Consider the following 142,199-nt stretch of genomic DNA (forward strand, 5'->3'; position numbering starts at 1 on the left):
ATTGATACAAACCAAAATCATATCGTGTCGATACTGCCTTGATGTCACCGTTCTAAGTGGTAGGCGGGGGGTCACAAATTCAGGCATTAATATTTTGGGTTAAGTGGTATCTAATACAGGATCACATAAAAATCAATTTAACTGGTATACAATTTATTTTCAAAACATTGCTCCATATTTTTGGTTGGTTTTGCGGGTCTTCATCTTTTGGTGAAAATTCTCTTGAAACCTTTGTCCAGTGAAACCAAGCTTGGAACGACAGTGAAGTGTCGGTAGCAAGTTTTAAGGGGGAAAAGGTGCTCTTCAATGGGATTTTCACTGAAGTGAAGGTTAGATATAGAAAGAAATATGGGTTTTAATAAATAAAATAAAACTCTGTGCCAAAATACATGTAGGGCGTATATGGAGCAATTCTCTATTTTAAGGTAAAAAAAAGTCATTTACATTAGTCTTAATGCCAAACATCTTGCATTAATGTTACAAAACTTTGAGTTGACAGTTTGACATCAAAGAAAACACTAGCATCTCATCACGATTAGATCTGTAAATCAGAGGTGATTTAAGCTTTCCAAACAGATTTTCAGCAAAGCAAACCATAGGCAAATGTACCACAATAGCCTGGTCAGTCAATCCGTGAAGAGAGGGACTTATGTGTTTTTTTACTCTTTATCTCTCCTATTCAGAAACTTCATCAGAAAATTGTACCGTGCAACCAGCCAAAAGAGAGTTAGATGATACCAGGCAGTTCCCAGATGGGAACCCTTCAAATATTTCAAAATTATTTCAATCAAAATCCCCAGTTGAGCCTGCCAAGGACACATCTTCAGCTGCGCCGCAGATTGGGCAAACTGCGAGCCATGCAACTCCTCTAACAGTGAACATTTCACCTGAGGGTAACCCTAAAAATGTAGCAAACCATGGACAGACCAGCAGCTCATTGCTCGTGGCCAGAAGGGACAATTATTTCCCGTCTCATTCAGTTGTTTTTTCATCATCCCGTCGGAAGAAAACAGCCCGAAAATCTATCATCCCCCGTAAAGTTTCACCAACCTCTAGTCCCAACCCCAGTCTTGCAAGCAAGTCCCTTCATAGAATACGTTTTCAAAGAGAAGACACTGCTCACCTGACAAATTTAGCATCTCGGGGCAACAGGAGAGCAGTGTTTGCGGCTGCTATAGAGTCTATGCGATGTAAAGAATCTATGGACTCCCCAGGTTTGTGTGACAGCACTGAAAATGCTAACATCAGGGCTTCTATGGAGGACACTGAGGAGATAGACCTCGCATCGCAACACAGAGAAAACTGTAGCAGTAAAGATATGGTGCCTGCATTTTCAGTGGAAGATTCAGCTGGCTTTGCTAACTTTCCGGCCCTGGAAAGTTCCTCAACAAATGGATCTAGTCCTGCTGTTAGTGAAGACCACCCAGTCATCATAGACATCCACAGTGACTCAAGAGAAACTAGTGGCGGAGAAAACGACTCTGATTCAAACTTTGTCAGTTCAGAAAACAGTCCTCCGCACAATCATCCGACCCTGATTCATAGATCACTTGGTAACAGAAATGATGGTTCACAAGCTTCTACAGAAGAAGAACAGCATTCGCATTCAACAACACCAATTGTAGTGTTACAGAACACAGTTCAGGTTAAAACAGAGCCTAATGACGTCCTTCAATCAACAAACAGTATATCACCGGAGCAGAGTAATGAGCAATTTAATTTACCTCATCAGGGCGATAATTCAGAACACAATGGTGCAATCCACAGGGTTCCTACTGAAAGCTATTCAGTTGTCATGCCAACAAGCTCACAGGATGCCCACTGCTCAATATCTGTTCATCAGGCACCTGTGCCGTCTTTGATGCCTCGTGTTGTCACCGTCATGGGTGCATCTCCAGATCACGATGAACACACAGGCAGTTCTCAACTTGATTCAAACGATCAATACGCCGATGGTAAAGAACATAGCTGTGACATCTGCCACAAGCTGTTTGACTCGGCCAACTCAGTGATGCGTCACAAACGTTCCCACACTGGAGATCGGCCGTACATTTGTAAAATCTGTGGATGGGGCTTCAACTTGAGTGGAAATCTAAACCAGCATTTAGCGATACATCAGAAGGTGAAACCTTTCAAGTGTGTCTACTGTGGGAAGACTTTTGCGCGCTCAAACGTGCTGAAGGCACATGTCCGCTGCCACACTGGTGAGCGTCCGTACCAGTGTCAACTTTGCGGAAGTAAATTCATCATTGGCCATAACTTGAAGAAACACATGCTGACAAGACATGGTATAAAGGAGGATGACAAAATCTTCTCACAGAATGCCCCTGACGACACTGACCCTGGAAATAAAGATCAAGGTGACAGCATGGGTACTCCAATGACACAGTCATAAATAGTATGTATGGAATATTTTTCTTATAGCTGTAGAGTGTTTTGTATATAGGACTGGGACCGCAGGCCAGTTTTTCAAAGCCCTCCTTAGTATTGTTTCTGAGGCTCAGAAGTCTTTTGATCCTTTCACTCTCACGATCTGAAAGTTAATTCACCCAAGTGACTCCCATAGTTTCTTTTTAAAGGTACATGTAGTTCTGTGTGACAGAATTTGGTGTTACACCTGTTAACATCAAACAATATAACCTACAAGTACATGTAGTTGATGATTTTCTTTATTCTCATCACCTGTCTGGTTGACAGTGTATTGATAAAGTAAGGAGAAATTACATATTGATCACTCCTGGGAGTGAAAGGGTTCATTTGTTATTTCAGCAATAGCCTTTCACAAAAGTAGAGCTTTGAGAATCTGGCCCTGCAGGGTACAAAATTTCACGGTGTCTGGTCCAGAAGACGCCGGCCTGGGGTAAGGTCTGCTCCTTTCCTTGTCATTTAAAATTGTCTTATTTGTTGTTTGGGAGTGTGAGACAACAAACACACGTGACAAACAAAAGACAAATGATAGAAAAGAAACAGAATAAAGAAGAAAAACTGAATGATGTTACTTTGGGCTGTGCTGTTATAATACTGACCCACATGTACTAACACTTTAAAGAACATTAAATGAAATAGTTAAGTCATTTACTATTTTGTTGGTTTTAAAAATAGACAAAGATGATTAGATTAGTTGTTATCATACATACATGTACAGTATACAGAAAAAATATTTGTGACAGAGAAAGTTTTCCTAGTTGTAAAATTATTATGAGTTTCAGTATTTGCGCAAGTGGTATTTAGTATTTAATTTAAATGAGTTGAGATTGAGATCATATCACCCATTCGATTTTTTATGAGGAAAAAACTGTTTTTGATTTCCTTATACTGAAAGCATTGTTGGTTGCAGTATGAAGGGGACAACTTTTTTTAGGGTAATGATGAGTACCTAGTTGTTGTTAATTTATTTAGCAATAACTGATTTAAATTCCTCAAAATCTTTAATAATTCACAAAGAAAAAACAAAGAAAATCAGTAGCTTAACTATGAAGGAGGTTTGGAGATGTGATCTTAATAATCATAAAAAGTTGGTGAACTTTTGCTTTGAATTTCTCCAAGAATTTTTAACGGTTTGAGAAGCTTATCAAATTCTCGAAAGAGTGTTCCATCCTATTTCCGAAGTTCTTGAAGTTGGTTAAAAAAATAATCGACTGTGCCTTGTTTTTCTAGCCCACTTGTTGGTGTTTCAAAAAAGTATGAAATACTCTTCCTTGTGTTTGACATATTACGTCAAGTGGTAATGTGTAATGGTATGAGAGGCAGTATGGTTTCCGTAGTGATTGCAGGGCTGTCATTTTGATTAGTAGCTGACCTTGTTATATGTCACTGGGAAATGAACTGGGAAATTCAACTTAACCAACCCATGCATGAACTATGGACCTAAAACAATGTTTTTAGCTGTGACGGGGGCATTTATTTAGTGGAATGCACAACAGACGTACTTGGGCACTTTAAAAGGGAAATTGTGATTTTATGACTACAATGGTCGAGCAGGCCCCCATGCGGCAATCTTATAAATCAGCATGAATTAGCATATTGTGGTTTTTGTATATATAGACTGAATTTTTTAGCAGTTGAAATAAATGAATAAGGTAAAGTAAAGAAAGTGTACTATGTAACCCGCAATAATTATGAAGATATCTGCAGGTATTTTGGAATTTGCAAAGAACAGCTCAAGGTGTTTAGTTCGTTTGTTTGTGTGTTTTTTTTTTTTGTTTTGTTTTGTTTATGACCGGCTTCTTTCTATGTGGATCCAGCTTCTCTTAAGGCTTAATGACAGCCCTGCACTGATTGGTAAACATGCATGAAATAAGTCCAGTTATATAAAAGTAAAATTTGTTTGTAACAAACTGTTGCGTGTTGCTCAAAGTATTCAAAGCTCAACGTATGTACACTGTAAGTTTCTAACTTAAAATATCTAGAATTTTTATGCGAATAGTTTTTTCACCTTTTAGTCTGGATTACAATTTATTGTAGTTGGAAGAGATAAACAAATTGAATATTTGAAACACTAAAAAACATGAAGCACCCCATTTTACACTGGTTATGTGTACATATGATTTTAGAGACTCCAATGTTATTACACTTAAGTCATGGATCAACCCTATTCAGCCTGGGGATGCTCAAAGGGCCACTCTTCCTGACTTTCAAGGCCAGTGAGGCTATGGCAATGATTTTGAGACTTGGAGGGTATATAGTATGTCCATAAAAGTGGACCAATGATGTCATTCAATATCATGTGACAATGAAGTCATTTGCCCTTTACAGGCACCATCTTAAATCTGCCACTGCAGAAAATCGTTCAAATTGGTTCAAAATTCTTCAGAACCAACAATAAGAATTAAACTATTAAATTAAATTATGAGAATAAATTTCTCAAAAAACTTCCCAAACTTTTGGGAAAAGGCTGTCAAAATCTTGTTACCATGGATACATGAAGTCGTGTGACCAGTAAAATTGTCGCCAGATAAGTTTGTTGGTGTTTGCTTTCATTGATAATAAAAAGTTATGAATATTTAAAATAAACATGGGCACTTTGTCCCCCCCCCCCTCCCCCTCCCCCTCCCTTCCTCTTCTCCAGGCTGGATAGGGTAAATGGAATTTTCCTTAGTTTTGTAACAATGTGCTTTTATGATGTAGACAGCTCCTGAATACGAGAAATCACATACATAGACAGCAACAATAAAAGCATCTTTTAATAACAGAAATATTTCTTTTGATAAGTTGATTAAATTTGTTTTAATTCAGGGGTTGTCTGCATAGTGAAAAATCTCATAGCCAGAGTCTGCAGGCTCTTTAGCCAGCAGTTGGTCACCAGGACAAACGCTTGGGAATTAAAAAAATAAACGCAGTAATGGCTTGCATTGTTTTATCGCAGAAATCCTTGGTAATAAAATTTGAGTTTGCCAGAGTCTCTCCTGGCAACCAACTGCTTGCCAAGTAGCCTTCAGACTCTGGGTATGAGATTGCATAATAAAACAATAATACCTTGAAATCTTGTTGCATGTGAATGCAAAGCCAAGACACATCATTGGTTATGAGTTAATATAATATTAATTAAATGCAACACAAGAATTTGTGGAATAATAACTTCCTTGTGTTTTGTAAATATAAACTAATTTACTGTCTCTCCCAAGTTCACTTGTGGTTACATATGTACTGAATGAACGTTCTTCAAAGAAAACTCCACACGCAATTCATTTTCAATTTATAAGTGTTGTTATATATAATATAATGTTAATTTCAATTCGATTTTTTTTATTTAGAGTTATTAATTTAACAGTGTGAATTTTTTCTTACAGAGACAGGTTGTTATAAATGTTATTAGTAATCCTATTTTATTTTATTATTATAATTATTTTTTTGGTAAAACCTGTTATGGTTATGAGAACACGAAATTATTTAACTATAGATCTGAAAAGTTCACAAAGTTAAGAACATTTTTGTGAACATTGTCATCAAGAACAGTCTATTTTTCAATATATTTGGCTCACATATGTATACAACATTGAAATATTTTGTTTTATTTATTCAAGTTAAGATGAACCGAGAAAACATACGGTGTGTTTTAAGAGAGTTGTTAATTAAGCAGCTAATATAGTTCAAGAAGTTTAAAAAATAAAGCATCTTTATCAAGAATCTTCAATTGTGATTTTCTTGACCACTCAGAGAGTGATGTGTTGAAAGTAATCACATTTGCTTTTGAAGGGTGCGGTGGATCTAGAGGAGAACCCTCCCCCCGCTCCATCCCTAACCCTCACACCACCTCCATTTAAGGCTGGTTTTCACTAGGACATAAGCATAAGCATGAAGATAAGCAAGTGAGAACACTAGCTACATACGCATAAGGACAGACGAACGCGCAGAAAACCATTTCTTGACGGAATTCTCGATACCAGCTCCCCTCGATGTTAAGCAAGATGACGGACGAAACGTTTGACAGCCTTGTGCTTGTGCTTATGTCGTCCCTGTTCTCATTGGTGAAAACGGCGACCTAACATAACATAAGCATAAGCACAAGAAGAACGAACGTGTTCGTTCTTCTTATGCTTATGCTTATGTAGCACGTGTTCTCACTTGGTAAAACGGCGTTTAGCTTTCTCATACTCCAGTAACTCCAGAAACCTCTTATGAGAGATTTCTTGTCATGGTCGTATGTATATTCCTATTCCGAAATAGGGTCAATCGACAATTAGACCAAAACTGAGGACCGTCACACGACGCTATCATCCCGAAGGGTATGGTTTTTGAGATGCTTTTCTTTGAAAATGGGTAAAGATTTTGACCATTTTGATTTGAAAAGTCTGCATGAGAGCGAATATAGATTTTACAGATCAAGTCAGGGAATGGATGTGTATTTTAGAGGCCAGACGCCCGTTTCTCGCCAAAGTCCCGGTAACTTATCGGGCCTGATAAGTAAATTTGTAAATGTTTTTTCGCCGATTACACAGTGATTACAGACATGGTACTTGGCCAACGTTTTCATAGAATTATAAGATCTTAAAAGCTAGTATTCAAAGCTAACCAAAATTGACTTCTGTTAAGAAACATTTATCACCAAAAACACTTATCGGGCCCGGTAAGTTACTGGAACTTTCGAGAAACGGGCCTCGGGTCTGAAAATGGGTTATGAAACAGGGTCAGCGTTTGGAGAGCTGGCTGGCACATGTTCACCAAAATATCCGACTTCTCTTCCCCTCCCATAGAAAATAGAGGGAGTCACTTGATGTTCAAATATGGCGACGTTATGTTAAAATATAACATTCAAATTACAAGTCAAGGTAATGGCGAGGGCCTCAAGAAACCACCAGGCTTATAGCAGAGGCCAGCTCGGCTGTCATTAATAAATAGAAAATATGGTTCTGCGTAAGTGTGGCTTGGTCAATTCATGTTTTTACACTAAAATAAAAAATCCAGCATTTTTTCCTTAAAGGTGAAAAAACTAAATGAAGAAGAAATTGATCAGCTGGGAGAGAGTTCCAGATTTTGGGACCTTGGTAAAGGATTGTAAATTGCTTAGATTTGTGCGACAAGAATGCGATCGATAGTCGGTTGGCTGCTCTGGTGCCATAATTATGCACTTGGCTACTTGTTAAAAACAAATTCAAAAACATTGGAGACCGTTGTAAAGTAAGAGAGGTTAATTTTTCTTGGAACCCATTTGACTACTAATCATGATAATATGTAATTACAGTCGAACCTCTTTGTCACGGACACCAAGGGGACAGGAATAACTGTCCGTATTGTAGAGGTGTCCGTTTTAGAGAAATAAGCGTTATATGGATTTGGGTCACTCAGGGACCAAGTAAACTGTCCGTAATAAAGAGGTGTCCGTAAGGAGAGGTTCCACTGTACTCTAAACCAAACAACGACAAGAACAAATGGAGAGTTTTAGCAACGACGGCCACGGCAGTAAAATGAATTCGCGTTTTTTCAAACGTCGTCGCGATTATTTTCCAACTCACTTTTTAAAAATGTTAGTCTGAAACTGTCAGCCGTCTCTCTTTCCCCTAACCCACAGGAATTCCACGTTCCGAGTCGTGCAGCGACGGCAAAGAAATGTACCAAAAAGTGTAATGCACGTGCAGAGCAAACCTACTGTTTATTTGGCGTTCTCATACATGCCAACCCACGGAGTTCAAAAACCGGGAGACGTCCAGAAATCTTTAGGGGCAGCCAGCAGAACCGTGTCAGCAACAGCGATGAGCCTCGGAGGGCTGTGGAATTAGGGCTATATTTAGGCCAAATTTAGTGGGCGGGGGGGGGGGGGGGGGATTCACCATTCTACCGTAATTTCAACATTTCTTTATGGTTCAACAAAAACAAAAAAGCCGTAATCAGCGTTCAATCTTTCACTAAGTATTCAATATTTATAGTGGACGTAACAAGCGGGAGATTTATGTACCAAAGCGGGAGAGCGGGAGATGAGGCAAAAAAGCGTAAGTCTCCCTTCAAAAGCAAGAGAGTTGACATCACTGCGTTCTCCTTGCCGTCGCCGTCGTCGTTGCTAAAGCTCCCTAACTTATAGCTGTAACTAGTGGCGAAATATATAGGCAGATGAAAAATTAAAATGAAATTAAAAAGAAGTGATGAGATGCATACTAAACAGTACATAATTATATAATGTTAGTGTGAAAATGAATCCGGTTGAAAGTAATTTTCGCCACATTTCTGTTTGCTTGAGTAATTGTCATTGAAAATCATGATTTACAATTCATGCAGGCTAGGTAGCCAATCAGAGAACTGTGTCAAGCTCGTGGTATGTCGTGGCGCGATTTTCAAACTCTTCGCGCACACAATTTGGCAAACAAGTTGAAAAAAAATGAAGGAAGATTCTACCGCTCTGAAAATAAAGGAAGGAACGATAAACCGCAGCGTACTGCACTTAGCAGCTTGAGGACCGCTGTAGAGAAGGAAGAGTTCAAGGAGAGAGTACTGGGGTAGGTCTTACGCATTGGTTTATTTTACGTCGCTTTCGAAAAATACCAGTGCAGTGTAAATAAATGAGAAGTAACCTTCCCTCCTTTTAACTATCGAGCGGTGTCCGACAAAACGGGAGAACGCGGTGACGAGTATGCTTGCTGCACATCTTTTAGGAGTAATTAACAGGCAGTTCTAAATTCAGAAGTAAACCGAGCGAATTATTTAGCTGAAATTTTTTTTGAGCGAGTTTTCTTGAGCTTGAATTACTTTGGACGCGATTAAAATGCGATGTACAGGCAAAATTCATGTAGCGTGAGTCTAGAAAGGACTTTTGTTACTTGTAGTGGCCAGCATCAAATTTCTCCTTGTAATATCAATGCTTTTTTAACTCCTGAGGTCATGAGGATTAAGGATATGATCACACAAGGTAAATTTTCTCAATAACTTCTCCCCAGTACTTTTGTAAGAAAAGTATCGGGACACGATAGGAGAATTTTGTTCATTGATCTTAGGTTTAAAAGGACTAAAATTATAAAAAATTCAAAACCGATAAATACTGGATTTTTGACGAGGAATATTTTGATAGTAAAATAGTTTTCGAGCCCGGTATGTTATCGGGGCTTTCGAGAAACGCCCCCTCCCCACCCACCGTTGCCTTGTAAGCGTCTTTTCACAGGGACTGGTTCGGTACTTGTCTTGTGCGCTGCTGGATCAACAAAAAAATAATAATATCAGTTGTTTCACTCTCACCCCAGAGCTCTTCCTTTTTTGCGCATGACTGAGGCCGTTCTTGGTGTTGACCAAAAGGGAAACGGGCTCTGGGGACGTGATTGCAATTGTTTGTACCCTTTAAGGACGTATTGTACTGTTTGTATTTTTGTGTGGTTTATGACTATGCGGGAAAAGCAGACCTTAGCAAGGGCTGTTGGAATCCAAAAAGAAAATTGGGGGTAACCATGCATTTTTCAGAGATAACTAAGCAATACTATCTCTAAAAACCGCCAAAATATAAAGCAATGTATGGGATTTTTTCCTAAATCGAAGCTTAATTATCTCTGAAAAATGCATGGTTACACCCAATTTTCTTATGAGATACCAAAAGCATTTGCTAAGTTCTGCTTTCTCCTTATAGGTTTAAACCGCGCAAAAATATTCCTGTGTTAGTAGGCACCACCCATAGGAAACCCGAGTATCTCGAGATACACAGAACGTATGCGCAGTAACAATAGTAGGCATCATGCGCAGAATGCCATTCTCGTCCCCAGACCCCACGTGGTTTTGTTGATTTCCACCGCAAACCAAACGATCCTAGGCTTTGTGGACGAGGATGGCTATGATTTTGCAGCTTCTATCTTCAACAACGTACTTTTAAAACAGTAAAAACCATACTACGACAGGTCAATACAAAATGTAAATAAATGTACCATTAATAAGTGGTAAAATTTTTTATTTCTTCTGCCGCGCAAATTCCATAGAAATTATCAAGTGCGCGTAACAGGTTTTAAAAGTGTAAAAACTTAAAAGTTTAAATTATGCTGAGATTTTGTTAAGAACGGAGCTGTAAAAATAAATAACAACGATATGTTAACAACGTTTATAACAGCTGCTCTCAAGTCAGGCAGTTCGTCTGCGCTCAGTTTAGCTAAGGAGAGTTAGTTATTTCAATTGCATTTCCTTCATTCCCAAACTGTAAGTTGCCACAGTAAATTAAAGAAAGTTTCTATTACATGAGGGGAAAATTATACAAACAAGATGATCTTCTGAATACCTCTAAAAAGAGAAAAAGCTGATATTTCCCCCACATTTAGCTCTTAAACCCTATTTACATTCGTATATCCTATACCTTGCAATGGAGTGAGTCAAGCGACTCTTTTTAGCGAACTATATATAGTCCTCTTCTGAATATTTCACAAAATGATGAACAACTAATACTTTGCTTGAAATATTGCAAATTAAAAGCATTTTATCACTTTACCCTTCAAAACAATCCGTGTCACGCAACCGTTCTGGTGTAAGGCCTAGATCAACTTATTTCTGAGGGCGGCCTATCTGTTTGTGCAGCCAGTGAAATCCAAACATATCTAACTAGCAAATCCATTGAATGGAACCCATTTGCTGTGTAAATTATTAGCGTGAGATTACATTTTGAAACACTTTTTAGCCTTGTTATATCTTATGGTTTGATTTACTGTGGTACAAGTACATTAAATGTCATCCAGTTCTGGAAGAAAAAACCCAAAAACTGACCCCCCCCCCCCTAAATAGGAGACTAAACTTCGCTTGCCCCCCCCCCCCCCCATTTGCCAGCCCCCCGCCCCATAAATAATGAACACTCCTTTACAGTTACTGAAATCCGGTGATCATGGATCAGAAAAAAAGGGAACAAAAAACATACCTCGTTAACAGTAAACTACGACCCTGCCATGGGCTACTTCAGGTCTCTTCATTTGTAAATGCCAAGAACGTGGTGCATATTCGCAGGTTTAGTTTCCTTTAAAAGTTTCTTTTAACCCTTTCGCTGGCAAATTCCTTGGACTCTTGCGGCATTTTTTGCAATGCAAATTAGTTATCCTATATGAAAGACTCCCTTAAAATGTTTGCTCCTCCTGAATACCAAGGACTCAAGTTCTTGTGACGTCATAAACTTGAACCGTTGTTGTTTAGCTCGCGAGCACAAACAAGTTCCAATCGGTAAGTAGTCGGTTTATAAGTGTGCTTTTGAACCATTTTCCACTGCAGAAGCTCCCATACTGGCATCATAAAGCTGGAATGGAGAGTAGAGGCAATCCTCTGAACGAATCCAGAGGCGAGAAATAATTACATAGCGACTGGGAAGCCACAATTTTCGTATCGCGTAATGGCGTCTCACGAGTGAAGTTGTCTCTCTGGCCGTTCTGTGGACGGATTCTTGGACCTACCAAGGCAATTTGGGCGAGATTTGACTTAAAAAGGAGACAGTAAACAAGATATTTTGCCAGTAGGAACGGGTGGCTCAACACTTAAAAAAAAAAAAAAATTGTGATGGCAGGACCCCCGTTTCGCCAAACAATCGAGATTACCCAAAATGCAACTCAAAAAGCAAAGAGGAAATCACAGGCTTTATCAAGTAGCTCGCATCAACAAGTGACATTTAACCCGAAAAGAAACTAACAGAAACAGTTCCAGTAAAATAATTACTCATGTGATGAGATTAAGGTTCAAAAATTGACCAAATTTTAAAGTTGACATTTTCACTCTGTTAAGTCCCTATAGACCTTAGGGTGTCGAGAACATCACTTGGGAATCATTTTTTATAGTACAAACAATGCCCTGACAGAATTTTTCAGTTTTGACCCAAACGTAACAAAATCCTTCGTTGGCTATTTCTTTCTATTTCTTTGTACCCTGTCCCTTGGGAGGCCTAAAACGTGTCCCTGGGGATGTTTTCGGACACGCTGAATTGATTGACACCTTTTTCAGCGATATTTTTTCGGGGTCCAAAACTCGTCTTTTTTCGTCCGTGGGTGTACGGGCAATTTTGCCAAAAATGACCAAAATTTTGAAAAATGTTGATGTTTGCCTTTTTTCACTCTGTTAGGCCCCGTTCAGACGCCGAACTTTTCATGAGCCGAACTTAATTCAAATTAAGGTCGGCCCAAATCCCGAAAATCCCGCCTTTTGATTCAGACGCCGAACTTAATTAGCCGAACTTAATTTACTTGAAGCAAAACCAATCGAAATGTTAGCGTTTTTTTTTTATTTTTAATTTTTTTTTTATTTGAAATACGTTGTAATAATTTATGCATTAGGTTCGGCTCATGAAAAGTTCGACGTCTGAATCAAAGCCGTTCCAAAGCCGAAATTCCCGGCTGAGACAGGCGGGAAGAACGGCTGAGCAGTTCCAAATTGAAACAGCCGTTCTCAACTGATTCAGACGCCGAACTTTTCATGTACTTAATTCGAGGTATAAGGTTCGGCTCATGAAAAGTTCGGCGTCTGAGAAAACCAGGCAGAGGTGAAAGATGGGGGTCGGCCAATTTCCTTCAAACTTTCACCATTTAATGTCTGTCCGAAATGATAATGAATGATGCTATTTAGCAATTCTCTTGTCGTTGCGTTTCGTAGTTTGACCACCCCCCCCCTGGTTTTGACCCTCACTGACCCTGATGTCACGCAAAATATATGCAGAATTTGAAGCTCAATAAAATATATTTCGCGTCATTTCTGGGGACTCATATCGATTGCTTGTGATGTTTATCGTCTAAAAAACGTTGTTAAAGGAAAATATCCCGACTTAACATAAAACTTAATTTTTTATGGAATTTTGCAATTTCCTTGCGATCGCGAAAATGTCTTGGGCCAAATGTGAGGCAATTTCGAAACTGTTTTTCTCAGAGGTGCGGGGTTCCTTTCCAAAAATTTCTTGATATTTCTGAAGCCAAACATCTGTTCTCCCAAAATCAGCAAACTCTAACTTGAGCCATTAAAATGCGTTTGCATGAGCCACGCTCGAAGTCAAAGATGACTCGGTATTTTTGCTAATAAAGTTCCACAGCGGGTTTTTCTCGGTTTTTCTTTATTTCATCTTCTTCTTTTTTGGCTTTTTCTTTTTTGTTTTTGGATAAGCTCGATGAAACTATCCTAACTCTTCGAGGTAGAACTTCCCTGGAAGATTTAGTTGAGTGACGCTTTGGGCAGGAATAACATCAAATTGGTGTTAGCTCACACTTGATTTGATTATGCGTGACATGTCACGGTATTTGACAATTGTCAAACAGAACACATTTCCCACTTTTTTTTTGCATTTGTATTTTAAACTTGGTAACAACAAGCATTTCCCTGAAACTATATTAAGTCTTGGAGTCAGTCTGTCGTTGATAATTGTTAATTAAAATAAAAACAGCATCAAATACCTGTGAAACTTGCCACGGCAAAAGAACCTCCGCTATGTTCGTTACATAACGGACAATTGAAAGAACAACAAATCTTTCTTCTGTGCATTTTCTGGTCTGTGGATCCGCCATGTGGCGCTGAAGGTGTTGGTTTGAAGATTTGTCCCTTGCTAGATATTGAATCGCACTGGCTTGTCAGTCTTGGTTTGGGAAGAAAGCGTGGCGCGACGGGTTCAAAGATCTCCGCTGAAGTCGATTTGATTCTCAACAGTGTAACGACAGGCGGAAAGACACAGAGTCCGCAAAACACAACTTATTTATTCCGGTTGAACAGCGACAACAAAACTTCAAGATGGCTTCCTACAAGCTCGGTCACGTGACACGCAAGGCGGGAACTAGACTTGTACTTCATGTAACCATACTCGTTACATCTCCCTTCCTAAGTCTAATAGTTTAGTTATGCATACAGAACGTTAATGATAATAAAAAAGCAATAACATAATGTTCAAATCTGCCTTAGAAAGTCTCCTATATTAAAACGCCCCTGCAAAAGTACATAATTAAGCCAAATTGAAAAAAGGGGCAACAAGGCAGAGTCAGTGTCTTATTTCAGCACTCATAATCTTTTAACCACACTGGGGGGCGGCGGTCCCGCACTGGACGACCTTCAGTATGAGGCCCAGAAACCACTGGTGATGATGGTATCATTGCCTGTGGCGGCTCAGCAGGACTTGACTCTACCAGTTCCATTGGATCGGTCATGTCGAGGTTTGTCTCCACTGACTCCGGTAACTCCTCGGGTGTTGCTCTGAGCCATTTGCGGTTCCGACGATAATGCTTTCCGTTCACTTCAACCAAGTAGGAACGGGTCCCCTCCTCTCCAATGACGCGCCCCAGTGACCATTCCTTCTCGCGTGGCAATCGCATTCTAATGGCATCACCGTCAAGCAATTTTGGCAGTTCATGTGAGTGACGATCATAGTAGTATTTCTGCTTCTGCTTTCTAATCTTGATCTTTTCGGGGACATCAGTTATCACCTGTGGAGTTAACAATTGCTTGGCTACTGGGAGACGGGTGCGTGTTCGCCTACCATATAGTAGCTGAACAGGAGAAGCATTCATACCCTCAGTTGGTGTGTTGCGCCACTCAAGTAACGCCAGCAGAGGATCACGCTTATCAGCTCGGGCTTTGGTCAGCAATGACTTGCAAGTCTTAACTGCATTTTCCACACGACCATTACTTTGTGCGTGATAAGGGCTTGATGTGACGTGGTGAAAATCCCATTCCTTACTGAAGGTCTGGAAATCTTCACTGTTGAAGGGAGGCCCATTGTCACTGATGAGAGTCACAGGAATACCATGCCTGGAAAACCACGCCTTTAGAATGGTGATAACACGATTGCTGGTGGTGCTACTCATATCTTGCACTTCAAAATAGCCAGAGTAGTAATCAACGGCTATCAAAAATGATTGCCCGTCCAGCATGAAAAGATCAACACCAACTTTCTGCCATGGCAAATTAGGCACATCATGAGGCTTTAAAGGCTCTTTACATTGTTCGGGCTGATAACGGTTACAGATTCCACACCTTGACAAGTGATCTTTGAGCTGGGCTGTGATTCCAGGCCAGTAAACAATGTCGCGGGCACGACGCAATGTTCCTTCTATTCCAATATGTGATTCATGCAGGCTCTTTACAACACCAGAACGCTCTTTAAATGGTATCACAAGGCGATGACCCTTGTATACCAATCCATCTTCTATGGTCAGCTCATCACGGCTGTTCCAATACAGCTCAATTACTTGCCTCCGACGCCGGTCATATTTGTGAGCTTCTGACAGGGTCTCTGGCCAACCCTCATGAATAACATCAGACAGGGTCTGTAATTCTTCATCCTGAGCAGTCTCCTTGCGCAGCTCTTCCAGGCGAGTGGGGGAGACACTTAGATCTTCACCATTTTTAATCTGCTCTAACTCAAAAGCGAACAGTCGTTCTCTGACAGAACGGACGTCACTGTCCTGGGTCTGACTCACTGGTTCCTTTTCCAAGTAAGCGCGACTTAATGTGTCAGCCAAGAACATGGTCTCTCCTTTCTTGTATACCACTTGGATGTCATAGTTCTGTAAGCGGAGACGCATGCGTTGGAGGCGTTTGGCTTCTTGAATATGGTTTCCAACGGCTTGTGGTCTGACTGCACAATTACATTGCTCCTTCCAAAAATGTACTGATCAAATTTCTCACAAGCATAAACTATGGCGAGTAGCTCTTTTTCAATCTGCGCATAGTTTTGTTCCGTTTGAGTCATCACACGAGAGCTGTAAGCCACTGGGCGCTCCTCCTGTAGCAGAGCTGCACCAAGTCCACTTTGGGAAGCATCGCATTGAATGACCACTGGCTTATTCACGTCATAGTAGGCAAGTACAGGTGCAGATACAATCATTTCCTTGACATGGGCCACAGCATCAGTATGACTTTGCAGCCAACACCACTCAGCATCCTTTTCAGTGAGTTTTCTCAAGACTTCTGTTTCTTCGGATAGACGTGGGAGGAACTTTGCCAAGTAGTTCACCATGCCCAGGAACCTACGTAAGGACTGGACATCAGTCGGGTCTGGCATCCCCACAATTGCCTCAACCTTGTGTGGATCTGGTTTCAGTCCCTCACGGGTTAGAATGTGTCCGATGAAGGGAACTTCTTGCTGTCTCAGTCGGGCTTTCTTCTTGTTCAACTTCAGGTTTCTCTCACGGCAACGGTCTAGGAAGGCACGCACATTCCGGTCATGGTCTGTCTGCCACTCAGCAGGTCTGTTGCCAAATCCAACGATCACGAAATCATCTGCAATTACTTCTACTCCTTTAAGCCCCTCAATGTGCTCTCGCATTTTGCGCTGCCAAACTTCCGGTGCACTATTGATGCCGAATGGCATTCGCTTCCAACGGTAGCGCCCGAACGGGGTGTTAAACGTTGTTAAACTACTAGACTCATCGTCAAGTTCCACTTGCCAGAAACCATTACTGGCATCAAAAACACTGAATAATTTTGCCCCATTCAGCCTAGTTGCAATCTCTTCAATTGTCGGCATCGGGAAGTGTTCACGCTTTATGGCAAGATTCAGATCCCTGGGATCCAAACAGATGCGTAACTTGGTTTCCCCCTCAGCTTCGGTGGATGGCTTGGTCACCACTAGCATACTGGATACCCAGTCAGTAGGATGGTCGACTTGTTCGATTATGTTAGCAGCTACCATTTCTTCGAGTTTCCGCTGAACTCGCTCAGTCATCGCAACAAGTAAACGCCGCGGAGGATGCACTACAGGTCTGATGGACTCGTCTGTTACAATGTGGTACTGTCCGTCCAACTTTCCAAGGCCTTCAAATACATCTTCATACTCTTCCAGCAATGGCTCTGTGTCGGACTTCAGTACATTGACGCGTGGATCTCGGTCACTGTCTAGAATCTTTATCAAGTTCATTTCCAGCATTGTCTGCTTAGACAGTATGGGCTCATACCCATGGCCCCTGACTACATTGACTTCAATTTTGTGTGCGTTTCCTTTGCGGGAGACATACACTGTGGCTTTGCCCTCGATGGGTTGCTCATCTCCATTAGCTAAAACCAGGATTGACTTGCCGCGTGCATTGAGGAAATTCAAGTGCAGATCGCCAGTCACCTTCTTGTACACATCCAAGGGCAAAAGATTGCATTCAGCCCCCGTGTCCATCAAGAAGCTTACATCGTGAACTGAAAGGGGGTTAGACTCTTTTGATACAGTGAGGGTAACCATCTCACGACCTCCGTTTCCAACACCTGCGGCACTCAAATAAAATCGCTCTTGGACAGAAGACACCTTGCTTTTTGCTGGGCACTTGACAACAAAATGATTCCTTTTTTTACAATATGCACAAATCTGGCCAAAGGCAGGGCAGCTACGTCTTTCGTGGTTCCTACCACAGAATCTGCAGTCCTTGATCCAGCCACTGCTGACAGATGGGACATTTTCTGACTGCTCTTTCTCTTTCTCTTTCACAGCACTCAATCCAGACTCAGCAGACATAACTTTCATTTGAACAGCCGTACTCTCGGCGGCACGAGCGATATCTATAGCTTTCTCAAGGGTCAATTTCTTCTCTTTGAGCAAATTTTCACGTACCTTGGCAGTTTTGGTACCTGTCACCAGTCGATCCCGGAGAAGCTGATCGGGTGTGATTGACTCGAAATCACAATTTGCTGCAATTTGGCGAAGCTCCATCAAATATTGATCAACAGTTTCAGATTCCCGCTGATCCCGCGTAAAGAAAAGAAAACGTTCGTAAATAGTGTTTTCCCTGGGAATGCAATACTCTTCGAACTTGCTTACAACCGCAGCGATTTTCTTCGCGTCGTCTGGCGAGGCCCACGTGAAAGTACGAAACACCTTGTTCGCTTCTTTTCCAATTACGGCCAAAAGTGTTGCTACTTGGCGTGCTTCTTCCTCTTTATCTAGCTTCGTAGCCAGCCTGTAATTATTCCAAGCAGAAACCCAAGTTCGCCAATTGGACGCTGTCGAACCATCGTTTAGCTCGAGTATGTCAGGAGGAGGTATTTGGAAATTCGCCATGGTTATCAAACTTGAAGCCGGACTTTCGCTATTTTGAACACTGGTTTCAGGCATAAATTCGGTAGCTTCTGCCACAAATCATTCCTTTTCGTGACGTGTGGATCCGGGAAACTTCTGACACCATGTAACGACAGGCGGAAAGACACAGAGTCCGCAAAACACAACTTATTTATTCCGGTTGAACAGCGACAACAAAACTTCAAGATGGCTTCCTACAAGCTCGGTCACGTGACACGCAAGGCGGGAACTAGACTTGTACTTCATGTAACCATACTCGTTACAAACAGAGCAGGTAAATTTGATGTCCCTGAAGATGAGAAGGAGGAATGACTGTTTGCCCCAGACATCACAAGAACCTTACAACAGACTAGACCGGCCGATAACGGACTATGTGTTGCCACCCAAGTTATAAGGGACAACGAAAGTGCGTTAAATACACAAACCCGACGAGTAAATGCAGAGTAAATGACAAGATGTCACAAGGCATTTTTGAGCTGCATAACGCTGTCGTTCCCATCGGTTCAGGTTCGAGTTATGTTAACTGACTGACTGCATACTAGACTCTTTTAAAAAATATTAACAACATACCATTTATGGCCGTGGGAACCGAACGCGAAGTTTAGCACATTTGTTTTGTTTACATTTGTTCCGGGGAGTCGCAATGCCGCCTTAAACAGGAAAACCAATCTTAACCTCCATGCTAGCTATTGTTTTTTGATATAGTTTACAGTAAACCCAGGTCACGCGTGAACAGTATTTCCAAGAATGAAATGAACATTCGAATTTCTCTTTGTAATGTCCGACGTGTGAATGGAATGTTGGACATTTCTCTGGAAATCGTTCCGAAAAAGACACATTAACTGAAAAAAAGATTCAAAATACTTGGGAAACAATTGTTATTCTTGAAATATTCAATTTTGCAATGTAAAGAAAAATTCATAGCTTTATACCGTCAATAAGCTAGGGAAATTTATATGGGAACTCTGAAATCCCGTTGGCGATTTTCGAAACTGACATGTAAATTTAAAAACTCCGTTCAAATTTCAAAAATATCGTTCACGCGTGACCTGGGTTGACTGTAAAAGCAGCTTTTGCTTGGAATTTGGAATAAAAGCGGGCAACATTCTACCTCATTAAAGTGTCTCTCAAATATATATTAAATATTTCATATCCATCAGAAGAAACTAGTTTTATTTTATACCAATAATACATTGTATTTTTTTTTTACAAGGAATCATGATTTTTGGTATAAAACAAAACTAGTTTCTTCTGATGAATTTGAAATAGTTAATATATAATTGAGAAACACTTTAATGGGGCAGAATGTTTCCCGCCTTTATTCCAAAATTCCAACTAAAAGCTACATTGTCCTGTAATACCACTAATTTGAGGCGGCATAATGCGACTCCGCGGAACAAATGTAAACAAAACAAATGTGCGAAACTTTGCGTTCGGTTCCCACGGCCGTAGATGGTATGTTGTTTATATTTTTTAAATGAGTCTAGTATGCAGTCAATCAGTTAACATAAAACGAACCTGAACCGACGGGAACAACAGCGTTATGCAGCTCAAAAATGCCTTGTGACATCTTGCCATTTACTCGTCGGGTTTGTGTTTTACCCTTTCGTTGTCCCTTATAACTTGGGTGGAAACACATAGTTTGTTTTCGGCCGGTCCAGTCTGTTGTAAGGTTCTTGTGATGTCTGTCTCTTCTCATCTTCAGGGACATCAAATTTACCCGCTCTGTTAAGAATCAAATCGGCTTCGGAGATCTTTGAACCCGTCGCGCCACGCTTTCTTCCCAAACCAAGACTGACGAGCCAGTGCGATTCAATATCTCGTGTACAGAATAGCAAGGGACAAATCTTCAAACCAACACCTTCAGCGCCGCAAGGCGAACCCACAGACCAGAAAGAGCACTTCAGATTTATGGCGGAACCCAACGCATTACAGAAGAAAGATTTGTTGTTCTTCCCGGGTGTTCTTTCAATTGTCTGTTATGTAACGAACATAGCGGAGGTTCTTTTGCCGTGGCAAGTTTCACAGGTATTTGATGCTGTTTTTATTTTAATTAACAACTATCAACGACAGACTGACTCCAAGACTTAATATAGTTTCAGGGAAATGCTTGTTGTTACCAAGTTTAAAATACAAATGCAAAAAAAAAGTGGGAAATGTGTTCTGTTTGTGATCACGTTTGACAATTGTCAAATACCGTGACATGTCACGCATAATCAAATCAAGTGTGAGCTAACACCAATTTGATGTTATTCCTGCCCAAAGCGTCACTCAACTAAATCTTCCAGGGAAGTTCTACCTCGAAGAGTTAGGATAGTTTCATCGAGCTTATCCAAAAACAAAAAAGAAAAAGCCAAAAAAGAAGAAGATGAAATAAAGAAAAACCGAGAAAAACCCGCTGTGGAACTTTATTAGCAAAAATACCGAGTCATCTTTGACTTCGAGCGTGGCTCATGCAAACGCATTTTAATGGCTCAAGTTAGAGTTTGCTGATTTTGGGAGAACAGATGTTTGGCTTCAGAAATATCAAGAAATTTTTGGAAAGGAACGCCGCACCTCTGAGAAAAACAGTTTCGAAATTGCCTCACATTTGGCCCAAGACATTTTCGCGATCGCAAGGAAATTGCAAAATTCCATAAAAATTAAGTTTTATGTTAAGTCGGGATATTTTCCTTTAACAACGTTTTTTAGACGATAAACATCACAAGCAATCGATATGAGTCCCCAGAAATGACGCGAAATATATTTTATTGAGCTTCAAATTCTGCATATATTTTGCGTGACATCAGGGTCAGTGAGGGTCAAAACCAGGGGGGGGGGGGGTGGTCAAACTACGAAACGCAACGACAAGAGAATTGCTAAATAGCATCATTCATTATCATTTCGGACAGACATTAAATGGTGAAAGTTTGAAGGAAATCGGCCGACCCCCATCTTTCACCTCTGCCTGGTTTTCTCAGACAATGACTCTTAAGTCCCTATAGACCATAGGGTGTCGAAAACATCACTTTAGGACAAACAATGCCCTGACAAAATCCTTCGTTGGCTATTTCTTTCTATTTCTTTGTACCCTGTCCCTTGGGAGGCCTAAAACGTGTCCCCGGGGATGTTTTCGGACACGCTGAATTGATTGACACCTTTTTCAGGAATATTTTTTCGGGGTCCAAAAACCGTCTTTTTTCCTCCGTGGGGGTACGGGCAATTTTGCCAAAAATGACCAAAATTTTGAAAAATGTTGAAGTTGGCCCTTTTTTCACTCTGTTAAGTCCCTATATACCATAGGGTGTCGAAAACATCACTTGGGAATCAATTTTAAGTACAAACAATGCCCTGACAAAATTTTTCAGTTTTGACGCAAAAGTAACAAAATCCTTCGTTGGCTATTTCTTTCTATTTCTTTGTACCCTGTCCCTTGGGAGGCCTAAAACGTGTCCCTGGGGATGTTTTCGGACACGCTGAATTGATTGACACCTTTTTCAGCAATATTTTTTCGGGGTCCAAAACTCGTCTTTTTTCGTCCGTGGGTGTACGGGCAATTTTGCCAAAAATGACCAAATTTTTAAAAAATGTTGAAGTTGACATTTTTCACTCTGTTAAGTCCCTATAGACCATAGGGTGTCGAAAACATCACTTGGGAATCAATTTTAAGTACAAACAATGCCCTGATAAAATTTTTCAGTTTTGACCCAAAAGTGACAAAATCCTTCGTTGGCTATTTCTTTCTATTTCTTTGTACCCTGTCACTTGGGAGGCCTAAAACGTGTCCCCAGGGATGTTTTCGGACACGCTGAACTGATTGACACCTTTTTCAGCAATATTTTTTCGGGGTCCAAAAATCGCCTTTTTTCCTCCGTGGGGGTATTGGCAATTTTGCGAAAAATGACCAAATTGTGAAAAATTTTGAAGTTGACATTTTTCACTCTGTTAAGTCCCTATAGACCATAGGGTGTCAAAAATATCACTTGGGAATCAATTTTAAGTACAAACAATGCCCTGACAAAATTTTTTAGTTTTGACCTAAAAGTGACAAAATCCGTCGTTGGCTATTTCTTTCTATTTCTTTGTACCCTGTCCCTTGGGAGGCCTAAAACGTGTCCCCGGGGATGTTTTCGGACACGCTAAATTGATTGACACCTTTTTCAGCAATATTTTTGCGGGGTCCAAAAATCGTCTTTTTTCCTCCGTGGGGGTACGGGCAATTTTGCCAAAAATGACCAAATTTTGAAAAATGTTGAAGTTGACATTTTTCACTCTGTTGAGTCCCTATAGACTTTAGGGTGTCGAAAACATCACTTGGGAATCATTTTTAAGTACAAACAATGCCCTGACAAAATTTCTTAGTTTTGACCCAAAGTGACAAAATCCTTCGTTGGCTATTTCTTTCTATTTCTTTGTACCCTGTCCCTTGGGAGGCCTAAAACGTGTCCCCTGGGATGTTTTCGGACATGCTGAATTGATTGACACCTTTTTCAGCAGTTTTTTGCGGGGACCAAAAATCGTCTTTTTTCCTCCGTGGGGGTACGGGCAATTTTGCAAAAAAATGACCAAAACTTCAAGTTTTCCAACCTAATATTTGACCAAATTGTGAAAAATGTTGAAGTTGACATTTTTCACTCTGTTAAGTCCTTATAGACCATAGGGTGTCGAAAACATCACTTGGGAATCAATTTTAAGTACAAACAATGCCCTGACAAAAATTTTTAGTTTTGACTTACCTGTAAAAGTGACAAAATCTTTTGTTGGCTATTTCTTTCTATTTCTTTGTACCCTGTCTTTTAGGAGGCCTAAAACCAGTCCCCGGACATATTTTCGGACACCCTGAATTGATTGACACCTTTTTCAGCAATATTTTTTCGGGGTCCAAAAATCGCCTTTTTTCCTCCGTGGGGGTATTGGCAATTTTGCGAAAAATGACCAAATTGTGAAAAATTTTGAAGTTGACATTTTTCACTCTGTTAAGTCCCTATAGACCATAGGGTGTCAAAAATACCACTTGGGAATCAATCTTAAGTACAAACAATGCCCTGACAAAATTTTTTAGTTTTGACCCAAAAGTGACAAACTCCTTCGTTGGCTATTTCTTTCTATTTCTTTGTACCCTGTCCCTTGGGAGGCCTAAAACGTGTCCCCGGGGATGTTTTCGGACACGCTGAGTTGATTGACACCTTTTTCAGCAATATTTTCTCGGAGTCCAAAAATCTTCTTTTTTCCACCGTGAGGGTACGGGCAATTTTGCCCAAAATGACAAAATTTTGAAAAATTTTGAAGTTGACATTTTTCACTCTGTTAAGTCCCTATAGACCATAGGGTGTCGAAAACATCACTTGGGAATCATTTTTAGGTACAAACAATGCCCTGACAAAATTTTTCAGTTTTGACCCAAAAGTGACAAAATCCTTCGTTGGTTATTTCTTTCTATTTCTTTGTAACCTCCTGTCTCTTGGGAAACCTAAAACGTGTCTCCAGGGACGTTTTCGGACACGCCGAATAGGCCATTTTACAATTGTGTGCAAAGTGACCTGGCCTTGCATTGGAAGGGAGGCTGGGGGTGACCTTGTTTTGATACAGACCTTACTGCTTTTCATATGTAGATCATGCTGTTCTTATGCTAACTAGTTGCATTTACATATGAAAAGCAGTGAGGTCTGTATCAAAACAAGGTCAACCCCAGCCTCGCTTCCAATCCAAGGCCAAGTCACTAAGCACACAATTGTAAAATGGCCTATTGATTGACACCTTTTTCAGGAATATTTTTTCGGGGTCTAAAAATCGTCTTTTTTCCTTTGTAGGGGTACATGCAATTCTGCCAAAAATGACCAAATTTTGAAAAATTTTGAAGTTGACATTTTTCACTCTGTTAAGTCCCTATAGACCTTAAGTTGTCGAAAACATCACTTGGGAATCATTTTTAAGTACAAACAATGCCCTGACAAAATTTCTTAGTTTTGACCCAAAGTGACAAAATCCTTCGTTGGCTATTTCTTTCTATTTCTTTGTACCCTGTCCCTTGGGAGGCCTAAAACGTGTCCCCGGGGATGTTTTCGGACACGTTAAATTTATTGACACTTTTTTTAGGAATATCTTTTTGGGTCCAAAAATCGTCTTTTTTCCTCCGTGGGTGTACGGGCAATTTTGCCAAAAATGACCAAATTTTGAAAAATGTTGAAGTTTTCATTTTTCACCCTGTTAAGTCCTTATGGACCTTAGGGTGTCGAAAACATCACCTGGAAATCATTTTTAAGTACAAACAAAGCCCTGAAAAATTTTTTCAGTTTTGACCCAAAAGTTACAAAATCCTTTCTTGGCTATTTGTTTCTTTTTTTTTTTTGACCCCTGTCTCTTAGGAGGCCTGACACGCTTTTTTAGGAATATTTGTTTGGTGTCCAATTTGATTAACGATGTTGCTCACAGACTCGAAAACATAACAGTTTAAGTGCTGACATTACAAATTAAGTGTTGTTGGCTTACATTGGATGTCCGGCTGCAACCTTGATTTTTTGCAGAAATGGAAGATCAAGCAAAATTTACCACCTATAAAAAATTTGTGCGTGCTTTTAGATAGTGTGTGGATACCGATGGAGCATCAGCGTGCTGCCTTCGAGCTGACCGAGGTTTTTCGGCAAACTTTCAGCTTGTTGAGAAGCTGGACGGAAGGTTTGAGGACTCAAGGAGGAAAGGCGCACTTTAAGGTTTGGAAACAATTGGTTAGACTGGCTTAGGAAAAGTTTTAAGAAAACGTGGTCGCCGACAGATAATTAATCATAATTTAATCTAGCAGTTACTGTACCATAGCAGTATGCTACTACAAAGAAGTACATATCATCACGTCTGTTTATGTGCAGAGTAATTTTTATTTAAAGAGTATCTCAATGTTTCGATTTACCACGTTTAATATACTTACAAGTCTTAATTTTCAAAACGCATAAGACAACGAGAGGTCCCTTATTTTTTATTTTTTTAGTAAAGGGAACCTCCACTCTCACAACAAATTGACGGTTAGGCGTTGGAAATAGTGTCTAAATTCTAAATATTTGTCTAAAACGTAGAAATGACATTCAAGTGTGTTAAAAATTAGAGATGACATCGACAACTTTCGCTTTTAAATTTCCTGGGGGCAGCCATTTTGAATTTGATGATGTGTAATGGTTGCCGCTATTGTTATTCAGCAGAAGTTCTTTTGTGTAAAACAATTGAGCAAACCTTATTACGTCATGAAATCCAAGATGGCGGCGCGCGGGAAATTTAAAAGCGAAAATAGACGATAATCAAATTATGTTTTTTCCGACACTGAAATATTATTTCCATGATTTCCAATGAAATTTCAAAGAAAATTGTATTTTCAATAATGTAACGTTAACATGTTTCGAGAGTGGAGGTTTCCTTTAAAAGTTGGCGGCCAGTGTCTCTAAAGAGATTGCTCAGACGGTCTTTTCTTGTAGGGAGATCTTTGCACATCTATTGTCGCAAAAGATAATCACGATGCAGTAGGATAATGTTTACTCGAATCAAAAGTACCTCAACAAAAATTACCGATAATCACTGCAGTGATGTTTTAACAGTCGAAAAATCTTATTTTTCCAGTGAGGGATCAAGTTATCGGGATTAATTGATTTCATTGCTAATCCTGTCTTTAAAGGGAACCTCCACTCTTATAAAAAAAAAATAGTGTTTTCATTCCAAAGCTTAGTTTAAAAGTGGTGAAAGCATTTTGCTGTTCTAAAAATTTGATATGATTAACTCCCACAATCGCGTTTAAATTTCCAGCAGGCCGCCATTTTGGATTTTATGACGTGACGCGGTTGTTGCTATTGCAAGGAAGCAGTTTTTTGTGAAGAATAGTTGGGCAACCGTATGACGTCAGGGAATGCAAAATGGCGACGCGCGGGGAAGTTAAACGCGAAAATGGACGATAATCATATTCAAGTTTTAGAGGACTAAAATGTTTTCTAGACTTTTTAAACTACGCTTATAAATTAAGACATTATTTCCAACAATTTAACGTCAATTTGCTGTAAGCGTGACGGTTCCCTTTCATTAACTTGCAGCCAAAAGTGAAATTTACCTTGGCTCTATTTAAAGGTTGGCCTAAATCATTGTATGTATACATTTTAGAGAGATTTAAAATTACGGCAGAAATGACCACGTGACCATGTTTACCCTATATTTGCCACTCACTGCTTTGATTTTCTCAGTAAAATCGAGTAGTTTTGCTTTAGCATCAAAGTTAAGAATTATTTTGCACTTGACGTCTCGTCAACGTACTATCTTTTTTTCAAGAAAACATAAACGCGAACGCGATTCTAAATCTCTCTATTAAGCTTTTCTCTGCACGAATCAATGCAGCATTCTTGTCACGCAAGAAGTCACGCAAGACCTCAGTTCACCACTTACTTGCTTATTGCATTTCCTTCATCGTTTAGCCTCTGAAACATTCTCGAGTTATTACTGTTAGCTAACGTACTCGGTGTACGAACATGTGTACGTCACTAACGTCTTTATGAAAGGCGGGTAATTCGTTTTATAAACTCGTTTCAAGCTGACGATGCACACGTTTGTACTGTCAACCTGTGCGAGGTTTGCTTGGCAATGCTCGTCAAAGTCTTTGATAGTTTTGTTGTCCCCAGGGATTGCAAACGCTCGGACGCGGATGACCTTTATCGTCCCAGGGCACTGGAGAGAGATGTCGTCATTCCCTGTTCCGTCAGCTGAAAGGAACATTAAAAATTGCGCTACTGTTAAAATTTTTTAAAAGTATAATGACTATGATTACACTCTCCAGCTAAGTTATTCGACAATCAGCTACTCTGATATTCACCATCTTATCCATCAAACCAAAGAAGATGGCACATTTGCCCATAATTCTTAGCATACGAAAACCATAAAAACGTTCATAATGAGTGAGTGAATGAATGAATGAATGAATGAATGAATGAATGAATGAATGAATGAATGAATGAATGAAGGAAGGAAGGAAGGAAGGAAGGAAGGAAGGAAGGAAGGAAGGAAGGAAGGAAGGAAGGAAGAAATGAAATGAACGAACGAACGGACGGACGGACGGACGGACGGACGGACGAACGAACGAACGAACGAATGAATGAATGAATGAATGAATGAATGAGTAGCCAAATGAGTGACTGGCTGATTAGCTAACTGACTGACGGATGGGCTGACTGATTGACTTGCTCATTGGCTGACTAACTGACTGACAGGCTTGTTCACTTATTCATTCACTAACTAAGTGATCAGCAATTGTTTGCAATTATGGAAGATCACAAGAGAATGGTCGCTGATGTCACTATATGCCTAGAACTATCTGCAAACAAATACTCAGTGCCAAACTTGTCAGGCAACACAAGGTCAAGGTAGAGAAAGGGGCAATATTGAGGTGTTCATCAGAGTTTGAGTTACCTTTCTTCTCCGTTTTCACAATTCGTGTAGGACGAGGCGTCGTCGGACCAGTTGAAGTGATATTAGGTGTAGTAATGTTTATATCTAATAAAATATAAAAACAAATACTGTGAATTAAGAGATTAAAGCAAGCTTTATTACGCCAAACGAAGCGGCTTGGACCTACAAAATCGACAGTACCAGCATGTAAGCTCACCCAGGAGACAGAGTTTAATTTGTACCAGGTCATGTAGGTACGCAAGGCGGTGTCAGGTACCTTAGTCCTAAGTTTGAGCGCGCAAATACTTGTACACTTGCCCATCCTACATTACTGAGTTGCATGCGTACGCGGCTCAGCGATGCACTTGGTAAAAGTGATGCGTCGTTGCTGAGTGCTTATGCATACAACTCAACAATGCAATCGTTGGCATTAACTATTTCCTGCTGTTTTCATATCGGATAATTAATATACATTTCAAAGTGATTTCTAATAACTTCAGTAAGTTGTTGTTAATCAGGAGAAGTAAAATAGAAGGATTTAAAACCAGTTGGTTTAAAATGTCCATCCTTTTAAAAGATTATGAAGAAAGGGAACCAGATTTATACATCGGCAAACGCGCCAAAGTCACCTATGTAAAGTGAATATTTCCTTCAATAACCTTAACTAGACTGGGATTTTTTCTGTCTTCTGGGGTCAGCCAAGCATGAAATCCAGCGGATCCTGAGCTACCATACCAAATTGTTCACAGATCATTTTCTGAAAAGTCGCAAAGTCTCGTGTCGTTCTAAAAAGGTCATAAAAGGCCAAAGTCGGCGAGGGTAGAATCCCATCCCTCGGTCTAGCTAGATAGGGTTAAAAATATTTACATTACACCGTCATTTAAATATCATCACTCTGACGAGTTTTAAAGTATTTACTGCATGTTTTTCTTCTTCGTTAATGCAAATTTTTAAATCATAGTTTTATTTCCACGCATTCTTCTTTTAGCTTAGAACCTTGTTTTACGAGTTTCAGCACTTGGTACCACACAAGTGTTATAGAAATTGAATGGGTCATGCGGACATCAAAGGACCTCGAAAGCGGCGTGCGGGAGTCATAGTGAACTCCCGTAGACTTGCGTTCTCTCATGACAATTAACATTGGATTTTACCAAAGATAAATCAGGATATGCGAAGTCCTGTGAAAACAACTAAAAAATATTTTCAAAATCTTTGACTACAAATTATTGTAATTTGAAAGCTCTTTTTCAGATCCCCCGTTTGTACTGGTGATAACCAAGAGTGTAATCTGTACAGTTTTCAAACTTGGTCATTATTAACATACCGACATTAGCTGTTGTTGGACTTGGCTCACTGTGAATTCCACTCAAAGTTGTAATTGCTTCGCTTTTAGGAGCGTCTTTTGTTTCAGAGAATCCATTTAGCACAGGTAGGTGAGCATTTCTTACCTCAAAATTAGCTGTGAACAATGAACATTGCAAGAAACCATAAAAAGGCAGATTCAAAGCACATAGGACTTTCGGAGGAAACGCCGGACGGACAGACAGATGGGTTGACGGACGTTAGGTAAGAAGGAACGAAGGAGGAGAGAAAAGAAGAAAGAAAGGAAGGAGAGGAGGGAGGGAGGGAGGGAAGGAGGGAGGGAGAGAAGGAGGGAAGGAAGGAAGGAAGGAAGGAAGGAAGGAAGGAAGGAAGGAAGGAAGGAAGGAAGGAAGGAAGGAAGGAAGGAAGGAAGGAAGAGAGGGAGGGAGGGAAGGGAAGGAGGGAAGGGAGGGAGAGAAGGAAGGAAGGAAGGAAGGAAGGAAGGAAGGAAGGGAGGGAGGGGGGAAAGGAACGAAGGAAGCTAAGGAAGGAAGGAAGGAAGAGAGGGAGGGAAGGTACTTAAATCTTAAGTAGTTGGGCGAAAAACGAGTGAGGAATAAAACGTAATTTCAAAACTGGAGAAAATAACAGAGATGATAATGTTTACAATCATGAAGTGAAAAAAGTGAATACGTTAGCTAGAGTGCTTGAATTGGTATAAAGACAACAACACTCAAAGAGATCAAGAAAAGAGGCATGAATTGTAGAAAGAGCAATAGAAGCCAGCACAAACCTTTGCAGAGTTCGATGACAAAGACTAAATAAGGAATGAGGCCAACAAGTCCACCAAGGAAAAAACAGACAGCGTAACGAACAAGAAGTGCTGTTTGCGGGTTATGCTTGCGAGAGAAAAAGCGAAACAGTTTCTGTGAGAAAAGAGAGAGAGAGAGAAATTGAATCATCAGTTCAGTGCGGCATATCTTTGGGCCTCAGGGCTCCAAAAGAAAAAAAAAACAGATTTTTTTAAAAGAGTACCTCCGGTCCGCTCTAGTCTGGGGAAAGAATAGAAAAGAGGGAAAGGGGGAAGGAGAAGAAGATTGAGAAAATCATATAACTGAGAGGAGGAAAACTAGCTCCGATTTTCAAATACGTTCAGTACCAAGGATATCACAATTTCGCAAAAATTAAAACTTCCAACCTCTCCTAATCTGCGAATAATGACGCCTCTCATCGCTTCGTGTCCGCAAGAACTGCGACGGAAGCGATAATAGGTGGCTATGCATACTCGCAGGTAAGACCACACCCTACACTAACAGCCGTACTTAACTAGTAGGTCATTCCAGATCAGTGTAGTACGGGGCCGAATGTTCATTGAAAATTACTCTTTTATTATGACTTCGTACTCTTTATCCGCAGTCTTCACCTTTTTAATTTATTTTCACTTTAATAATGACTTCATGTGTATTTTGTTTTATAGTTATATATTTAAAAGAGTTAAATTTTGTTCAATACGTTCCGTAGAAATAGAAATAGAAATAGAAATACAGTAGTCACTTATTCAAGTTCGGCTTTGAAATATATTTAACTTTCTCACTCTCAAGAGTGCCATATGGCACAAGAAGTCATTACGCACTCAATATTGGGTCCATCTGTATCAAATTTGGACACCAAACAGATCTTGGAGAGATCTGCACAAGGGAAGGATAAAACCTTACCCCCCTCCTACATAAGGCATGATTAACCACCCCTCCATTTTTTGTAACTTTTTCCTCTTACACTTTTAAAGACCAAGTCACCATTTGACAAGAAACTATGAGCTGAGATATGCAAATTAAGCTATAATTTAGGGGTATACCCAGTGTATACGAGAAGTGAGATGTATTTTAAGGTTTTTATTTTCTCATTTTAAACACTTTTCATTATTTTCTGTTATGTCCTTTGTTTTAGCTGGAATGATCTATACAATGCCCTAGACAAAACCTTTTAATTGGTGTATTACAGTTGGTGTAGGGGTTCACAGTTGACGTTTTACAAAAATACGACATTTCCCATGGGAGTGAAAGGGTTAAGGTGCCTTCGTTTGCTACTGCGCTTGTGTTCTTTGCATCTTAGGATGGTTCGAGAAATTCAGATTTCTTAAGGATGCAGGACTTCCTACAGAAACAACTATATTTCTGTGTGCCCAAAGGCTACTGGAATCCAAATACAAGATTGGGAGTAACCTCGCACTTTCAGAAGATAACTAGCTTCAATTTGGAAAAAAATTATACCTTGTTATCTATTTAAGAGCTTTTAAGAATTATTGTTGCTTAGTTATCTCTGAGAGATGCGTGGTTACCCCTAATTTCCTTTTTTGATTAATATACCCCTTGCTAAAATCAGTTTTTTCCATATACAGTCAACTCTCGCCTTGCGGACACCTCGCTATTACGGACACCCCGATAATATGGAGAGCAGCTAAATCTCCGGCAAATACAAATTACAGACGTTTGACTGAAATAAATTTCCCCTATTACGGACTCTCACTATTACTTGCGGTCCCGAAGGTGTCCGTAATAAAGGGAGTTGACTGTAGTCATATATGGCGCAAAAATAACTCTGTATTATTTGTCTTGTGCAATCAGAGTACCTACCAAATTTTTTAAACCAAAAGACTGTTTAAATGCACACGAAAGAGGCCGGGCAACAAAGTCAACTTTAGGTGATAGCAACACGTGTTGGGATGCCAGTATGCTGAGTCGGCGTGCGAGGGTCAGCGGTTTGGCTTAGGGTTCGACCAACACTCAGCGAATTAAAGTAAACGTGGATCAAGGTAATGCTTTTGCTAGGACAAGGAGACGGGAAGCTCGATGTCTCTATCGCTGATAGTTGGAGACAAACAAAGTTTCTCGACAACTATCAAAGTCGATAAAAACCAAGAGAAAATTATTAAAAACTGACTCATCGGAAAGCGAAGTTGCAGGGGTTTGATTGGCTTAGAGGCCATTGTTTATGAGCCCTTAGACACCCCTCCCCCCCTCCCACAAATATGGCAAGAGTACACGTCAGGGGAAACAGAAAATATCACTAAATCAGCAAGATAAAGCAATTTTTCAATAATAGACCCTTCTCCAAAATGGCGGACACAGATTTGAATGAGTTAAAATTGAACGGGATGAAAAACAGATACCAGCACTGGAAAGAGTACCTTTACTTCAGTAACTTTGCAAAGTTTCAGCATATTACTGATATGCTGAAACTTTGCAGGGTTACTAGAGTAAAAGTGCTCTTTCTAGTGCTGGTATACGTTTTCAATTGTACTTTATTCTCAACGTTCTCTCTCTCACGCTATGTTGAGATTGGGCACCGACAGTCTCGTCCTGTTGATGAATGTTCTGAAGAGGAAAGGGGAGGGTTTGGGTAGGGAAAATCAAACGCAGGACGAAACTTGATGGCTGGTGAAAGAGAGAACGTCAGGGCAAGGGATACCGTGTGCTGCATTTTATACTACAACACTTCGCTTGATCGACAGAATGGCATTGTTCACTTTGTCTCATCTCCTTTTATACGTGAGAGGTGAGACCGCTGAGAATAGTACTTTATTCTCAACGTTCTCTCTCTCACGCTATGTTGAGATTGGGCACCGACAGTCTCTATGTTACAGAGTGTCCTAAAGTCCCAAACCACTGGACCATAAGGAAACCCCGTTCTCAGAATCCCAAACTCAAGGTGCCCCATCCTAAAAATTCGTAAAGTGTTTTAAACGAGATGCAACAAGGTTAAGAATTAAACGTGCGGAAAAGCGGATATAAAGTTTTTTAGACGGTTAAGCTCCATGTAGTTCTCTGTTAGGGCGGCTGTCGCGGAAGAGTCCGCGGATAGCAAATGAGAGGGACTATCCAAACGAAGCACCTCCGCTAGTTTCATGTAGTAGAGAGCAGTTTCTTTGTTATTCCATCCTACATGAGACATTATGTCCGCCAACTGGGAGCCAGATAACGCTAACGTTATGGCTGAGCCCGAACGGAAGCTGTGTAGCGTTTCTCCCTCATCGATCTTAGCTTCTTTCAAATACAGCTTTAAACGAGCTTCTGCTGAAGAACTTGAAAATGGTTTGTTCACAATATGACCTTGGGGATTAGTTGGTCGAAACAAGTAACCATTTGTCACAGAAACGCGCAACTCGGAAGCCACGGCTACATATGTCTCAATAGCTTTAACTGGACACAACTCAGGGTTAGGGTGTCTCCGAATCCCGAAGACGTTAGAGACGCCATCCCTCAGGGTTTTTCCCCATACGTGGTTGAACAACAGCCCATTGTCCTGGGGGAAACGCAGGATCTCTTCTGTTTTCACCATGCCAAGATCTGAACCACGATCACCGCTAAAGAATAACGTTTTGAAAAACGCTTGGTCCCGCGTCAATACAAACAGACCAGAAGGACTAACCGAGCGCTCCGCAATTTTCCGATTTAAAAAACGGGCCAGAAGCAACAATTTGGACAAAAATAGGGGAACTGCTTGCTTTGGCGTGATGCGGGCTCGTAATTGTTCCTCAGTTGACGCCTTAAGATATTTTGCACTTCGAGTGAAGCGGCGGGGTTACCCAGACCTAGCAGGGAGTTCCACTCTCCACAGCGCCCGGTTTCCTTAAAAATGGCTCGCAGTTTTCCAATGTAGGAGTCGATTGTCTTGAATGCCAGGCGTTTAGGACATTTACACTTAGCTGCGTTTTGAAGGTGGGAATCGGGACACCCATTACTATGTACTATGGTTTTGCCATGTCGGTCTTTCCAGACCAAGAACCGAGAGATGTCAGTGGGGCTTGCCGAAAGGATGGTTTTACTATTCGGAAGGGACGCCAAGAAAGTTTCAAACTCCGTACGAAGTGAGCACTTCTGTTTTGAGTATGACGATTGAAGGGAGGCATTATTTAGGAGTTCCAAACGGTTATCTATCGCTTGAAGGTCGACTGAGAGTTTAGGGCTCGGGACACTTGGGGAGACTGTTTTCCTCCTGTAGCCGCACATTTGGCAGAAAAAGAACAGCTTGTCGTTGGGGTGGCTGCACGAAGGACATGACACGGCTGGTACAAACGCTCGAACGGCTGGAGGTAAGTCCTAAAGGATATGAAAGTAAAACAAACAGTTCCTTCTTTATCCTTTAGATTTGTTTTGACATAAATGTATAAATGAAGCTATAAAACAACTGTCAACAGATGTATACTGGAAAACAATGATTTATTGACAACATTGATTTCACTGAAGTAATGGATGGAGCTAAATTAATGGGAGAATTGGCAAATTTAAAGATAGCTAAGTGTTCTTTGTTTGGCTCGTGCGCTAACCAAGAGCTACTACTTGCTTATCCGATGCGGAACACCCAGAGATCCCATGGGATAGGCCAATTGTTTGAAAACCCGTGTTTAGAGGGAGTGAGGAGCGCTCCAACGGTTCCGGCAACGGCCAGCAGGTATCGGGAAGAACATGTAGACGTTAACAAGGGCCACCAAAAATGCCTTGGGCATACGTCTGGTACTACGATAGTGTAGGATAATTGCAGGCTTCTCATATACTTGATAACATGAGGTATTAGGCAGATCGGGGGAAAGGCGTATGGGTTCTTGAATACAAACGGATCGTACAGATCGGGCGATTGCGCGAACACGTTCACTCCCAGGGATCCCGGCAGAGGGTTTTCAGAGAAGAAAGGTAACTTGGCACCTGACAAGTCGGATTGGGCGTTTGAAGGGCGTGCCATTAGATCGACAGAGTGCCCATTTTCGCCGCCATACCACTCTTGTACTACTGTCCATAGGGATGGGCACAATTTGGCATCCTGTAGGCTAAGGCGTCGCGAGGGGAAGTCGGCTTGGTTCTGAGAACTAGGCACAAAAGTAAGGTGCAAATCGATGTTGAGTTTCGTCATTGTGTTGAATAATTTCTTCAAGGCGCTAGAAAGCGATTGAGAACGAGAGCCCTGTCGATTCCATGAACGGACTAGAGCCATGCTGTCGACGAAGGCGTCGACCCACGAGTTTTTGATGGTATCAGCGAATGATTCAAGGACATTATTGAGCGCTAAGGTCTCCTTAGTGGCGATATCGGCTTGTATTGTTGAGGCGTCCCAGTAATCATAAACGTTCGCCTCAATGGCACCCGGACCCCAAGCGAAGCGAGATGAGTCGGAGAACAGCCTGACATGTGTGTGTTTCTCAGACCGCCAGGGAAGAAAACCGTCCCAGGTCTCAAGGAATAGCCAGTGCTCAATTTCATTCTTTAGAGCGGCAGACATCTTTACAGGTCGAGCAGAACGCGTGGCGCGAGACACAGCTAGGTTTATTTCATTAACATAAAGCCTTGCGCCCGGAACTGCCAAGCTCATGGACACGCATTTACCGCTGAGCCTTTGCAAGGTTAGTAGGTCGAGGTTATCGCGAGCCAACGTTTCTTTGATGAGACGAAGAAGCTTTTCTTTTTTATGGGGTAACAAGGTAAACGCCTGTAGTTCAGAATCGATACCGAAACCAAGGTATGGCACCTGTTTTTTCGGGGTAAGGTGAGACTTCGCCAGACCGATAAAGTAGCCGAGGGAAATTAAGATGTAGCACGTGAGAAAAATACCCGCGACGGCCAGAGCAAAATTCACTTCATCCCTTGAGGCGAGGGCTTGATAGGCGGCTGGTAAAATGCCACCTGGAAATGACAGTTGGCCATTATGGCGGTCGTCAATATACAATGAAGAGGGAATGTTCCATGAACGAAGTCTGTGTGACGCAACTAGACCAGTCGTATGATATATATAGGCCGAGGATTTCCAGCCAAAAGGAATACATTCACTCACAAAATACCAACCTCCCCACTGGAAGCCAAAGTAAGTTCGACTGCTGGGGTGAAGTTTGATGTGGTCATATCCTGACTTGTCGTCGCACACTGTTTGGTAAAATCCTTTATTGACATACTTAGGCAAGTGTTGGACGCTATCCAAGGCAAACGGACGGTCTTCGATCCACAGATTAAGAAATCTATCGTCGTTGCAGAGACGCGGCTTGCTAGGCTCGACAGTGAGGGGCATAATAAGGTGGGGTGGGGTGCATTCTCCGACTTTGCCCCACAAAGAAATAGCACCGGAACGCAAACGGTCCAGGAGCGTATCAGAAATAAACGAGGCAAAAGGTTTGCACGACAGGTGGTTGGGGAAAGCGCAAGGCGGTGGACTACCTTACTCGTAATTCCTTCCCTTGTAACTACCCTTAAACGGTCTAAAGAACTTCGTTACGTCTACACCGTTAGTAATCCAATCACGGACTTCAGAGAAGCGCTCATCGTTCATATCATTTAATAAAGCATTCCATTGTGGTGCATGGCGATGGAGTTCCCCTGCTAGGAAGTGATCTGGATCGCGGAAAACAAGGCGAGACATATCCGCTAATGAATTTCCCTGTAACACGAGGGCGATATCCTCATCAGAGATGTGGGAATTGTTTGCCATCCCTTGGGCCTCATCAACAACAGAACCATCGATGTTTATCCACTGTAACTTATTCATACCAACTGTGTTAGGCTTGAAACCGGGATGCTTTTCCCAATCGTGAAAGCAAGGGTCTGACAGCTAAAAGGAAAATAAAAAAGAACTTGGAAATAAATTAGGGCCCAAGGAATGGCAAACTCAGCCCCGGTAATCCGAGAGGGAAAGTGAGCTTCCCTTTGAGAATGCCACCCGAGGGGGGAAGGGTGCGATCGAAAAGAGATAATTGGTTCCCACATCTATGAACAGCGTAGCGAGTCGTAAAATATGTAAGTAATAATATGTTAATAAAACCCTGGGGGGGTGGGTATAATGTATATGAATAAACAAACATTGTGATGCAATAGTGTTCATTTGACTTTAATAGTACTAAAACGCATACAAAATGAGGATCGGGCAGATTCTGCTACTGAGATGTCGGTCGAGGCTGGTTGTGACCTGGACCGCCTGAAGAAAAATAGCGGGTCGTCGGAGACCGCTTAAAACATTGCGTAGACTTGTGTCCGGGCGTACCACATCTGTAGCAGGTCACTCGAGGGTGTGACGAGAACCTCTGACTGCCTCTGGCCTGAGGACGCGAGTAAGGCGAGGGACGTCTAAACGACTTGTCGACCTTGGAGATTGTGTCAAAGATTCTTATAAATTCCTTGTCCGCGAGAAGAGCCAAAAAGTAAGCTTTAAACTGCTCTTTCGGCACGTGTATTTTCTCTCTTAGGGTGGCCGCTATGATGTCAAAGCTGGCGGCCTTATCATCACCAGTTGTCTTCGCTACGGAGACGAGCTCCTCCGCGAGGCGCAAGGCCTCGTATTTGTCGAAGTCCTCCAGGCGGCGACTACCATAATGGGTAATGCGATTCTTTAAAGCCTGAATGGAGGTCCCTTGGGCATTTTCCAAAAATTTAATTCTTTCTTGCAAAGCCTGAATGAGAAAATGAAATAGACAGATGTATTGCGAAGTGTAATTTCATACCGCTTAGCGGCGATACAAAACATTCGTAAATGAGTACAAGCATTGTGATAAGACCCGGTAAAGTGGCAGGGAATCCTTTGTTCCGACAAAGTCGGAGTGCAAATATAACAATTAACAGAACAATACGAAAATAAACAATTCAAGTAGAACAATGTGGCAAACAAGCACTCAGAAATGGCAAATTAAGACAATTAAAAAATGAAGAGTGAGAATAATCGACAAAGATCGCACAAAGATAATAACTAGTTCTCTGCTGAAGTATGTTTTGAGGTCAACAAAATTGAAAAGCTTTTGAAGCTAACCGAGAATTAGAATGTACACATAATCGGCAAAAATAGCGCATATAAATAAAATTCAGAAAGTGGTAAGTCGACTTCAAGTAGCCCGCAAAACTACAAAACTATACGTGTTGAAGCAGGGCAAAAAATTAATTAGAAAGTCAATCTAAAGCCGCCCGCAAAGCTAAAAGCTACTCGTTTTGAAGCAGGGCGCAACATGAATTGTAAACACATTATCAGCAGGGCGTAACAATAATTACGAAGTCAATTTCAAATTGCCCGCAAAGCTAAAAGCTACATGTTATCAGCAGGGCGTAACAATAATTACGAAGTCAATTTCAAACTGCCCGCAAAGCTAAAAAACTACACGTTGGAAGCAGGGCGTAACAATAATTACGAAGTCAATTTCAAATTGCCCGCAAAGCTAAAAAGCTACACGTTTGAAGCAGGGCGTAACAATAATTACGAAGTCAATTTCAAATTGCCCGCAAAGCTAAAAAGCTACACGTTTGAAGCAAGGCGTAACAATAATTACGAAGTCAATTTCAAACTGCCCGCAAAGCTAAAAAACTACACGTTTGAAGCAGGGCGTAACAATAATTACGAAGTCAATTTCAAATTGCCCGCAAAGCTAAAAAGCTACACGTTTGAAGCAGGGCGTAACAATAATTACGAAGTCAATTTCAAATTGCCCGCAAAGCTAAAAAGCTACACGTTTGAAGCAAGGCGTAACAATAATTACGAAGTCAATTTAAAATTGCCCGCAAAGCTAAAAAGCTACACGTTTGAAGCAGGGCGCAACAATAATTACGAAGTCAGTTTCAAACGGCCCGCAAAGCTAAAAAGTTACACGTTTGAAGCAGGGCGGAACATGAATTGTAAACAGAGTTAAAACTGCCCGCAAAGCAACCAAGTACACGTTATCAGCAGGGCACAACATAATTGCGAAGTGAATTTTAAATTGCCCGCCAAGCCAGGGCGCAACATGAATTGTAAACATGCCCGCAAAGCAACGAAGGTCGCACGTTCAGAAGCAGGGCGTAAAATAAACTGGGGGGTAAAGAGAAAATTGCCCGCAGAGCTACAAAGCTACACGTTTAAAGCAGGGCATGACTTGAGCTGAAAACAGACTTAAAGCTGCCACGGGAATACGAAGTGCAAGAACACGTGTACGATACTGGAGTAAAACAAAAATTGAACAAACCTCCAAAGTGACTTGTTCTCCAGCGGCGTTTTGAGGAGGTTCTTCTGCGTTTGGTGGAGGCGGAGGCGGTGGTGGTGGTTGAACAACCGCGGCCGCTTGAGCTGCTGGAAGGTTTTCCTGTGCCGGGACTTGTACAGCAGGGTCCGCCATTTGAACTATGCTCTTTCGCTTGATCGACAGAATGGCATTGTTCACTTTGTCTCATCTCCTTTTATACGTGAGAGGTGAGACCGCTGAGAATATTAACTTATTTGAATTTTCGGCCGCCATCTTGGAGAAGGGTCTATTATTCCACTCGCGCGTGTTGGATATGAGATGATTTTAGCCAATGAGGCGAGTATTATCTATCATCCCCTATCTAACGAGCGCGGAATAATTAATAATTCAGTACCGCCCTTGCGTGGCCAATCAGATTTGCGACTTAAATAGTCGGTCACTGGGTTATGCTAAAAGAGGTTAGACATCAGCGTGGATAAGATTAGTACGTACAAATGGCGTTCCTGTCTGAAATATGGCGACATAAAATTATCACTGAACACGCAACGAACCCCTACTGTGACCACCATCAGTTTCATGTATTTGTTCTTGGGCCAAAAGTGGGAGAGATGAGATCAACAAAGATGCTAAGTTGCCTTCACAAACTGAAGTCCGATGTCATTCTTATAATTGTCTGTTAAGAGCCATAAGCCGTGCGTGGTATTCCAGCTCTACACTTTCGTCGTTCGTTGAATCAATGATGATATCAATTACTTTCTTCTCTGGATTAAACGTCAAATGCAAGTAAGAGATTAGTGGTTAATAAGAATGAGAAAGAGAAAGAAAAGAACTTACGCGAACTGCCTCACTGTCGCCCTTCCTTACCGTTGTCTTCCCCAGTTCTTCGTCGGAGTCCATCATCACTCGTCGTCTCGGAGGATTTTGTCGTGACATCTTCGGGTTCTTTCGTTCCTCTTTCGGTGTCTCTTTGTTCGAGTTTGACGGTGGTGGACTGAGAAGATTTAAAGCTGTCAGTAACAGTACATGGTCTACTCCTGTCCATTTCAATTACCCCTTTCATTGTCAAAGTTACACCTTGACACACGCAGTGTTGTTTTCAAATTTGGTAATTTAAATGATAACTATTGAGCAGTGCTTTGCAGTGGTATGGCTTATCATGCTGTGCAAGGTGGTTCTATCTTTTGTGTTCGACAACAAAAACGACAACAATATACATTTTTTACAGAAAATATGGTACATATTATACTAACCCGCAAATAGCAACGCTAATCGAGAGGAGTCAGTCTCTTACCTACATTATTACATTATATACATGTTATATCTTTTACAACATAAAAAGAGCAAAAGGGAAACAAAAAGAAGAGAAAGTCAAATGAAAAGTGTAGATTGTTGTAGCAAGAAAAGTGTAGAAAAGAGTACAAGGAAACGGTATGTATTAATAAGATATATTTTATGTTCTGGTATTTAGATTTTAGAGAGTGATTGCATAAATCTAATTATACGAATCTTTAATTTTTACAAACTAAAGCTGAAATTAACTTTGATCAGGATGTACTCTACACTGAAAAGACGTAAAGGCGGATGCAGAACAATTCACAATGCAACGTCAAAACATTATGCCAGGTCAATGGAGACCCTAATTTATGACCGTAAGTATCTTGCTATCGCCAAACATTAGTGGTTGGGCTTTGGAATTTGCAAGTTGAAGGCAGTAAATCTGATTTGCTTTAAGTAACCGCCTTTAAAACTACTTGATTTTTCTTTAACAAAGGCAGTGTTAATTATGGAAATATTAATTGTCCCTAAAAGACCTCCTTCTTGAAAATAAACGGGTGACTACATATACCTTGCTTTAATTTTCCAACCGATCAATGAATATAAGGGAAAAACGAGGAATAAAGCTTGCTTATTGATTAGATTTTAACAAATTGTATAGCTTGTTCTGAGGACAAACACTCGTACTCGCTGAGTTTTAATCCGTGAGTTTTATACTTTTTTAAAATTTATAGGTATTATTAGTGTTTTTTTTTTTTTTTTCAGAAAAGAGTCTTACCATCATAACAGCCCCTACGTACTAGGATCACAAAGACAAAACAAGGACACATCAGTCGTAAGACAATTTTAATGAGCGGTGTATATGCTTTTAAACCATTCCGCTCTATGGGCGATTTGAATTAAGAAAACCTGCAGTATTCCCTTGACGAGAAAGATACGTAAACTGAATGACACGACTGTTTATTTCCTTAGCTAATGAAATTAAAATGATAGTTTTAACGAAGACTTAGATATGAAAAATGTGAAATTTATCAACCCTTGTGTTTATAATTCTTTCTGTTTGCGTGAGAAAAAAACATTTCCCGGAAAAAACGTTGGGAGAAAGATTCCCTCGTTTTTCGCGCGTGGTCAATATTGTCCGCCTTGTCTTACGTAATCAAAACACGGTTTCAGTGATTTGAATATAGTGAATTCGGTTCGATATTTAAGTGGCATGCATTCAGGTGCAAGACTACTATAAGTTAAATTTCTTTTGTTTTCACTCTACAAGACAACACTCCCTACCTACTTCGAAAACAAAATGAATGGATTTTTTAATGTTCTTAAATCAAAGAACAATTAGGCGGATCATGCACTTTTAAGCAGAAAGAGTAATAAGGCATCGTACATAATCGAATAATCATAATCATATGCTGGCTAATTACCTAAAGGGAAGACAAACTAATAATATAAAACCCCTGGTGAATCACAAGTTGTAACGCTCGGGGCAAACAAGAACGCGAGTCAACGAGAATGCACTAGTTTAATTGTTTTTCTCTCGAGTTTTGTCGATGAGTTGGACATCCTAATTAAGTTCGTCTTATTTTCTCTCTACGACTCTTGTACATTTTAAAAGAGCTTACATTTATTTTCTCTCTTTTTTTTTTCTCTCTTATTTTCTCTCTTATTTTCTCTCTACGACTCTTGTACATTTTAAAAGAGCTTACATTCTCGCCAACTCTCGTTCTACTTTCTCCTGGGCTTAAAGGCACTTCTACGCAGTTCTCAATTATTTTAGTAATAGAGTACACTTTCACTTACTTGGGTACTAGATTCTGTAGGTTTGGTCCTCGTGAAATCCCCGGTATCCGTAAAAGGTTTCGTAGTTGCAGAAAGCTTAGAAATGCCTGGAATACAAGACAGCTTTCATTTAAACGTTTGGCTGTAGTACAGCGGATTGTTTTTAGTCGACCGAGCTAGCGTGTCAATTCCGCTGTTTGTGTCGTTTGGTTCAAGTTACCGCAAGCCGCATTAAAAATTTATAACAGCGCAGAGTGCTCTAAATTAATTAGAGATCATTGTTTATCCAGTGAAGGAAAGTTACAGACCTTAATCACCAGATGAACTGAAAGCTTCGAGATAACTCAACAAAACAAAACAGAACCGAAAAATCTTGACCCTGAAAACAAAACGCGGTTTCTTTCGCGCGACTTCGAGAAACGACAAAAGTAAACTAGCGGTCCACAGCTGATAAATTAATGAAGGTACAAGAAGAGATTTTGTAGTGGCTGTTCTAACCTTTAATTATAGCGCCTTGAGAACGACGCAGACGAATAGAAACAACAAATGAAAAACTTTTCCTGGTGTGTCTTATGTAAATGTGATCAGAGGATCCCTAGAACGCTAACGGCATGGGAGATCTCCCATTCTTAGCGGGACTGAAATATGATAGCTAGCATATCTTTTGTACTTGTCCATTAACCCTAATTAGTAGCACACCCACAGTTGCTGAATACAGAAAAGTTTATACCACATGGCAGACTCAAACACAATCGAATTTACACGTTTTTCACAAAATTTAAAGATTTTCCGGCCAGAGCATGCGAAAACGAGTCACGTGATTCTAAAATTTGTGCCTCGGATATTGTTTACAATATTTCGACCCCTCATTTAAAATTCAGCTTGACAATGATGACAACGCAATAGGCGTCAGAGCACACAAACAAAAATTGAATAAATATGTTTATTCATTGCGGCTGTTTTCTTCCTCACGGCCTCAGCACCAAGTTGAATATTTTGATAATTCAAATGGAGCCTTTTGGCTGTAAGGTCGTTTTGCGGTTTAATAATTTATTTGATGCGGTCGCGTGGCAAATGCGTAGGACAAGAAAAATAAACAAACAAACAGTTTGCTGGTCCAATGTTTGGTTGATCAAAAGAGTTGATAACTAAAGGTAGATTGGCCACCAAAAAGAGATTCGAGTGCTGCCGTTTCGAGCGTTAACCCTTCGTCAGAGCGAATCAATTTCAATCAATTTCCTGGTCCGCATGCATCGATGCATTGTATACATACATACTAAAGGCACTTTCCGGTTCAGGAATCAGACAAAAATCGGTAGAATATCGTTCCTATTAACGTGAAAAGCTACCCAGTAGCCGAAGAGGCTCCCCAGTGGGGTACACGTAAAGGGCGAAGAGAAACATCAAGCTCGGCTTGCTCCGCTTCGCTATCCTTCCTCCTCACCCTATGTCCCACTTTGGGAGACTGTTCACAGGCTAGCTTCCCAAAGAACACAATTCCTCTTGTTTTGAGTAAACTCAGTGTATTCCATTCGTTCACTTCATTCTCCTACCAGAGACCAGAATACAGTATTCAGAATTCAGTAGTAATGGCTGATTAGGAATACTATTCTGTTGATAAATACCATCTATTCTATGTATTCCTATTGCGGAATAGTCCAAAAATAACGCGCCCAGAAATTTCCACTCTAGTTCCAATCTCCCATCCGCTATGCTTCAAAACAAACTCACGATGTCAAGAGAGGATGAGGACGATGTACAGTATTTTTATTTTAGTGTCTTCACAAAACAGAATATAATAACCTCTAAGTAACGGCGCGTCGAAATTTGAAAAGAAAACAAGATGGAAACTGAAATGCAAAAATTAGCTTCACCGAAGTCTGTATGAAGAAAAGCGATTTAAAAGCATCAAATAATATAGATCATAAACTATTGTCAGTAAATATTAAATTGTACATTTTACAGATTTTCATGATTCCATTAAGGCTGTAGACCCGCATAAGGTAACGGTATAACAATATCCCCACCCCATCCCCTAAAGTAAAAAAGTGAAGAGATTACGAGTATCGATTCCATTATGGAATGAAATAAAATGCGACAAGCTTTCCAAGAAAAAAATTCGTTATCAAGCCATCGAAACACCTCTAGATTACTAATTTTTTTCGTAACTGAGAAAGCTAACTGACATACGTTGTTCTTAATTTATGCTAAAATTTTAAAACACTCGTAAATTATGTCTACAGTAACATACAATATAACCAGCTGCAGTTCAATAAAATCCCTAGTTTGGTAAATATTACTTTTTGATGAGTCAAGTATATCAAAACTAAATAATAGTCGACTAAAACCGGACGCCAGGATCGAAAATGCGACTGTTCGAAATTAAGGACGGAACTTTGGAAAAGCTGCAATTTTTACACAGTTCAACAATTTGGTGCGGTGAAGTATGTTCAATGTTATCACTCATGGTGATTTGCAACTAAATTCAAAGATAATTGTATCGACATGGGGTAAACAAAGCCGGCAATAAACTGCAGCGGCGACAAGTATGGAAAATGAAAAATGGATCCGAAGTATTCCAGGAATATTTGAAATCTTTAAAAGCCCCTAATTTTAGTTTTAAGACACAAAACCGAAAAGTTTACTTTTAAAAAAAAATTAGAGAGATGTAGCTTTGCTGAATACGTGAAATCGCGTTTTCAGATAATTTCCATGCAATTTGTGTATAACATTTTTCCTGTTATTCTGTGCGGGCTTTGATGGTTTTAATGTGTGGAAACTGAACACTTTCTAAAACAGCTGTCTCGGCCTCAATTTGAAAGAAAAGTCTTATTAAGCTGTGGCCGATTTTAACGTAAAAATAGTCTATTAAAACATGGCCAACTGATGGTACAATAAAAAGTTTACAAAACACATTCTTTACTTACCATATAATGGTTTCTGAGTCTGAAGCTCTTCCGGCACGCCGAGAGTTTACAATGTTAATTATGAAGTTTTTTGTGAGGTGAAGTATATTTTGAAATCGTTCACCATTCAATTCGATGACAACTTTGAAAATAGAAAATATTTATGGGAAAGAAAACTGCAGAAGAATGGGAACCATTTATCAACCTTGTTTAGGTCTCGTCTATAAGCTGAAATTATAGCTTGAAAATGTTTAGTCTGATTAAGTTCACTGAATAGAAATTTAGAAATATCATACAAGTTTAACGACGTCTAGGTGCATGGTGTTTTATTTATTAACCAATTAGATTTATGCAATTCATAAGTTATAAATGATATTTTGTTTCAAAATAACAATTTAATTGTCGGTGATTTGTTTTGGTAGGAGTGCATTTGGCGCCGGAAAATGTGTGCTAGAATCGATCTGAGCGAAAAGCAATTCTACGGTTGACATACCTATAAAAAGAGTTTTAAAAGAAATTGTTTTTTTACGTCTTCTTGATTTGTTGATGTGGTTTCTCACTGCGCTAGAAAACTCGCGCTGAAGACGAAAAAATATACACATCGATCAAAATTTGACTTAGTAAGTAAGGAGAAAAAAGTGACAATAATTCAGAAGTGAGAAAAACATTTTTGTAGTCCCCAGTAATGTGAAACATTTCAATCTGATGATAAATCAGTTGTTTTATTTATGAAGTTGGAAGTTTTTAGCACCCAGCAAGGAGAAACATTTCAACCTGATGAAAAATCAGTTATTTTTTTCATATAAGGCTGTGAGGACTTTACGCTTACTTTTGTTTTAAGTGAAAACAGACCCCTGTAATTCATAAAATACCTTGCTGTTTTAAACTGGCAGAAGATTAAGGAAACATTTCTGTGGAAACTACGTTTTCCCCGAATGTTTCTACCATTTTAAATCGCCGGGACAAAGCACTTACCCCGTGAGAGAAGCATTTGCGCTTCCAAGGACCAAAAATGTCCGTGGAACATTTCAACAATTTTCTTCTCAAAATTTTTTCTTTTTGTTCACAAGAGGCTCACTAAGCAACCCTCAAAATGGGGTCAGTCTTGAAGTAGCTAAATAAAGAGCTGTTATGGGAAATAATTAATGTTTCAAAAACTACATTTAACTTGCTTAGCCATTCTTTGACAGGTGCTCAGACAGTGAACTGCAATGCATTTGGTAACATGAAAATAATATATTCTCTAAAAGACCGGTGCTTGCTTTTGCTACTGTGCATACCTTCGGCGCATCTCTCGATGGTTCGAGAACGACGGTAACCTAGCAGTAACCAAGTAGACTCCAACACAGGCTATAACGATGGTGTAATACAAAGGCTTTTTTGCTACCGGAACTCCTAAACTGATAAGGGGTAAACACGCATTTTCACAACTAATTAAGCTTCAATTTGAAATATTATTAACGTATTTCAAAGCTTCTTAGAATTATTGCTGGTTAATTATCTCTCAAAAATGCGTGGTTGCTCCCAATTCAGTTCTTTTTGGGTTGCAATTGCCCTCGCTAAGAACTGCTTTTCGCATATAGTCATAAATTAAACGGTGCAAAAATAACCCTGTATTAAGAGGTACCGTCATTGAATGTATGACTAACGTTGCAAAACGCTTTTTCACCTGGATGAAAAACACTCAAGAATTTTCAATTTATTAGTTACGGTTCGCTCTGAAGAAGGCCTAACGCTCGAAACGTCATCAGTCGAATCTCTTTACAGTGGCCAGTTTACCTTTAGTTATCAACTCTGTTGATAAACCAAACATTCGTTTCTACTCTTCCACTGACGTAGGACCACAGGTTCTTTAGAACCTAACCTCTGTACTTTCTAGTTTCAGGTAGCTTCTTTTCAAACAAGACTGTGCAAGCCTTTTTGACAATTACCGTTGACAATTTCTTTGGTTTTAATTTTGTTAGTAGACAATGCCCCATTTCTTGTCCAATTTTCAAGCAAGATACCCTTTAAAATTAAAATTATAAATTGGAAATGCTAAAGACGTACCATAAACTGCGAAGAACCTTGTTAGGCTGGAATAGTCCCTATGAAGGCTTCAGTGCGAATTACAATTTCGCGTTCAATCATATATAACGGTGAAAAGACTTAAAATATTAATTCAATTTGTATCCCTTGTCTATGAAATGAAAACCACAACAGAAGGAACAAAGGCATTGAAATTATCTGAGATTCATTGGGCAGGTTTTCTCGCCCTTCTGGGTGAGACATTTGTCACGAAATGCTTTTCAACCTAACACACTATAATCAGTGAAAATCCTAAACGTTTCTGGTTTCAGCGGCCTTGGTGAGGCCTGTTTTAGTTTAAATCCGGAAATCGGAATGGAACACTTAGGGGAACAATTGTTCAGGTTCGCTCATGGGAAAAAATTCAGTTCGGTTTACCGAGGAGAAAAGTGATGACGCGATCAATTTTGGTGCGAAATTGAGCGAGCAAGAGTATTAAATTGCTCTCGAAACAAATTAAATCGCTCTCGTTTCCTGTGGTTATAAATTTATAAATTCTTATATCCTCAGCGTATCTTTTAATTTACTTACACAACTACAAGGTTTTGATCTAGAATTGCAAAAAAGGCCTAATGAGTTCTGCCAATAACATGATGCAAAAAAAAGCCGATGTGTGAGAGTAAAGCCCACAAAATTAACAATTCTATAATTGAGGTGCTAAAACTGTTTCGCCGCTTGGTAACTCGATTTATATCAACCACTATTCACGTCCACTTCGAATAGGTGTTAAATGTTCGTACTCGATTCGCGCGTTATTCGAAGACTGCTAACTGGAGTGAAGTGATGCACAGCTGTTACAAGTAGTCTCGGGGCGGGTGGGGGTGGGGGGAGATGGGGTGCTTCGCCCCGAGTTCCAAACCCTTACCCTTTCTTATATACCATTTTAGTGTTTAGAGAGAAAAGGTAACTGTTTCATTAACGTTCCACAGTAAATGACACTTCTTTCACGTACCTTCAGAAGAAACGCTGCATCCCTTTTTTCTTGGAATTAAATTTCTTAGAGGCACTTTAACCTAAATGACAGTTTGTTCTTCAGCTCGTGAAATCCCTGCTCTGGTATACAGCTGCTTCGACAAAGGTTGTCCAAAACAAAAAAAAGCCAAAATGCGTACGCAACAATGCCGAAAGGTAGTCTGGGAAATACTCAATAAATTTCAATAAAGGTTCAGAATCCATAATGTCTTGAGATGGCGGGCAATATGGATTCTGAGCTTTTATAAAAATTTATTGAGTATTTCCCAGAGTACCTTCAAGCACTGTTGAGCACGCTTTCAAGCTTTTTTTTAGACAACCTTTGTCGAAACAGCTGTATACCTCCAGCCCGAAAAAGTTATCCCCTTAGGGCGGAACCTTCTCATATAGTCCATTATAGGGTGTGTAGTAAAAAGACTAGGGAGCTTAAGCAACGACGACGGAGATGACAACGACAACGCCGCAAAACAATAGGTTTAATGAGTAAGAACAATCGCTTTGCACGTGCGTTTTACATTTTGGTACATTTCTTTGCCGTCCTCTGCAAAACAACAACGTGAAATGACCACATTTAAGGTTTTGAGGAGAACGTGAACGCACGACGGTGAATTTTTCATTTTCTCTCTTACTTTGTACGCCACTCCTGCCAATTTGGTTCCTGAATAGTTCGCCATTTTTGTTAAAGTTGAGCGAGTTGAAATAATCGCGAAGTAGCACAAATGAAATAAAGATATATTTTCGGATGACGTTTTCGTTGCCGTTGCCGTCGTCGTTACTTAAGCTCCCTTACTGAAAGATGGAGTACTTACGTTTCTCTACAGTGATGGTGACTGGGTCATAGTCAGGAGGCGGAGTAATCTTCTTCAAGGAGCACAACTGAACCGAGTGACATTTCACACAGAAGCAATAGCTAAAAACAACAATACATGTAAAAACTGTACATTATGCTGTTCCTGAATTTCTATATTTATATACTTTTTTACAATCTCGGTTCCTTGATTGACATTTTAGTGTTTTGAATTTTGGATAGTGTCCTCACTTAGTGGTGTGCAACTGCTATATTTTATTGACACTTCAAGAAAGTTATTATTATTATTATTATTGTTATTGTTATTATTATTATTATTATTATTATTATTATTTAAAATATTCTTATAATGAGGGTCATCAGTGGAAATTGATCTTTTATCTTCTGAACCAAACCAATATGAATTAGCTTTTATATATGAGTTGTTGATATTTTACAATTTTATGACAGCAAACTGAAAAATCACTCAGGTTTTGATAGAATCGAACTGTATCTAGAAGATTTTATTCTTGTAAATAATAAAGTTATCATTATTATTATTACTATTATTATTATTATTATTATTATTATTATTATTATTAAATAATTATTGTTATTATTATTATTATTATAATTATTATTATTATTAATAACAAACAAAATAACGAAAGGAAATGAAAGAACGCAATGAATGTTGCTGGAATCTTTGATTGGTAAATTGGAAGAAGTCTGTCAATGAATCATTCAAATGAACGCTACTGAGCAAAAATTTCCGGTGGTGCAGTTTACCATATTATGCCTTGCAAGGTGGTTCTAACGTTTGAGTCTGTGGTTGTAATCCTGAAGTGTGTCCATTCAAATGAAAGCTACTGAGCAGTACTTTCCTGTGGTGCTGTTTATTATGCTGTACGAGGTGTTGCTAACTTTGAGTCTGCGGATGACCAAGAGCCATTGATTATGGGCAGTACTTCCTCGTTCCTCGTGGTGCTGTTCTTTATACCCTGATTATTCTGTACGAAAAAGTTCTAATTTTTGAGCCAGTGGGGCGAAGTGCAATCCTATCTGTTGACGATTCAGATAAAAGCTAACGCTAGCCGTACTCTTCTGGCACTGTTTAGATTTCATTCCGTTTTAATACTGGATTAAGCGCGAGCGAACGACCCTGGAACCGTCTCAGCAGCAGGCTAGTGTAGCAGTTAGTCCCTTACAGACACAGCCCAAGTCCCACTGCCCGTCATGGGGACAATTTCTTTGTAGTTAAGGCTGCTTTGCAATGCAGCCTTAAAGATACTATTACATATAAAATATGTTTTTAGCCTTTTCGGGAGTGCCGAAGCAGACAGTACCAAAGAAATGCGTTTAAATCCACTAATATTTCTAGTAGACTGTAAGATAATTGTTTTTAATGGCCAATCGATAGCTTTAAACCTCATCACTTCTCTCTCCTTTTACAAATTTTTTTTTGGATCTCAGTTTATTGTTTCTGAATTAGAAACAGGCTGTCACTATTTAGTCGCATTTCCGCATTTCAAAAACTCCGAATACCATTTGCGTCCCCACCTCGAAAGGTGGCAGTCCCCGTGCACGTCTTCGTATTGTGTCTACGTCCCCGATTTCGCGCCCCCGCGTCCTCGTCCATATGAGCCCGCACCCTCACCTGTTCAGCAGAAACACTACATCAGTATCCGGGCTTTTACAGCAATGTTCTGTGCATCTATCATGTGTCATGTGACCCTCATCGCTTGGTTCCCAAGGCGTGTAATTGCCAGCCTTCAAGCCACCACTCAGTATCACGTTATCATGCGTAGCGCTTTTGAAACAGAAAGAAACATCCTTTGCGTGGACAGTGAAAGAAACTAAAACAATGAATTAAGACAATTTTAATTAAGTTTTGCCCATCTCGTCCTTGAAAGTGATTGTGAACTGTCAGAGTTGTGGAGGAGCGCAGGGTCATTTCCCCGAACAGCGGCTGGTAGTCGAGCCTATCAGAGATTAGCAATGTCGGTGAGGAAAGATTGCGTGACGATTGCGTGACGAGCCAAAAGAGCGACTGTGAGGGAGACGAATCAAAGATAAGTCCACCACCAAATCAAATTACTTAAAAAAAAAAAAAAAGAAAGATACTTGGGGATAACATAACACAAATGGTACATAAACCATTTTCAACAATCTCAACTGGTAGAAGGCTTATCATTTGGCTTTTCTGGTTTAATTCAACCTCCCCTCCCCTCAAGAGTTCCTATCGGTCCGCCTCCAGGCCATCTCTTATTTACAACATATTCGGAATAATCCGAAATCAGAATTTCTTTCCAGAATTTTGAAAAAGCCGAATAACACTCCTCTCCCCCTAAAAACAAAGATCAATGACGAATTTGCGCGCAAATAAAAAAAGCGCCATTTTCCGTCATTGAGGTATGGGGGTAAAAAGGTTATTGCTTAGAAGCGCATAAGGGAAAGGGGGGGGGGGGGGAAGGGGTGAGTTGAGAAGTGAAACATCTGATTTTTCATTGCTACTGGATCTTCAAAATCTAGCGAACACAACCTTTAATAGCTACTGTGAAGCTCAAAAAGGCATTGCAACCCTATGGAGGCGTGATATTTGTTTACAATGATTGAAACTGCTTTCTCAACTGTCCGGCAGCACTGTAGCGTCTCCGCCTAGACGGATCAACGTGTGCTATGTTTTCCACTAATCATTGTTAAAAGAGAAAATCCTTTCTCAATTGTTTGGTATCTTGAAAGTCCTTGATCAGACTAGGGATAGAAAAATAAATAATCCGAAGCAATGCCCTTCACTCACCATCGTGTACAAAGTTCAGCAATATCCATAACAACACGGATCGCTTTCGCTGCTTTTGCCTATCTCCAAACATGATCCAACCAACCTCATACAAATCTTCACTTTTGGCACAAAATAGCGTTTGAATTTTGCACGCAAAACGCTTCAGAATCCCCAGACTCTGCGATTTTGACTAGTGTAATGTAGAATGTTGTCAGAGAGAGCAAACGTATATCATGTGTATAATGTTACACATTCAAACGATAGGGTTACCTATCATCTGGCCAAAACAAACCCTGTCTCCCGCCAAGCTTCGTATAGCCTCCCACGCAGCGCAGACGTTCTTAGGGGTTCGTCACGCGTTCCTCCAGAATGCGTGACGAACCCCTAAGAACGTCTGCGTGAGAGGCTAAGCTTCGCACGGTTTGAAAATTGACCATCCGCTGTGGGTATTTTCTTCGAAATTCGGTCGCATAACGTGGCACTTCTTTAGGTATTTAAGACTGCGAGTGGTCCTTTTTTTTTTCAGAGATAGCGGGGTGCATACACTACACCACTTGTAGGTCTCTTTATATTTTTCTCCAGGACAGAAGAGCGAGTGAATCGAAGCAAAACAAGCAAGCGAGCGGCTTCTGCAAGCAAACCAGACTCGTGAGGGTTTTTGACTTGCTAGAAACCTGGGGTGCTCTGGTGTGGGTATCAACTATCTGTTGGTGTTTTTAAAATCATTTTCTTTCTTTTATCTCTTCTTCAAACCTCTAAAAATTCCATTCAAATTCACGTTTACCCCCACCTTAAGAAAAGATTTTACAGATATCTTATTCTACTTCTACTTATAGCGACGTCCATTCAGTTAAATCAATTTTCATTCAGTTTCCGTACAGCCATTTTGTTTTGTTTTCTTTTTTTATTCAGTTACAACTATGCCGGTTTTTCTATCTGACACTAAATAATTTTTCTGTACATAGGCCTCTTTTCTCGGTTCTTAACATTCACAAACTCAAATTTATTAAGAGGGACAATTATGATTTTCTAGTCTTTCTGAAACTTACTGTGAAACTTGGTACTGTAATTTAATTCCAAATGTGAACCCCTCTGAAAAAATCCCACCCAAACATAAGCCCCAAATTTCAAAATATGATTAAATTACAGCAAGCTCTAATTTAAATTTCATGGGTACTCTAAGCACAAGGCACCTAAAATAGCAGATAATATCCAGATCAAATTGGAATTTGAAATAAACCTTACGCTTAACCCTGACATTTGGTGATTAGATTTATAACCATTCTTTTTTTTAAATTACAGCAAAACAAAAGCAAATGCAAAATACCTTTAATACTAATTTGAAAACTTCTCCGAAGGCCTAACCCTAAAAACTAACTCTGGCATCAGTCGACTTTTTTTTAGAAAATTACTGAGCGTAGTAGAGCAAAACAAAAGCAAATGCAAAATTACTTTCGATGCTAATGTGAAAAATGCTGTCAATGCTTATAATGGCAGATATCATTACATGTAAGTACATGTAAGTTACTGTTTTCAGATTTTGTTCATATCTTTTTGTATTCATCTTGTGATTTCCTGTATGTGAAACTAGACTTTCGTTTTATGGAAAGGCTTGCCTTTGTTGGATTACACAGTGAATAATAATTCAGGGAATTGCCTACGAAGCGCATTTGTTCCTTTCCCACCCTCACAATCTGTAAATGTAAATGTTACACCTGAACATGTAACAGAGCGCACACCTTTGTCTCCGCACGTCCTCGCATTCCCTGTAGGGTCGGTTATTTTAGCTTGTAAGTGGTACACAGCGTTTTTCTTAATAACAATTGGTGCGTCAAAGATGACGGTAAAACCATAGTAGCTAAACAATTCAAGCGTATATAGCGATGAAGAAAATTGTCCGCTTTTGGAAACCAATTTCCTCGCGCTTTCCTTTACCTCCAGGTCTACATCAATTGTGGTGTTTTCAATACCAAAAATGCCAATTCCATGCAAGAAAATATCTTTGTTTACAGAAAAATTAATGCAGTTAACATAAGTCGTCAATAAACTATCGAATTGGACTACCGAATTGAATCTATGACATCGTTGAACTGACAACAGAGAGCCACAACGTTTGATTTCTGAAAATCCCACAGGAGATGTTAACACTGAACTTAAGTATTTGACAATTTCGACGATTTCTTCTGTCATTAAAATTCCACTGTTCAACACAACACTGGCGAAGTCTTCTAGTTTCATTGTTGGAAAACGTATTCCTTTCACTATTTGCTCTCCAAGAATTCTTCTTTTAGCTTTTCCGTCCGCTTCTACTAAGCCTTGCCGCCGACATTCCTTTGTGGCCCACAATTCCACAGCTTTAAACAGTTCTATTTCCGCAATCAGCAGGGTATCTCTTGCAACCATAGCCTCAAGTAAGGACCTGTCGATTGTCACAAATCCATCCGATTTCACAGCCGCATTGGTTTGTTCATCGATCAGTTTCCAGCACTGATCTACCAGGTTTTTCTCTTCGTATTTCTGCGCAGATGGTAAAACACTGAAAACATTTGATGGATCTAAATTTTCTTGTAAATATTCCGTGCATTTATCAACGAGTGAAGGCACCATGTATTTCTTCGCCAAATACAACACCGCCATCACATTATTTCCGCTCAAATTCACTTCATCGCTGTACATGTAACGAAATAACTCCAACAGACTCTGGTACTCACAGTCAGGCAGTTCAATAGAGTCTCTAGTCTCCGCTAGCTCACCGTAAAACATGGCTTCAAACACAGGACTGCCAATCGACAGCACAAACTTGTGAGCTGGAATCACTTGCTTACTTTCACTTTCTCCATCGCTCTTACGAACCACAAACTTCACATCGCTGAAGAGATCGTTGTTGAGCATAAACTTGGTTCTTTCTCTGATGGTTGGTTTCGTTGTCTGCCAGTTCATTTTGGTCTACGATTTGGCTTCAGAACCCGAAAGCGGCGCACTCTAATCGGAAATTTTAAGCAATGCTTTAGGAAACCTGACACGGAATATTAAAGCTTGCAACTTATCGCTTATGCAAACAGCGGCGACACAAAATAACTTCCGTATAGAATTACCATAGAACTTACTTAGCGTGACCGTGATTAAAATAGATTCAGTCATGCAGTCAGGTGTGACTGAAAGCAGAAAGTGTACACTACTCCACCGTGCGAAGGTCTCCTATTTTCCTCCGGGATAAAAAACGAACGAAAAAAGAAAGCAAGCGTGAAAATCGCCTTCTGTGAGGAAACCAGACTCGTGAGGGGTTTCAACATTTAACTCGATCAGCCTTTAAAACAGTTTTTATAGATATCTTATTCTACCTCTACTTATAGTGACGTCCCTTCAGTTTTAAAAATATCATTGTGAATTTCATGAGAACTATTGTTAAATCAATTTTCATACAGTTCCCATATAGCCATTCTGTTTGATTTCCTTTTCTTTATTTTTCAACCATGCCGGTTTCAACAGCAAACTGTTTCCTATCTGAAACTAAATAATTTTTCTGTACATGAGCCTCTTTTCTGTCACTTAATCTTCTAAAATTCAGAATTATTCAGTGAAATAATTATGATTTTCCAGTGTTTCTGAAACTTACTGTAAGACTTGGTACCGTAAAATTCCCAATGGGAGCCCCTCCGAGAAAATCCCACCCAAACATAAGCCCTAAATTTCAAAATATGATTCAAATACAACAAGCTCTATGATAGTGCCCCTTTAAGCTAATACTTGACTGTTTCACGTTGTTTTAAGCTCTTTTGATGATCAAGCCAAAACAATTTTGTAAAAAACATTTTCATCAACAATATAAGCCCAGCTTTCCCCACATTTTAAGGTTTAGAAGAAGGAGAAGAACCTTTATTGATTTATACCGCTCAGGGTAGGCCCTTCAGATGCAAAAAGCTGTCTGTTATCAATGGGAACCCTGAGCACAACAATGTACTAAAACTATAGTATACATATGCATTACACTGATACTGATAATAATATAGATAGAAAACTATGTACAAATATAAGATTTAGAAGTAAATAAATACGAAATACCATCAAGATAGTTCGTTAAAAAGAGTGCAACCATAGTAATAGAAAGATGGTTTTGCGATCTCAGTCCTCACTGCAGGCGGATGTAAAAGGTTGCTTTTTCTAGTGGCACGCGCATGGATTCTATTATTACGTTTAAAATATTCTTTACAATATTGGGTGTAGCGGTCTCGCTCAAGTTAGAAATGAAAGTCTCGCTCCCGGGTTGTCACACGCGCAGTCGAGAATACCAAGCCAAATTAGGTTACGATTCTTTCTTTATTGTTCCTTCGTATTCCTATTCTTGTGGCCTCAGGGCACTTATCGAAGCGGTCAACTGAAATGATTACATTAAGAAATTACCTAAATATTCGTTTCTTTTATAGCTAAAAATGATCACAATCCAAGCGCACGTGATATTGAAAAGAACTAAATAAAACAGTCAAGATCTAGTGAAACTAATGGAATAGAAGCAACTTACGACCTACATAACAATGTAATCTTAAAGATAGGTAAGTTGTCGCTTACCAACGTTCGCGGGTCTTAATTTCTTCGGAGAATTTCGCTCTAACTTGTCTTCTAGATCTTGATCTCAAGGGGTCTTAGTTTGAACTGAAACACGAGCTATGGGCTATGCCTATCTATAATGCGGTAATCACGGCGGTAACATAAATCAAACCACAAAATATTTCGCGACGTATTTGATTCCAACGGAAGCGGTTACATTGGGGACATTGACACTGCAGGCATTTCTTAACGAGTTTAAAAACAGTTTTACGACGGCGCTCCTCCAGCGTGGGCCATTTCAGAGCGTCCATTGACGGGTTTCTACGCAGAGTTCTTGCAACTATTATGGCAGCCCGGTTTCGGAGGGCTTCAAGGGCTTTGTTTGTGACCTTGTCCGCAGCAGCCCCACACACACACAGTATTCTAAAATTGGGCTAATTAGACTACAACAAACTATATTTGCACTCTCTCTAGTGAGGCTTCTACGAAGCCTGCCGAGCATTCCAACGCGTTTTCCCGCCTTCGAAATAAGGTGCTTTATTTGCTCATTCCAGCTAAGTCAAAAACTATACCGAGATAAATAAAGTGAAAAACCCGCTTAATAGCATTGTTATTTAAAGTAATAGAAAAAGAGGTTACGGCAGATAATCTAACGGCAGTTCCGAAAACCACAGTTTACAGAGTATAACTAAAATTAAATCACTTTATTTAAGTTAATTTCATATACGTAATTTAAGCACAAGGCACTACAGTAATATCGGATAATATCCAGATCAAATTGGAATTAAACTTAACCCTGACATTTGGTGATTAGATTTATAACCAATTTTTTTTTTTGATAATCACTGAGTGTAGTACAGCAAATCAAAAGCAAATGCAAAATTATCTTTGATACTAATTTGAAAACTCCTCCTAAGGCCTAACCCTAAAAACTAACTCTGGCTTCAGTTGACTTTTAGAAACTAACTGAGCGTTGAAGAACAAAACAAAAGCAATGTAAAATTACTTTTAATACTGATTTGACAACTCCTGTTATGCCTATAATGGTAGATGTAATTACATGTAAGTCCATCTAAAATATTTAATCTATTCGTCCTATTTATACTATATCATTTCGCTCTCTCTCACTGTTTTCAGATTTTGTTCATATCTTTTTGTATTCATCTTGTAGGTGAATCTGGACTTTCGTTTCTGGAAGCGTGTCAAAAAGCCTCCCCGCCAAGGCTTTCCTTTGTTGGATTACACAGTGAATAATAATTCAGGGAATTGCTTACGAAGCACATGCTCTCCGTTCCCACCTTCACAATCTGTGAATGTAAATGTGACACCTGAACATGTAACAGAGCGCGCACCTATGTCTCCGCAAACCCTCTTTTTATCATCAGGGCCGGTTATTTTAGCTTGTAAGTGCTGTACATTGTCTTTCTTAATAACAATTGGTGCGTCAAACATGACGGTAAAACCGTAATAACTAAACAATTCAAGAATGCATAGGTCTGAGGAAAACTGTCCGCTTTTGGAAACCAATTTCCTCGCGCCTTCGTTTACCTGCACATCTACGTCAAGTGTGTGTTTTTTAGTGCCAAAAATGCACAGTCCATGCAGCAAAATATCTTTGTTTGCAGAGAAATTGATGCAGTAGTTATATGTCGAGATAGCCGGTCCAAGCGGCACCCGCCAAAGAATTCCAACCCCCATGATCGAGTTGAATCTACAACATCTTTGGACCAACAGAAGACCACAGCGTTTGGTGTTTGAAAATCCTATAGGACAAGTCAACACTGAACTGAAAAATTTGAAAATTTGATTGATTTCGTCTGTCATTAAAATTCCGCTGTCCAACACCACACCAGCGAAATCTTCTTGTGTCATGGTGGGAAAACGCATTCCTTTCACTATTTGTTCTCCAAGAATTCTTCTTTTATTTTTTCCATCCGCTTCCATTAAGCCTTGCCTCTGACATTCCTTTGTGGCCCACAACTCCACAGCTTTAAATAGTTCTATTTCCGCAATCGATAGAGTGTGTCTTGCAACTATTGCCTCAAGTAAGGACCTCTTGATTGTCGCAAATTCATCCGATTTCACAGCCGCATTTGTCTGTTTATCGATCAGTTTCCAGCATCGATCCATCAGGTTTTTCTCTTCGTATTTCTGCGCAGATGACAGAATGCTAAAAACGTTCGACGGATCTAAATTTTCTTGCAAATATTCTGTGCATTTGTCAGCGAGTGAAGCCACCATGTACTTCTTAGCCAAGTACAACACTTCCACTGCATTACTTCCCCTCAAATTCACTTCATCGCTGTACATGTAACGGAACAACTCCAACAAACTCTCGTACTCAAAGTCAGGCAGTTCAATAGAGTCTCTAGTCTCCGCTAGCTCACCGTAAAACATGGCTTCAAACACAGGACTGCCAATCGACAACACAAACTTGTGAGCTGGAATCACTAGCTTGCTTTCACTTTCACCATCGATCTGACGAACCACAAACTTCACATCGCTGAAGAGATCGTTGTTGAGCATAAACTTGGTTCTTTCTCTGATGGTTGGTTTTGTTGTCTGCCAGTTCATTTTGGCTTTTGACGTGGCTTCTGAACCAAAAGCGGCACGCTCTAATCGGAAATTTTTAAGTTATCCTTTAGGAACACTGACATTGAATATGGCTTAGTAAGGACTTAGCGGTCACACAAAACATTGTCCATATAAAATTACAAAAGATCTTACTTGCACTTAGCAAGCGTTACCGTCATTACTGCAAGTCATTCAGTCATGCAATCAGGTGTGTTTGGGTCGTCACGGCTGTTTTGCTTAAATTTAATATCCAGAGAATCAAATACTGTGATCTTCTTGTAAAATGGCAGTTTTCTTGTACTGAGAAGTATTCCAGATGGCTTTCAATAATTCGTACATTGTTCGTTTCAATTTCAGACGTGGAATGTGAAATTTCATGTTTGTGTGCCATTTGGGATCGGAAAATTTGGAATTAACGTTCAAGCGAGGGAGGAATGTTTACAAAGGATAAGTAGTTGGTAAACATATTTTACTTTGATCTTACGTGTAGAAACTCGGTTTTCTTGTAGGTGTGCCTTCAATTGTAATTTGCGGGACAAGCCCGTTATGTAATCTGAATTTATAAAATAAGTTGTTGCTGTTGTTGTTGTTGTTGTTGTTGTTGTTGTTGTTGCTACGTGTGCGGATATTTATAACGAGTATAATTGGAACTATGACTGGCAGTGATCACTGTGCTTTATGGGGTTGTAATGCCGGGGGGGGGGGGGGTGGGTACTCGGGTATAAACGTGACGAGGTGTCCGACGGAGCCTAATATTTTGCACCCAAAAAACTACATGGACCTTATATTGTGCACCCAAAAAAATACAAGACTGGAAATTTTAGACCCAAAAAAATACATGACTTTTATACCCTAAAAATACAATCTTAAGAACAGTATACATACTACCTTTCTACTCTTTCTGCCTTTCGGATCTTGCGGGAACTTTGGCTTGAATTGCGTAAGAACTATTAGCCTGGCAGAAATTCGAACCCAAAAAAATACGCGCAGATTTTTCAGACCCAAAAGAAATTCACGCTTAAATCTTCAACCCCAAAAAATATAGGAGTTGAAAATTTTAGCCCCCAAAAAATACGTCCGAACCCCCCGTCACTTTTATACCCGAGTATCCCCCGGGGTTGTAATGGGGTTGACAGGCCTGCGCTACTCTCACGTGCGTGTTTTAGCCTAAATAAAAGTTTTTCCCTCACGGTATTTCTTTTTAAGAACACTTTTTTTTCTCTAAGAAAAGAGCAGTGTCCCCTGTTAATTTTCTTTTAGCGCTGAATTTTATTATTATTAATGTCATTTATGGTTTGGAGGATTTGCGTGGTGGTCACTGAACATGTTTTGTATTTTGATCTCAAAGGTCATTTCTGGGTTATGCGTGCTTCTGTTTAGGGACTGTTTTTCTTATTCCCGTTGTGGTATTTGATTCAGGTTTGGTATGGCTCATGTCAGTGCGTCCGGTGACAGTAAAGCCTCTCTTTTTATCTCCGTATAAAGGATAGGATTTGAACCGTGTACAGTCAACTCTCTCTAAGGAGGACACCCTAGGTGCCAGATTTACTGTCCGCCTTAGAGAGGTGTCCGTCTTAGAGAGAGTTCATGTAAACTGATACCCGAACATCAAAACTGAAACCAGTGCTTTATTACTTTAATTACAGTGTACAATGTAGTCATGACGGGCCAGCTGTGCCTCTTTTATATATTCCTTACGGAATCCAACACAGTTCATACACACTTTGAACATTTGTGAATCAACCTTAACAAAACTCGTTTCTGTCGCTTGTTATTTGACAGTACGTGGAGTCGAGGTTCATAACCCCCATTCACTACGAAAAAGACTTTGTAATACTGCACTGCTGTTGCGTTGCAAGTCTGGCATCTCGTAGGCGCTGGATAGCAAAGTGCATAGGTAAAGAAAACGAGAAGATTACAACTGCGGTTGATCTAAACCAAGACGCGAAAAAGCGAAGGAAGAATACAAGTGACTCAACTGATTCCAGTAAACGGCAGCGCAAATGAGTTGTTGTATAAATGACACGAAAAGTGACTTCAATGTTGTATTAAGACATATTGTAAGGTCTGGTATATTTTATTAAAACCGCTGTTATCAGATTGCGCTAATTTTTCGGAATTTTGGACCTGTTATAAAATTTCAAAAACATCCGGTGTCCGCTTTGAGAGGTTTTTTGAACCAACATGTTGGAAAAAAGTGTCCGCTGTCCGCCTTAGAGAGAGTTCAGTTACAGAGAAACAAGTGAAATTCGACAGGGACTAAATTTACTGTCCGCCTTAAAGAGGTGTCCGCCTTAGAGAGGTGTCCGCTTAGAGAGAGTTGAGTGTAATAATCATTATCTTGCACAGAGCTTTTGTATTGCCGGGCCTGGCTATTTGCTTTTGTGGCATGATGATGTTTATAATCACGACTATTTACACGGAATGCCCGCAGGGCATGACATGTCTAGGTTTCGGTCGGGTATCTTCTTCGTCGTAGCCACAAATGTGCACATTAATTTATGCATTAAAATATGTCCTACCCTGGTAGGGATGTATTGTTCTGATTTTCTTCAACAAAAGCGGCCCAATCAAAATCTATTATTCGGGCACATATCACGAGAGAGGGGACCCACTCATCCCTTCCTGTGTGACGTCAAATCATTATTTGATTTATTCATTAAACCTTGATTAAATTCTACCCTCTCCCAGCAGGGATTTATTGTTCTGATTGTCTTGAAGAAAAACAGCCCAATCAAAATCTATTATCGGCGCGTATATCACGAGGGAGGGGACCCACTTATCTTTACCTGTGTGACGTCAAAGCAAGTCATCATTTCGAAAAGTTGTTTTTGTTCAATGGCAGCCACATGTATGAATCTAAGACTCTGATCTGCCGTTTTCAGAGAGAAAACAAACCTTTTTCAAGCGGTAAATCGAAATAATAACTTCTAGGTAGTACTGGACAGTTGAAACGGTGGAAATTGGGAGAGTTCACAGCGAAGAAACTCCGCTTTCAAAAACAGATCGAATAATCAAAGCGAAGGATTAAAATAGAGCTAGCAGCGGGGTCATGACGTTATTGCAGAGTTATTTCTGGTATGATTTCTAGGCACAACGATAAGTATCACGCAATATATCTGAATAAAACCATTCAGACAATTATGTCAATTGCCAATGGAGGATAGTTTTTAAATATCTGCGAAACATACAATGGGGAATAATTGGGGCTACATTAAGCATTCCGTGTAATGCCCTTAGCCGGGCATCTTGTTGTCTTTTGATCCTTTGTTTAGTATTGTAGCTTCTTTGAGAGCTGTGCAATGCCTTAAATTGAGGGCTTATAAGTCATTCTGCTCTAGTTACGGGCGGTGTTTTTGTGTTCGCTTCGCTCCGCACTGTAAACATGAGGTTTGCGTTGAGGGAGCTGAGTATTTTCCCCCTGTGTTTTGATAACGCCATAGAATGATAAGGCAATTCTTCTGTGTTGGTATTCTCGTTGCTCTAGCCTCCCAAGCAGTCGTTTTTAGGGGATTCGTATTACCACCTACCCAAAGAAAACGTCTACTCTAACCGAGACTCAATCCGTAAGGCTGGGGAAGCCTTGTTAATCTTAAAAGGCAGAACACTTCTTCCACATGGCCTCAATATTCGCGAAGAAATTTACTAGCTTTTTTCCTTTTATTATTTCTTTATATGTTTTGTTATTATTATTTCATTCGCTTCATATTTTGTACTGTCAATCAATTTAGTTTTACGTAGTTCCGCTATTGCGCAAATATTTGTTATATAAGCGTATGTCTCAATGTAAATTCTTATTGCACCTGAATTAAGAAGGCTGGTTTGACCAGACGAAATATAGTAACCTTTAAACCGTAATTCTACCTTGTATCGGTCTCTGTTTTTTTTTTTTATCATTTGTTTTTGTTAAGCCGATCAGATCAACAATTGATCCAACGTATACGAGCAGGATTATCGTCCACGGTTGTTGCTTAGACTTTACTTATCTAAAAATATATTCACAAGAACATTTTCAGCCTAACGTTGGCAGAAAAATATTCAGTTCGGGCCGGAAAAACAATATTCTTATAAAAGAAATAAGTGTATTAAAAGATGTTCCCAAGTTTTCAAGCCTTGAGTCACTTCAATGTTACAAAATGCTCTATTTGAGCCTATGCGAGCTTAAAAAAAACCGTTCCTCGAAGCTCACAGTGTTCCACCGACACTCATTATTTATGTATGATATTGAGCCCAGAAGAATTCGAAGTTATTGTTTGTAAAGTGAAAGATGAGGGAGACTGAAGGGTTACAAAGGATCCATATATACGATTTTTTAGGCTCGGCTGCAGCCGTTCAAAGCCTAACTTGTTCCTCTTTTTCTTCTTTTCGCTTTCCGTGAAAAGAGATCTGAGAGTCGACTGACCTGCACCGGGGCAAGAATGTAAGGAAAGCATATAATACATGTCAAGTAGTGGTTGCCTAGGTAATATGTAGTCTGTTCCCACCTTGAACCGGCAACGTTTTGATTAAACCAACAAACATGAACACGTTTATTCTTACAATCACCTTTATTTTCAAAATAACGCGTTCGTATATATATAGCACGTGAACAAACATAGCAAAAAACAAAATTACCATGGCCAGAAATTTTTTGTTTTGATAACATCGAATTACACCGACACAAATGTAATTTTTCTTTTGGCGACCTAATATTGATTCACTTAGTGAATAGACCATCTGATGTTCAGGATGTCCATGAGCGTTTAAAAAAAGACAGAAAATTCACTGTTATAACCCTAATGCGAAAACAAAAACAAGGTACATAGATTTTTTCAGATTACTTACTACAGAAAAGAAGGCAGAGAAGAGAATTAAACTTCATCAGATTATATTATTTGGTAACAAATTGCTTCTTAAATCAAAACAGGAATAAATGAACTTAACCATCTGCTGCATGTGCTGACATGATCAGAGGAGATAATTGATGTGGTTTGTAAATGTTTGAAAAACGTTTTGCTTATCCTATGAAAATATATTGTTTATGCTATAGTTTTAAGTAGTTTTGGTATTTGTATATTCCGCAATTTTTGAATTTTGCTTACTTGTATTTGAACCTTACTTTTCAATTCACAGCAACGTTTTAAGTCGTGCACTCTATCCTCCGGTGTGAGCTATGTGTAGATTCATGAGAGGATGACAGAGAACCAAAACGTTTGGTTTCTGAAAACCTTAAGGGAGAAGTCAACACTGAGCTGAAGTGTTTGATCATTTGGATGATTTCTTCCTGTATTAAAATTCCACTGTCCAGCACTACACTCGCAAAATCTTCTTGTGTCATGGTTGGAAAACGCATTCCTTTCACTATTTGCTCTCCAAGAATTCTTCTTTTATCTCTTCCATCCGCTTCTACTAAGCCTTGCCTCTGACATTCCTTTGTGGCCCACGATTCCACAGCTTTAAACAGTTCTATTTCCGCAATCAGCAGAGTATCCCTTGCAACTATCGCCTCAAGTAAGGACCTCTCAATGGTCGCAAATCCATCCGATTTCACTGCCGCATTTGTTTGTTCATCGATGAGTTTCCAGCATCGATCCGCCAGGTTTTTCTCTTCGTATTTCTGCGCAGATGGCAAAATGCTGAAAACATTCGACGGATCTAAGTGATCTTGCAAATACTTCGTGCATTTCTCAGCGAGTGAAGGCACTATGTATTTCTTAGCCAAGTACAACACTCCCATCACATTACTTCCGCTCAAATTCGCTTCATCGCTGTACATGTAACGAAACAACTCCAACAGACTCTCGTACTCACAGTCAGGCAGTTCAATAGAGTCTCTAGTCTCCGCTAGCTCACCGTAAAACATGGCTTCAAACACAGGACTGCTAATCGACAGCACAAACTTGTGAGCTGGAATCACTCGCTTACTTTCACTTTCACCATCGCTCTGACGAACCACAAACTTCACATCGCTGAAGAGATCGTTGTTGAGCATAAACTTGGTTCTCTCTCTGATTGTGAGTTTTGTCGTCTGCCAGTTCATTTTGGCCTACGACTTGGCTTCTGATCCCGAAAGCGGCGCGCTGTAATCGGAAATTTTAAGTAATGCTTAAGGAATCCTGACACGGAATATAAAGCTTGCAACTTATGGCTTAGTAAGAACAGCGGCGATACAAAACAATGTCCATATAGAATTACCGGCATAGAACTTAGTAATAGCGTGACCGTGATATAGATTCAGTGATGCAGTCAGGTGTGACTGAAAGCAGAAAGTGTACACCACTCCCACGTGAGAAGGTCTCCTATTTTTCTCCGGGATAAAGAGCCGGAGGAAAGCAAACAAGGGAGCGTGAAAATTGCCTTCTGCGAGGAAACCAGACTGGTGAGGGTTTTCGACATTTTACTCGATCAGCCGTTTTAAACAGTTTTTGTAGATATATTATTCTACCTCTACTTATAGTGACGTCTATTCAGTTTTTAGAATACCATTGTGAATTTAATAAGAACTATTGTCAAGTCAACTCATAGCACTTTTGTTTTATTTCCTTTTCTTGTTTTTACAACTGTGCCGGTTTCAACAGCAAACGTTTTTCTATCTGAAACTAAATAATTTTTCCCTACATAGGTCTATTCACAAACTAAGATTTATTTAGTGGGATAATTATGATTTTCCAGTCTGTCTGAAACTTACTGTGAAACTTGGTACCGTAAAATTCCAAATGGTTGGAGATGTTGGGCGGTGAAACGAGCGGTTCGCTCTTCGTGCGTTTTGTGATGCCGAGTACGACTGACACGAGCGCTCTTTCCGTGCTTTCCCCATTTACCAAGAGATTCACGGCCGGAAATTCCGGTTGGGTTGTAAATGTAACATGCCTTTTTCAGTCGTTCCACTGGAAAATTTCCGGAAAGAATGGAACTTCTGAAAAGGTAGTCTCGTTTTCCCGTTGGAAACTTTCCGATGAACGGCGTGTTCCATTTACGAGTTTCACAAGGTTTGACCAGTTCCAGGCCGTTCACGACCATATCATGGCGGCTTCTTCTACTCCCCTGGTGACTTCCCTCTCCTCGAGCAGTACTTTATACGAATGCTCGGTGTGTCATGGCCTGGCTCCAGATTTTCAAACGTTACTTAATCACAACTGTGCCATGTATGTCAATGCATGGCAAGTAGTATTTATCGAAGAAAACATTACATTTCACCCTCGGGTTCTTTGAGTGTTCCGCTTATTTCCTGCCTTGAGACCTAAAATCTGTAATTAAACAAGGTCTTTTGTCATTCACCTTTTCACATCATCTGTTTCAAGTGCATGTCGTTGAGGAGCTCTTCCTGTGGTTTGTACTTCTCTGCACATAGCTTTAATGGTCTCTCAAGTTATCCTGGAGTGGCTTTTAAATTCATCAATCGTATATCGCGGCAAAATATTTTAACGAAAACCTTGATTTTGGTGAGGATCGCGGCTCACATAGGTTGCAATCGCCGCCAGGATAGGAATGTCATCATTTTTTGAATTCACGAGACTCTCTTCTTCCAAAGGCAACTCTACAATTTCGTTTAACTACAACAATTGTGCAACCATTTTGTATTTTTGGTGCGGAATACATCGGACGGAGAAGGGAGCCTGGAAATGGATGGAACGTGTGTCAAATGGAACGCGTTCTTCACCGATAAACATTTCCTACCGAAATTCCCGGAATTTTCCGGAATCTTTTGTTAAATGGAAAACGCCCCTAGTTTTCTTCCCTTATTTTCAAGGTCCTAGTGAAGTATGTCCAAAAGGTTTTTGAACTTTTGGCCCACAAATTAACATGCTTTTGCCTGTTAGTATATTAGTCAATCTTTTGCGTCTTCAGTTGGTTAAATTTGTGTGGATTTGAACAGTGTCGAATGCCTGTACTTTACGCTAATCGTGAACGAGTAGTGTTCCGCGTCCTCTTTTGCAAAAGCTCCAAATTAATCCACCCTAAATTTTACACATGTTGAAGACCGATAATTTTTTCATAACATAACAAAAAAATAGCTGGATATATTTGGATATAGCAAGCAGCTTTACAAAACTTTAAACTTTACATCTTGCTCCATCACGCTTACGGCGATCACGCCATTAATGGCACGCAACATGTAAATTGTATAAACAAAGTTTCTTTCTTCATTTCTTTTGCAAAAACTCAACAAAATACAAACTGTCATCGCAGAATGACAATTGATTTGGAAGGAAGTATCGCTTTTCCTGAAGAAATGAACAGGCATGTGGGAGGTTTTGCAACAGAAATCGACCTTGTACGAATATGAAATCGATAAAATATACCGTTATCATCATGGTAATAATGGGGTTGACCGGCCTGCGTGGCTCCCACTTGTGTGTTTTAGCTTTCATCAGAGTTTTGCCCTCACTAGTATATCTTTAAGGGAACGCCCTTTCCTGTATGAAATGAGCGGTTTTCTCGTATAAATTTCTTTGAGCGCTGGATTTTGTTCTGAATGCCATTTATCGAGTGTATTTGTTTTAAGTTTGACACTGATGGTTGACATTGGGTAACGAAAGGCAAAGGCGTTTGTTTTCTTTTTCGTTTTGTAGGAGAGCTCGCCCTCTATTTTCAAAGTTTACTTCTGAGAGTGTCTTTTTAATGAAGTTTCCTGGGTAGCCTCTCTCGAGAAGTTTCGCTTTGAAGTTGTTTATGCTCTCCTCAAATTGTGTTTTAGAGGAGTTTGTTCTTAGCAGTCTAAGGTCCTCTCCTAAGGCACTACTATTGTGGTCATGAACATACAAGACAAAATAAACGACCGTCAAATCAACCTAGATAACATAGAACACTACAGACCTCTAGAAAAAACGGTGATTAAAGACACAAATCGCAGAGTCCAACAACTAATCAGTGAGCTCCACGGCGGAATTCACATAGATGACCCAAAGATGGCTTTGTTGTCAAACACCGAACACGCCTCGCACTCCGATCTTTTACACCCTAACGAAAATACACAAGCCTATACCAGTTGGTAGGCCAATAATATCAGGGTGTGAAGGCCCAACAGAGAGACTTTCATCATTTGTTGCGAAACTTCTCGAGAGAGGCTACCCAGGAAACTTCATTAAAAAGACACTCTCAGAAGTAAACTTTGAAGATAGAGGGCGAGCTCTCCTTCAAAACGAAAAAGAAAACAAACGAATCTCTCATTTTGTTACCCAATATCAACCATCAGTGCCAAACTTAAAACAAATACTACTCGATAAATGGCATTTAATAGAACAAAATCCAGCGCTCAAAGAAATTTACACGGGAAAACCGCTCATTTCATACAGGAAAGGGCGTTTCCTTAAAGATATACTAGTGAGGGCAAAACTCCGCTGATTAAGGCTAAAACACGCACGCGAGGGTCGCGCAGGCCTGTTAACCCCATTATTACCATCTCATTAGTTTGGCCTGCTTCTCGCTTTTATTCAGTCATTTGGTCGTTTTTTTTTTTAACATCTTTATCAAGTTAGAATGGTATAAAGTAAACTGAACTGCAAGTGTGGCTTCAATTATGGACCACATTTCCTTTATTCTTGGGCATCGATTGGGCGATTCATTCAGTAGGAAGTTAAATGGTTTTATTCTAGAACTTAAATTGACACTATAGTGACCTTCACCCAACCCACTTATGCAATACCGGGAACGACAACTATGACAAGTGAACTCCAATACTAGATAAATTCAGGGTGATGAACAGCTTGTTCATATTTTTGGCCCTCACGGGGACAATTATTTTACATGTCCTTATTAACACTGATGAGTTCAATTCTGATTATGGGAATGTATCTGTTTTTCCAAAGAGACTAAATCAAGATATTCACTTTGTCAAGTCCTTTAATTTTCCTTGCAATGACAAATGTGTTTATGTTCACAAAACATGTCAGTTTTCACGTTTATTTAATGGCAATAATATGAATAGTCTTGTTGCTTTTGATCAAGAACATTACGCAGTCAAATTTTAATGAAGTTGAGGAATGTTTATATCTTGCTCAATCAAATGAGCGTCTCCCAAGGGCAGATGGCCATACAAACCTTGATCTAGCTCTACAGCAATTTTATAACCTGATGATGTACAGATAAAATCTTCAAATATCTAACTCACATCACAAAGGGCTCAATGGGTACAATTGCCGGCCTTCGCTATCCAAATACTCAGTTGAACAAGAACAAATATCAATATGGCCGAGAAAGAACCTATAAATGCTCAGACTTCCGTTTTAGCATATACATTGTGAACTTTGTGTCTGAACCTTTGACCCATTTTTAACTCTTGAGTAATACAGAACCAGTGAATAAGTTGTAGCATTACTTCAGATTTCTTCCACATTCATCTTCTGCAACATTTTTTGGTTTTAACAAAAACCATTCAAATGTTTGTTAGCCTTGACCAAATCTTTACACTGGTAATGTAGGATGTGTCACAAGAAAACTATGAGAAAAAGGTTACAAATTATGTATATGATGTATATGATAATTGAGTGTACAAGCTAAGGTAGCAAACCATTTTTATTTAACCATAAAATTACCGCTAGACATTTTTTACTGCACAAATAAAAAATACTTTCTAATGATGCAGTACATTTTACTGCCTTGTTGCTCTTATGTAGACTAACCTTGTGTGCAAGTGAAAGTAATACACACCAAAATAAACTAGTAACAATACAATTTCCCACCCCCAGCAATAGCCCTGCACCCTTGAATAGAATTAAAAGGATAAAGTGCAGTCGCCGCCATTTAGCTTTTAATTCGAGCCTAGTCCACTGCATCACACCTTTTTGCTCGGACCCGCTCGTTTCGAACACCGCCCAACATCTATCCGCCTTGATTACAGCAAACTCTATGAGAGTGCCAATTTAAGCTAATAGTTAAGCGTTTCACGTTGTTCCAAGCTCTTTTCATTATCACTGAAGCCAAAACAATTTTGGATCGCAACATTTCCATCAATAATATGAGCCCGACCTCTCCAGCATTTTAAGGTTAACTGAGTATAAAAAAAAAAATAAATCATTTTATTTAAGTTTCATGGGTACTTTTAGTACAAGGCACTACAGTAATAGCGGATAATATCCAGATCAAAATTGCAATTTGAAATAAACCTTAACCCTGACATTTGGTGATTAAATTTATAACCATTTTTTTTTTATATATAATCACTGAGTGTAGCACAGCAAAAACAAAGATGAAAGCAAATGCAAAGTTACCCTTGATGCTTATTTCAAAACTTCTCTTAAGGCCTAACCCCTAAAAACTAACTCTGGCATCAGTTGACTTTGACACTGAGCGTAGTAGAGCAAAACCACAGCAATGCAAAATTTCTTTAAACACTAATTAATTTGAAAACCCCTTTTAATGCCTATAATGGCAGATGAGGTTACTTATAAGTTTTCTTAATAAAAAATTTTATCTATTCATTGTATTCATACTCTATCATTTCGCTCCCTTTTACTGTTTTTAGATTTAATTCATATCGTTTTGTATTCATCTTGTGATTTCTTCTATGTGAATCTAGACTTTCGTTAAATGGAAAGGCTTTCCTTTGTTGGATTACACAGTGAATAATAATTCAGGGAATTGCTTACGAAGCACATCTTCTCCGTTCCCACCTTCACAATCTGTAAATGTAAATGTTACATCTGAACATGTAACAGAGCGCGCACCTATGTCTCCGCAAACCCTCTTTTTATCATCAGGGCCGGTTATTTTAGCTTGTAAGTGATGCACAGTGTTTTTCTTAATAACAATAGGTGCGTCAAACATGACGGTAAAACCATAATAATTAAACAATTCAAGAATGCAAAGGTCTGAGGAAAACTGTCCGCTTTTGGAAACCAATTTCTCAGCGCCTTCGTTTACCTCCACATCTACATCAAGTGCGTTTTTTTTAGTACCAAAAATGCACAGTCCATGTAGCAAAATATCTTTGTTTGCAGAGAAATTGATGCAGTGGTTATGAGTGGAGGAAGCCGGAAGGGGCACCCACCAACGAATTCCAACCCCCATGATCGAGTTGAATCTAAAACATCTTTGGACCGACAGAGAACCACAACGTCTGGTTTCTAAAAATCCCATAGGACAAGTCAACACTGAACTGAAAAATTTGAAAATTTGATTGATTTCGTCTGTCATTAAAATTCCACTGTCTAACACCACACTGGCGAAATCTTCTTGTGACATGGTTGGAAAATGTATTCCTTTCACTATTTGCTCTCCAAGAATTCTTCTCTTAACTTTTCCATCCGCTTCCACTAAGCCTTGCCTCTGACATTCCTTTGTAGCCCACAATTCCACAGCTTTAAACAGTTCTATTTCCGCAATCGATAGAGTGTGTCTTGCAACTATCGTCTCAAGTAAGGACCTCTCGATTGTCGCAAATCCATCCGATTTCACTGCCGCATTGGTTTGTTCATCGATCAGTTTCCAGCATCGATCCATCAGGTTTTTCTCCCCATATTTCTGGGCAGATTGCAAAATGCTGAACACATTCGATGGATCTAGGTGATCTTGCAAATACTTCGTGCATTTCTTAGCGAGTGAGGGCACCATGTATTTCTCGGCCAAGCAAAACACTCCCATGGCATTACTTCCGCTCAAATTCGCTTCATCGCTGTACATGTAGCGAAACAACTCCAACAGATTCTCGTACTCACAGTCAGACAGTTCAATAGAGTCTCTAGTCTCTGCTAGCTCACCGTAAAACATGGCTTCAAAAACAGGACTGCCAATCGACAGTACAAACTTGTGAGCGGGAATCACTTGCTTACTTTCACTATCACTTTCACCATCGCTCAGACGAACCACAAACTTCACATCGCTGAAGAGATTGTTGTTGAGCAGAAACTTGGTTCTTTCTCTGATGGTGGGTTTTGTTGTCTGCCAGTTCATTTTGGCCTATGACTCGGCTTCTGAACCCAAAAGCGGCGTACTCTATCGGAAATTTTAAGTAATGCTTTATAAATACTAACACGGAATATGGCTTAGTAAGAACAGCGGTGACACAAAACATTGTCCATATAGAATTACCAATTAGAACTTACTTGTCAATAGCAAGCGTGACCCATTGAGTCATGGAGTCAGGTGTCTTTGGGTCGTCACGGCGGTTTTGCTAAAATTTAATAACCAGAGAATCAAATTCGGTGATATTTTTGTAAAATGGCAGTTTTCTTGTGCCGGAAATTATTCCAGATGGCTTTTAATAATTCGTACGTTGCTACTGATTCGTTTTAATTTCAGACGTGGAATGTAAAATTTAATGTTTGTGTGCCATTTGGGATCGGAAACTTTGGAATTAACGTTCAAGCGAGGGAGAAACCTTTACCAAGGACAAGGAGTTGATGGGGAAATTATATTTGACTTTTATATTGGGAGTCAAAACTCGGATTCCTTTAGTGTTTGTGATATACTGTAGTAGTTCTGATAAGAACGAGCTGTAACGCTGGCACGTGATTGTGATCATATTTCCGTGCATAATCTCTGAGGTTAGCTATGTAAAAGTACTTCGCGAGTTGTAAACGAAGAGGTCATCTTCAAGACCGTGCATGTTATTAAAATAAAATACGAAAATACAAAGTTGGCGACGAGGATGCCCGATACCGTCCCTACGTCCGGCAGTGCAACGCCAGCCATTTCAGCAAGTCCTTCTAGTCCGATGGCTTCTTTACCGACTTCCCGAGTTGCCGTCATTTTCTTTAGCAGATTAAGTCGTCTACTCTCGGACAGCGTTGATCCAAGTGGGTTCAGTCATTGGAGTATTTTATTCTTGCTTGTGGTATAAGGGATCCCAAGCAGAAGCGGGCCGTTCTTCTACACCTTGCGGGCCAAGAGTTACAGGATGTACATTCGCCACGTTACAAGACACAGGAGAAGACTACGATACAGCGGTTCAACGCTTAACGGCTTACTTCGAGCCCAAAAAGAACGTGCCCTTCGAGAGGCACATTTTTCGGTCCGTTCCTCAAATGCCCGACGAGCCCCACGATGCTTTTTCAACACGGTTACGGCAGTTGGTGAAGAGTTGCGACTACTGGGAGAGGGCTAGTGAAATGATCAGGGATCAGCTAGTTGACAAGTGTCAGTTATTCCCGGGACCTTCGACAACGGTTTCTTCGAGAGACGGACCTCACTTTGCAGAAGGCTCTGTCCATCGCGCGCGCTACAGAAGCTTCAAATCGAAATGCCGCGTAAATGGAGACATCAGCTTCAGCGCCGGTCAGTTCGCTGCGATTTCGTTCAGACCGTCCGAAACATTCTAACCCGCCCCGCACCGTCCAAATGGAAACGCCCCTAGGTGAAGCTGGTCTGTCAGTTTTGCTGCGGTAAAGAAGGTCACAAAGCGAAACACCGCGTGAAGCAAATTCGCCTCGTTGAAACCGGAGAGTACTTGCAAGATAACTCTCTCGATCAAGAGTATCTCTTCGCATTGGAAACCTCTGTTTCGAAGTGCATTGTCTCGATCCGCGTCATTGACACGGAAGTACCCGTAGTCATTGATCTGGTGCCAGTGTAAACGTTCTTGACGGTACGGCTTTCCAGCGTTTCCACGGTATTTCACTGTAGAAAACAGATGTCCGTGTGTATCCCTATGAATCGCCGAAACCTGTATCTGTAGGGGACATATTCGATACGCGCGTGTACTCTAGCTCTACTGGTTTATCAACTGAAGCTCGATTTGTGGTTGTTGAAAATGACAACGCTGGTTCGCTCTTAGGAATTCGAAAGGACACAGATTTCGCCTTGGGTCTACTGAGAGTCGGGCCAGCCCGGTGGAGGTACGGTCGCTCATGCAAAGTTCCCCCGGGACAGAGGGTGCCTCGCGTGGTCTCGCGTAGATCATCTGGTCACGCAATACGCCAGTATTTTCGAGGCAGTCTGAAGAACTGCCAGCTAAAAGTTCACACCGATCCGAAAGTTACTCCTGTGGCGCAGCCTCTCCGACGGACGCCCTTCCACTCCGTAAGGCTGTCGACCAGAAACTACAGCAGTTTGCCGATCTCGATATCATTGAAGATGCTGACTGTCCTACCCCGTGGGTATCCCCCTTAGGGTTCAAACCAAAGCCCAGTGGGGACATCCGTGTCTGCGTTGACATGAGACGAGTTAATGAAGCAATGGTGCGTGAAAGGCATCCTATACCCACCTTGGAGGAGACCTTACAGGCCATGAATGGTGCAAAGGTGTTTTCAAAACTTGATTTGCGATGGGTTTACTATCAAATTGAGCTTCATCCAAACTCGCGCAACTCTCATGATTACCACGTTCTCCACTCACACGGGCCTCAAGCGCTACATTTGAACGCCTTATTTTCGGTCTACCCTCCGCTTGTGAACAGTACCAGTACGTAATTCAAGAAACCCTACAGGGTATTGCTGGCGCCCGGAATATTTCCGACGACACCCGCATCTTCGAAAAGGATCAGGATTCACATGACCGCTACCTAAAAGAGACTTTTAAGAGACTTAAGGAATGTGGGCCCACTCTGAATAAAGAAAAGTACCTTTTCAGCGTTTCTGAGCTGGTTTTCTTCGGTTTCAAAGTCTCTGCGGCTGGTCTTTCTCCGTATGATAAGAAGGTAGAAACCATACAGAATGCTTGCACCACTCAGAATTCTGGCGAGGTAGAAGCTTCCTGGGTCTTATTAACTATTGCTCCAGATTTATTCCAGATTTCTCCACCAGGTCAGAACTGCTCCGGCGGTTGACCAGAAAAGGAGTCCCGTGGTCGTGCACCTCTCAGCACCAAGAAGCTTTTGAGAAGCTGAAGTCCACACTGGCGAATGATTGTGTTATGGCACACTATGATGAGACCAGAGCTACTCAGTTACGAGTGGATGCAATTCTAGTAGGTGTTGGAGCAATACTAATGCAGCATAATGGCACTACCCCTTCGCCCAGTCGCTTTTGCTAGGCGTACACTTACAGACGTGGAAAGACGGAACTCGCAAACTGAACGCGAGGCCTTAGCGGTGGTTTGGGGTTGTGAACAGTTTCACATTTACTTATACGGCAAGGAATTCAGCCTCTTCACTGATCATAAGCCTGTAGAGATCATTTACAGCCCTAAGTCAAAGCCGCCTCCCCGCACTGAGTGATGGGCGCTAAGGCTACAGCCCTACAAGTTTAAAGTGATTCACATGCCAGGCAAGACAAATCCAGCCGATTTTCTTTCGTGTCTCCCTCTTCAAGGCCAGCCCAACCGTGGACGGCAGATAGCGGAGGAGTACATAAACTACGCTGCCTCCAATTCGATCCTCAAAGCCATGTCCCATACAGAGATTGTTAATGCAACGCGAGACGATCCGGTACTGCAGAGTCTGCTGAGCTTTCTCCTTGGTGGCAAATGGCCGGCTATTCCCGACCTTCTTCCTTTCTACCCGGTTCGTTCAGAATTATCCGTTTGTCATGGTCTCATTCTTCGCGGACGCAGAATTGTAATTCCAGCCCACTTACGACGGCCAACCCTCCAGTTAGCCCACGAAGGTCACCAGAGCATAGTACGTACGAAGCAGCTTCTACGAGAGAAAGTTTGGTGGCCAGGCATCGACCGCGACATTGAACAGGCATTTTTAAAGTTGTGCCTTCAAAAGTTGTGCCTTGAAAGTTGTGCCTTCAGTTGTCATCCGATGTCTCCCAAATCTCCAGCAGAGCCCCTACATCAGTCCGTTAAGCCGCGAAAGCCATGGGAGGTCGTTCACATCGACTTATGCGGTCCATTTCCCCGGGGGGATACTCCCTCATATGGGCTATATAGGTATGTGCGGCCCCAAAGGTTATGGTTTTTCAGCCGCTTTGGTCATAAATAGGGTATCGATTTTTGCACACTAGTCTTGAATTCGTTTATTTTTCTTTTTGAAGAAGCTACTTCTTCATCATGATGTTTACGGCAACTGTGTACATGCCGCAGACACTATCAGGTCATAAATAGGTAAGAGAGGATGATCCTCTCTTGAAATAGGGTATCAAATTTTTGGTCAGGTCATAAATAGGGTAGGGAAAATCGCAGATTTTGGTCATAAATAGGGTAAGGGTTTTGGGAAGCGGGCCGCACACCCTATCCAATTTTTTTGGGAGTACTCCCCCCCCTCCCCGGGTCCACTTCCTTCTGGAGAAAGTCTCCTCGTCCTGGTTGTCGCGTGGTCAAGGTGGCCGGAGGCTGCTATTCTCCGATCGACCAAAGCTGAAGTTCTTGTGAAGTACCTTCAGGGGATATTTTCTACACACGGTCTTCCAAAGCTGATAACTTCGGACAATGGCCCTCAATTTGTTTCGAACACCTTTTCAGATTTCCTTGAGGCGCATGGAATTTCTCATCGCAAAGTCACGCCATACTGGCCTCAAGCTAACGCGGAAAGATTGGCAAAGATTGGCAAAAGGAAAGTTTCAAGTTCTTCAATGACAGTCGCTTTTTAGTGTTTATCAAAGACATTTCGGCATATCTGATTTTAGCCCGACGTTTTATTTATTATTATTTTTTTTAGCTTTTATTTGGTGATGAAATCCTCAAGTGTAGCGAATTGATTTAATTTTCTTATCTCAACTTGGGGAGGGATTTAGTGTTTCCGGTATAGTATTTCTGATAAGAAAGAGCTGTAACGCTTGCACGTGATTGTGATCATATTTCCGAGCATAATCTCTGCGCTTTTGATGTAGAAGTTATTCGCGAGTTGTAAACGAAGAGGTCATTTTAAAGACCAAGCATGTTATTTAAGTAAAATACGAAAATACAAAAATTCCTTGTAGGTGTGCCTTCAATGAGTGGGAAAAGTTCCTTGTTCAGTAGTTGTAAGGGCGCACAAATTGTCTTCTTTTCTCTGAGTCAGATATGTAATATGCCCCGGGTCATGACGTTTTCCGAAAGAAATTTCCAGTATGATCTCTAATAATGTAATGTAATGTAATGTTTTTTTAACCAACTTTGAGGTGTTTGGGAATAGGAGGAAACCCCTCTTTCGAGTGTTTGATATTACTTCTCAAACTATTGATAATTCTTGGAGAAATTCGCAGCAAAAGTTCACAAAATTTTATGATAATTAAGATCACTTTTTTAAACCTTCTTCACGGTAGTGCTTTGCTTTGTTTTGGCTTGATGAATTATTAATGAGTTTGAGAAGTAATATATCAAACACGAGGAAGAGTGTTTCCTCCGATCTCCAAACACCGCGGAGAAGTAGGTTGGAAAAACGAGGCACAGCCGAGTTTTTTTAACCAACTTTGAGGTGTTTGGCAATAGGAGGAAACACTCTTTCGAGTGTTTGATATAGCTTCTCAAAATATTGATAATTCTTGGAGAAATTCGAAGCAAAAGTTCACAAAATTTTATGATAATTAAGATCACATTTCTAAACCTCCTTCACGGTAGTGATTTGCTTTGTTTTCTCTTCATGCATTATTAATGAGTTTGAGAAACAAATGTCCTGTATAATCTCCAGTACCGTAACGCAATATTTCAATTGCGAAGGGAGGATAGCTTTAAAATCTGCGAAGCGACATTGGAAATAAATCTGGCACAGCATCACGTGTAAATGCCAGAAAAGGGATCTTGTTTTATAAGAATATCAAGGCTGAAGTTTGCGAAATTTTAAGAATGTTTTAAGAATAAACCCGAGGCTGAGATTTTGAAAAGAATATAATTTTGTGTGTTAAAAATTTGTAAATACAATACAATTGTATGTTCTTAACCAAACCGTATAAAATTCTTCCTTTCTCTAAACGGAAAAACTAGCCAACAAAATGATAAAAACCTGCACTAGCCAAATGTTCGATCCTCATGGCAGTTCGATGGCTATCTAAGAATATTCACAAGAATATTTTCGGCCTAACATTGGTAGAAAAATAAGAATATTCAGCCTGGGCCGGAAAAACGATTTTCTTATAAAAGAAAAGAGTGCATTGAAAGATGTTCCAAGTTAATTGTCAAGCCTTGAGTCGCTTCACTGATGTCACAAAATGCTCTATTTGAACCTTTGTGCGCTTGAATAAAAAATCGTTCCTTGAAGCTTACAACAAGGCAGTGTTCCACCGACACTCATTATTTATGTATCATATTGAGCCAAGTAAAAGTTATTACGAAGGATCCATATATACGATTTTGTAGCCTCGGATGCAGCCGTTCAAAGCATATTTCGGTTTTTCAGGTTTTCGCTTTCCGTGAAAAGAGATCTTGGAGTCGACTGACCTGCACCGCGGGCAAGAGTGTAAGGAAAGCCAATAATACATGTCAAGTCGTAGTTGCCTAGGTAATATGTAGTCTGCTCTCACCTTGAACCGCCAACGTTTTGATTAAACCAACGAACAAAAACAGCAACAAACCAAATCACCAGATTTTATTTTGTTTTGATAACATGGCCTTACACCGACACAAATGTAATTTTTCTTTTGGCGCCCTAATATTGATTCAGCGATTAAAAAAAAGACAGAAAATTCACTCTTATATCCCTGTCTACTGTTCCAAAACAAAAACAAGGTACATGGATTATTTTCGATTCAGTTGGAAAATCGCTCTAAAACAACAATAAGATTAATTTGTATGACCATATTACAAACTGCATAAATTATACATATTGCATGTTACAGTATTGCAAAAGCGTCAAAAGATTCCTGAAGTTCTGCTAACTAATAGAAATATAAAATACAAAGTACTTACTACAAAAAAGGAGGCTGAGAAAAGAATTAAACTTTATCAGATTATATTATAGGGTAACAAATTTTTTTCTTTAATCAAAACAGGAACAAATGAACTTAACCATCTGCTTATTGACCTGACACGATCAGAGGAGATCATTGATGTGAATTGTAAATGTTTGAAGTTTGGAAATTTAGTACTTATTTCATCCGCATAAAAGTCATTTCTAATGGATAAATCAGATTAAGACAAAAAAATAGAAAAAAAAAATAGATTTCATCTCAATGAACTCACAGAAGGGAGCTAAGTTGTTCACATCTCGATATTCTCGTATCTAACTGTCTCTAGCTCTAAATTATCATCAGTAATGGCTGTAAGAAATGGTAAAGTACTACATTCAAAACTTATTGCTTATCCTAATATATTGTTTATACAATATTTTGGGCTAGTTCTAGTATTTTCATATTTCGCTCTTTTTAAATTTGGATTACTTGTATTTGAACCTTACTTTTCCATCCACAGGAACGTTTCAAATTGCGCACTCCTCTGAGCTATGTGTGGATTACAGAGAGAATAGTAATTCAGGAAATTGTCTGCGATGCAAGTCTGTTCCGTCCCCTCCATCACAATCTGTAAATGTAAATGTTACACCTGCACATGTAACAGAGCGCACCCCTCTGTCTCCGCACACAATGTTCACCGTGGAGCTTTTTATTTTAGCCTGCAAGTGGTACACAGTGCCTTTCTTAATAACAATTGGTGCGTCAAACAAGACTTTAAAACCATGATAACTAAACAATTCAAGTTTATAAAGCTCTGAGGAAAACTTTCTGCTTTTGGACACAACTTTGTTTCCGCCAGAGCTTTTTGTTATCTCCGCGTTTGCGGACGTTACATAGAGACGACTACCAAAGATGCACACTCCATGCAACAAAATATCTCTGCTCACAGAGAAATTAATGCAGTCCTGATAAGACTCAAGGGAACTGTTCAGTTTTCGTGGAAATACCGATTTAAATCTACAACATCGTTCAATCGACAGACAACCAAAACGTTTGGTTTCTGGAAACCTCACGGGAGAAGTCAACACTGAGGTAAAGTGTTTGAAAATTTGGATGATTTCTTCCTGTATTAAAATTCCACTGTCCAACACAACACTCGCGAAGTCTTCTTGTGTCATGGTTGAAAAACGCATTCCTTTCACTATTTGCTCTCCAAGAATTTTTCGTTTATCTTTTCCATCCGCTTCCACTAAGCCTTGCCTCTGACATTCCTTTGTGGCCCACAATTCCACAGCTTTAAACAGTTCTATTTCTGCAATCAGCAGACTGTCCCTTGAGACTATCGCCTCAAGTAAGGACCTCTCGATTGTCGCAAATCCATCCGATTTTACAGCCGAATTGGTTTGTTCATCGATCAGTTTCCAGCATCGATCCACCAGGTTTTTCTCTCCGTATTTCTGCGCAGATGGCAAAATGCTGAAAACATTCGATGGATCTAAGTGATCTTGTAAATACTTCGTGCATTTCTCAGCGAGTGAAGGCACTATGTATTTCTTTGCCAAATACAAAACTCCAATCACATTACTTCCGCTCAAATTCGCCTCATCGCTGTAGATGTAACGAAGCAACTCCAACAGACTCTCGTACTCAAAGTCAGGCAGTTCAATAGAGTCTCTAGTCTCCGCTAGCTCACCGTAAAACATGGCTTCAAACACAGGACTGCCAATCGACAACACAAACTTGTGAGCTGGAATCACTTGCTTACTTTCACTTTCACCATCGCTCTGGCGAACCACAAACTTCACATCGCTGAAGAGATCGTTGTTGAGCATAAACTTGGTTCTCTCCCTGATGGTTGTTTTTGTTGTCTGCCAGTTCATTTTGGCTTATGATTTGGTTTCTGGACCAAAAAACGGCGCGCTGTAATCGTAAATTTTAAGTAATGCTTTAGGAATCAGTAAGAACAGCGGGGACACAAAACAATTTTCATATAGAATTACCATAGAACTTAGCGTGACCGTGATTCAGATCAGGCGGGTAAATATAGATTCAGTCATGCAATCAGGCGTGTCTGGCTCGTCACGGCGGTTTTTGCGAAAATCTTCTTGCAAAATGGCAGTTTTCTTATACTGAAAACTATTCCATATACGGCTTTCAATAATTCGTAAGATTAGCAAATGGAACTCAAGGGGATGATAAAGTGATCGGTGTTCCCCCTGTGGGGTGGGGGTACTCCTCGGAATTCTCATTAGGGATGTGCACGTGCCGCCCGGCTCTCCAAATCCTGACCCTAATTTCAGACCAACATACCATTTTCCATGCACACCCGCGTTTTCAGACCTGCCCTCTAAAATCCACACCCGTCTTCCTGAGACCTTTGTTGTAGCGTAATTTAGCTTTGCATTAGTGCTGAAGTCAAGAATTGGTAAAATTCACCAGAAAATTAAGCTCAAATGATATATTTTGGATGTTTCTCTTTCTCTACTATTAAATTGGAGTTGAGAAGACAAATACGTTTATACGCTGTCGTGATTCCCTTGAAAACCATACCCTATTTAAGACGTGACCATAACGGTTGTTAAGAAAAAGTTCTCCTTGAATGGTAGGCTCAAAATCCAAATTTAATCCCAATAAATAAACGGGAAAATGTTAAACAACAAGGCGTGAAAAGAAACTACAAACTCTAGCAAAAAAAGCAAAAAAACTTGTACGCGTCAACAAAATCGTACGCGCCATAAAAATTTGAAATATCGCGCGCGTGTCACGTGATCACGCGCGCGCCAAGTTCTCCGCTAGAGGGTAGTCTCAACGTCTCAAAGAATTCAAACATCTTCCCTCCTCGGTCAGTGTTCATCATAATCATCGAGTTCAGCAAAACACTGATCGACTTTTCGTCTCTTCATTTCACCAACAACAGCTGCCTTCCTTCTGAGTCTTTGTTCTGGATGGGTGCAAGTTGGTGAACTTGCATCTGCAACTTCCGTTGTGGTAACTTCAAGAGGATACACATTCTGTAAGGGTCTCCTGAGACGGGTACGTTTGCCTTTGTTTGAGATAACTTCCACCGTTGCTCCTCGTACAAGACCATCGTTCCCTGGATGAACGTCTTGAACCTCTCCAAGCTTCCACGTTCCTCGGTTAGACCTTCCTTCTTCCATCACAGTAACGATGTCTCCTAGCTGAATTGAGCGACCGGAGAAAGTTCCCTTCTTAGTCCTGTGGTGTTCTCGCAACTCTACCACGTATTCTCGCTTCCAACAGTTCCAGAAATGGGACAGCAGTAACAGTAAATAACGCTGTCTTCTAGTGAGAAGTGAAACTTCACTTGTCTCTTCTTCGTCGACTGCAATTTCGTCAGGAATTGAAAGCAATCTTCTTCCTGTCATCAGATAAGATGGTGTGAGTGGTTCCTCAACATCTTCTGAAGACACGTACGTCAGAGGGCGGGAATTCAACACGCATTCCACCTCGGTAACAACAGTCAATAGTTCTTCATACGACAACTTGGCATTCTTGAGAATTTTCTTCAGACAACGTTTCACAGAACGAATCAAGCGTTCAAAGAAACCACCCCACCAAGGGGCTCTTTCCAAATTAAACCTCCACTTCACCTTAAGATTCAACAGATACCTCTGTACTTCTGGCAGCTCAAACACTGAAGACAATACTCTTGCGGCGGTCTTGAAAGTTTTAGCGTTGTCTGATACAACCAACCTCGGAATACCGCGCCTACAAATAACAAGTTTGAAGCTTCTGATGAATGTTTCAGTGCTGAGATTGGGTACCACTTCAAGATGGACGGCTCTGGTGCTTCCACAGGTAAACAGTGCAAGGTAGACCTTCTGCATATTGCTCCGCTCTTCATTTTCGCCACTCCTCACAAATAGTGGTCCAGCAAAGTCAATTCCAGTATTTGTAAAGGCAGGGTTCTCTTCCACGCGGAATTGAGGCAATGGTGCAGTTGGCGGGACGGCATAATGCTTGCCTTCGGTCTTCTTACAATTCACACATTTCGATATTACCTTTCGAACAGTTTGTCTTCCCCTTGTGGCCCAAAATCGAGATCTCAGTTCCGTTAAAGTTTCCTTAACACCATTGTGTAGCACTCGCTGATGGCAGTCATCGATAATAAGCACTGTCAAATGATGGTCAACTGGCAAAAGAATAGGAAGTTTAGCATCAAACGGTATGGATGCGTTTTGCAATCTTCCCCTGCATCTGAGTAATCCATTGTCATCTGAGTACAAGCCAAGTTGTTGCTTCAAATTCTCGAATCTTGGGGACCTGACTACAGCTTTCTGCATTTCCTTCAACCACAAGATTTTCACAGATTCACATTCTTCATTACTGAGCGGTCCGACTAGTTTTTCTTTAGTCTCCTTTGACCTTGTGTTACGCAGAAATCGGAGTACAAAGGCAGTTACTCTGATTAGGCGTTTGAAGTCGCCAAATTTGTTAGGGTCCAATACACTGGACAGACTTGGGATTCTGCTTTCCACAACGAGTCCAGTAGAATGAATCAGCTTACTCTTCGGTTTGTCGCTGGGACGCATCTCATCATAGTAGTCACGTGACAATTCAGTGACATCTGCTGGGCTGGGCCACTTATCCTTTCCTTCGAGCAGCCAAGGGGGTCCATGCCACCAAATTTCAGACTCTTGTAAGGCCTCCGCACTCATTCCACGGGATGGCAAATCAGCTGGGTTTTCATAACCTGGGCACTGGTTCCACGATTCAGATGGGATCAGTTGTCGAATTTCTTTGACTCTGTTCTGCACAAACTGCTTGTACTCTCTATCGACTCCCTTTATCCAGTGCAGTGTCGTCATGGAGTCAGTCCAGCAGAAAACTTCATTAATTTGAGCTATCGGTTGAAGCGCCTCTCTCATACGCTGGACTAGCCTTGCTAATATCAACGCAGCTAAAAGCTCAAGTCGTGGGATTGTTGGTTTCGTCAGGGGTGCAACTCTAGTTTTGCTCATGATAGGCCGGGTCGAGATGCCTTTAATCGTCTCGATTCTTAAATATACGGTAGCAGCGTAGGCGACTTCTGAACTGTCTCCAAAACCATGGATTTGCAGAGAGGTTACTTGATCTCTAATGTTGTGGAAATAGCATCTGTCAATCGAAATAGACTGAACTCTCATCAGATCTGACAACCAACTTGTGTACTTGAAGTTCAGTTCATCACAAATAGGTTCGTCCCAGTCAGTCTTTAATTTGCACAAATCTTGAAAGAGGATCTTGACTGTGATAAACAGTGGAGATATGAAACCGAGAGGATCGTAAAGTTTAGCGACGACTCTAAGAACTGATCGTTTGGTCAATGGCAAGTCTTTAGCGAAGTTAACCAGCCAATCAAAACGTAGAATGAAGGCATCTCTTGTTATGTCCCAGTTCAGACCAAGAACCTTTCTCTCTTCAGATGTTTTGCCTTTCATTCCAAGATGAGTTGTCGCGTATGTTTGATCTTCTTCTGCTACTGTAGCAGCCTCTGTGATTGGAACGCCTTCCTCGTGATCAATCCACTGCATCAGCTTCTGTCAATTTGAAATCCACTTTCTCAAATTGAATCCTCCATCTTTCATTCTAGATCTTGCCTTCGAATAGAGTTCGAAGGCCTCGGAATCATTGTCCTTTCCCCCGTTGAAATCATCCACATAGAGAGAGAGTTCAGGAATTCGTTTGCGAACTGAGGATCGTCTGATTCATAGCTTGTGACGTGGTGTCTTATCGTGCCATTTAGGAGAAAGGGTGAACTCGTGACGCCAAACACAACTCGGTTAAAACGCTTGAGAACAATTTTGGGGACTTGACTTGTAGGGTCATCTACCCACAGGAAACGTAAGACATCTCGGTCGGGCTCTGCAACCCCTACCATTAAGAAGGCTTTCTCTATGTCGGCTGAAAAGGCAATGCGATGATATCTGAAACGCATGAGGACGTCAGATATGTCAGAGAGTAAAGATGGGCCTGCATATAGACATTCGTTGAGGGACGGGCCAGTAGACGTCGTCTGTTTATCTTCGCGTATAACTGGATGGTGTGGCAAGTAATGGAGGCGACCAACCTTGATTTCAGAGTTAGAATCAACTTCAGAAATTATTCCTTTGGACGACTGTTCTTCTATTATTCTGTTGTATTCGGCGAGCAATTCAGGGTTTCTTCTCAGACGCTTCAAGACAGAATTTAGGCGTGAGACTGCAACTTCATAGTTGTCTGGTAGCAAAGGGTGATGTTCCTTCCACGGTAAAGATACTTCATAGCGGCCATCGCGATTGTGAATCGTATCCAAGAACTTGTCATGAACAGATGCTTCGTTTGCTAACACGCCAATGCTCTCTAACTCCCAGAATGTCTTCATTTCCTCCACTAGCGGGTCTCCGTGTTTTTCCTCTGAAACAGCCTCGGAAGGGTGCGACGTGTCAAGTCTCAGAGTGTGGCAGGTTGTTAGATTCACTTCAGATTCAGAACTCAGTTCTTGGGGTAAGGGACCGGATAGTACCCATCCTAGAGTCGTTTTCATGGCGACAGGACCAAATTCCCCCCGTTTCAGATCTCCGGTAAAGAAACACCAATAGATGTCATTTCCAATCAAGATATTCACTTCTGAGCCGCAATCCACGACTGGGCAATCCGCGAGTTCTAAATCAACCAAATGTCTGTAAGACTGTTGGGCAAGTTGCACTGATTGATCCTTTAGAGGGCTGCAAATTAGGGGAACTACATTCGCAGTCATCTGAACTGTCGAGCTGTCTACACCAAGTCCATTGACACAGAATTCAACGACATCGCATTCTTTCAGTTGCTCCTTCTTGTCCGAAAGTCTTGATAAGAAGCTTCTCGGATTTTACAGCGGATAGATTAAGCTTGTTCCTAGCACGTTCGGTCATATAGCTTCGCTGACTTCCACTATCAAACAAGATTCGCATAGTGCGACCAGTGTGTAGCTGATTAACGCTAGACACCTTGCCAATAGCAGTTTGCAGAAGGACAGATGTATTCGAGTTTACGTACACGGTTGTTAAAGACTTCCTTTCCTGGACTCCCTCTTGACGCGCAGTTGTACATTTGGCTTTATTGCAAATCGACACGTGATGTTTTCCTGAGCAATCATGACACGTGCTGCTAGAAGGGCAATTCAGGCCACATGACTGCGGCGCAAGCACAAGAAACAACGCCCCTGTTGTTTTAATAGATTTCTTCTAGCTCCAATATCAGTGATTGTGGTACAACGTGCGCTGGGGTGCTTCTGTCTGCAGTACGTACAACTCACAGACCTCTCTTCTGATTGTGTTACTAAGGTAGATGCGGTAGAGGGGCCTGACCTACCCTTAATAAATCTCCCGACATTCAACTTCACTGGGATCACAGCTGGTTCAGACAAGTTATTTCCAATCAGTTCACAGCGCTCCCTTGCTTCAATTTCGCTGTCAAAATCCCTTAAGAGTACATCTAAGTCCCACTGTTCTTTATCTATGGACCTTGAAATTGTTAAGGGCAGATTTGCTGGTAGTTTCTCCATCAGAAGGGGTATAAACAACTTCCCATAAGATTCACTTTCCACCCCTATAGCTTGAAGAGCGCGAATGTGGGCCTCAACTTGATCGTAAAGCTCCCTTAGACGTTTCAAGTTACTGTCAAATGCTACTGCTGCTATCTTAACGAGACACTCCATATGTGCATCGATAATAACTTGTGGTTGCCCGAAACGCTTCATTAGAATGTTTTTCGCCGCTTCATAATTATCGGCTATTAAAGGAAGACCACGAATGGCTGCGGCGGCCGTACCGTACCCACTAAGGTTTTAAGATAGTTGAACTTATGAACATCTGACAGCGCTTGGTTCTCGTCCACAGCACTTACGAATGAATCCCAAAAGGGAGAGAAAAGGATGGGATCCCCATGGAACTTTTTCAGAGAAATCTTAGGTAGTTTTGCCTTTACCCCTAGGCCATAACTAAACGAATTAGAAGTAACAGAATGAGAGTTGGACTTATCTGAATTGTTCTCCACTTCTGCAAGGAGCACCTCGTCTATCTTCACCATCATTTCATGAATAGACTCTCTGAAATTTCCTGTTTCTTCTATTTCTGCTTCGATTTGATCCTCTTTAAGTAGACTGAGGATTTCGTCATCTAGACTTCCAAGAATCTTGAGTTTCTCTTCAAGAGCAATCCGATATGTTTTCAACTGATTAACCACGGTGGGCTCGAAACGGTCGAGTAGAGATTGAATCCTTTCCAGAGTTTTTGTGACATATCCCTTATGTCCTCCTCGAATTTTCTTGTTCTTTTTCAGATCTTCGTCCCCCATTTTGTAGATGAAATCCTCTTCAGACGGCGACTTGTCGCTTCTCGATGAAAGTATCTGAAATAATCCTTAGACGGCGAGTTGTCGCTTCTCGATAAAAAATTCTCAGAAATTCTTCTTTAGACGGCGACCATTCGCTTCCTGGGTCTCGGCACCATGTTAAGAAAAAGTTCTCCTTGAATGGTAGGCTCAAACTCCAAATTTAATCCCAATAAATAAACGGGAAAATGGAAAACAACAAAGCGTGAAAAGAAACTACAAACTCTAGCAAAAAAAGCAAAAAAACTTGTACGCGTCAACAAAATCGTACGCGCCATAAAAATTTGAAATATCGCGCGCGTGTCACGTGATCACGCGCGCGCCAAGTTCTCCGCTAGGGGGTAGTCTCAACGTCTCAAAGAATTGCGACAGCGACATGATATTTCAGTTCTCTTGTTCGTTGTTCGTAGTCACGCGCTATGACGTGGACGGATGTCTAAATTTGGGCCCATCCGAAATCGGCTACCACGTGCATTTGGTAGACTACTCGACTCGCGTTGGTTGTTCTACTTTTTGCTGTGCTACACCTTGCTGACGAGAGCGGAAATTTTAGTCAATTCCAACAGTGCCCATCCCACCCCCACCACCAAGACCGGAATTAGGATTTTTGGAAAATTAACTAGCAAATGCCCCACCGCCGGGACAAAATAGTTGTTCAAATGCCCCGGGGTTGTGGTTCAAATATGTTTTATTTTCTTCATTTCTAGTCGTCTTGCTTTCAGTAAAATCTAAGCTAATTTAGGCCAAATTAAGTCCTAGCTGGGTCTTATTTCCCATAGTTGGTGTAAAAAATAGGTCATTCTACAGCTCTAGCGTCCCATTTATGTCCTATCCAGACATATTCAATAAGAAATTTGCTGTATTTACTAGTGAGTTTGCCATTAAAAGTAGCGACAATGCTGTAACGTGAAAAAAGTGAGATGGTCAAATTCCCCGGGTTGGACCATTTGCGAGTTGCTTTGAACCTCATTATAAAAGCGAGGCTTAGTGCAAAGTTTTTGTTATGAAAATTAGTTTTCATTTATATGCAAACAAAACTAATTTCCATATGAAAACTTTTGCACTTAGCTTCGCTTTCACAGTGAGGCTCACAACAACTCGGAAATGGCCTATTGGGTGTAAGGCTAATGCCCGACCCCCGGGATGGACAGTGTGGGAAAATGACCCACTATTTCCCGGGAGGGAAAGGGATGGGAATAGCTGGAATTGACTCAAGCATTAATAAAAGAAAAAGAAAGTTTTCACGCGCGGAAACATATGAAGAGGAGATAAACCAGACTGAAGAGGTCTAAATCTGCCTGAGATGAGATGGGATCCATTCTCTACTAATACATTTCCTCTTAAACCAGCTTTCCTTCGCTTTGTTTAACCTGGACACCTGGACAGGCTAGGCATTTCGCTTAAAAAGGTTCAGTGGAAAAAAACAGCTGAAGGGTTGACTAGTTTTTACTCCGTAACATCTTTCTATTAATGCGTAAATGCTGTTGATGCGTCTTTCGCTCGTCATCTACGTAAACACGATCGAAAGCGTTGGTAACAACGGTTGAAAGGATGAAGCTTTTAAAAACACATCCTTTTCATCGCAAACGGGCGAAAATAGAGCTCCTTTTAGGCAGGGATCATCCGCTTAGCACTGATCTACGCTGTTTAGGCCTAAGCTATACTTTGAGGTGTTAAACTTCTTTATTGTTTGAAGCACACAATAGAAGCACACCTCTCGTAGCTACCAGATTTTCTCAATGCGAAAGTTTTTCAGGAAATCTGGCGTATTGCCGAATTTACTAGGCTAATATTACAGTGAAAAGTTCATCAGTAATAGAGATGTGAATAAAAAAAATTATTCGCCAAAATTATACTCTCTTTGTAAGAGTTTGCTAAAACAATTGCTAGCACAATCGAAAAAGGCCTCCAACATTCCCATGCGCGCGCACTGCGGTATGTCGTGTTTAGACGCTGAACAGCAGTTCAGGAAACTGTCCCCGCGTAATGCTTGTTCCATTTAAACAGTATTTACTGTTCGTAAAAGTAATTGTTACGCCTGGATATTTCACTGATTTAAAGCCATTTCCACCGCTACAAGAATCGGAGCCAGTGATCGAAGCTTCTATGGAGTATGTTGTGAATCTTTTAAGGTTAACAACCGTGTCAAAAAACACCTCAAAACCTTGATATTGACGTAGCTTGCTCTGCAAAACACCGGACGAAAACCATCCAGCTTTGGACGCCAAAACGGATTTATTCTCGGCGTTTTTTACCTCCAAAATAACCCAGTAACTGTTGTTTTCCCTGCCAAAGAAGCTGACACCATGTAGCGTAACATCTCTGTCCGCAGACAGGTTGATGCAGTCTTTTAAAGAATCATTTTTCCAGCTGTTGCAGACGGACACCGAACCAAATCTACAACATCGTTGAATGTCACCGAGAAAGCCCGACCTTTTGATGTCTGGGAATCCTACAGGACAAGTTAACACTGAATTGATGTGTTGGACGACACGGACAATTTCTTCGGTGGTTAAAATCTTGCTGTCTAAGGCGGCCGTAGCAAAGTCCACTTGCTCCATCGTCGGAAAGCGTATGGCTTTGACAATTCTTTCGCCAAGAATTCCTCTTTTCATTGTACCATCTGCTGTTAAACCTTGCCTCTCACACTCCCCTTTTGCCCATAAATCTACAGCACAAAATAAGTCAACCTCTTTTATGTTCAAAGTGTCCCTCGCAACAATTGCTTCAAGTAAGGACCTCTCAATTGTCGTAAATCCGTTCCCAGGCTTCGCAACCTCTTTCGTCTGTTGATCTATTACTCGCCAACAGCATTCCACCAAATATTTCTCTTCATATTTCTGTGCAGATGGCAGAATGCTGAAGACATTTGACGGATCTAAATTCTCTTGCAGATATTTGGTGCATTTCTCAGCCAGAGAAGGCACCATGTATTTCTTCGCCAAATACAATACTCCCATCGCATTGCTTCCGCTCAAATTCACTTCATCGCTGTAGATGTAACGAAACAGCTCTAAAAGACTCTCGTACTCACAGTCAGGCCGTCCAATAGAGTTTCTAGTATCCGCTAGCTCACCGTAAAACATGGCTTCAAACACAGGACTGCCAATCGACAGCACAAACTTGTGAGCTGGAATCACTTGCTTACTTTCACTTTCACCATCGCTCTGACGAACCACAAACTTCACATCGCTAAAGAGATCGTTGTTGAGCATGAACATGGTTCTTTCTCTGACGGTGGTTCTTGTTTTTTGCCAGTTTATTACAGAAGCAGACATGGCATACATAAAATCTTATCGACATTCAGTTGTAGAGAACCTTTAAAGTTCGTGAAAATTAGTTTGCCAGGCCGCGCTCGTCGATCTGTAGTTTAGTGTTATCGATGGGCGGAAACAACGCTATGCTGTTCTCGTTCCATCGTTCCAAACCCTCAAGACAATTCCATATTAAATTACTGACGAGAATTCAATGTATTTCACACACTTATGCCGTCGTGAATGAAGACAATTACATATCCATCCGTCATAGTATAAATATCAGGCCTTGTTTTAATCAGGCTTACGCGAGAGATAGCAATCTGCGCAAAGATTTCCACACAGCACACATTATTATGTATACATTTTTCCATTCAAACTTTGGCTCAGAGAATTAGTATGACAGTGATGCGCGTATAATTAAATGTGGAAGCTGTGCAGAAATCCCTCCGCAATCTGTTCCTGAGACCGAGCAACCTTTGAAAATAGTATATTGAGAATTGTAAGAGTAAAATATCACAGTTTTCTTGGGCATTTTTAAGATTTTAGGGTGCCTTTTCGAAATTTTTTGCGAAAGACTCCAGTATCAACCTGAGTCAGACGCTTCTTTAGCACACATGACGACTGAGACTTTTGAAATGTTCAAACGTCCTGGTTTTGAATTGATTCTGAGAATAGAAATGTCCCGCATGGAAACATTAACGGTTACCCAAACTAATTGAGAGGAAAACTCTATTCATAAACTAACCGCTTTAACTTCGCGTACCTCTAATAAAATACGTGAAACTGAGTGGTGAATCGACACTGGATTACACCGGACTGCCGTTAATTATGAATCTACTTTTTTATATAATAAATTAACTCTCCACAAAAATATGTATGTTACAACAAGCCTATACTTAACTATTTCTGTTTGCCCAATTAGTTTACACATCTCGTTAATTCCCCTTTAAGTGGTAATTTCCGCGACCTTAATTAAGCAAGGCGTTGATTTCCGTGGCGCTTATTTCTGCCATGTTCACCCCAAATGTTGAATTCTGTCGGGCAGCGCACAGGCACCTCAACCACTGACATACCATTATTCACTCTGAGCCGAATGCGACCCTATAAATGATGTCAAACTTTGGCTGCTCCTATTTGTTGTTTCCAATTTTTAAGAGTTTGGTGTCAGCTGATGCTAGAATCTAACACAGATGTTTTTGTTTTGAACGACATGGAGGGAGACACGAATCACCAAAACAGTAGCCTGCGAACAAACTCTCTGTTAGGTCAGCCGCGAAAGAATTGTAGGTGAACGAAACGAGCAGCGAGAGGATCGCGGCTCGCTTGGCGGCTTACCTAAAATCCTTTCGCGGCTGATCTAACAGAGAGCTTGTTCGCAGGCTACCAAAAGAGAGACCTCGGAGTGTAGCCGTAAGGCAACCCTTGCTCCAGTGAACCTTCGGCTTTCTATTTTCGGTCCGGGGAGTCCGAATACCGGCGAAGAAATTAGTTTTTTCCCTCGCTGTGAAAATGGTTTCGGGGCTGGAACATGCGGCAAGGGTATAAGGAGTGCAAACAGCAAAATGTTTGCCTCGGTAACACCGGTATGCTTTCAACGTAATTCGGTAAAAATTCATCCTCATCCGGAGGGGGGGGGGGGGGGGAAGGGGGAGGGGGGCAATCGGGACGGAGGATTTTACGGGCGGAAAATCAAGACTAGCGAAGTTCCAGCCAGTCCCGACTTTCGCCCGTGAAATCTTCGCCCCATCCCTACTATCTCCCCTGGGTCTCGGGGGATGGTAAAGTTTATGGACCCTCAGTCGAGGCTCGCGATGTTTCTGTTGAACCAACAGACATGAACGCATCAATTCTTCAGTACAATCAGATTTAATGGCAATAATAAGTTCGTATAAACACGGCACGCGAACAAAAACAACCAGCCAAATCTTTTGTTCTGGTAACAAAGCAACCTGTCAAAAACAGGCATCGTTAGCTTTTTACTTGTCTTTTTGTTGAAAAACGTAGCTTTTTGTTATCTATCTATTTATTTTGTTTTTCTTGTTTTTTACTATTATAATGACGAACATTCGTTTGAAATGTTCTGATCGACAATTAAAATACTTACCTGTCAGAATAATAGTACCCTGCTAACAGAGCGTTTCTTTCTGGCAAGTGTTTTAACATATACGACGTCGTTCGCGTCTCTGGTATTTTGTAGTTGGCTTGTTTAGCTTTTTAAAGTCAGCGACACACCTGGCGATTTTATACGCTGATCGCGGCGAATTTGATCGCCAGCGAAAATCGCGAGCGATTTTGCCACCGATTGATGAGGGCACGCTTAGCGAATTTTTCGCCGATCGCGGCGATGTGGCAGTTTTGAAAAGTCATGTAATAAAATCGTCCAACCAGATGGGTTGGCTTTACTGGCGACTCGCAGGAATGATTGTAGAAAATCGCGGGAACGAGCACACTTGGCGAATTTATTCGCCGGTCGGCGATCGCAATCGCTGCACCGAGCACGCCTGGCGATTTTCGCCGATCGGCGTATAAAATCGCCAAGTGTGTCGCCAACTACGCAAAACACCAGAGACGTGAACGACTTCGTGCACGCTAAAAGACTTGCCAGAAAGAAACGCTCCGCTAGCAGGCTAGAATGTAGAGCCCACATTGGGCCTTTAAACGTGCTACATTTGTAATCTTGATTATGTGCCATTAAATGGAAAACAATAATTCGGGAAATTGCCCGCAAGATACGTTCGATGCACTTTCAGAATATTCCCTGTTGAAAAAATCAAATCTTACATCTGAACACGAAACTGATTCAATCCCAAAGTTACCCATACATCGAACAAGGACCAGTTATTTTTGCCTTTACGCAATAGGTGGCGTTCTTTTCTTGTATTCGTCTTGCGATTTCTTGTATGCGAATCTCAGCTTTTCTTTGTTGGATTACACAGTGAATAAAAATTCAGGGAATTGCTTACGAAGCACATGTTCTCCGTTCCCACCCTCACAATCTGTGAATGTAAATGTTACACCTCCATTTGTAAAGAGCGCACACCTATGTCTCCGCAAACCCTCTTTTTCCCAGTAGGCTCGGTTATTTTAGCTTGTAAGTGGTGCACAGCGTTTTTCTTAATAACAATTGGTGCGTCAAACATGACGGTAAAACCATAATAATTAAACAATTCAAGCATGCATAGCTTCGACGAGAACTGTCCAATTTTCCAAACCAACTTCCTCGCGCCTTCGTTAACCTCCACGTCTACCACCATTGTGCTGTTTTCAATACCAAAAATGCACAGTCCATGCAACAAAATATCTTTGTTTACAGAGAAATTAATGCAGTGATAATGAGTTCTGAAAAAGGTCTCCCAATGAACTACCGACGGAGTTGAATCTACAGCATCGTTGAGCTGACAAAGAAGTACAACGTTTGGTTTCTGAAAGTGGGGAAGTCAACACGGAGCTGAAGTATTTGACAATTTGGACAATTTCTTCTGTCATTAAAATTCCGCTGTCCAACACCACACTCGCGAAATCTTCTTGTGTCATGGTTGGAAAACGTATTCCTTTCACTATTTGCTCCCCAAGAATTCTTCTTTTAGCTTTTCCATCCGATTTTACTAAGCCTTGCCTCTGACATTCCTTTGTGGCCCACAATTCCATAGCTTTAAACAGTTCTATTTCCGCAATTAGCAGGGTATCCCTTCAAGCAAGGAGCTGTCGATTGTCGCAAATCCATCCGATTTCACAGCCGCATTTGTTTGTTCATCGATCATTTTCCAGCATCGATTCACCAGGATTTTCTCTTCGTATTTCAACGCAGATGGCAGAATGCTGAAAACATTCGACGGATCTAAGTGATCTTGCAAATACTTGATGCAATTTTCAGCGAGTGAAGGCACCATGTATTTCTTCGCCAAGTATAACACTCCCATCACATTGCTTCCGTTCAAATTCACTTCATCGCTGTACAGGTAACGAAACAGCTCCAACAGACTCTCGTACTCACAGTCAGGCAAGTTCAATAGAGTCTCTAGTCTCCGCTAGCTCACCGTAAAACATGGCTTCAAACCGGCAGGACTGCCAATCGACAGCACAAACTTGTGAGCTGGAATCACTTGCTTACTTTCACTTTCACCAACGCTCTTACGAACCACAAATTTCACATCGCTGAAGAGATCGTTGTTGAGCATAAACTTGGTTCTCTCTCTGATTGTGAGTTTTGTTGTCTGCCAGTTCATTTTGGCTTTTGACTTGGCTTCTGAACCAAAAAAGGCGCGCACTTTAATATCGGAAATTTTAAAGTAATGCTTTAGCAATCCTCACACGGAGTATGGCTCAGTAAGTATTAAACAGCACGCGGCTACACAAAACAATTGCCATATAGAATTACCTTAAAACTTTATACTTAGCCTGACTGTGGTTACATGCAAGTAAAAACAGATTCAGTCATGTAGTCAGGTGTGCCTGGGCCAAAATTTAAAATCCGGAAAATATACTTTGATCTTCTTGTAAAATGGCAGTTTTCCTGTACTGAAAAGCATTCCAGATATCTTTCAATAATTCGTACGTTGCTACTGATTCGCTTCAATTTCAGAGACGTACAATGTGAAATTTAATGTTTGTGTGCCATTTGGGATCGAAAACTTTGGAATTAACGTACAAGCGAGGGAGAAAAATTTACCAAGGACAAGCAGTTGGTGGGGAAAGCATATTTTACTTTGATCTTGCGAGTAAAAAATCGGATTCCTTGTAGGTGTGCCTTCAGTGTGTGGGAAAAGCTCATTGTTCAGTGGGTGTTAGCTGGTGTCAGAGCGCACATTATCTTTTTAAAGTGATGCCCGCATGCGCGTGGCAAACTCGCATTACCAAAAAGTTAATAAGCGCCCACCCTGAAAGCCCAAAAAAACTTTATAAGCGCTCACTCCCACCCCTTCCCAACAAAAACCATCTCTGTTTAGCTCAGTTTCTGTTTAACATTTCCGTTTAGCCCATCGTGAAGAAAGAGGAGCGTCAGTTATGTTCCCAAATTGCTTTAGACACGGTAGTCAGTGAACTTTGATATTCTTTATGGCTTTTTTATGTCAGCGTTTGCACTTTGTTTTGTCTTGCTGAAGCGAAAATAAACTTGTCATAGGCGTACGGGCCCCCTCAGTTTTGAAAGTTTTCGGGCAAAACGCTTACGACAACCCTCGACACGCTTACAAGCTCAAGTCGGGGAAAACTAAAACGTTAATGCTGCTCCTCCGCCATCGAAACCAGAGGATTACCATCGTGCCAACACCTTTTACACCGCTGTGGATAAGGTACTGGCCGAAATTCAGATTTGATTCAGTGGAAATGACCAAGATGTTCTTCCTGCGTTTGGTGACATCACCCTAAGTGATTCGCCCACCAGTAATAGCTTTGACTAATCTCGTACCCAGATCTCCCAATGTCTGTTCAGTCAATTTAAGGCAGCACACGTGGAGAAATCGATAAAAACAACTGCAGAAGTTGTTGAAGTGTTGAACGAAAACAGCCTCTATGAAATGACTCCACAGTTCTCAAATGTCGCCTCCATTCTGGCCGTCATCCCCTCAACATCATGCTCAGTGGAGCACTCGTTTAGCGGACTCCGGCGCTTAAAGACCTACATTCGGAGCACGATGAGGCAAAGTAGGCTGAATAGTCTCGCTATCGTGTGCATTGAGCGCTCTTATGGCAATAAGGTAATTGTCAACAGTATGGACAAGATTATAAATATTCTCGGACAGCGCCACGGAAGAAAAACCTTTTTCTTTCAATAACTTTCTAATTTGAACATGATTGAGTAAACTTGTCAATAGAGGTCATAGATTAAGCGAGGTTTGAAAATAACTGTACAGTAACAGTTTCAGTAGATGTGAGAATTGTGAACCCTTTTGTTTTTCTTGCAATTTAAGTGCGTTTATATCTCAATTTCAACGCTTACACATTCGGGCATTGTGTAATTTTTTCGGGCAAGAAGATCACCCCCTATGCCTATGGTTATCGCTTGTTTTGTCATTCTCTAAAAATGTCCACGTTTGCTGAAAATGTTGGGAAAATAATAAGCGCCCGCCCTGGAATAAGCGCTCACCTTGAATAAACGCCCACCTTCACGGGCCCAAAATTAAATAAGCGATAATCACCCTACCGTTGTTATTTCCTATGAAACTGGCGCATTTGTTGTGGAGACTAGCTTCTATGGAGCGTTTGGCGAGAGGCTCGCACGAGATGGGTCACCAGAGGAAGCTCTTCCACTCCTCTCGTTGGCTTACAGACAAAATTGTCCCTTATCGATTGTCCCCTATCGTTATGTAGTGTAGTAGACACAAAAATATCAAAGAGCCATGTCTCAAAGAGACAGGCCTTTTGCAATTAATCGTGGGGGGAGAGAAATTTTGAACTCTGTTCACGGATATCGTGTCTTAATGAGACCCGACCCGAACACCTAACTTGACTTAATTTATGGGTTCTTTCTGCATTGATTGAGAGAATTCCTAATTGTTTGACATATTTCAATAGCATTACATTCCCTCGTGCGTTAAGAGAAATTAAAACTAATGGATTAACTGCAGGGGACAAAAATGTAATCTGTGATGGGAAAACATGGAAGCCAACCAATAAGGTCAGTGTTACCAATAGTACAGATATCGTGTGTTCTTTGCGGAGATTAGGCGTAGACCCTGGAAAAAATGCAGTACAAGTTTTCTACCAATCTCGTACCCAGAGTCCTCAGGCTCTTTGGCCAGCGGTTAGTCGCCAGGAGAGACTCTGGGGACATCGAATTTTATTACCACAGGATTTCTGCGGTAAAACAATGGAACCGTTACGGAACAGCCAATCAAAAAAAAAATGAATTTTTTCGATGTCCCCAGAGTCTTCCCGGCGTTGCCCCGCTGACCAAAAAGCCTGAAGACTCTGGGTACGAGATTGGTTTTCTACTAGTATACCAGAATATAACAAACGAACACACAAACAAACAACCAAAATAAAAGGGCGAAATCAACGAGTCTAGAACCCATAAACTTAGTGAACAAAAGGATACCCAGTGATCGAGTGATTTATATACAGTCAGCCTGTTGACCGCTGCCACCTCGTTTGTGGGCGAACTAGTCGGGAACCCAGGCTTCCCAGTTTCCACTCAACTTTGCATAGAGTCACTGAATAGGACATAACAGCTGGTTCCTGGGCTGTTCCTTAAAACTTGTGTTTTCCCAGAGCGTAAACTGTTCGCTTTTCGGAACAGCCGGATAACATCCATGGATCAATACTGGCGGATATTTTCGCAGCAGATAGGGGCTGTTGTTTATATATCCCCCACACTTAATAAAATATGCTCCCAAGTTTTCGAAACTTGAGTCGCTTCAATGTCACTAAATACTCTATTTGAAATCGTCAACAACCTCTGCGCGCTTAAATAAAACATTCGTTCCTCGACGCTCACAGTGTTCCACCGACACTCATTATCTATATTGAGCCAAGTAAGAGTTATTGTTTGTAAAGTGAAAGATCAGGGAAAGTGTTATGAAGGATCCGTGTATACGATTTTGTAGCCTCGGTTGCAGCCGTTCAAAGCATATTTCTGTTTTTCGCTTCCAGTTTTGAAAGAGCTCTGGGAATCGACTGACAAGAGTGTAAGGAAAGCAAATAATAACAAGTCTCTGCTCTCACCTTGCAGCGGCAAGGTTTCGATCAAGCCAAGAAACCGGAACACATCAATTCTTACAATCACCTTTATTTCCAAAATGGAATACGTTAACACGAAAAACAAAAAAACAAAACAAAAACAGCAACAAACCAAATCACCAGATTTTCTTTTGTTTCCATAGTATGGACTGACAGCGACGCAAATAGAATTTTTCTTGTGGCGACCTGATATTGGTTCACTGAGTTAATCGACCATCATATTCAGAACAACCTTGCATATAACTATAAAAGTTAACGTTAAAAGAGAACGACGTTTCGACCGTCCGACGGTCATTTTCAAGTTCAAAATGAGAAGAAAAATATGTGCTTATATACAATTGTGAAAAAACTAATGAGATACTGACTTAAAAAGCTTTAAGATATTCACATCTAAACAATATAAAAATAATAGCGTGATGATAAATACAAAAGGAACGCTAAAAACGATAAAAGGTATTTAAAAGGTATTTAAAAGTGAAATAATTAAACAAATAACTTCGCGCGGATCGAGTCGCATTGTTTGTTCAACCTTGTATATGCGAAAACAAAAACAAAACACATGGATGTTTTCGGTTCGAAAATCGATCTAAATTATGGCCGTAAGGGTGTGATAAAGTACTAAGTTTAAAAGCCATTGATCATAGTTGATTTTGCTTACCTGTATTAAAACCTTACTTCTCAATTCAAACGACGGTTTCCAGTTTCTTACTCCTCTAAGCTATGCTTGGATTACTGGGAGAATAGTAATTCAGGGAATTGTCTGCGCTCGAAGTCGCTTCCGTTCCGCTCAAAACAATCTGTGAATATAAAAGTTACACCGGCACTTATAACAGAGCACACACCTATGTCTCCACACATCATCTTTTTCCCAGTAGGGCTGATTGTTTTAGCTTGTAAGTGGTGCACAGTGTTTTTCTTAATTACAATTGGTGCGTCAAACATGACGGTAAAACCATAATAATAACAAAACAATTTAAGCGTGCATAGCTTTGAGGAGAACTGTCCACTTTTAGAAACCAAGTTACTCGCACCTTCGTTAACCTCCACGTCTACCAACATTGTGCTGTTCTCAATACCAAAAATGCACACTCCATGTAGTAAAATATCTTTGTTTACAGAGAAATTGATGCAGTGGGCATGAGTCGTCAAACCAGAATCCCATTGAACAACCGAATTGAATCTACAACATCGTTGAACTGACAAAGAACCACAACGTTTGGTTTCTGAAAATCCCACAGGAGAAGTTAACACTGAGTTGAAGTATTTCATAATTTGGATGATTTCCTCTGTCATTAAAATTCCACTGTCCAACACAACACTAGCGAAATCGTCTTGCTTCATTGTTGGAAAATGTATTCCTTTCACTATTTGCTCTCCAAGAATTCTTCTTTTATCTTTTCCATCCGCTTTTTCTAAGCCTTGCCTCTGACATTCCTTTGTGGCCCACAATTCCACAGCTTTGAACAGTTCTATTTCCGCAATTGATAGAGTGTGCCTTACAACTATCGCTTCAAGTAAGGACCTCTCGATTGTTGCAAATCCATCCGATTTCACAGCCGCATTTGTGTGTTTATCAATCACTTTCCAGCATCGATCCACCAGGTTTTTGTCTTCGTATTTCTGCGCAGATGGCAAAATGCTGAAAACATTTGACGGATCTAAATTTTCTTGTAAATATTCCGAACATTTCTCAGCGAGTGAAGGCAGCATGTATTTCTTAGCCAAGCATCACATTATTTCCGCTCAAATTCACTTCATCGCTGTACATGTGACGAAACAGTTCTAAAAGACTCTCGTACTCACAGTCAGGCAGTTCAATAGAGTCTCTATTCTCCGCTAGCTCACCGTAAAACATGGCTTCAAACACAGGACTGCCAATCGAAAGCACAAACTTGTGAGCTGGAATCACTTGTTTACTTTCACTTTCACTATCGCTCTTACGAACCACAAACTTCACGTCGCTGAAGAGTTCGTTGTTGAGCATAAACTTGGTTCTTTCTCTGATGGTGGGTTTTGTTGTCTGCCAGTTCATTTTCAACCCAAAAGAAATGCTTTAGGAATCAGTAAGAACAGCGGCGACACAAAACAATTTCCCTAGAAAATTACCATACAACTTACTTAGCGTGACCGTGATTCAAATGAGGCGAGTAAAAATAGATTCAGTCATGCAATCAGGTGTGTCTGGGTCGTCACGGCGGTTTTGGCTAAAATTTAATATCCAGAGAATCAAATACTTTGATCTTCTTGTAAAATTGCAGTTGTGTTTGTACTGAAAACTATTTCATATACGGCTTCCAATAATTCGCAAGATTTGCAAATGGAACTCAAGGGTATGATAATGTGATCTGTGCCCCCCTCCCCCCACCCCGTGGGGTGGGGTACTCCTCGGAATTCTCAGCAGGGATGTGCACGTGCCGCCCTGTTCTCCAAATCCTGACCCTATTTCAGACCAAAACATGGCGTTTTCCATGCACATCCGTTTTCAGACCTGGGGCCCGTTTCTCGAAAGTCCCGGTAACTTACCGGGCCCGATAAGTATATTTTGAAATGTTTTTTTTGGCGATTACACAGTGATTACAGACATGGTACTTGGCTAATGTGTTCATGGAATTATAAGCTTTTAAAATTTAGTATTCAAAGCTAACAAAAATTGACTTCTGTTAAGAAACATTTATCACCAAGACACTTATCGGGCCCGATAAGTTACCGGGACTTACGAGAAACGGGCCCCTGGCTTTCCCATCCACACCCGTTTTCCCGAGACCTTTGTTGTGGTGTAATTAAGCTTCGCATCAATGCCGAAGTCAAGAATCGGTAGAATTCACCCGAAAATCCAGCTTCGAATGATATATTTTAGATCTTCTTTATCTCTACTATTCATTTGGAGTGGAAAAGACAAATACGTTTGAACACTCTCGTGATTCCCTCGAAAACCATACCCGATTTCAGACCATAATGGTCAAAATTTACCAAAACGGCTCAAAAACCATACCCTTTAGGGCGGCACATACCTATATAGCTTATACAGGGGAGTACACCCCACCCCTCCCCCTCGGGTTGTGACGGGGCAACATTGAAGCCAACGAATAGGGTCAGTATTACCAAGAGTACAAATGCTACCATGTTGACGCATTTTTCGCTCATCATCCACGTAAACACGATCGCAATCGTTCGTAACAACGGTTTACAGGGTGAAGCTTTTGAAACTCCGACAAACGGAGACTTCTGCAAAAGCTGAAGATATTTTCAAGCAAAAAATCTACGAAGACGCGGATGTGGACGACTGAAAATATGAATTTGATGCGGTCAAAATGCGAGGAGATACTTTGCTAAGGCATCGGGACTTAGGCTTTGGCCGATTGTGCTTAATTGTAAGATGTTTTTGTTAGCATTTTTGGCCTTGACCATGCACAGACCGCAATATATAGATTTTGAAATGTGTTGGAGCAACTGGCCAATAGAAACGTTCCTGTTAAGATATTCAACTGTAGTGTGAATGTTAAAGCAAAGGATTGTACACGGTCGCGGCCCTTCCAACATAAATTGCAGCACCATTAATCGTCATGGCAAGATTTCATAACTAGTTCCTCGCATGCTAATTTTCTTTCTGATCTGTCGCTACTTATTGACAGGCTTACTAGAATGGATACTCCAAAATGAGCTTGGACACCTTATGGTGTTTACACAATGTATTCGGAAATCGTGATAGACCTCACGTGGAAGAGAAGAGAAGCCCATTTCAGTTAGGCACAGAACTGAGAGAATCAGAGTTTCATTTAGGCAGGGATCATCCGTTTTGGGAGTTTAGCACTGATCTACACTATTTAGGCCTAAGCACTGATTTAAAAACGGTTACCTGTCAATTTGTTGTGATGGTAACTCTCAGAAATAAGTTAAAAATTACCAATTTCGTCAGCTAACCCTCTTTGGTCTAGTGGATATGGATATAAAGTAAATGACCCGGGTTCGAGGCGTACACTACTTTGAGGTTTTAAACTTCTTTTATCGTTTGAAGCACACAATAGAAGGCCGCCACCTCTGGTAGCTACCAGATTTTCTCAATACGACGGTTTTTCAAGAAATCTGGGGTGTTGCCGGATTTACTAGGCTAATATTACAGTGAAAAGTTCATCAGTAATAAAGATGCGAATAAAAAAAAATTATTCGCCAAAATTATACTCTCTTTGTAAGAGTTTGCTAAAACAAATTGCTAGCACAATCGAAAAAGGCCTCTAACGTTCTTAGGCGCGGGCACTGTATGTCGTGTTTAGACGCTGAACAGCAGTTCAGGAAACTGTCCCCGCGTAATGCTTCTTCCATTTACACAGTACTTACTGTTCGTAAAAGTAATTGTTACGCCTGGACATTTCACTGATTTAAAGCCATTTCCCCCGCTGCAAGAATCGGAGCCTGTGATCGAAGCTTCTATCGAGTACGTTGTGTATTTTTTAAGATTAACAACCGTGTCAAAAAACACCTCAAAACCGCGATATTGACGTAGCTTGCTCTGGAAAACACCGGACGAAAACCATCCAGCTTTGGACGCCAAAACGGATTTATTCTCGGCGTTTTTTACCTCCAAAATAACCCAGTAACTGTTGTTTTCCTTGCCAAAGAAGCTGACTCCACTGACGTAGCGTAACATCTCTGTCCGCAGACAGGTTGATGCAGTCTTTTGAAGAATCATATTTCCAGCTGTTGCAGACGGACACCGAACCAAATCTACAACATCGTTGAATGTCACCGAGAAAACCCGACCTTTTGATGTCTGGGAATCCTACAGGACAAGTTAACACTGAATTGATGTGTTGGATGACGCGGAAAATTTCTTCGTTGGTTAAAATCTTGCTGTCTAAGGCGGCCGTAACAAAGTCCACCTGCTCCATCGTCGGAAAGCGTATGGCTTTGACAATTCGTTCTCCAAGAATTCTTCTTTTCGTTGTTCCATCTCCTGGTAAACCTTGCCTCTCAGACTCCCTTTTTGCCCATGAATCTATGGCGCAAAATAAGTCAACCTCTTTTATGTTCAAAGTGTCCCTTGCAACTATTGCCTCAAGTAAGGACCTCTCAATTGTCGCAAATCCGTTGCCCGGCTTCACAACCTCTTTCGTCTGTTGATCTATTACTCGCCAACAGCGTTTCACCAAATATTTCTCTTCATATTTCTGTGCAGATGGCAGAATGCTGAAGACATTTGACGGATCTAAATTCTCTTGCAGATATTCGGTGCATTTCTCAGCCAGAGAAGGCACCATGTATTTCTTCGCCAAATACAATACTCCCATCGCATTGATTCCGCTCAAATTTACTTCATCGCTGTACATGTAACGAAACAGTTCTAAAAGACTCTCGTACTCACAGTCTGGCATTTCAATAGAGTCTCTAGTCTCCGCTAGCTCACCATAAAACATGGCTTCAAACACAGGACTGCCAAGTTAACTAAACCGTATAAAATTTTTCCTTTCTCTAAACGGCCGGCAAAACTAGCAAACAAAACGATAAAAACCTGCACTAGCCAAATGTTCGATCCTATGACAGTTTGATGGCTATAATCAAAGAATATTCAGCCTGGTCGGAAAAACAATATTCTTATAAAAGAAAAGAGTATATTTAAAAAAGAAGTTCCCAAGTTTTCAAAACTTGAGTCGCTTAAATGTCACAAAATGCTCTATTTGAACCTATGCACGCTTAAAATAAAAAATCGTTCCTCGAAGTTCACAGTATTCCACCGACACTTGTCATTATCTATGCATCATATTGAGCCAAGTAAAACTTATTTTGTAAAATGAAAGATCAGGGAAAGGGTCACGAAGGATCCATATAATTCTACAATTTTGTAACCTCGGATGTAGCTGTTCAAAGCATATTTCAGTTTTTCTGGGTACCCGGTTTCGCTTCCCGTGAAAAGAGATCTGGGAGTCGACTGACGGGCAAGAGTGTAAAGAGCCAATATGTAGTCTGCTCTCACCTTGCACCGGCAATGTTTCGATCATATCAAACGAAAAACCCGGAACACATCAATTCTTACAATCACCTTTATTTGCAAAATAATGCGTTCGTATATACATAGCACGCGAACAAAAACAGTAACAAACCAAATCACCAGATTTTTTTGGTTTTGTTTTGATAACATGGACTTACACCGACACAAATGTAATTTTTCAATTATTTGGCGACCTAATATTGATTTACTGAGTTAATAGACCATCTGATATTCAGGATGTCTATGAGTGTTTTAAAAAAGAAAGACAGAGAATTCACTGTTATAACCCTGCCCACTGATGCGAAAACAAAAACAAAGTACATGGAATTTTTTTCAGTTGGAAAAACACTCTACAACAACAAGCCCCATCTGCATTACCATATATTAACTTGTTACAGTATTGCAGAAGCGTCAAAAGAGACCTATAGCTCTGCTAAGTAATGGAAACTCAAAATACAAAGTACCAGGAGCCGATAACTCATGGGCTCCTGAAAGTACTTACTACAGAAAAGAAGGTGGACAACAGAATTAAACTTCATCAGACTATATTATTTGGTAACAAATTGTTTTTTAAACCAAAACAGGATGAAATGAACTTAACCAGCTGCTGACATGCTCATTGGAGATCATTGATGTGATTTGTAAATGTTTGAAGTTTGGAAATTTAGTACTTATTTCATCATAAAAGTCACTTCTAACGGATGAATAATAGAACAAACAACAGATTTCATCTCACTGAACTTGCAATGAGAGCTTAGTCGTTTACACCTCGATATTTTCTCGTATCTAACTGTCGCTAGCTCTAAATTATCACTAAATTCAAAACTAGTTGCTTATCCTATGAAATATATTGTTTATACAATATTATGTGCTAGTTCTAGTACTTTTCAATTCACAGGAAAGTTTCAAATCGTGCACTCCTCTGAGCTATGTGTGGATTACAGAGAGAATAGTAATTCAGGGAATTGTCTGCGACGCACGTTCGTCCCGTCCCCTCCATCACAATCTGTAAATGTAAACGTAACACCTGCACATGTAACAGAGCGCACACCTATGTCTCCGCACACAACATTCACCGCGGGGCTTTTTATTTTAGCCTGCAAGTGGTACACCGTGTCTTTCTTAATAATAATTGGTGCGTCAAACAAGACTTTAAAACCATGATAACTAAACAATTCAAGTTCATAAAGCTCCGAGGAAAACTTTCTGCTTTTTGACACAACTTTGTTTCCGCCAGAGCATTTTGTTATTTCCAGGCTTGCCGTCATTGCATTATTTAGACTACCAAAGATGTACACTCCATGTAACAAAATATCTCTGCTCACAGAGAAATTGATGCAGTCCGGATAAGGCTCGGGGAAACCACCGCCAAAACACCGTGGAACTACCGAGTTGAATCTACAACATCTTTGAAACAAAGAACCACAACGCTTGGTTTCTGAAAACCCCACGGGAGAACTCAACACTGAGTTGAAGTATTTGACAATTTGGACGATTTCTTCTGTCATTAAAATTCCACTGTCCAACACCACACTCGCGAAATCTTCTTGTGTCATGGTTGGAAAACGCATTCCTTTCACTATTTGCTCTCCAAGAATTCTTCTTTTATCCTTTCCATCCGCTTCCACTAAGCCTTGCCTCTGGCATTCCTTTGTGGCCCACAATTCCACAGCTTTAAACAATTATATTTCCGCAATCAGCAGGGTGTCCCTTGCAACTATCTCCTCAAGTAAGGACCTCTCGATTGTCGCAAATTCGTCCGATTTCACAGCTGCATTGGTTTGTTCATCGATCAGTGTCCAGCATCGATCCACCAGGTTTTTCTCTTCGTATTTCTGCGCAGATGAAAGAATGCTGAAAACATTCGACGGATCTAAGAGATCTTGCAAATACTTTGTGCAAATTTCAGCGAGTGAAGGCACCATGTATTTCTCCGCCAAGTACAACACTTCCATCACATTACTTCCGCCCAAATTCACTTCATCGCTGTACATGTAACGAAACAACTCCAACAGACTGTCGTACTCACAGTCAGGCAGTTCAATAGAGTCGTTAGTCTCTGCTAGCTCACCGTAAAACATGTCTTCAAACACAGGACTGCCAATCGACAGCACAAACTTGTGAGCTGGAATCACTTGGTTACTTTCACTTTCACCATCGCTCTTACGAACCACAAACTTCACATCGCTGAAGAGATAGTTGTTGAGCATAAACTTGGTTCTTTCTCTGATTGTGGGTTTTGTTGTCTGCCAGTTCATTTTGGTCTATGACTCGGCTTCTGAACCCAAAAGCGGCACACTCAAATCGGAAATTTTAAGTAATGCTTTACGAATCCTGACACGGAAAATTTAAAAGCTTGCAACTTATGGCTTAGTAAGAACAGCGGCCACACAAAACAATTTCCATACTTAATTACCGTAGAACTTACTTAGCGTGACCGTGATTCAGGCGAGTAAAAATAGATTCAGTAGCCTCAGTCATGCAGTCAGGTGCGTCCGGGTCGTCGCGGCGGTTTTTGCTAAAATTAATTTCCAGAGGATCAAATACTTCTTGTAAAATGGCAGTTTTCTTGTACTGAAAACTATTCCATATACTGCTTTCAATAATTCGCAAGATTCGCAAATGGAACTCAAGGTGATGATAATGGAATGTGTGTCGCCCCCCTCCGCCAACCCCCCCCCCCCCTCCCTCCAGCTGGGGGTACTCCTCGGAATTCTCAGCAGGGATATGCACGTGCCGCCCGTTTCTCCAAATCCTGACCCTATTTTAGACCAAAACATGCCATTTTCCACACCCGTTTTCAGACCTGGCCTTTAAAATCCGTACCCATTTTCCTGCATGAGACCTTTGTTGTAGCGTAATTAAGTTTCGCATCAGTGCTGAAGTCAAGACTTGTTAAAATTCACCTGAAAATCCAGCTCGAATGATATATTTTAGATCCTTCTCTTTCTCTACTATTCATTTAGAGTGGAAAAGACAAATACGTTTGTCACTCACTCTCGTGATTCCCTCGAAAACCATACCCGATTTAAGACCATAATGGTCAAAACCATTTCCATTTTCAGACCAAAACGGCTCAAAAACCATACTCTTTGGGCGGCACATACCTATATAGCTTATATAGAGGAGTAACCCCCCCCCCCCTCCCGGGTTGTGACGGGAAAACATGGAAGCCAACGAATAGGGTCAGTATTACCAAGAGTACAAATGCGGTACAAGTTTTCTCGACACATTAGCATGTATTTTGCCAGAGGCCTTAACAGCCTCATCCAAGGGTAAATAAAGTTTCATTCATTTCATTCATTCATTCCACTAATAAAACCAACGATTGAAACATAGAAATACACAAACAAACAACCGAAATAAAGGGGCGAAATCAACGTCTGTAGTAACCATCAATATCATGAACAACAAAAGATGCACAGTGATTAACGGATTTATAATCATTCAGCTTGTAGGCTAGTACCCAGGCTTCCTAGTTCCTGCTCAACTTGTCCAGCGTCACTGAGTCAGGACGGATAGACCATCTATCAGCCCTGTTGAGTAGCAAGGCAACCCGTTCCAAGGCTGTTCCTTAAAACTCACGTTTTCCATAGCGAAAATTGTTCGCTTTTTAGGAACAGATAATGACTATGGATTAATACTGGCAGATCGCAGCAAATTATTAAAGGCTGTTGTTTGCACATCCCCCAGTTCAGTGATATTATTCCCCAGTTCTCAAGAGATCCTAGTTTGAAAATTCGCCCCTAGAAGCTCACAGTTTTCGACGGAGACTCGTTATAGGCGCATGTTACTGAGAAAAACAAAAGTTATTGTTTGTAACGTAAAGATCAGGGAAAGGGTTAGGAAGGATACATATCTGATGTAGGATTTTGTAACCTGAGATTGCAGCCGTTCAAAGCATAGTTATGCACCAGTCAATTCCAACAGTGCCCATCCCCCCCCCCCCCTCCCCCCTGTGCCAGAATTAGGATTTTTGGAAAAACAAACTGCCAAATGCCCCACCGCCGGGACAAAACAGTTGTTCAAGTGCCCCGGGGTTATGGCTCAAAATGTTTTATTTTCTTTTTTTCTAGTTGTCTTCCTTTCAGTACAACGAATGTATGCTAATCTACAGAGGATCGTTAACTGGCCCTCTACCACCCATATACCTTGGAGGTAACAACTTAGAATGGGTAACACACAGTCGGCTTTTGGGCGTGAAAATCGACCACAAGCTTAGCTGGTCCAAACATATTAAGGCATTGAAGAAGAGTTTTGCTAATAAACTAAGCCTTATAAAGAAGAACAGATTATTACCCAAACAGGATCTTTTAAACCTGTACTTTAAAGTTGTTATTCCTGCAGTAACGTACGGTATATCCGTATGGGGAGGTACTAACCGGCAAGACGAACTTGATTCACTTGTCTGAAAGACTACACTGCAGGGCAGCAAGAGTCATTTTCAATTTTGCTAAGGATCTACCATCAGTGGAAGTCTTCACCAGGGCTAAATGGGCTATCCTGAAACTAACTTATAAGATGTACCTTAATGTTTTACCATCCTGCATGACAACACATATTGTGAAATCGCAATCCTCCTATAATCTAAGGAACAGTCTTAAGTTGGAAATACCAAAATGATTAGTGTAAAAAATAGGTCATTCTACAGCTCTAGCGTCCCAATTATGAAATGAAAGACTATGTAAAATATCTTGGCTTAATGATTGATTCAAATCTTTCTTGGAAATACCACATTGAATCTATCTGTCACAAAATCAGCAAGTCGATAGGAATTATAGCTAAAATTCGACATTTTGTCCCCCGTCGTGTTTTACTTTTAGTTTACAACTCATTAATAGTCCCTTACTTAACTTATGGTATTTGTGGTTGGGGAAACATTTCAAAGAAAGATCGTAACTCTACAAAAATGGGCCTTACGTCTTATTTACTTCAGGAAGTCTTGACGAAAATACCGTACCCTTCTTTCTCAAATCGAATTGCCTTCCCCTACCTAGCCTATTTTTTCTTTAGAGATTGTAGCTATTAATTGTATGATATCAACAGACAGTCAGCATCAGTTAGTATACTCAATCAGTTTGTTAAAACAAGTCAGATTCATAACCACAGAACAAGACCTGTCTCTAGCGACTCGTTCTATGTTAAGTTTTCTAGAACCGATAAAATGTATGCCTTTCATTCTCGAGAATCAGTGCCCAAATTTGGAACTCTATTCCTCATTCGATTAACCTATTCAAACGTTCCTCCTTTCGCAAAAAGATAAAGGAATTCAGTATTGCTAAGTTTCTTGCGGTCAGAAGATGATTATGTGGAAGTCTCTAGTCTTACTAAGTTATTTAAGACTTTAGGTTAGCTCCTCTTCGTAATTTTTAATGTATTTGCTTTGTCTTATATTAGTTTATTCTATTCACTTTATAGTAGTGTCTTCACTGTTATTTAGTCCATCTATATATAGATAAACTTTGTACTTGTAATATGTCCTCAGATCTCCCCGCCTCGATTAGTTCATAAGCTATTTGCGGGGGAAAATAAGTATAATTAGTTATATTTCTAATTTTCAATAAAATGTTGTTGTTGTTGTTGTTTATGTCTTATCTAGACATATTCAATGAGAAACTTGCTCTATTTACCCATGAGTTTGTCATTAAAGGAAGCGACAATGCTGTAACGTGATAAAAGTGAGATGGACACATGCCGCGGGATAAGACCTTTTTCGAGTTGCTTTGAACCTCATTCTGAAAGCGAGGCTAGGTGCAAAGTTTCTGTTATAAAAATTGGTTTTCATTCATATGCAAACAAAACTAATTTCCATATGAGCAGTTTTGCACTTAGCTTCGCTTTCCAGTGAGGCTCACAGCAACTCGGAAATGGCCTATTGGGTGTTAGGCTAATGCCCGACCCCCGGGATGGACAGTGTGGGAAAATGACCCATTATTTCTCGAGAGGGAAAGGGATGGGAATAGCTGGAATTGACTCAAGCATTAATAAAAGAAAAAGAAAGTTTGCACGCGCGGAAACATATGACGAGGAAATAAACCAGACTGGAGAGGTCTAAATCTGCCTGAGATGAGATGCGATCCATTCTCTCCTGATACATTTCCTCGTAAACCAGCTTTCCTTCGCTTTGTTGAAACTGGACACCTGGACAGGCTAGGCATTTTGCTTAAAAAGGTTCAGTGGAAAAAACAGCTGAAGGGTTGACTAGTTTTTACTCCGTAACATCTTTACATTAATGCGTAAACGCTGTTGATCCGTTTTTCGCTCGTCATCTACGTAAACACGATCGAAAGCGTTGGTAACAACGGTTGAAAGGATGAAGCTTTTAAAAACCTTTTCATCGCAAACGGGCGAAAATAGAGCTCCTTTTAGGCAGGGATCATCCGCTTAGCAATGATCTACGCTGTTTAGGCCTAAGCTATACTTTGAGGTGTTAAACTTCTTTATTGTTTGAAGCACACAATAGAAGCACACCTCTCGTAGCTACCAGATTTTCTCAATGCGAAACTTTTTCAGGAAATCTGGCGTATTGCCGGATTTACTAGGCTAATATTACAGTGAAACGTTCATCAGTAATAGAGATGTGAATAAAAAAAATTATTCGCCAAAATTATACTCTCTTTGTATGAGTTTGCTGAAACAATTGCTAGCACAATCGAAAAAGGCCTCCGACATTCTCATGCGCACGCACTGCGGTATGTCGTGTTTAGACGCTGAACAGCAGTTCAGGAAACTGTCCCCGCGTAATGCTTGTTCCATTTAAACAGTATTTACTGTTCGTAAAAGTAATTGTTACGCCTGGACATTTCACAGATTTAAAGCCATTTCCACCGCTACAAGAATCGGAGCCAGTGATCGAAGCTTCTATGGAGTATGTTGTGAATCTTTTAAGATTAACAACCGTGTCAAAAAACACCTCAAAACCTTGATATTGACGTAGCTTGCTCTGCAAAACACCGGACGAAAACCATCCAGCTTTGGACGCCAAAACGGATTTATTCTCGGCGTTTTTTACCTCCAAAATAACCCAGTAACTGTTGTTTTCCTTGCCAAAGAAGCTGACACCATGTAGCGTAGCATCTCTGTCCGCAGACAGGTTGATGCAGTCTTTTGAAGAATCATTTTTCCAGTTGCTGCAGACGGACACCGAACCAAATCTACAACATCGTTGAATGTCACCGAGAAAACCCGACCTTTTGATGTCTGGAAATCCTACAGGACAAGTTAACACTGAATTGATGTGTTGGACAACACGGACAATTTCTTCGGCGGTTAAAATCTTGCTGTCTAAGGCGGCCGTAGCAAAGTCCACTTGTTCCATCGTCGGAAAGCGTATGGCTTTGACAATTCTTTCTCCAAGAATTCTTCTTTTCATTGTACCATCTGCTGTTAAAACTTGCCTCTCGCACTCCCCTTTTGCCCATAAATCTACAGCACAAAATAAGTCAACCTCTTTTATGTTCAAAGTGTCCCTCGCAACTATTGCTTCAAGTAAGGACCTCTCAATTGTCGTAAATCCGTTGCCCGGCTTCACAACCTCTTTCGTCTGTTGATCTATTACTCGCCAACAGCGTTCCACCATATATTTCTCTTCATATTTCTGTGCAGATGGCAGAATGCTGAAGACATTTGACGGATCTAAATTCTCTTGCAGATATTCGGTGCATTTCTCAGCCAGAGAAGGCACCATGTATTTCTTCGCCAAATATAATACTCCCATCGCATTGATTCCGCTCAAATTCACTTCATCGCTGTACATGTAACGAAACAGTTCTAAAAGACTCTCGCACTCACAGTCTGGCATTTCAATAGAGTCTCTAGTCTCCGCTAGCTCACCATAAAACATGGCTTCAAACACAGGACTGCCAAGTTAACTAAACCGTATAAAATTTTTCCTTTCTCTAAACAGCCGACAAAACTAGCAAACAAAACGATAAAAACCTGCACTAGCCAAATGTTCGATCCTATGACAGTTTGATGGCTATAATCAAAGAATATTCAGCCTGGCCGGAAAAACAATATTCTTATAAAAGAAAAGAGTATATTTAAAAAAGAAGTTCCCAAGTTTTCAAAACTTGAGTCGCTTAAATGTCACAAAATGCTCTATTTGAACCTATGCACGCTTAAAATAAAAAATCGTTCCTCGAAGTTCACAGTATTCCACCGACACTTGTCATTATCTATGCATCATATTGAGCCAAGTAAAACTTATTTTGTAAAGTGAAAGATCAGGGAAAGGGTCACGAAGGATCCATACAATTGTACAATCTTGTAGCCTCGGATGTAGCTGTTCAAAGCATATTTCAGTTTTTCTGGGTACCCGGTTTCGCTTCCCGTGAAAAGAGATCTGGGAGTCGACTGACGGGCAAGAGTGTAAAGAGCCAATATGTAGTCTGCTCTCACCTTGCACCGGCAATGTTTCGATCATATCAAACGAAAAAACCGGAACACATCAATTCTTACAATCACCTTTATTTGCAAAATAATGCGTTCGTATATACATAGCACGCGAACAAAAACAGTAACAAACCAAATCACCAGATTTTTTTGGTTTTGTTTTGATAACATGGACTTACACCGACACAAATGTAATTTTTCAATTATTTGGCGACCTAATATTGATTTACTGAGTTAATAGACCATCTGATATTCAGGATGTCTATGAGTGTTTTAAAAAAGAAAGACAGAGAATTCACTGTTATAACCCTGCCCACTGATGCGAAAACAAAAACAAAGTACATGGAATTTTTTTCAATTGGAAAAACGCTCTACAACAACAAGCCCCATCTGCATTACCATATATTAACTTGTTACTGTATTGCAGAAGCGTCAAAAGAGACCTAAAGCTCTGCTAAGTAATGGAAACTCAAAATACAAAGTACCAGGAGCTGATAACTCATGGGCTCCTGAAAGTACTTACTACAGAAAAGAAGGTGGACAACAGAATTAAACTTCATCAGACTATATTATTTGGTAACAAATTGTTTTTTAAACCAAAACAGGATGAAATGAACTTAACCAGCTGCTGACATGCTCATGGGAGTTCATTGATGTGATTTGTAAATGTTTGAAGTTTGGAAATTTAGTACTTATTTCATCATAAAAGTCACTTCTAACGGATGAATAATAGAACAAACAACAGATTTCATCTCACTGAACTTGCAATGAGAGCTTAGTCGTTTACACCTCGATATTTTCTCGTATCTAACTGTCGCTAGCTCTAAATTATCACTAAATTCAAAACTAGTTGCTTATCCTATGAAATATATTGTTTATACAATATTATGTGCTAGTTCTAGTACTTTTCAATTCACAGGAAAGTTTCAAATCGTGCACTCCTCTGAGCTATGTGTGGATTACAGAGAGAATAGTAATTCAGGGAATTGTCTGCGACGCACGTTCGTCCCGTCCCCTCCATCACAATCTGTAAATGTAAACGTAACACCTGCACATGTAACAGAGCGCACACCTATGTCTCCGCACACAACATTCACCGCGGGGCTTTTTATTTTAGCCTGCAAGTGGTACACCGTGTCTTTCTTAATAATAATTGGTGCGTCAAACAAGACTTTAAAACCATGATAACTAAACAATTCAAGTTCATAAAGCTCCGAGGAAAACTTTCTGCTTTTTGACACAACTTTGTTTCCGCCAGAGCATTTTGTTATTTCCAGGTTTGCCGTCATTGCATTATTTAGACTACCAAAGATGTACACTCCATGTAACAAAATATCTCTGCTCACAGAGAAATTGATGCAGTCCGGATAAGGCTCGGGGAAACCACCGCCAAAACACCGTGGAACTACCGAGTTGAATCTACAACATCTTTGAAACAAAAAACCACAACGTTTGGTTTCTGAAAACCCCACGGGAGAACTCAACACTGAGTTGAAGTATTTGACAATTTGGACGATTTCTTCTGTCATTAAAATTCCACTGTCCAACACCACACTCGCGAAATCTTCTTGCGTCATGGTTGGAAAACGCATTCCTTTCACTATTTGCTCTCCAAGAATTCTTCTTTTATCCTTTCCATCCGCTTCCACTAAGCCTTGCCTCTGGCATTCCTTTGTGGCCCACAATTCCACAGCTTTAAACAATTCTATTTCCGCAATCAGCAGGGTATCCCTTGCAACTATCTCCTCAAGTAAGGACTTCTCGATTGTCGCAAATTCGTCCGATTTCACAGCTGCATTGGTTTGTTCATCGATCAGTGTCCAGCATCGATCCACCAGGTTTTTCTCTTCGTATTTCTGCGCAGATGAAAGAATGCTGAAAACATTCGACGGATCTAAGAGATCTTGCAAATACTTTGTGCAAATTTCAGCGAGTGAAGGCACCATGTATTTCTCCGCCAAGTACAACACTTCCATCACATTACTTCCGCCCAAATTCACTTCATCGCTGTACATGTAACGAAACAACTCCAACAGACTGTCGTACTCACAGTCAGGCAGTTCAATAGAGTCGTTAGTCTCTGCTAGCTCACCGTAAAACATGTCTTCAAACACAGGACTGCCAATCGACAGCACAAACTTGTGAGCTGGAATCACTTGCTTATTTTCACTTTCACCATCGCTCTTACGAACCACAAACTTCACATCGCTGAAGAGATCGTTGTTGAGCATAAACTTGGTTCTTTCTCTGATGGTGGGTTTTGTTGTCTGCCAGTTCATTTTGGTCTATGACTTGGCTTCTGAACCCAAAAGCGGCACACTCAAATCGGAAATTTTAAGTAATGCTTTACGAATCCTGACACGGAAAATTTAAAAGCTTGCAACTTATGGCTTAGTAAGAACAGCGGCCACACAAAACAATTTCCATACTTAATTACCGTAGAACTTACTTAGCGTGACCGTGATTCAGGCGAGTAAAAATAGATTCAGTAGCCTCAGTCATGCAGTCAGGTGCGTCCGGGTCGTCGCGGCGGTTTTTGCTAAAATTAATTTCCAGAGGATCAAATACTTCTTGTAAAATGGCAGTTTTCTTGTACTGAAAACTATTCCATATACTGCTTTCAATAATTCGCAAGATTCGCAAATGGAGCTCAAGGTGATGATAATGGAATGTGTGTCGCCCCCCTCCGCCAACCCCCCCCCCCCTCCCTCCAGCTGGGGGTACTCCTCGGAATTCTCAGCAGGGATATGCACGTGCCGCCCGTTTCTCCAAATCCTGACCCTATTTTAGACCAAAACATGCCATTTTCCACACCCGTTTTCAGACCTGGCCTTTAAAATCCGTACCCATTTTCCTGCATGAGACCTTTGTTGTAGCGTAATTAAGCTTCGCATCAGTGCTGAAGTCAAGACTTGTTAAAATTCACCTGAAAATCCAGCTCGAATGATATATTTTAGATCCTTCTCTTTCTCTACTATTCATTTGAAGTGGAAAAGACAAATACGTTTGTCACTCACTCTCGTGATTCCCTCGAAAACCATACCCGATTTAAGACCATAATGGTCAAAACCATTTCCATTTTCAGACCAAAACGGCTCAAAAACCATACTCTTTGGGCGGCACATACCTATATAGCTTATATAGAGGAGTAAGCCCCCCCCCCCCCCTCCCGGGTTGTGACGGGAAAACATGGAAGCCAACGAATAGGGTCAGTATTACCAAGAGTACAAATGCGGTACAAGTTTTCTCGACACATTAGCATGTATTTTGCCAGAGGCCTTAACAGCCTCATCCAAGGGTAAATAAAGTTTCATTCATTTCATTCATTCATTCCACTAATAAAACCAACGATTGAAACATAGAAATACACAAACAAACAACCGAAATAAAGGGGCGAAATCAACGTCTGTAGTAACCATCAATATCATGAACAACAAAAGATGCACAGTGATTAACGGATTTATAATCATTCAGCTTGTAGGCTAGTACCCAGGCTTCCTAGTTCCTGCTCAACTTGTCCAGCGTCACTGAGTCAGGACGGATAGACCATCTATCAGCCCTGTTGAGTAGCAAGGCAACCCGTTCCAAGGCTGTTCCTTAAAACTCACGTTTTCCATAGCGAAAATTGTTCGCTTTTTAGGAACAGATAATGACTATGGATTAATACTGGCAGATCGCAGCAAATTATTAAAGGCTGTTGTTTGCACATCCCCCAGTTCAGTGATATTATTCCCCAGTTCTCAAGAGATCCTAGTTTGAAAATTCGCCCCTAGAAGCTCACAGTTTTCGACGGAGACTCGTTATAGGCGCATGTTACTGAGAAAAACAAAAGTTATTGTTTGTAACGTAAAGATCAGGGAAAGGGTTAGGAAGGATACATATCTGATGTAGGATTTTGTAACCTGAGATTGCAGCCGTTCAAAGCATAGTTATGCACCAGTCAATTCCAACAGTGCCCATCCCCCCCCCCCCCCCTCCCCCCTGTGCCAGAATTAGGATTTTTGGAAAAACAAACTGCCAAATGCCCCACCGCCGGGACAAAACAGTTGTTCAAGTGCCCCGGGGTTATGGCTCAAAATGTTTTATTTTCTTTTTTTCTAGTTGTCTTCCTTTCAGTACAACGAATGTATGCTAATCTACAGAGGATCGTTCACTGGCCCTCTACCACCCATATACCTTGGAGGTAACAACTTAGAATGGGTAACACACAGTCGGCTTTTGGGCGTGAAAATCGACCACAAGCATAGCTGGTCCAAACATATTAAGGAATTGAAGAAGAGTTTTGCTAATAAACTAAGCCTTATAAAGAAGAACAGATTATTACCCAAACAGGATCTTTTAAACCTGTACTTTAAAGTTGTTATTCCTGCAGTAACGTACGGTATATCCGTATGGGGAGGTACTAACCGGCAAGACGAACTTGATTCACTTGTCTGAAAGACTACACTGCAGGGCAGCAAGAGTCATTTTCAATTTTGCTAAGGATCTACCATCAGTGGAAGTCTTCACCAGGGCTAAATGGGCTATCCTGAAACTAACTTATAAGATGTACCTTAATGTTTTACCATCCTGCATGACAACACATATTGTTAAATCGCAATCCTCCTATAATCTAAGGAACAGTCTTAAGTTGGAAATATTAAAATGATTAGTGTAAAAAATAGGTCATTCTACAGCTCTAGCGTCCCAATTATGAAATGAAAGACTATGTAAAATATCTTGGCTTAATGATTGATTCAAATCTTTCTTGGAAATACCACATTAAATCTATCTGTCACAAAATCAGCAAGTCGATAGGAATTATAGCTAAAATTCGACATTTTGTCCCCCGTCGTGTTTTACTTTTAGTTTACAACTCATTAATAGTCCCTTACTTAACTTATGGTATTTATGGTTGGGGAAACTGTCCCTTGACATTTCAAAGAAAGATCGTAACTCTACAAAAATGGGCCTTACGTCTTATTTACTTCAGGAAGTCTTGACGAAAATACCGTACCCTTCTTTCTCAAATCGAATTGCCTTCCCCTACCTAGCCTATTTTTTCTTTAGAGATTGTAGCTATTAATTGTATGATATCAACAGACAGTCAGCATCATGCAGTTAGTATACTCAATCAGTTTGTTAAAACAAGTGAGATTCATAACCACAGAACAAGACCTGTCTCTAGCGACTCGTTCTATGTTAAGTTTTCTAGAACCGATAAAATGTATGCTTTTCATTCTCGAGAATCAGTGCCCAAATTTGGAACTCTATTCCTCATTCGATTAACCTATTCCTACGTTCGTCCTTTCGCAAAAAGATAAAGGAATTCAGTATTACTAAGTTTCTTGCGGTCAGAAGATGATTATGTGGAAGTCTCTAGTCTTACTAAGTTATTTAAGACTTTAGGTTAGCTCCTCTTCGTAATTTTTAATGTATTTGCTTTGTCTTATATTAGTTTATTCTATTCACTTTATAGTAGTGTTTTCACTGTTATTTAGTCCATCTATATATAGATAAACTTTGTACTTGTAATATGTCCTCAGATCTCTCCGCCTCGATTAGTTCATAAGCTATTTGCGGGGGAAAATAAGTATAATTAGTTATATTTCTAATTTTCAATAAAATGTTGTAGTTGTTGTTTATGTCTTATCTAGACATATTCAATGAGAAACTTGCTCTATTTACCCATTAGTTTGTCATTAAAGGAAGCGACAATGCTGTAACGTGATAAAAGTGAGATGGACACATGCCGCGGGATAAGACTTTTTCCGAGTTGCTTTGAACCTCATTATGAAAGCGAGGCTAGGTGCAAAGTTTCTGTTATAAAAATTGGTTTTCATTCATATGCAAACAAAACTAATTTCCCTATGAGCAGTTTTGCACTTAGCTTCGCTTTCACAGTGAGGCTCACAGCAACTCGGAAATGGCCTATTGGGCGTAAGGCTAATGCCCGACCCCCGGGATGGACAGTGTGGGAAAAGGACCCACTATTTCCCGGGAGGGGAAGGGATAGGAATAGCTGGAATTGACTCAAGCATTAATAAAAGAAAAGGAAAGTTTGCATGCGCGGAAACATATGACGAGGAAATAAACCAGACTGGAGAGGTCTAAATCTACCTGAGATGAGATGGGATCCATTCTCTCCTGATACATTTCCTCGTAAACCAGCTTTCCTTCGCTTTGTTAAACCTGGACACCTGGACAGGCTAGGCTTTTTGCTTAAAAAGGTTCAGTGGAAAAAAACAGCTGAAGGGTTGACTAGTTTTTACTCCGTAACATCTTTCTATTAATGCGTAAACGCTGTTGATGCGTCTTTCGCTCGTCATCCACGTAAACACGATCGAAACCGTTGGTAAGAACGGTTGAAAGGATGAAGCTTTTAAAAACACATCCTTTTCATCGCAAACGGGCGAAAATAGAGCTCCTTTTAGGCGGGGATCATCCGCTTAGCACTGATCTACGCTGTTTAGGCCTAAGCTATACTTGGAGGTTTTAAACTTCTTTTATTGTTTGAAGCACACAATAGAAGCACACCTCTCGTAGCTACCAGATTTTCTCAATGCGAACGTTTTTCAGGAAATCTGGCGTATTGCCGGATTTACTAGGCTAATATTACAGTGAAAAGTTCATCAGTAATAGAGATGTGAATAAAAAAAATTATTCGCCAAAATTATACTCTCTTTGTAAGAGTTTGCTAAAACAATTGCTAGCACAATCGAAAAAGGCCTCCAACATTCTCATGCGCGCGCACTGCGGTATGTCGTGTTTAGACGCTGAACAGCAGTTCAGGAAACTGTCCCCGCGTAATGCTTGTTCCATTTACACAGTATTTACTGTTCGTAAAAGTAATTGTTACGCCTGGACATTTCACAGATTTAAAGCCATTTCCACCGCTGCAAGAATCGGAGCCTGTGATTGAAGCTTCTATCGAGTACGTTGTGTATCTTTTAAGATTAACAACCGTGTCAAAAAACACCTCAAAACCGCGATATTGACGTAGCTTGCTCTGCAAAACACCGGACGAAAACCATCCAGCTTTGGATGCAAAAACGGATTTATTCTCAGCGTTTTTTACCTCCAAAATAACCCAGTAACTGTTGTTTTCCTTGCCAAAGCAGCTGACACCATGTAGCGTAGCATCTCTGTCCGCAGACAGGTTGATGCAGTCTTTTAAAGAATCATTTTTCCAGTTGCTGCAAACGGACACAGAAGCAAATCTACAACATCGTTGAATGTCACCGAGAAAACCCGACCTTTTGATGACTGGGAATCCTACGGGACAAGTTATCACTGAATTGATGTGTTGGATGACACGGACAATTTCTTCGGCGGTTAAAATCTTGCTGTCTAAGGCGGTCGTAGCAAAGTCCACTTGCTCCATCGTCGGAAAGCGTATGGCTTTGACAACTCGTTCTCCAAGAATTCTTCTTTTCACTGTTCCATCTGTTGTTAAACCTTGCCTCTCACACTCCCCTTTTGCCCATGAATCTATGGCACAAAATAAGTCAACCTCTTTTATGTTTAAAGTGTCCCTCGCAACTATTGCCTCAAGTAAGGACCTCTCAATTGTCGTAAATCCGTTGCCCAGCTTCACAACCTCTTTCCTCTGTTGATCTATTACTCGCCAACAGCGTTCCACCAAATTCTTCTCTTCATATTTCTGTGCAGATGGCAGAATGCTGAAGACATTTGACGGATCCAAATTCTCTTGCAGATATTCGGTGCATTTCTCAGCCAGAGAAGGCACCATATATTTCTTCGCCAAATACAATACTCCCATCGCATTGCTTCCGCTCAAATTCACTTCATCGCTGTACATGTAACGAAACAACTCCAACAGACTCTCATACGCACAGTCAGGCAGTTCAATAGAGTCTCTAGTCTCCGCTAGTTCGCCGTAAAACATGGCTTCAAACACAGGACTGCCAATCGACAGCACAAACTTGTGAGCTGGAATCACTTGCTTTTTCATTCCCTCACTATCGCCATTCGCCGGTCGCACCACAAACTGTACATCGCTGAAGAGATCGTTGTTGAGCATGAACTTAGTTCTTTCTCTGACGGTGGGTCTTGTTTTTTGCCAGTTTATTACAGAAGCAGACATGGCATACATAAAATCTTATCGATATTCAGTTGTAGAGAACCTTTAAAGTTCGTGAAAATTAGTTTGGGAGGCCGCGCTCGTCGATCTGTAGTTTAGCGTTATCGATGGGCGGAAACGACGCTATGCTCTTCTCGTCCAAACCCTCAAGACATTTCCATATTAAATTACTGACGAGAATTCAATGTATTTCACACACTTATGTCGTCGTGAATGAAGACAATTACATATCCACCCGTCAAAGTATAAATATCAGGCCTTGTTTTTATCAGGTTTACGCGAGAGATAGCCATCTGTGCAAAGATTTCCACACAGCACACATTATTATGTATACATTTTTCCATTCAAACTTTGGCTCAGAGAATTAGTATGACGATGATGCGCGTATAATTAAATGTGGAAGCTGTGCAGAAATCCCTCCGCAATCTGTTCCTGAGACCGAACATCCTTTGAAAATAGTATATTGAGAATTGTAAGAGTAAAATATCATAGTTTTCTTGGGCATTTTTAAGATTTGAGGGTGCCTTTTCGAAATTTTTTGCGAAAGACTCCAGTATCAACTTGAGTAAGACGCTTCTTTAGCACATGACGACTGAGACTTTTGAAATGTTTAAACGTCCTGGTTTTGAATTGATTCTGAGAATAGAAATGTCCCGCATGGAAACATTTACGGTTACACATACTTATTGAGAGGAAAACTCTATTCATAAACTAACCGCTTAAACTTCGCGTACCTCTAATAAAATACGTGAAACTGAGTGGTGAATCGACACTGGATTACACCGCACTGCCGTTAATTATGAATCTACTTTTTTATATAATAAATTAACTCTCCACAAAAATATGTATGTTACAACAAGCCTAATACTTAACTATTTCTGTTTGCCCAATTAGTTTACATATCTCGTTAATTTCTCTTTAAGTGGTAATTTCCGCGACATTAATTAAGCAAGGCGTTGATTTCCGTGGCGCTTATTTCTGCCATGTTCACCCCAAATGTTGAATTCTGTCGTGCAGCGCACAGGCACCTCAACCACTGACATACCATTATTCACTCTGAGCCGAATGCGACCCTATAAATGATGTCAAACTTTGGCTGCTCCTATTTGTTGTTTCCAATTTTTAAGATTTTGGTGTCAGCTGATGCTAGAATCTAACACAGATGTTTTTGTTTTGAACGACATGGAGGGAGACACGAATCACCAAAACAGTAGCCTGCGAACAAACTCTCTGTTAGGTCAGCCGCGAAAGAATTGTAGGTGAACGAAACGAGCAGCGAGAGGATCGCGGCTCGCTTGGCGGCTTACCTAAAATCCTTTCGCGGCTGATCTAACAGAGAGCTTGTTCGCAGGCTACCAAAAGAGAGACCTCGGAGTGTAGCCGTAAGGCAACCCTTGCTCCAGTGAACCTTCGGCTTTCTATTTTCGGTCCGGGGAGTCCGAATACCGGCGAAGAAATTCGTTTTTTCCCTCGCTGTGAAAATGGTTTCGGGGCTGGAACATGCGGCAAGGGTATAAGGAGTGCAAACAGCAAAATGTTTGCCTCGGTAACACCGGTATGCTTTCAACGTAATTCGGTAAAAATTCATCCTCATCCGGAGGGGGGGGGGGGGGGGGGAAAGGGCGGAAAATTAAGACTAGCGAAGTTCCAGCCAGTCCCGACTTTCGCCCGTGAAATCTTCGCCCCATCCCTACTATCTCCCCTGGGTCTCAGGGGATGGTAAAGTTTATGGACCCTCAGTCGAGGCTCGCGATGTTTCTGTTGAACCAACAGACATGAACGCATCAATTCTTCAGTACCATCAGATTTAATGGCAATAATAAGTTCGTATAAACACGGCACGCGAACAAAAATAACCAGCCAAATCTTTTGTTCTGGTAACATAGCAACCTGTCAAAAACAGGCATCGTTAGCTTTTTACTTGTCTTTTTGTTGAAAAACGTAGCTTTTTGTTATCTATCTATTTATTTTGTTTTTCTTGTTTTTTACTATTATAATGACGAACATTCGTTTGAAATGTTCTGATCGACAATTAAAATACTTACCTGTCAGAATAATAGTACCCTGCTAACAGAGTGTTTCTTTCTGGCAAGTGTTTTAACATGTACGACGTCGTTCGCGTCTCTGGTATTTTGTAGTTGGCTTGTTTAGCTTTCTAAAGTCAGCGACACACCTGGCGATTTTATACGCTGATCGCGGCGAATTTGATCGCCAGCGAAAATCGCGAGCGATTTTGCCACCGATTGATGAGGGCACACTTGGCGAATTTTTCGCCGATCGCGGCGATGTGGCAGTTTTGAAAAGTCATGTAATAAAATCGTCCAACCAGATGGGTTGGCTTTACTGGCGATTCGCAGGAATGATTGTAGAAAATCGCGGGAACGAGCACACTTGGCGAATTTATTCGCCGGTCGGCGATCGCAATCGCTGCACCGAGCACGCCTGGCGATTTTCGCCGATCGGCTTATAAAATCGCCAAGTGTGTCGCCAACTACGCAAAACACCAGAGACGTGAACGACTTCGTGCACGCTAAAAGACTTGCCAGAAAGAAACGCTCCGCTAGCAGGCTAGAATGTAGAGCCCACATTGGGCCTTTAAACGTGCTACATTTGTAATCTTGATTATGTGCCATTAAATGGAAAACAATAATTCGGGAAATTGCCCGCAAGATACGTTCGATGCACTTTCAGAATATTCCCTGTTGAAAAAATCAAATCTTACATCTGAACACGAAACTGATTCAATCCCAAAGTTACCCATACATCGAACAAGGACCAGTTATTTTTGCCTTTACGCAATAGGTGGCGTTCTTTTCTTGTATTCGTCTTGCGATTTCTTGTATGCGAATCTCAGCTTTTCTTTGTTGGATTACACAGTGAATAAAAATTCAGGGAATTGCTTACGAAGCACATGTTCTCCGTTCCCACCCTCACAATCTGTGAATGTAAATGTTACACCTCCATTTGTAAAGAGCGCACACCTATGTCTCCGCAAACCCTCTTTTTCCCAGTAGGCTCGGTTATTTTAGCTTGTAAGTGGTGCACAGCGTTTTTCTTAATAACAATTGGTGCGTCAAACATGACGGTAAAACCATAATAATTAAACAATTCAAGCGTGCATAGCTTCGACGAGAACTGTCCAATTTTCCAAACCAACTTCCTCGCGCCTTCGTTAACCTCCACGTCTACCACCATTGTGCCGTTTTCAATACCAAAAATGCACAGTCCATGCAACAAAATATCTTTGTTTACAGAGAAATTAATGCAGTGATAATGAGTTCTGGAAAAAGGTCTCCCAATGAACTACCGAGTTGAATCTACAGCATCGTTGAGCTGACAAAGAAGTACAACGTTTGGTTTCTGAAAATCCAACGGGGGAAGTCAACACTGAGATGAAGTATTTGACAATTTGGACAATTTCTTCTGTCATTAAAATTCCGCTGTCCAACACCACACTCGCGAAATCTTCTTGTGTCATGGTTGGAAAACGTATTCCTTTCACTATTTGCTCCCCAAGAATTCTTCTTTTAGCTTTTCCATCCGATTTTACTAAGCCTTGTCTCTGACATTCCTTTGTGGCCCACAATTCCATAGCTTTAAACAGTTCTTTTTCCGCAATTAGCAGGGTATCCCTTCAAGCAAGGAGCTGTCGATTGTCGCAAATCCATCCGATTTCACAGCCGCATTTGTTTGTTCATCGATCATTTTCCAGCATCGATTCACCAGGTTTTCCTCTTCGTATTTCAATGCAGATGGCAGAATGCTGAAAACATTCGACGGATCTAAGTGATCTTGCAAATACTTGATGCAATTTTCAGCGAGTGAAGGCACCATGTATTTCTTCGCCAAGTATAACACTCCCATCACATTGCTTCCGTTCAAATTCACTTCATCGCTGTACAGGTAACGAAACAGCTCCAACAGACTCTCGTACTCACAGTCAGGCAAGTTCAAGAGAGTCTCTAGTCTCCGCTAGCTCACCGTAAAACATGGCTTCAAACACAGGACTGCCAATTGACAGCACAAACTTGTGAGCTGGAATCACTTGCTTACTTTCACTTTCACCAACGCTCTTACGAACCACAAATTTCACATCGCTGAAGAGATCGTTGTTGAGCATAAACTTGGTTCTCTCTCTGATGGTGAGTTTTGTTGTCTGCCAGTTCATTTTGGCTTATGACGTGGCTTCTGAACCAAAAAAGGCGCACACTAATCGGAAATTTTAAAGTAATGCTTTAGCAATCCTCACACGGAATATGGCTCAGTAAGTATTAAAGAGCACGCGGCGACACAAAACACTAATGTCCATATAGAATTACCTTAGAACTTTATACTTAGCGTGACTGTGGTTACATGCAAGTAAAAACAGATTCAGTCATGTAGTCAGGTGTGTCTGGGCCAAAATTTAATATCCGGAGAATATAATTTGATCTTCTTGTAAAATGGAAGTTTTCTTGTATTGAAAAGTATTCCAGATGGCTTTCAATAACTGAATTCGTACGTTCCTACTGATTCGCTTCAATTTCAGAGACGTACAATGTGAAATTTAATGTTTGTGTGCCATTTGGGATGGCAAACGTTGGAATTAACGTTCAAGCGAGGAAGGAAACTTTACCAAGGACAAGCAGTTGGTTGGGAAAGCGTATTATTTTACTTTGATCTTGCGAGTAAAAAATCGGATTCCTTTTAAGCGTGCTTTCAATGTGTGGGAAAAGATCCTTGTTCAGTAGGTGTTAGGCACACATTATCTTTTTAAAGTGTTGCCCGCGTGCGTGTGGTAAACTCGCATTATCTATCGGTCTGAAGGCTCGTTTTGTAGTGTAGGACACACCAAAATATAAAAGAACCAGTTATTGAAGAGACAGGCTCTTTACAATTGATTGTGAGGAGAGAAAAACTTTTTTTGAACTGTGCAGTTTATGGTTATCGTTAAAGCCACGACCCAAGCACCTGCATGACTTGGTGTAATTGGTTGTTTTCGCACTGTATTGCTTGGGAGAATTTCTCATTGTCTGTTGAATGGAAACACTTCAATAACATTGCATTACTTCACGCGCTAAAAGGAAATAAAGCAAATAGAACTCAAAGGGATGATAACGTGAACTGTAATAAGCGAACACGGTCAGTATAACTAATAGTAACATATCGTGTGGTTGTTTGCGGAGATTAGTTGGTTAAGCCAGCGTAGACCCTGTATGAATTTGCCGTACAAATTTTCCATTAGAATAGCAACATTTATACCAACGATTGACACAAACGATAACACAAACAATCAACCTAAATAAAGGGACGAAATCAACATGTGTACAACCCATAAACTTCGCGAACAAAGGATATACAGCGATCGAGGGATTTTAAAGCCAGTCAGCCTGTCGTCCGCTGCCACTGGCCTGGATCATTCACTAACAGGTGACCTGTTAGTGAATGATCCAGGCTAGCACCACTGAGGCTTTCCCAGTTTCGATCTTCCCCTCAACCGTCCAGAAACATGTGACGTCACAAACAACCCGTTCACAGGCTGTTCGTTAAAACTCACGTTTTACCAGGGCAAAAACTGTTCGCCTCTCAGAACAGATTAAAATCAATAGATTAATACCGACGGATATTTTCTCAGCAAATGAAGGCTTTTCAGTGTTTAGATACCCCCCAGTTTTCAAAACTGAGTCGCTTTGATTCGATGCAACCGAACAGGTTCTATTCGTAAACCCTAAGAAGTAAACATCTTAAGCCCGCTTAAAAATCCGTCCCTCGAAGCTAACAGTTTTCCGCGGAAACTCATTATCTGTGTCGGTATATTATCAAGAAAAAAAAATATTGTTTGTGCAGTGAAAGATGAGAGAAAAGGTTACGAAGGATCTGTATATACAATTTTGTAGCCTCGGTTGCAGCAGTTCAAAGCATAGTTTGGTTTTCTGCGGGCAAGAGTGCAAAGAAAGCAAATAATAATAATAGTAATAATAATAATAATAATAATAAGAAGAAGAAGAAGAAGAAGAAGAAGAAGAAGAAGAAGAAGAAGAAGAAATAATAATAATAATAATAATAATAATAATAATAATAATAATAATAATAATAATAATAGTAATAATAAAAATAATAAAGCATGCATGCGTACTGCGAATGAAATATTATAAGTATAACTTCTTTTATTAAAAACTGGATCATTGTATAATGCAATTCCATGGATTTGATTGGTTTAGCTGCCATGAATGGTATATGATCCATTATACCATGCCCGAGAACTAGCGACCATTAAATTGTCTTCTTGTTGTTCTTGCAAAGCGAAATCATCAAGATTTAGCAATATTTCTTGATTGTTTTTAATAAAACAATTATTCCACTCACGCTTGTTGGATATGAGATGATTATAGCCAACTCGGCGCTACGCACCTCGTTGGCTATCTATCATCTCATATCCAACAAGCGCGAGTGGAATAATTGTTAAATATAGGAGAAAGAATCTCGCAGTTATCTAAGCCTCCTTTTTTCAGGTTTTTTCGCAACAGTCTGGGTACGTAGATAACTGCGAGATTCTTTCTTGTATATATGAACTTACACTACTAAATAGTATCAAGTTGAAGTTGCCTATAGGTAACATGTAGTCTGCTCTTACCGTAACATAGAAAGAAACGTATAATTACAACACATGATTACAAGATAAAATAATTACATTACAGATTATAAAATGTGTGTGGTGGTCAAAGTAGCAAAGGCTTACTTGTTGACTACCACCTACAGTACACCTACAGTGCCCCTTAAGCTAATAGTTAAGTGTTTCACGTTGTTTCAAGCTCTTTTCATTATCACTGAAGCCAAAACAATTTTGAAACGCAACATTTCCATCAATCATATAAGCCCAACCTCCCCGGCCGGTTTACTGAGTATAAAATTAAAATAAATCACTTTATTTAAGTTTCGAGGGTAATTTAAGCACAAGGCGCTACAGTAATAGCAGATAATATCCAGATCAAATTGCAATTTAAAATAAACCTTAACACTAAACTTAACCCTGACATTTGGTGATTAGATTAATAACCATTTTTTTTATATATAATCATGAGTGTAGTACAGAAGAACAAAAGCAAATGCAAAATTACGTTTGATACTAATTTGAAAACTTCTTCTAAGGCCTAACCCTAAAAACTTATTCTGGCATCAGTTGACTCTTTAAGAAAATCACTGAGCGTAGTACAGCAAAACCAAAGTCAATGCAAAATTACTTTTGATGCTAATGTGAAAAATGCTGTTAATGCTTATAATGGTAGATGTAATTACATGTAAGTCCTTTCAAAGCATACTAGATCATTTCCCTCATTTTTACTGTGTTGAGATTTTCTTCATATCTTTTTCTATTCATCTTGTGGTTTCTTGTATGTAAATCTAGACTTTCGTTTAATAAGAGCGGGTCAAAAAGCTTCCCCAACTCGGCTTTCCTTTGTTGCATTACACAGTGAATAATAATTCAGGGAATTGCTTACGAAGCGCATTTGATCCGTTCCCACCCTCACAATCTGTAAATGTAAATGTTACACCTGAACATGTAACAGAGCGCACACCTTTGTCTCCGCACGCCCTCGCTTTCCATGTAGGGTCGTTTATTGTTGCTTTTAAGTGGTGCTCAGTGTTTTTCTTAAGGACAACTGGTGCGTCAAACATGACAGTAAAACCATAGTAGCTAAACAATTCAAGCGTATATAGCGATGAAGCAAATTGTCCGCTTTTGGAAACCAATTTCTTTGCGTTTTTTGCTACCTCCAGGTCTACATTAATTGTGTTGTTTTCAATACCAAAAATGCAAAGTCCATGCAAGAATATATCTTTGTTTACAGAAAAATTAATGCAGTACTGAACATAATCCGTCTTATAACCACTAAACTTTTCTACCGAGTTCAATCTACAACACCGTTGAACTGACAGGGGGCCACAACGTTTGATTTCGGAAAACCCCACGGGAGAAGTCAACACTGAACTCAAGTATTTGACAATTTCGACAATTTCTTCTGTAATTAAAATTCCACTGTCCAGCACCACACTTGCGAAGTCTTCTAGTTTCATTGTTGGAAAACGTATTCCTTTCGCTATTTGTTCTCCAAGAATTCTTCTTTTATCTTTTCCATCCGCTTCCACTAAGCCTTGCCTCTGACATTCCTTTGTGGCCCACAATTCCACAGCTTCAAACAGTTCTATTTCTGCAATCAGCAGGGTGTCCCTTGCAACTATCTCCTCAAGTAAGGACCTCTCAATTGTCGCAAATCCATCCGATTTCACAGCCGCATTTGTTTGTACATCGATCAGTTTCCAGCATCGATCCACCAGGTTTTTCTCTTCGTATTTCTGCGCAGATGGCAAAATGCTGAAAACATTTGATGGATCTAAATTTTCTTGTAAATATTCCGTGCATTTCTCAGCGAGTGAAGGCACCATGTATTTCTTAGCCAAGTACAACACCGCCATCACATTATTTCCGCTCAAATTAACTTCATCGCTGTACATGTAACGAAACAACTCCAACAGACTCTCGTACTCACAGTCAGGCAGTTCAATAGAGTCTCTAGTTTCCGCTAGCTCACCGTAAAACATGGCTTCAAACACAGGACTGCCAATCGACAGCACAAACTTGTGAGCTGAAATCACTTGCTTACTTTCACTTTCACCATCGCTCTGACGAACCACAAACTTCACGTCGCTGAAGAGATCGTTGTTGAGCATAAACTTGGTTCTTTCTCTGATGGTGGGTTTTGTTGTTTGCCAGTTCATTTTGGCCTACGACTTGGCTTCTGAACCCGAAAGCGGCGCGCTCTTATCGGAAATCTTAAGTAATGCTTTAGGAATCCTGACACTCGGAATATTAAAGCTTGTAACTTATGGGTTATGATAAGAACAGCGGCGACACAAAATAATTTCCATATAGAATTACCACAGATCTTACCGTAGCGTGACCGTGATTCAGGCGAGTAAAAATAGATCCAGTCATGCGGTCAAGTGTGACTGAAAGTTGAAAGTGTACACTGCTCCACCGTGAGTAGGTCTCCTATTTTCCTTCGGGATAAAGAGCGAGCGAAACAAGTAAGCGAGCGTGAAAATCGCCCTCTGCGAGGAAACCAGACTGGTGAGGGTTTTCGACATTTAACTCGATCAGCCTTTGAAACAGTTTTATAGATATCTTATTCTACCTCTACTTATAGTGACGTCCATTCAGTTGAAGAACGCTATAGTGAATTTAATGAGAACTACTGTTAAATCAATTTTCGTTCAATTCTCGTACAGCCCTTTTGTTGTATTTCCTTTTCTTATTTTTACAACCATGCCGGTTTCAACAGCAATCTATTTTCTATCTGAAACTAAATAATTTTTCTGTACATGAGCCTCTTTTCTGTCACTTAATGTTCAAAAATTCAGAATTATTCAGTGCAATAATTATAATTTTCCAGTTTTTCTGAAACTTACTGTAAGACCTGGTACCGTAAAATTCCCAATGGGAGCCCCCTCGAGAAACTCCCACCCAAACATAAGCCCTAAATTTCAAAATATGATTAAATTGCAGCAAACGCTACGACAGGGTTCAGGATTCAGGGTCATTTATTTCACACCATTAACATAAAATTAACATAGAAAGAAAAGTATAGTTACAACAGATGATTACAAGATAAAATAATTGCAGTACAGATTATAAAATGTGTGTGGTGGTCAAAGTAGCAAAGGCTTTCTAGTTGACCACCACCTACAGTACACCTACAGTGCCCCTGAAGCTAATAGTTAAGTGTTTCGCGTTGTTTCAAGCTCTTTTCATTATCACCGAAGCCAAAACAATTTTGAAACGCAACATTTCCATCGATAATATAAGCCCAGCCTCCCCGGCCGGTTTATTGAGTATAAAATAAAAATAAATCACTTTATTTAAGTTTCATGGGTACTTTAAGCACAAGGCGCTACAGAAATATCGGATAATATCCAGATCAAATTAGAATTTGAAATAAACCTTAACACTAAACAGGGGCACCCAACGGATCGTTTCGGTAAATTATCTGTTCGGAAGGCCTTTAATCCCTTACAACTTTCTAAAGGGAATTTTCACCACCAAATTTTGTGATATGAGAAATTTAAGTCCTAGTGTTTTCGGGTTGATAAAAATGTTGTTTCGGGTGCCGAAAAAAGGTTAGCTAAGATTTTCGGAAGGAAATAAGACCTAAGGTTTTCGGGAAATGGACAAGAATGCCCTGGTAATTTCGAAAAGATTCAAGTTCCCTTAGAATGACCGAACAGATAAAGATATTATAGCGTTGCCTAAAATAAACCTTTAGAGCTTTAAAGGCACTCCAGATAGCCTAAAATAGCGTTTCAAAGGATTTGAGAGAAAACTTTCGTTGGGCGCCCCTGACTAAACTTGACCCTGACCGATTGGTAATTAGATTTATAACCACTTTTTTTGGACAACCACCGAGTGTATAGTACACCAAAAGAAAAGCAAATACAAAATAACTTTTGATAGCAATTTGAAAACTCCTCTCGGATAAGGCCTAACCCTAAAAACTTACTCTGGTATCAGAAAATCACTGAGCGTAGTACAGCAAAACCAAAGCCAATGCAAAATTACTTTTGATGTAATATACCAAACACGAGACACACTGTTTCATCACATATCAAACACCGAAAAGAGAGTTGAAAATACGACGCGTAGCGGAGTATTTTTGACGAACTTCGTGGTTTTTGATGTAATATATCAAACACGAGAAAGCGTGTTTCATCAGTTATCCAAACACTGAGACGTAGGTTGCAAAAACTAGGCGCAGCCGAGTTTTTTTTAAACGACTTCGAGGTGTTTGGATATTTAATGAAACACACTTTCGAGTGTTTGATATGGCTTCTCAAATGATCAATAATTCTTGGAGAAATTCAAAGCTAAAGTTAGCAAAATTTTATGGTAATTAGGAACACACATCCAAACCACGGTCACAGTGGTGATTTTCTTTGTTTTCTCTTGATGAATTATTAATGTATTTGAGAAATTGTGATGAAACACTGTGACGAGTGTTGGATATAACTTCTCAAACAAACTGATATTGAAGGAAAAATTAAGGATTCAAAAACTAGGGGTTTTTCATCAGATTTCCAAACACGTCTCGGTGCATGATCTCCTTTGTATTTGGCTTTTGAATTATTAATGAGTTTGAGAAGCAAGTGTGAAAATTGCTGTTAATGCTTATAATGGTAGATGTAATTACATGTAAGTACTTTTAAAATATTTAATCTATTCATCCTATTCATACTATATAATTTCGCTCTCTTGTACAGTTTTGAGATTTTAGTTCACATCTTTTTGTATTCATCTGGTGATTTCTTGTATGTGAATCTAGACTTTCCTTTTATGGAAGCCTGTCAAAAAGCTTCCCCACCCGCGCCTCGGCTTTCCTTTGTTGGATTACACAGTAAATAATAATTCAGGGAATTGCTTACGAAGCTCATTTGATCCATTCCCACCCGCACAATCTGTGAATGTAAATGTTACACCTGAACATGTAACAGAGCGCAAACCTTTGTCTCCGCAAACCCTCGTTTTCCCAGCAGGCTCGGTTATTGTTGCCTGTAAGTGGTACACAGCGTTTTTCTTAATACCAATTGGTGCGTCAAACATGACGGTAAAACCATAGTAGCTAAAGAATTCAAGCATATATAGCGATGAAGAAAATTGTCCGCTTTTGGAAACCAATTTCTTCGCGCTTTCCTCTACCTTCAGGTCTACATCAATTGCGCTGTTTTCAATACCAAAAATGCAAAGTCCATGCAAGAAAATATCTTTGTTTACAGAAAAATTAATGCAGTAAACATTAGTCTCATTAGTCATACTAAGACTACCCCAATGGTATACCGAGTTGAATCTACAACATCGTTGAACTGACGACAGAGAGCCACAACGTTTGATTTCTGAAAATCCCACAGGAGAGGTCAACACTGAGTTGAAGTATTTGATAATTTGGACGATTTCTTCGGTCATTAAAATTCCGCTGTCCAACACCACACTCGCGAAATCTTTTTGTGTCATGGTTGGAAAACGCATTCCTTTCATTATTTGCTCTCCAAGAATTCTTCTTTTATCTTTTCCATCCGCTTCCACTAAGCCTTGCCTCTGACATTCCTTTGTGGCCCACAATTCCACAGCTTTAAACAGTTCTATTTCTGCAATCAGCAGGGTGTCTCTTGCAACTATCGCTTCAAGTAAGGACCTCTCGATTGTCGCAAATCCATCCGATTTCACAGCCGCATTTGTTTGATCATCGATCAGTTTCCAGCATCGATCCACCAGGTTTTCCTCTTCGTATTTCTGCGCAGATGGAAGAATGCTGAAAACATTTGATGGATCTAAGTGATCTTGCAAATACTTTGTGCAATTTTCAGCGAGTGAAGGCACCATGTATTTCTTCGCCAAATACAACACTCCCATCACATTACTTCCGTTCAAATTCGCTTCATCGCTGTACATGTAACGAAATAACTCCAACAGACTCTCGTACTCACAGTCAGGCAGTTCAATAGAGTCTCTAGTCTCCGCTAGCTCACCGTAAAACATGGCTTCGAACACAGGACTGCCAATCGACAACACAAACTTGTGAGCTGATATCACTTGTTTACTTTCAGTTTCACCATCGATCTGACGAACCACAAACTTCACATCGCTGAAGAGATCGTTGTTGAGCATAAACTTGGTTCTTTCTCTGATTGTGGGTTTTGTTGTCTGCCAGTTCATTTTGGTCTATGACTTGTCTTCTGAACCCAAAAGCGGGGCGCTCTAATCGGAAATTTTAAGTAGCGCTTTAGGAATTCTGACACGGAATATTAAAGCTTGCAACTCATGGCTCAGTAAGAACAGCGGCGACACAAAACAATTTCCATACAGAATTACCATAGAACTTACTAAGCGTGACCGTGATTCATATCAGACCACAGGGAGCAGAGGAGTTATGCTAGAAATGTCAATAAAAAAACGTCTTACCTCTTAAAATTGCATTCTTGTATTTCTTTGCGTAGTTAAAACCTCATTTGCAAACCAAATATATGCATTCATTTGCGATCGAATGCGATCGATCGTTTCGAACCGCCATTATTTTGAAAAGTGTCGACCGCTGTTTATTGGGACCGTGTATTCAGTTGTACGGTGGCCCACAAGTATTACGGCAAAAGTTTGAAGTCAATACTGCACAATTAAAAAAATCATTTCAACATCTACTTTAATTTAATACCCAAAGTTTTAGGGAACAAAATTCATTTTGAAATTGACTAAAAATTTATTTGTTAAGCACGGCAAAAGTTTGTAAACATCACGGCAAAAGTTTGTGAACACCACGGCAAATGTTTTTTAACACCACGGCAAAAGTTTGTGAACACCACGGCAAATGTTTCTTAACACCACGGCAAAAGTTTGTGAACACCACGGCAAATGTTTTATAACACCACGGCAAAAGTTTGTGAACATCACGGCAAATGTTTGTGAACACCATGGCGGAAGTGAAATTTGAAGCGGAAGTGAGGCTCGTGCAAGTTTTCTGCCGAGCAACGAAGCCACGTGACATTTTGCCGCCATTGCTGTAGAACGTTTGCAGGGATTCGTGAATGTGGCAAAATGGACAAGAAGGGAGAAGGAAAAGAAAGCGACGAGAGTAATTTTATGTAAGTATTCATCGCTTATAACCTTTTCAAGTTCATAAAGCCTGTGAATCAGAAGGCATTTGCTACTGTCGTTATTTAAAAAGGAGGTTATCGGTGAAAATGTGCTTCAACTAGAGGTCCGGCCAAGTTCTGCATCTGTAAAGACAGAACAGGAGGGATTATGCGATAGCAGTTCGCTGCTTGCGTACCATTCTTCGTTTTCAAGTAGTCGATCAGATCTGCAAGACATGAAAATCGATCGATCCTTTTACAATGCATCTCTAGAAGCTAACTTTTACATGAAAGATTTGGCGCGGTTGCGACGCTTCACATTTGCTGATTGATTTAACTTAATTTTTGCAAAATGATGTTCACGTTTTATAACGTTATGTTCCAAGAGAATTTGTTGCTGACAATGCTGGCTTTTAATCAGTATGTCAAGTGCAACTCCCAAACAAAATGATATAGTATAAGCTTGTACATTGCTGAGTTTTTTAAGATTACAACTTCAACTCTCTCTAAAGTGGACACCCTGAGGATCGACTCGTCGACTCTAGCTGCATGCCTTAGAGGGGAATCTGCCTTTAAGTTAGTTTAAGTACAGGCAAATAAGGGAAATTTGGCTGGGACCAGCTAGCTCTAGGGTGTCTGCTTTACAGATATTTAGTAACCACCCCTTTGTTTGGCCTAAAATTAATACCCCCCCCCCCCCCCCTTCCTTGAACAGGGGATTAATAAAAGCAAATATTCTGTTGAAGTCTAGTTTGTCAAATGTCTTACATAGTTATCTGGCAATACTGAAAATCAAAAATTTTTCTTAACAGATTTTGTACTGCTTGAGGAAAGAAAGTTAGAAAAAAGACACGATTCTGTTGGAACTGCAATAATGATCAATCAAAAAATGGTCCTCCAGACTGGAATGAGGAATCTGAAAGTGCATGTAGTTCAAGTCAGCATGCTTCTTTTGGAAGACCGCAGACCCACAAGAGAAAAGCCATGTCATTTGAAAGCTATGTAACTGCCAAATCGTCTGAGAAGCAGGCATGTGAGTTTCGCTCGAAGAAAAAAGCCCCCAAAAAAGATGACAATGTGGAAGTAACTATAAATATCGGTTTGAAAAGGTTTGATGAGGAGGAGCTTAAGACCATCCGTGGAAAGCGCCTACCTATAGCTGTCCCTGCAAATGCAACATATAGAACAATTCTTGAGAAGGCAGTGGCTAAGTGGAAGGCATTCGACAGGCGATTTGAGACAACCAAAGAGTATGTCCTACTCTATGAAGATGGAACACAGGCACTGTTTATGCCCGGTAGGTTGGGTTTTTTTTTTTTTTGGTTCATACTCTAGGCTGTAGTTAGACATTTATTGACACTTGGATTTGTTTTGGGTACAAAATCCTGGGTGAAAAATTATTTGGTATTAACAAACGTTCCTTGATGTAGATGTGGACCTTTGAAACTGGTAAATGACAATAGTTCATCATTATTTCATTATTCTGTTACCTGAGATAAACTGAGAATTCAATCGCATAGAGAGCATAAGACCAGGAAAAAAAACACACAGCGGTGTTTGTTCTATTGACCTTTAGCCGTAGACAAATTCATTGCTCTCCCCAGACATTTAATATTTTTGTCAACTTACTGACATTTTTCTTTCATAATGTTTTCCTTCTTTTATCAGGCCAAGCAAAGGATTTTTTTCCCTTGAATCAGTACAAAACAGAAGTTGGAAAAGACTTCAAGCGCTTAGTTTTTTACCTGTGTGACACTGATCACTTTTCTGCCTATGAGAAGTATCTCCAGGAGCCTACCAATATAACAGAGGATGACTGCAGTTCCTTTGAAGATCATGATGTGTTTCCTTCCACTTGTGAGCAAATAGAGTTGGATGAGACCATAGCTCGAAAAATACAGGAAGAATGGAATTCCTGCAATTCAGATGAAGAGATTGATGTTCCAAGGCTGGAGAGCCAAGCAACTAAGACTCTGGATGGTGACTATACACGCATTAACAACTACAGAGATGTGGTACAAGAGTTGGCCTCCAAAGTGAAACATGATGGTCGATTTTATATTGCAACAAGAAGAAAAGCTCCATTCTCCAGAGTTGTTAGCTTGTGGCAAAGACAAGTCTCCAAGTCCCACCCAACAAATACATTGAGAGTCCACTACAGTGGGGAAGAAGGCATTGACAGTGGGGCCATTACCTTAGAATTTTTAGAACGAAGCATTGCTGATATTGCACAAAGCATGTTCCCAGATGGAGCTCCAGTGGAGTCATCCTTCCTTGTACAAAATGGCAGTTTTCGGACATGTGGAGAAATAGTTGCAGTGTCCCTTGCTCAGGGAGGACCACCCCCCTGTTTCCTGGAACAATGTACCTATGAGTCAGCATTTAAAGAAATTGACATGATGAATATTGGAGAAGAAAATCTTACAACCAAAGAAAATAAGCTGCTTGAAGAGGTCAGATCTGACTGCCAAAAGCACACAGATCTTATCATTGATAATGGCTACACTGGTACTATCAAAGAGGAGAACTTGGAAGCCATCATCAGGTCTTTAAAAGTGAGCTTTGTATCCCGTAGATGTCTTTACATGAAAGAATTTATGCTTGGCCTGAGTAGCTATGGACTAGATCAAATAATTATGCAAAAGCCACTTGTCTGTCAGCCTCTCTTTGTTATCGGGGAACTCAAGAAAGATGTTACACCTGATGCTGACTACCTGTTCTCACTTCTGCAACCCCATTATTCACGGGAAGGCACATCAAGGCGATGCTTTGAAGAGGACATCATGGACTTCTTTCAAGATACACTCAATGACTATGAAACAGGAAACATGGTAGGTCATCTGGCACCTGTTGCACTTAACTACAAGGAGGAAGATGAGGAGACTGGTGAGGAGAATGAAAAGGAAGCGGGTACCAATGAAGGTGAAAACGAGGTGTTTGAGAGTCCTAGTCTCAGTATACCAGGAGTCATGGGCTGGCTGACAGGATCACAACATAAGCCAATCTCTGGAGAAAAGTTCAAAATACCAGTCTATTTTGATCATGACTGTTTGAAGAGTAAGCCAGGGCACACTGTTTGTTTTCCAGTTGTAAGTGCCTGTGCAAAGTCGATTACATTTCCAGTTCAGCATTTAAAAAGTGCAGAATCATTCAGAGAACTCTTTACTTTGGCTTATTGTAAAAGCCAGTCTTTTGGTTTGCCATAAACTTGTCTGACTTTGACAGGGTTTGATTGTTGGAAAGATATTTGACACTTACCTCAGCCTTTGTTTTCATATTTTCAAAGACTCCTGTTATTGTTAAAGTTAAAAGCTGTGGGTCATACATGTAGGTGAACTATCATAAACAACCTTCATATTAGCTGTTGTAGGCTTTGTTAATATATAAACAAAGTTATAAAGTTATAAAGTTGTAAAGTTAACGTTCTTGTTATTTTGTAAACGACCAGCAGACTCAAGCAGGTTATATTGGTCTGCAATTTTGACATAGCCTTTTGTTGACATTTTAACACAATGTTTCTGTTTATTGTTACAGTGCTATTAAAATGGTGAACATAGTGGTTGTAAAAATATTTCTGGATTATGGTTGCTTGTGAACTGTGGCCAATCAGAATCAAATTCAAGTTGTTCTGTGACTTATAGAAGCCTTTTTTGTATTCAGCAGTTTCTTACAATCACAGGCTTTGGGACATCATTGGCTACAACCAACATCCCAGAAACATTTTTGGTACTCATGGTTTTATTAGCCACACCACAGGTTGAAAAGCTGTCAGTGTATAGTGAAAAAGTTTAACTCAACATTTTTTGTCTAATAGATTGGTATTCAAGTAAGTTTACCAATAAAGAGCTATTATGGCATATTTTAAAGTCTTTCTTAACAAACGAAACATAGTTTTTTTTATAACCCTCATGCCTTCAAGTAATCAAAGTTGCACTTATTTTGTCAGTTACTTATTTAAGAGCCGTTGGATGCACAGTCCAATAACGTGTTGTACAACTCTAAACCTTCTCTCCAATTTCCAGGCCTCTGTAAATCACAAGTAGTGAGAACATACTGGAAATACTCCTGATATTCATTTCTTTCAGCTCGTTCAATTAACTGCACTCTAGCATATTCCATCTCGTTGTCAGGAACATGTGCTATCAGGTTAGGAGCCCCACCATGATTCTCTGGTAAATAGTACAAGGAATCGGGTCGTCCAGGTATGGTGTCGTGTCTTGACTTACGAATGTAATAGGTGTTCCAATGCTCTTTAAGCTGGTCCATATCCAGCTGCAATAATGGCGCGAAACAGAACCACAAACACTCGGATTCTAGCTCGCTAGCTGGATTAAATGTTCCTTGGTCTTCTAAGTCTTTGAAAAAGTTTATCCACCAGTTTGTTCTGCTTCTTCTGAAGTAGGACCACCACGCCTCTATTCGCTGATTCCTGGGAGATGGAACGTAACGATGGCTGTTTAAATCATCCCGAAAAAAACTGTGAATTGAAGCCATTAATCCATTCTCGGTCCCCAAATCAGTGATCAGTTTCTGAGGACATCCACCTTGCTGTTCAACGGCCTCAAGATAGTAGGTCGCTATATTATGCGGCCAGTTGTTTGATCGTGTTACATACAACCATAACGCTTTTCTGCTCCATCCATCGACGCAGGCGTGAATAGGAAAGCCGAAGGGTTTGAGCTTATCATATCCATCACAGTACCATGAGTCATTAGGCCCATTATTCCTGTAGACCCTTCTACGAAGCCTGTGCGCTCTTCTTTCCTCCGTTCCTTCGGGATCCAATTCTTTGAGCAAAATTTCGACAACAGAACGAGGGACACTAATACCTTGCAACTTGAGAGTGTGCCAAATATGTCTATAGCCTCCCATGCAGTCAGGTCCATCTAAGAGACTTCTGATCTTGTCTCGAACTGAATTCAGATCGTATTGCAGATTTCTTCTTTTCAGACCGTATTCTTTAATGCGCCTTTTCAACGTAGCTATACTCATTCTAATACCATGGTACTGATCTAAAAGTGCAAGTATTTCATCATAAGTAAATCCTTTCTTGAAATAATCGCGAATCGCCTCCTCTTCTCCATGTGCTTCGCTATCCGCCATTTTGCGTATTTGGAGCCGTGTTAGGAGTGGCGCGAGGGATGTTCACTTCCTCTCTAAAATTTCACTTCCGCCGTAGACTTTTACAAACATTTGCCGTGGCGTTTACAAACATTTGCCGTAATGTTCACAAACTTTTGCCGTGATGTTTACAAACTTTTGCCGTGGTGTTCACAAACTTTTGCCGTGATGTTTTCAAACTTTTGCCGTGGTGTTCACAAACTTTTGCCGTGATGTTTACAAACATTTGCCGCGGTGTTCACAAACTTTTTCCATGCTTAACAAATCAACTTTTCGTCAATTTCAAAATTAGTTTTGTTCCCTAAAACTTTGGGTATTAAATTAAAGTAGATGTTGAAATGATTTTTTTAATTGTGCAGTATTGACTTCAAACTTTTGCCGTGATACTTGTGGGCCACCGTACAGTTGGACGAAGTCCAACAAAAGATTTTCGGAAAGCGAAGAGAAGAAAAAATGACAAGGGAAGCAACATAGAACCACGTGACTCGTCGGATGTGAACCGAGGCACACTGGTGGCGGAAGTGACGTACCATGTGTTGCAATCGGAAGTTAAGTCAACCGTTACTAATTCGAAATTCAAAACAGCAGCTGATTTCAAGAGCTTGGAGGGAGATTTGAAATGAAACGCGTTTTTCAAGTTAGGAAATGAGCGATTGTAAAAGGCCCGTTTAATGAATCTTTTCTTTAGGTAGCTTAAAGATAACGTAATTGCAATCCGCATGCAAATACTGGGGCTCATTTGTTGAATATGTAGCGAGTTATTGGGAAACGAAAATTCGGCCGAAATCTGTTTCATCCCTTGTCTCTTTTCATGACATCTTTGCCGCCCACAGTCAGTTGGCCCAACAAACAGCAGTCGACACTTTTCAAAATAATGGCGGTTCGAAACGATCGATCGCATTCGATCGCAAATGAATGCATATATTTGGTTTGCAAATGAGGTTTTAACTACGCAAAGAAATACAAGAATGCAATTTTAAGAGGTAAGACGTTTTTTATTGACATTTCTAGCAATAGGGCCAGCAATTACAAAGTTTACAACTGCGGTACAATTTTTCCACCTAGGATAACAGCATTTACTAAAACCAACGATTGAAACATAGAAATACCCAAACAGACAATCGAAAAAAAGGAGCAAAATTAACGTCTGTAGTAACCATCAATATCGTGAATAACAAAAGATACACAGTGAAAACTGATTATAATCAGTCAGCCTGTAGGCTAGTACCCAGGCTTCCTAGTTTCCGCTACACTTGTCCAGCGTCACTGAGTCTGGGCGGATAGACCATCCAAAATAATCCGCCCTGTTGAGTAGCACGGCAACCCGTTCACAGGCTGTTCCTTAAAACTCACGTTTTCCAGAGCGAAAATTGTTCGCTTTTCGGAATAGATAATGTCTATGGATTAATACTGGCGGATATTTCGCAGCAAATTATTAAAGGCTGTTGTTTGCAACTCCCCCAGTTCAGTGATGTTTAATATTTCCCAGTTCTCAAGATTCTAGTTTGAAAATTCGTCCCTACAAGCTAACAGTTTTCCAGGAAAACTCGTTATCGGCGCATGTTACTGAGCTAAACAAAAGTTATTGTTTGTGCAGTGACGATCAGGAAAAGGGTTACGAAGGAAACATATATAGGATTTTTTTAGCTTCGGTTGCAACTGTTCAAAGCAGAGTTATGCACCAGTCAATTTCAACAGAAAAGTGTTGCTTTTCTCATTTAATTTATTGCGACAGCGACATGATATTTCAGTTCTTTTGTTCATTGTTCGTAGTCACGCGCTATGACGTGGACGGATGTCTGAATTTGGGCCCATCCGAAATCACTACCACGTGCATTTGGTAGACCACTCGACTCGCGTTGGTTGTTCTACATTTTGCTGTGCTACACCGTGCTGACGAGAGCCAACCAGCTCGAAACAGCTGTCCACGGTTGCCGCATTCTGTTGATTCTCCGTTTGGTCGCTATCATGTCGCTGCCGTGTTAAGTTTTCCGGCGTAGTCCGTTCAGCCTTGCAGAAATTTGAGTCAATTCCAACAGTGCCCATCCCCCCCCCCCCCCCCCGGGCCCGGCCGGAATTTGGATTTTCGGAAAATTAATTAGCAAATGCCCCACCGCCGGGACAAAATAGTTGTTCAAACGCCCCGGGGTTGTGGTTCAAAAATGTCTTATTTTCTTCATTTCTAGTCGTCTTACTTTCAGTAAAATCTAAGCTAATTTAGGCCAAATTAAGTCCTAGCTGGGTCTTATTTCCCATAGTTAGTGTTAAAAATAGGTCATTCTACCTGTAGTTCTAGCGTCCCATTTATGTCTTATCTAGACATATTCAATGAGAAACTTGCTGTATTTATAAATGAATTTCACAATGCTGTAACGTGAAAAAAATAAGATGGTCAAATGCCCCAGGGTTAGACCATTTCCGAGTTGCTTTGAACCTCATTATGAAAGCGAGGCTTAGTGCAAAGTTTTTGTTATGAAAATTAGTTTTCATTTATATGCAAACAAAACTAATTTCCATATGAAAACTTTTGCACTTAGCTTCGCTTTCACAGTGAGGCTCACAGCAACTCGGAAATGGCCTATTGGGTGTAAGGCTAATGCCCGACCCCCGGGATGGACAGTGTGGGAAAATGACCCATTATTTCCCGGGAGGGGAAGGGATAGGAATAGCTGGAATTGACTCAAGCATTAATAAAAGAAAAAGAAAGTTTGCATGCGCGGAAACACATGACGAGGAGATAAACCAGACTGGAGAGGTCTAAATCTGCCTGAGATGAGATGGGATCCATTCTCTCCTGCTACATTTCCTCGTAAACCAGCTTTCCTTCGCTTTGTTTAACCTGGACACCTGGGCAGGCTAGGCATTTTGCTTAAAAAGGTTCAGTGGAAAACACAGCTGAAGGGTTGACTAGTTTTTACTCCGTAACATCTTTACATTAATGCGTATAAATGCTGTTGATGCGTTTTTCGCTCGTCATCCACGTAAACACGATCGAAACCGTTGGTAACAACGGTTGAAAGGATGAAGCTTTTAAACACACATCCTTTTCATCGCAAACGGGCGAAAATAGAGCTCCTTTTAGGCAGGGATCATCCGCTTAGCACTGATCTACGCTGTTTAGGCCTAAGCTATACTTTGAGGTGTTAAACTTCTTTTATTGTTTGAAGCACACAATAGAAGCACACCTCTCGTAGCTACCAGATTTTCTCAATGCAAAAGTTTTTCAGGAAATCTGGCGTATTGCCGGATTTACTAGGCTAATATTACAGTGAAAAGTTCATCAGTAAAAGAGATGTGAATAAAAAAAATTATTCGCCAAAATTATACTCTCTTTGTAAGAGTTTGCT

General features: G+C 40.4%; 16 protein-coding genes and 4 pseudogenes across 18 annotated transcripts in view; 2 read left to right on the forward strand and 18 right to left on the reverse strand.

Moving 5' to 3' along the window:
• The window catches only part of LOC146466803 (uncharacterized), a 9,161-nt gene extending 3,035 nt beyond the window's left edge, over positions 1–6,126 (forward strand). The window contains exon 3 of the mRNA XM_085126516.1: positions 684–6,126. Coding sequence (XP_084982642.1) covers positions 684–2,395 — 1,712 coding nt within the window. The 3' untranslated portion in view covers positions 2,396–6,126. The remainder of the gene's footprint in view (positions 1–683) is intronic.
• Positions 6,127–25,241: 19,115 nt separating this feature from the next.
• On the reverse strand, positions 25,242–51,832 carry LOC146466804 (uncharacterized). 2 transcript variants are annotated; one of them, XM_085126657.1, is made up of 8 exons: positions 51,628–51,832; positions 50,485–50,683; positions 48,850–48,950; positions 42,117–42,202; positions 39,906–40,032; positions 29,109–29,243; positions 27,806–27,889; positions 25,242–27,102 (listed from the first exon to the last, which is right to left on the reverse strand). In XM_085126657.1, exons 1-8 carry the CDS (start codon positions 51,698–51,700, stop codon positions 26,846–26,848), a joined length of 1,062 nt encoding a protein of 353 aa, XP_084982783.1. In that variant the 5' UTR covers positions 51,701–51,832; the 3' UTR covers positions 25,242–26,845. The 2 variants fall into 2 exon arrangements, with proteins under 2 accessions (XP_084982783.1, XP_084982784.1); XM_085126658.1 differs by lacking the exon at positions 29,109–29,243.
• LOC146466805 (uncharacterized) lies at positions 36,937–39,294 on the reverse strand. The gene is made up of 2 exons (XM_085126659.1): positions 39,045–39,294; positions 36,937–37,511 (listed from the first exon to the last, which is right to left on the reverse strand). The coding sequence occupies exons 1-2, from the start codon at positions 39,192–39,194 to the stop codon at positions 36,999–37,001; spliced, it is 663 nt and encodes a 220-aa protein (XP_084982785.1). The 5' UTR covers positions 39,195–39,294; the 3' UTR covers positions 36,937–36,998.
• Positions 51,833–52,518: 686 nt separating the features above from the next.
• Positions 52,519–71,727, reverse strand: LOC146466806 (BTB/POZ domain-containing protein 6-like). Its single transcript, XM_085126802.1, has 3 exons — positions 69,992–71,727; positions 56,945–57,120; positions 52,519–52,862 (listed from the first exon to the last, which is right to left on the reverse strand). The coding sequence occupies exon 1, from the start codon at positions 71,596–71,598 to the stop codon at positions 70,261–70,263; it is 1,338 nt and encodes a 445-aa protein (XP_084982928.1). The 5' UTR covers positions 71,599–71,727; the 3' UTR covers positions 52,519–52,862; positions 56,945–57,120; positions 69,992–70,260.
• LOC146466807 (BTB/POZ domain-containing protein 6-like) lies at positions 52,848–54,656 on the reverse strand. The gene has a single exon (XM_085126805.1). It carries the CDS (start codon positions 54,547–54,549, stop codon positions 53,236–53,238), a length of 1,314 nt encoding a protein of 437 aa, XP_084982931.1. The 5' UTR covers positions 54,550–54,656; the 3' UTR covers positions 52,848–53,235.
• On the reverse strand, positions 57,394–58,551 carry LOC146466808 (BTB/POZ domain-containing protein 6-like). Its single transcript, XM_085126493.1, has one exon. The coding sequence runs from the start codon at positions 58,549–58,551 to the stop codon at positions 57,394–57,396; it is 1,158 nt and encodes a 385-aa protein (XP_084982619.1).
• LOC146466809 (BTB/POZ domain-containing protein 6 pseudogene) lies at positions 63,257–65,105 on the reverse strand (annotated as a pseudogene).
• Positions 71,728–78,016: 6,289 nt separating the features above from the next.
• LOC146466810 (BTB/POZ domain-containing protein 6-like) lies at positions 78,017–80,262 on the reverse strand. Its single transcript, XM_085126674.1, has one exon. The coding sequence runs from the start codon at positions 80,210–80,212 to the stop codon at positions 78,893–78,895; it is 1,320 nt and encodes a 439-aa protein (XP_084982800.1). The 5' UTR covers positions 80,213–80,262; the 3' UTR covers positions 78,017–78,892.
• A 961-nt stretch (positions 80,263–81,223) lies between these two features.
• On the reverse strand, positions 81,224–84,254 carry LOC146466811 (uncharacterized). Its single transcript, XM_085126777.1, has 2 exons — positions 81,341–84,254; positions 81,224–81,266 (listed from the first exon to the last, which is right to left on the reverse strand). The coding sequence occupies exons 1-2, from the start codon at positions 83,864–83,866 to the stop codon at positions 81,237–81,239; spliced, it is 2,556 nt and encodes an 851-aa protein (XP_084982903.1). The 5' UTR covers positions 83,867–84,254; the 3' UTR covers positions 81,224–81,236.
• Positions 84,255–88,476: 4,222 nt separating this feature from the next.
• LOC146466812 (BTB/POZ domain-containing protein 6-like) lies at positions 88,477–89,980 on the reverse strand. The gene has a single exon (XM_085126728.1). It carries the CDS (start codon positions 89,969–89,971, stop codon positions 88,631–88,633), a length of 1,341 nt encoding a protein of 446 aa, XP_084982854.1. The 5' UTR covers positions 89,972–89,980; the 3' UTR covers positions 88,477–88,630.
• A 7,727-nt stretch (positions 89,981–97,707) lies between these two features.
• Positions 97,708–99,912, reverse strand: LOC146466813 (BTB/POZ domain-containing protein 6-like; annotated as a pseudogene). The gene is made up of 2 exons (XR_014867905.1): positions 98,148–99,912; positions 97,708–97,850 (listed from the first exon to the last, which is right to left on the reverse strand). The product of XR_014867905.1 is annotated as a BTB/POZ domain-containing protein 6-like (transcript).
• Positions 99,913–101,875: 1,963 nt separating this feature from the next.
• On the reverse strand, positions 101,876–103,053 carry LOC146466814 (BTB/POZ domain-containing protein 6-like; annotated as a pseudogene).
• Positions 103,054–103,639: 586 nt separating this feature from the next.
• On the reverse strand, positions 103,640–105,948 carry LOC146466815 (BTB/POZ domain-containing protein 6-B-like). The gene has a single exon (XM_085126671.1). The coding sequence runs from the start codon at positions 105,857–105,859 to the stop codon at positions 105,284–105,286; it is 576 nt and encodes a 191-aa protein (XP_084982797.1). The 5' UTR covers positions 105,860–105,948; the 3' UTR covers positions 103,640–105,283.
• A 4,328-nt stretch (positions 105,949–110,276) lies between these two features.
• Positions 110,277–111,468, reverse strand: LOC146466816 (BTB/POZ domain-containing protein 6-like; the record flags this gene model as incomplete). The annotated part of the gene is made up of 1 exon (XM_085126479.1): positions 110,277–111,468. A coding segment is annotated over one exon (1,164 nt), but the record flags the coding sequence as incomplete, so codon positions are not given.
• A 586-nt stretch (positions 111,469–112,054) lies between these two features.
• Positions 112,055–114,458, reverse strand: LOC146466817 (BTB/POZ domain-containing protein 6-like). Its single transcript, XM_085126803.1, has one exon. The coding sequence runs from the start codon at positions 114,272–114,274 to the stop codon at positions 112,955–112,957; it is 1,320 nt and encodes a 439-aa protein (XP_084982929.1). The 5' UTR covers positions 114,275–114,458; the 3' UTR covers positions 112,055–112,954.
• A 4,061-nt stretch (positions 114,459–118,519) lies between these two features.
• Positions 118,520–120,486, reverse strand: LOC146466818 (BTB/POZ domain-containing protein 6-like). Its single transcript, XM_085126801.1, has one exon. It carries the CDS (start codon positions 120,088–120,090, stop codon positions 118,744–118,746), a length of 1,347 nt encoding a protein of 448 aa, XP_084982927.1. The 5' UTR covers positions 120,091–120,486; the 3' UTR covers positions 118,520–118,743.
• Positions 120,487–127,521: 7,035 nt separating this feature from the next.
• Positions 127,522–128,926, reverse strand: LOC146466819 (BTB/POZ domain-containing protein 6-like). Its single transcript, XM_085126804.1, has one exon. The coding sequence runs from the start codon at positions 128,833–128,835 to the stop codon at positions 127,522–127,524; it is 1,314 nt and encodes a 437-aa protein (XP_084982930.1). The 5' UTR covers positions 128,836–128,926.
• Positions 128,927–129,639: 713 nt separating this feature from the next.
• Positions 129,640–133,013, reverse strand: LOC146466820 (BTB/POZ domain-containing protein 6-like). The gene is made up of 2 exons (XM_085126536.1): positions 132,924–133,013; positions 129,640–132,860 (listed from the first exon to the last, which is right to left on the reverse strand). The coding sequence occupies exon 2, from the start codon at positions 132,818–132,820 to the stop codon at positions 131,498–131,500; it is 1,323 nt and encodes a 440-aa protein (XP_084982662.1). The 5' UTR covers positions 132,821–132,860; positions 132,924–133,013; the 3' UTR covers positions 129,640–131,497.
• Positions 133,014–133,693: 680 nt separating this feature from the next.
• Positions 133,694–136,937, forward strand: LOC146466821 (uncharacterized; annotated as a pseudogene).
• A 732-nt stretch (positions 136,938–137,669) lies between these two features.
• On the reverse strand, positions 137,670–138,834 carry LOC146466822 (uncharacterized). Its single transcript, XM_085126408.1, has one exon. It carries the CDS (start codon positions 138,832–138,834, stop codon positions 137,686–137,688), a length of 1,149 nt encoding a protein of 382 aa, XP_084982534.1. The 3' UTR covers positions 137,670–137,685.
• Between the last annotated feature and the right edge of the window lie 3,365 nt (positions 138,835–142,199).

Source organism: Pavona decussata, unplaced genomic scaffold (genome assembly GCF_977016875.1).
Source record: "Pavona decussata unplaced genomic scaffold, jaPavDecu1.1 SCAFFOLD_140, whole genome shotgun sequence".
In the NCBI taxonomy this organism is placed as follows: domain Eukaryota; kingdom Metazoa; phylum Cnidaria; class Anthozoa; order Scleractinia; family Agariciidae; genus Pavona; species Pavona decussata.

Excerpts from the sequence above, each read along its gene's own strand:
- LOC146466805 (XM_085126659.1), bottom strand. The coding sequence starts at position 39,194 with ATGGCGGACCCTGCTGTACAAGTCCCGGCACAGGAAAACCTTCCAGCA. Across the intron at positions 37,512-39,044 it reads GAGAACAAGTCACTTTGGAG|GCTTTGCAAGAAAGAATTAA; the intron begins GTTTGTTCAATT and ends TTTCTCATTCAG.
- LOC146466804 (XM_085126657.1), bottom strand. The coding sequence starts at position 51,700 with ATGTTTGGAGATAGGCAAAAGCAGCGAAAGCGATCCGTGTTGTTATGG. Across the intron at positions 50,684-51,627 it reads GCTGAACTTTGTACACGATG|TTTCTTTCACTGTCCACGCA; the intron begins GTGAGTGAAGGG and ends TCATTGTTTTAG. Across the intron at positions 40,033-42,116 it reads CTACAGAATCTAGTACCCAA|TCCACCACCGTCAAACTCGA; the intron begins GTAAGTGAAAGT and ends AAATCTTCTCAG.
- LOC146466807 (XM_085126805.1), bottom strand. The coding sequence starts at position 54,549 with ATGAACTGGCAGACAACGAAACCAACCATCAGAGAAAGAACCAAGTTT.
- LOC146466808 (XM_085126493.1), bottom strand. The coding sequence starts at position 58,551 with ATGTTTTACGGTGAGCTAGCGGAGACTAGAGACTCTATTGAACTGCCT.
- LOC146466806 (XM_085126802.1), bottom strand. The coding sequence starts at position 71,598 with ATGAACTGGCAGACAACAAAACCCACCATCAGAGAAAGAACCAAGTTT.
- LOC146466810 (XM_085126674.1), bottom strand. The coding sequence starts at position 80,212 with ATGAACTGGCAGACAACAAAAACAACCATCAGGGAGAGAACCAAGTTT.
- LOC146466811 (XM_085126777.1), bottom strand. The coding sequence starts at position 83,866 with ATGCAGTGGATTGATCACGAGGAAGGCGTTCCAATCACAGAGGCTGCT. Across the intron at positions 81,267-81,340 it reads TCAGGAGACCCTTACAGAAT|ACTCAGAAGGAAGGCAGCTG; the intron begins GTGTATCCTCTT and ends TCCAGAACAAAG.
- LOC146466812 (XM_085126728.1), bottom strand. The coding sequence starts at position 89,971 with ATGTATGCCATGTCTGCTTCTGTAATAAACTGGCAAAAAACAAGAACC.
- LOC146466815 (XM_085126671.1), bottom strand. The coding sequence starts at position 105,859 with ATGAACTGGCAGACAACAAAACCCACAATCAGAGAAAGAACCAAGTTT.
- LOC146466817 (XM_085126803.1), bottom strand. The coding sequence starts at position 114,274 with ATGAACTGGCAGACAACAAAACCCACCATCAGAGAAAGAACCAAGTTT.
- LOC146466818 (XM_085126801.1), bottom strand. The coding sequence starts at position 120,090 with ATGTATGCCATGTCTGCTTCTGTAATAAACTGGCAAAAAACAAGACCC.
- LOC146466819 (XM_085126804.1), bottom strand. The coding sequence starts at position 128,835 with ATGAACTGGCAAACAACAAAACCCACCATCAGAGAAAGAACCAAGTTT.
- LOC146466820 (XM_085126536.1), bottom strand. The coding sequence starts at position 132,820 with ATGAACTGGCAGACAACAAAACCCACAATCAGAGAAAGAACCAAGTTT.
- LOC146466822 (XM_085126408.1), bottom strand. The coding sequence starts at position 138,834 with ATGGCGGATAGCGAAGCACATGGAGAAGAGGAGGCGATTCGCGATTAT.